The 144,179-nt window shown below is 42.9% G+C and overlaps 5 protein-coding genes and 1 long non-coding RNA gene across 7 annotated transcripts in view; 2 read left to right on the top strand and 4 right to left on the bottom strand.

The window, feature by feature from the left end:
• LOC109873288 (protein EURL homolog) overlaps positions 1-59,310 on the bottom strand; it is a 61,420-nt gene extending 2,110 nt beyond the window's left edge. The window contains exons 1-5 of the mRNA XM_020464929.2: positions 59,164-59,310; positions 50,913-51,046; positions 19,543-20,076; positions 11,853-11,915; positions 1-1,848 (exon numbers count right to left, since the gene is read on the bottom strand). The exon at positions 1-1,848 is cut by the window's left edge and continues 2,110 nt beyond it. Of these exons, the coding sequence (XP_020320518.1) occupies positions 1,673-1,848; positions 11,853-11,915; positions 19,543-20,076; positions 50,913-51,039 (900 nt within the window). The 5' untranslated portion in view covers positions 51,040-51,046; positions 59,164-59,310 and the 3' untranslated portion in view covers positions 1-1,672. The remainder of the gene's footprint in view (positions 1,849-11,852; positions 11,916-19,542; positions 20,077-50,912; positions 51,047-59,163) is intronic.
• Positions 59,311-69,488: 10,178 nt separating this feature from the next.
• On the bottom strand, positions 69,489-84,461 carry LOC109873496 (receptor-interacting serine/threonine-protein kinase 4). Its single transcript, XM_020465161.2, has 8 exons — positions 84,127-84,461; positions 76,408-76,699; positions 74,365-74,513; positions 73,577-73,626; positions 72,667-72,825; positions 72,428-72,534; positions 71,619-71,847; positions 69,489-71,389 (listed from the first exon to the last, which is right to left on the bottom strand). Exons 1-8 carry the CDS (start codon positions 84,312-84,314, stop codon positions 70,008-70,010), a joined length of 2,556 nt encoding a protein of 851 aa, XP_020320750.1. The 5' UTR covers positions 84,315-84,461; the 3' UTR covers positions 69,489-70,007.
• A 9,315-nt stretch (positions 84,462-93,776) lies between these two features.
• LOC109872563 (C2 domain-containing protein 2) lies at positions 93,777-120,571 on the bottom strand. 2 transcript variants are annotated; one of them, XM_031807826.1, is made up of 14 exons: positions 119,368-120,571; positions 118,859-118,954; positions 117,146-117,265; positions 115,194-115,295; positions 114,856-114,972; positions 113,487-113,598; positions 110,042-110,150; positions 109,719-109,783; positions 108,000-108,115; positions 107,305-107,485; positions 106,572-106,816; positions 105,810-106,113; positions 105,546-105,582; positions 93,777-97,566 (listed from the first exon to the last, which is right to left on the bottom strand). In XM_031807826.1, the coding sequence occupies exons 1-14, from the start codon at positions 119,641-119,643 to the stop codon at positions 96,474-96,476; spliced, it is 2,973 nt and encodes a 990-aa protein (XP_031663686.1). In that variant the 5' UTR covers positions 119,644-120,571; the 3' UTR covers positions 93,777-96,473. The 2 variants fall into 2 exon arrangements, with proteins under 2 accessions (XP_031663686.1, XP_020319430.1); XM_020463841.2 differs by lacking the exon at positions 105,546-105,582 and having other exon boundaries at positions 96,792-97,566; positions 119,368-120,569.
• Positions 120,572-120,815: 244 nt separating this feature from the next.
• LOC109872833 (autophagy-related protein 101) lies at positions 120,816-122,836 on the top strand. Its single transcript, XM_020464186.2, has 2 exons — positions 120,816-121,455; positions 121,604-122,836. Exons 1-2 carry the CDS (start codon positions 121,204-121,206, stop codon positions 122,003-122,005), a joined length of 654 nt encoding a protein of 217 aa, XP_020319775.1. The 5' UTR covers positions 120,816-121,203; the 3' UTR covers positions 122,006-122,836.
• Positions 122,837-123,140: 304 nt separating this feature from the next.
• LOC109873024 (zinc finger and BTB domain-containing protein 21) lies at positions 123,141-131,478 on the bottom strand. Its single transcript, XM_020464514.2, has 2 exons — positions 131,356-131,478; positions 123,141-128,042 (listed from the first exon to the last, which is right to left on the bottom strand). The coding sequence occupies exons 1-2, from the start codon at positions 131,459-131,461 to the stop codon at positions 124,948-124,950; spliced, it is 3,201 nt and encodes a 1,066-aa protein (XP_020320103.2). The 5' UTR covers positions 131,462-131,478; the 3' UTR covers positions 123,141-124,947.
• Positions 128,435-130,203, top strand: LOC109873025 (uncharacterized). Its single transcript, XR_004205966.1, has 3 exons — positions 128,435-128,619; positions 128,993-129,118; positions 129,246-130,203. It is a non-coding gene; the product is annotated as an uncharacterized LOC109873025 (long non-coding RNA).
• Positions 131,479-144,179: the final 12,701 nt, after the last annotated feature.

Here is a 144,179-nt window from a genome sequence, read left to right as displayed (position 1 = left end):
AGCTAACTTTGATAAACAACCAGAAATAACGATTGGTTTTCTGGTTCATTAAGACAGCTCAACTTAGATATGTGTTTTTGGTTGTTGAGTCAATTAGACCATGCCCATATCAAGCTTATCTTTCTAAAAAATACAGTTATTTCAGAACATTTAGGCAAGTTAGCTGGCTAACTCCTTGATCACGCTTTGTAGTATATCCTTCTGGTAACTGACAGACACACCCACCCACACTAAACCCCCTACGCACCTTTGACACCTCTTTTCTAGCCATGTTAGCCAAAGTAATGGTCAACTGGGATTGATTATACATGGATGGGATAGCTAAATTAACTCAGGAACCACGTATGTGGAAGCACCTACTTTCAGTGCTCTAAATTCAAATGTTTCATTGGTAACTTAAAGTTTGGAGCACCAAATTAAATTTAGGAACACCAGAAAAGTTGATTGAGATTGGGCCTATATTGCTACATTTTCACAGGCAGATAAATTCTGATCTTTTTTCCACCCATTGTTCTTTTGATCAATCACAAAGGATCTTTTCAAATCAGATCTTTTTCAGAGCTGATCTGATTGGAAAGACCGAAGACCAATTAGTGAATTTTTTAAAATCAGAATTGGGCTGCCTGTGTAAATGCAGCCTACGAATTCTAGCTACTTCTGAAGCACGTTGTGCCCTAGAAACTAATATGGAACACTGTAAACGCATTTGTTTAATATAAAAGCTAAAATGATGATACGAATACCTGTCATTGAAATAAAGTCATTTGTGGAATATTGTCTACATTTTGTGTAAAAGCAGCATTTTCCTATTGAGATGCATTACATAGAAAATTGTACACGGTCTCCTTAAAAACATCAGGTTTGTGATGTTGACATGCAAGAGATCTGTCATTCATTCACTGCTATGATCACTGATCTCCTGAAGAAGCTACCCCTTTTCCTTTCTTTCTGTTACCAGGTTGTTAGCTAGCGAATAAGGTAACATGACTGAACAAAGTGTAAACAAATGGTTGTCGACGCGTGAGTAGTTATAGAACGGCCCACGACATGGTTTATGAATCTAAAATCCGGTCCCGGCGATCCGCTCGGCTATAGGAAGATACAAATGTTGTGCCGGTAAAATTGGTCAGATCTTTTGACCTGGTTGATCTAGAAGCAAGCCGTTTTCACTGTAGTAATAGTGCAACCATGATGCTAACCAATCTAAATGTAGAGCCCTGCCTGCTTTCAATATACTTCATTTACTCAAGTGTTTCCTTTATTTTGGCAATTACTAGTATATACTAGTATTCGCTCATGTCATTCTGTATCAAATCTGAATAGGTATTCTTTCAAAAATACTTTGTCTGCATAGGCAACAGGTCCACCGACAGCGGGGCTCAACAACCCATGTGGAAGTCAGTGGATCCCAAGATCCTTTCATTTTATTGCCTTTCTCTGAGCCCCTTCTTCAAAGTACTGCAGTCAGAAAAGCCATGGAGCACCAGATGAGAGAAGGCCATGTCCATTCCTCACTCTTCTGACAGAAATCCCACCACGCAACAAGTCTCTTACAATATAAAGGGCACGGGCCACAGTGGCCATCCTGTCTGTCTGTCTTTTAGCCCTGGGAGTGAAACAGCCATCTCCCTGAGTGAGGCAGCCAAGCCAGGTAGGTACCCCCAGACTCCACTCACTCCACAGAGGCGTTGCTGCTGGCCTTGACCCCGGACCCGGCCCGACTGATCTGCAGCCAGGGCAGCTTGGCACAGTTCTTGAAGAGCTGCTCGATGGCGATGTGGCGAACATGCAGTTCCGACGCCAGTGAGTCTTTTTCCTGCACAGCCACTGTCAGCTCCTCAAACACCTCTGTAGGGGAGAGGAAACAGAGCAGAGATTAGTACAGTGCAGGGTCTCTCTCTTAGGGATGTTACAGTGACCGTATTACCTCCACACCGACGGTCACGAGTCATGTTAACAGTCAAATTCCACATGACCGTTTAGTCATGGTAACTAGGCTTCTCCAAGCTCTGATGCTGCTGATGGTCATTAGTAGCCTTCCAAACTTGCTAACTGCCTGGTACATAGCACTCCATTGTCCCTCTAATCACTCTGACATCAATGCAAATGTAATCAGAAAATCAAATCAAACACTTCATAAAAGCCCATGAGCTTAAGTTGCTCAACATTTCTATAGGCTATGCAATTGCGTGAGAAAAAAAAAGTTGGTGGCCTGTATTAAAAAGGAAGAGGATCCATCAGCTTTCTGTAGGCTATGCCTCCTATATTTATTTCTCAACATTCCTAATATTAAGCACATTGCTTCGCTTGTAACATTTTAATTTAACAAGGCAAGTCAGTTAAGAACTAATTCTTATTTACAATGACGACCTACCGGGGAACAGTGCCTTAATCAGGGGCAGAACGACAGATTTTTACCTAGTCAGTAACCTTTTGGTTACTGGCCCAACACTAACCACTAGCCTACCTGCGGCTTTACAACAGGAGTATAGCCTACCTAGCTGGCATGAAAATTAACCACAGGAAAAGCGTACTCCATTCACTATTTAAGTCCATAGATTACATATTTGTTCCCCCTGACCCTGATTTCCGAGACAGGTACATGATAATGGTACATTTTTAATCAAAACTAATTTCACAGATATATGTCAAGACTAGATTAAATTAGGCTAATAGTGACACCCATCAGACTATTCTTATCACATGTTAATGATGTATATTCACTTGTGAATGATGCCCAGCGTGTGCAGTAAGGCAAGAAACAGTGCATGCCTTTTTTTTCCTAATCATAGTTGCACACCACATATAGCCTATCCCATAGGCCTATATGTTTTGACAAGCTTACCATAAAAATGCACCTTTGTAATAAAGCATTACACGCATAATTGCATTTGAGGTCACATTTAAGAATGGTGGTATCCTCATTGGTGGTATGCTCATTGCTGCGCTTATAATGTGAAGAAATAGCCTAATAGTTTATCAACATTTTAAGCTAAATGTTCTGATCGGTTGCATCAGCCTCATTGCTTTTAAAAAGTTTTTTTAATGCGAGTGGTTGAATTAATTTGGGATCTATCGCATCCCACAACTGTCCCAGACTATATTTGTAATATTTATTTATCTATCACATAGAAGAGAATAGGTCAAGGTTTGTACTATGGGGGATAGTAAATTGACATAGGCTAGAGCTTTTGCTGTTTGGTAGGCCTACTCATCTTGTTGGCTGACAAAAAATAAATGTGTACAGTTCATCTAACGTCTTCAATACGTGCCTCGGAATTCGAGAGGCACATGCGCAGTTGCGTCCCCGATGTGTCGGTCTTCACTTGCAGCCTACTTTGGAGCTGACATGCCTGTGAGAAGGTCACGATCACGTGACGGACATTGGCTAATGAGAATTTAGATATGAGAGAGCCATGTGAGTGAGGTACTTCGGAGCACCGCAATTAGCAGCCGGCAGTACGGAATTATAATTATTATATTCAGCCCAGGGGCACAGCGGCCACTGGCCGCAAAAGGCATGGAGGTTGCCGCCGGGAAATTCAAGGATTTATCAAGTTCCTGTCAAATTGTGATTAAGAGACTAATGGAGTGCAGTCTGTGCAAGAAACAAAGCAGAGCTCATGCCTTTCATGCAACAAATCATCATTAGTCACATCATGCAGCCTTACAATGTATTAACAATCCAAACATATAGCCCAACATTTGTATCACAACTAAAGTTACATAAATAACTCTAAATGAAGCATATAGTAGTACCTGTTTCTTTGTTAACCACTCAACACAGAATGGCCCCATGTGCATTCCCTCAAATTGTTTGGAGAAAATATATACTTTCTATTTTATTCAGCTATGTTCAATTGTATTCTTCATACTATAGAATAAAATAAAAGAATGCTACAGAATTCTAAGCAAATCTTGTCTGCTAAATTAATTAGTGTAGCCCACAGCCATATGGCATAGCCAGATCAACTCAGAGGACGCAATCTGCTCTTCTGAAATAGTGTCACACCCTGACCATAGTTTACTTTATATATTTCTATGTTTTGGTTGGTCAAGGTGTGAGCTGAGTGGGCAATCTGTTTCATGTCTAGTTTGTCTATTTCTATGTCTGGCCTGATATGGTTCTCAATCAGAGGCAGGTGTTAGTCATTGTCTCTGATTGGGAACCATATTTAGGTAGCCTGGGTTTCACTGTGTGTTTGTGGGTGATTGTTCCTGTCTCTGTGTTAGTTTGCACCAGAATAGGCTCAGTCACTTTGGATTTTCTTTTTTCATTTTTTTGGAAGAGAAGAGAACGAGCGCCATTCTCCTTGCGGAGATGGTGCTAAATCCATCAACACGGTCGGTCCCTGGGATTGGGCTGGCCAACACGATTCGGTTTGCTTGGAAGGAAAAGGAGTTGGAGCCTTTAGGACGGGAAACTTTTGGAAGGATAATATTGATGGGGATTCTAAAGCTGATGGTGAAGGACGTGTTTTGTTTCCAAGGCAACTCGTTGGAGGGAGCATACGACGTGGCACTATATACAGAGGAGAAACACGATGATATCCTGAGAAGGGCAAGAGCAGTGGGAGGCGAGAGGCCGATGAGCCACTATGAAATAACAAGCCTGGCGAAGAATAACTTTAGGGTTGTAACTGTCAACATTTACAACCCATACGTTAAGGATGAAGAGGTGAGGGCCTTTCTGGGGAGATACATGGATAACGTCTCCTCAGCAAGGCACCTCAAAGACTCCCTTGGGTTTTGGAATGGGAGGAGAGGCTTCCAGGCCCTCCTCAGAGAGGACCCAAAGGGACATGGTGGCTACCTCCATCCTCCTGCTATGTTCTCCCTGGGGGCTGACAGGGGGACGTTGTTTTATGTTTTATGCCCATTTTGCAGGCGCTGTATGGCCTACGGCCACATATTCGCCTCGTACAGCACAAGAAAATGCAGATTTTGTGGATCTGAGGAACACGAGGCGAGGGATTGTGACAAGCCTAAGGCGTGCCACGGGTGTGGCTCGTCAGCACACCTGTGGCGGGGTTGCCCAGCTCGTCAGAGGTCATATGCGGCTGCGGCTGGGGGGGGAGCAGGAGCGGGGGATGGGGGAAGAAGAGGGGAAGGAAGCAAGCCTCATGACCAGAGTACAGGTCCAGAGGGGAAGGCCGCAAGGAAGGAGGAGGAGCAAGAAGCGGCGGATGGAAGAGAGAAGGAAACGGAAGGCACGGGAGTAGGAGAACCAGGAAAAGCGGCAGAAGAAGGCAACCGAGTGGAGGAGCATGAGAGAGAAGAAAGCGAGGGAGGAGTGTTGGAGAAGGAGACGGTGGAAGAGCAAGTGGACTGGGGGGAAAGTGCCCTGGTGGAAGAGGAGGGGTATGGTGGAGGAGCTGGCGGGGGGGGGGGGGGGGGTGGTATCTCTCCACTGCCGCCATCACCAAAGAAGAGAATGAAGATGGCCGACAGTGAGAGGGAGGGGATGGCCAAGAGAGTGATGGGGGTGGGAGAAACCTCTGGGTTGCTGCTGGTTTCCCCAGGCCCTCAACTTCTGTTGGGTGGGGACACACCTAACAAGACTCAGGACTGGGTACAGGAGGAGGTGGGGATTTTTTTGTTTGGGGACTCAGCCTCCCCGATTTTTTTTTTTTCCAATCCAGCTGCAGCACTGGGGAGGGGGAGGATTGTGGGGGTAGACCCAGGGTGCAGGGCACCCCGGAGCCAAACACTATTCCTGCATCCTGGGTTGGTGAGATGGAGGAAGAGGGGGGGATTTCGGGAGTACGGATGGTGTTTTCACCGGTAGATATGGAGCAGGGGAGCATCGGGTGAGTCTCCTGTTTTTGATTTTTTTTCTGTCTGGGTTTAGAATGAGTGTATTACATGTTTTTATTTGATTCTTTCATGGGGTCTAATTTTACTTTTGTTACTTTAAATGTAAGGGGTTTAAGGGATTTTGTTAAGAGGAGGGCGGTTTTTAGTTATTTGGAGGGTGTGGGGTTTGATTTTTGTTTTTTACAGGAGGTTCACCTGAGGGATGGAGGGGATGTTAGTAGGTTTAAGAGGGAGTGGGACAAGGGGGAGTCGGTTTGGGGTATTGGGGGGGTGCACTCATCGGGGGTAGGGATTTTGTGTGGGCACAGGGAGGTAAAAGTGGAGGATTCTTTTGTGGTAATGCAGGGGAGGGTTTTAGGGGTGGATGTCACGATAAGGGATTGTAATTTAGATTAGTGGTGGTGTATGGGCCACAGGTGGTGGCAGACAGGAGGGAGATGGTGGACTGTCTGACGCCCCTGTGTGTCACAAATAGGAAATTAGTGATAGGGGGGATTTTAATACAGATTTAGGAATAGGGGGGGATAGCAGTGCAGGCGCCATTGCCGGGCTAATGGCTTGCCATGGACTGGTACATGGTGGTCTGCACACTACTCCGAAAATGGCCGGTCCTACATGGCGCAATCCAGGGGGGGTTGAGCGGAGGCTCGACTATATTTTTGTACCCAGGTCTTTGGGTAAGTTGTCTGGGCGGCTGTTGCCCGTTTTCTTTTCGGATCACGACGGGGTGCTCCTGCAGGTGGGGTCGCCAGTCTGCTTCTTTGGTAGGGGGTACTGGAAGTTAGATCGGGATGTGCTGGAGGAGCAGGCTTTTGTTGACGGGTTTTATGGTTTCTTTTGGAGGCTTGAAGGCCTCCGGTCCATGTGCGAGGGGGTGTTAGAGTGGTGGGAATTAGTTAAGGTGAGGATTAGGGCTTTTATAATAGGGTATTGCAAGAGGAAAAAAAGGGAGGAGAGGAGGGAGGTGGATCGTATCCAAAGGTTAATTGAACTCGAATACGAGGCAGGCAACCTCGGCGGGTCGTTTGACTGGGAGAGATCCGCAACCCTAAAGGCGCAGCTCAGGGAGTTGCAGGAGCGGAAGGCTCGAGCTTTCCTGGAACGTGCGCATAGTGGCTTTCTAGAACATAATGAGACTTGTTCTGCTATGTTCTTTAAGTCGGTTAGGGCCAGACAGAGTAGGAAGGTAATGCATGGCGTTAGGGAAGAAAATGGTAGTATAGTTAGAGAACCAGAGGATATGGTCAGGGTGACAACTGATCATTTCCAAGGTTTGTTTAAGGAAAGGGAAATAGATGTAGAGCAGGGAAATGTGTTTCTAGAACACTTGTCCAGGCAGTTGCCGGAGGACATTAGAGAAGTGATGGAGGCCCAGATTTCACTAGAAGAGGTTGAGAGCGCTCTTAGGAGGATGGGGAAAAGGGAAGGTGCCTGGGATGGATGGGCTGCCGGCTGAGTTTTATCTCAAGTTTTGGGGTATACTTGGACCAGTGGTCCTCGAAGTCTTGAAGGCCATCCTTGAGACGGGAGTCCCAGGGGGATCAATGGCTGTTGGTGTGCTGTCACTTTTATATAAGAAGGGGGAAGTAACAGACCTTGGCAACTGGCGGCCGTTGACCATGCTGTGTGTAGATTACAAGCTACTTGCAAAGGTTTTAGCAGACCGGTTGCGCACAGCCCTTCCCTACGTCGTCCATGAGGATCAGACGTGCGGGGTAGAGGGCCGCTCTATTAGATGGAACCTACAGTTAATCAGGGACTCCATCGCTTGGGTTGAAGATAGAGGACTGGCTTTAATGGTAGCAGCGCTAGATCAGGCGAAAGCCTTTGATCGCGTGAATAGATCCTTTTTATTCAGAGTGTTAGCTCGATTAGGATTTGGGGAGAAGTTCATAGGATGGATTCGTACATTATATGTCGGAGCGGGGTGCCGAGTTAGTGTAAATAGTCACTTGGGTGACGTTTTTGACCTCTCGTCTGGGGTCAGGCAGGGGTGCCCACTCTCGGCTCTCCTCTTCGTTCTGTACATGGAGCCTCTGGGGGCTGCCATTAGGGCAGACACAGGGGTGGAAGGCTTGTTGATCCCTGGAAGTGGTGGGCTGCGTGTTAAGATGACGCAGTACGCCAACGACACTTCCTTGCTGCTGTGCAAGGACTCGTGCCTGACAAGGTCCCTTGCCATCTTTGGGGATTTCACCCGAGCGTCGGGAGCGGTTCTGAACCATGCAAAGTCTTCCGTCAAGTTTTTCGGAAGAACGGATGTGCATGGGGGGGTTCTCTCTCTGTGAGGGGGCCCTGAGGATTCTCGGGGTCCATTTTGAGACCTCCGGCTCAGCGACGCTGAACTGGAACATGCGTATCGCAGTGGTACAGAGGAAGCTAGCAATGTGGAAGGCAAGGTATGTCTTTTATGGGCAAAGTCCTGGTCCTAAAGGTGGATGTGTTGCCGTCTCTTTTGTATTTGGCGTACATCTACCCATTGCCGGCTTGTCTGAGGAGGCCTCTAGTGAGGCTTGTGTTTCAGTTCATGTGGAGTGGCAGGTGCGAGTGGGTCGCCAGGGCACGCATGATCTGTCCCATCGGGGAGGGAGGTAGGGGGGTACCACATTTCCCCCTCAAGCTGGACACAATTTTCGTTTTTTTCTTGTTAACGGAGCTTGCTCATCCAGTGATACACCCGTCCGGTTACCTCCTGCGGGTGTTCTTCTCGTATCAGGCAAGAAGCGTAATGGTGTGGTCTAACACGGGTCCTCTGGCGGAACAGCTGCCGTGGCACTTTGGTCATGCGGCCAAGTGGCTGCGTGCGCACCCTGAGGTTGAAGTTGCCCGAGTAGGTTTAGATCACAGGCACCTGTACGAGGAGGTCAGAAAGGCAGGGAGTCCGGCGCCTGTAGTGGGCATCTCGGAAGTGGTCTGGGAGGGAGTGCAGGCGCGGGGTCTGGACAACAGGCTCAAGGACCTGAATTGGTTGAGCCTCCATAAGTGCTTGCCGGTACGTTCCATCATGTACCGGTATAGTTTGGTGCAATCCCCCACCTGTCCAAGATCCTCTTGTGGCAGGGAGGAGACTGTGCGCCATGTCTTTTGGGACTGTGCCTTTGCCGGAGTAGTATGGGCTAGGGCACGGGTGTTGTTAGGTTTGGTAAGGGGGGATTTTGTATTGACGTGGGCCAGGTTAGAGAGAGGTGTAGGGAGAGCGAGAGGGACGGATAGGGACAGGTTTCTGCTCTGGCTTCTCATGAGTCTCTTTAAACGGGGGCTGTGGGAAGCCAGGCAGAACATGGTGAAGACAGGGAGAGATTGGGGGGTGGAAGGGATAGTGAGGAGGGTGGAAGGAGATTTGAGGGGGAGGATGAAGAGGGAGGAGAGGAAGCGGGGGCAGCATGCTGCTCGGGAGAGGTGGAAGGGGGGTTTAGGGCTGGGTGTCATTTAGATTTTTAAGGGGATAGATTAGGGACGGGGAGATAGGGAAAGGTATTTTGTAGGGTGACGGGGAGGAAAGATGCTCCCCTGAGGTTTTGTTTGGGGTTTATGTTTAGTTAAATAAAAATACCATTATTTGAGTATGTATGAAAATTATGAGTTGTAAAGAATGAATGGTATTGAAGATAATAAATTATTTTTTATAAAAAGATAGGACCGTTTCGGTTTTCGTTACGTTCTTTGTTTCGTAGTGTTTGTATTGATTCGTGTTTTTACGTTTGTTTATTAAACATGGATCGCAATCTACACGCCGCATTTTGGTCCGACTCTCCTTCACCACAAGAGAACCGTTACAAATAGACTACATTTTTTTCACATCATGTTTTTTTAGACCGGTCTAAAATAAATTGTTGATTTATTGTGATGGTGTTGTAGGTTATATTAAATTGATTTATACTTTTAAATGTAGATGTTCCAAAGGTCTGCATCAGTGGCTTGTAGGCTATGCGTGAAAGCCAGGAGATGCTAAACATGTTTGTTAATTTACAGTCAATTACAGTGAGACCGGCAGTTACAGTAGTCTACATATAGTCTACATACACCTTTGCCAAATACATCTAAACTCAGTTTTTCACAATTCCTGACATTTGATCCTTGCAAAAATTCCCTGTCTTAGGTCAGTCAGGATCACCACATTATTTTAAGAATGTGAAATGTCAGAATAATAGTGGAGAGAATTATTTATTTCAGCTTTTATTTCTTTCATCACATTCCCAGTGGGTCAGAAGTTTACATGCTACCAAATACTAATTGAGTGTATTGCCTTTTAATTGTGTAACTCGGGTCAAACATTTCGGGTTGCCTTCCACAAGCTTCCCACAATAAGTTGGGTGAATTTTGGCCCATTCCTCCTGACAGAAATGGTGTAACGGAGTCAGGTTTGTAGGCTTCCTTGCTCGCACACGCTTTTTCAGTTCTGCCCACAAATGTTCCATAGGATTGAGGTCAGGGCTTTGTGATGGCCACTCCAATACCTTGACTTTGTTGTCCTTAAGCCATTTTGCCACAACTTTGGAAGTATGCTTGGGGGTCATTGTCCATTTGGATGAAGTTTGGCCATTTGCGACCAAACTTTAACTTCCTGACTGATGTCTTGAGATGTTGCTTCAATATATCCACATCATTTTCGTTCCTCATGATGCCGTCTATTTTGTGAAGTGCACCAGTACCTCCTGCAGCAAAGCACCCACACAACATGATGCTGCCACCCCCGTGCTTCACAGTTGGGATTGTATTCTTTGGCTTGCAAGCCTCCCCCTTTTTCCTCCAAACATAACAATGGTCATTATGGCCAAACAGTTATATTTTTGTTTCATCAGACCAGAGGACATTTCTCCAAAAAGTATGATCTTTGTCCCCATGCGCAGTTGCAAACCGTAATCTGTCTTTCTTATGGCGGTTTTGGAGCAGTGGCTTCTTCCTTGCTGAGCGGCCTTTCAGATTATGTCGATATAGGAGTCGTTTTACTGTGGATATAGATACTTTTGTACTGGTTTCCTCCAGCATCTTCACAAGGTCCTTTGCTGTTGTTCTGGGATTGATTTGCTCTTTTCACACCAAAGTACGTTCATCTCTAGGAGACAGAACGCGTCAACTTCCTGAGCGGTATGACGGCTGCGTGGTCCCATGGTGTTTATACCTGCGTACTATTGTTTGTACAGATGAACATGGTGCCTTCCGGCATTTGGAAATTGCTCCCGAGGATGAACCAGACTTGGAGGTCTACAATTCTTTTTGAGGTCTTGGCTGATTTCTTTTGATTTTCCCATGATGTCAAGCAGAGGCACTGAGTTTGAAAGTAGGCCTTGAAATACATCCACAGGTACACACCTCCAATTGACTCAAATTATGTCAATTAGCCAGAAGCTTCTAAAGCCATGACATTTTCTAGAATTTTCCAAGCTGTTTAAAGGCACAGTCAACTTAGTGCATGTAAACTTCTGACCCACTGGAATTGTGATAGTGAATTATAAGTGAAGTAATCTGTATACAATTGTTGAAAATATTACTTGCGTCGTGCACAAAGTAGATGTCCTAACTGACTTGCCAAAACTATAGTTTGTTAACAAGAAATTTGTGGTTGAAAAATAAGTTTTAAATGACTCCAACCAAAAGTGTAGGTAAACTTCCGACTTCAACTGTATTTGCTTGACAACCACCAGCCACAGCCCTACTCTCGCACAAAAACACACAAAGCAAAAGAGCAACGAGATCAATGCAGGCCAGGGACCACACACCCAGAAATCAAATCAAACAGATTAAGCAGAGGGTGCAGACAGATGACAACGCAGTACTACCAATACATATCACCACCTCAATCTCAAAAACACAACGTCACATCAAAGACACACCAGCATAGAAGAGATGCAAGAAAACACTAATGAGGCACATTCAGTTCCATCTATTTATGGACATTTACAAGCATTTAAAACAAGAGACTTAAAACCAATGCATGCGCTAAAGCACTCCTCTATAGATGATTAATGCAAAGGAATAATTTAGACATCTGTTCACAGTTCACTTCAATCGATGGCTATGAAAGTGTCTCTTACTTTGAATCTGTAGCAGCAGCTGCCCATTCAGCTGGTGGAGCTCGTCCACACTCATTTTAGTCACTGGAAGATAAAACACACAGATTGGGTCACAAAACAAGAGCAAGACAGCATGGCATGTTTGATCAAATAAATGAACCAACTAAAGTAACTTAAGGCACTGGGGGGGGGATTCCGACCCGAGTTAAGCATGCATAAATGGAACGCAATTCCCCTTTTATGCACTTTTCACTCAACACATATTCTGAACTATTAGTTTGGGGTGGATATCAAAGAAATGAAGAAGTCACAGAGGTGTTTACAGATGAACTGTATTCTGACCTTGACTTAATTCCCTCATAATTCCACCACCTTCACGTGCAATAAAATTATGAACTAGGTGGGGCAACCTGTCGGTTCCACATCTACTTACATTTTTTTACTGATAGAAATAACACCATTCTCCATGCACTGATTTACAAATTAATAAGACTGAGTTATTTTTTTAAATTTAATTTTATTTTACCTTTATTTAACCAGGTAGGCAAGTTGAGAACAAGTTCTCATTTACAATTGCGACCTGGCCAAGATAAAGCAAAGCAGTTCGACAGATAAAACGACACAGAGTTACACATGGAGTAAAAACAAACACAGTCAATAATGCAGTATAAACAAGTCTATATACAATGTGAGCAAATGAGGTGAGAAGGGAGGTAAAGGCAAAAAAGGCCATGATGGCAAAGTAAATACAATATAGCAAGTAAAATACTGGAATGGTAGTTTTGCAATGGAAGAATGTGCAAAGTAGAAATAAAAAATAATGGGGTGCAAAGGAGCAAAATAAATAAATAAATAAAAATTAAATACAGTTGGGAAAGAGGTAGTTGTTTGGGCTAAATTATAGGTGGGCTATGTACAGGTGCAGTAATCTGTGAGCTGCTCTGACAGTTGGTGCTTAAAGCTAGTGAGGGAGATAAGTGTTTCCAGTTTCAGAGATTTTTGTAGTTCGTTCCAGTCATTGGCAGCAGAGAACTGGAAGGAGAGGCGGCCAAAGAAAGAATTGGTTTTGGGGGTGACTAGAGAGATCTACCTGCTGGAGCGTGTGCTACAGGTGGGAGATGCTATGGTGACCAGCGAGCTGAGATAAGGGGGGACTTTACCTAGCAGGGTCTTGTAGATGACATGGAGCCAGTGGGTTTGGCGACGAGTATGAAGCGAGGGCCAGCCAACGAGAGCGTACAGGTCGCAATGGTGGGTAGTATATGGGGCTTTGGTGATAAAACGGATTGCACTGTGATAGACTGCATCCAATTTGTTGAGTAGGGTATTGGAGGCTATTTTGTAAATGACATCGCCAAAGTCGAGGATTGGTAGGATGGTCAGTTTTACAAGGGTATGTTTGGCAGCATGAGTGAAGGATGCTTTGTTGCGAAATAGGAAGCCAATTCTAGATTTAACTTTGGATTGGAGATGTTTGATATGGGTCTGGAAGGAGAGTTTACAGTCTAACCAGACACCTAATTATTTGTAGTTGTCCACGTATTCTAAGTCAGAGCCGTCCAGAGTAGTGATGTTGGACAGGCGGGTAGGTGCAGGTAGCGATCGGTTGAAGAGCATGCATTTAGTTTTACTTGTATTTAAGAGCAATTGGAGGCCACGGAAGGAGAGTTGTATGGCATTGAAGCTTGCCTGGAGGGTTGTTAACACAGTGTCCAAAGAAGGGCCGGAAGTATACAGAATGGTGTCGTCTGCGTAGAGGTGGATCAGGGACTCACCAGCAGCAAGAGCGACCTCATTGATGTATACAGAGAAGAGAGTCGGTCCAAGAATTGAACCCTGTGGCACCCCCATAGAGACTGCCAGAGGTCCGGACAGCAGACCCTCCGATTTGACACACTGAACTCTATCAGAGAAGTAGTTGGTGAACCAGGCGAGGCAATCATTTGAGAAACCAAGGCTGTCGAGTCTGCCGATGAGGATCTGGTGATTGACAGAGTCGAAAGCCTTGGCCAGATCAATGAATACGGCTGCACAGTAATGTTTCTTATCGATGGCGGTTAAGATATCGTTTAGGACCTTGAGCGTGGCTGAGGTGCACCCATGACCAGCTCTGAAACCGGATTGCATAGCAGAGAAGGTATGGTGAGATTCGAAATGGTCGGTAATCTGTTTGTTGACTTGGCTTTCGAAGACCTTAGAAAGGCACGGTAGGATAGATATAGGTCTGTAGCAGTTTGGGTCAAGAGTGTCCCCCCCTTTGAAGAGGGGGATGACCGCAGCTGCTTTCCAATCTTTGGGAATCTCAGACGACACGAAAGAGAGGTTGAACAGGCTAGTAATAGGGGTGGCAACAATTTCGGCAGATAATTTTAGAAAGAAAGGGTCCAGATTGTCTAGCCCGGCTGATTTGTAGGGGTCCAGATATTGCAGCTCTTTCAGAACATCAGCTGAATGGATTTGGGAGAAGGAGAAATGGGGAAGGCTTGGGCGAGTTGCTGTTGGGGGTGCAGTGCTGTTGTCCGGGGTAGGAGTAGACAGGTGGAAAGCATGGCCAGCCGTAGAAAAATTATATTGATATATTGATATTGATAATATTGATAAGAGCTAGGTGAATGTGTGAGCCGTTTGGATAAGCGGGTTGAAAATATAAATTACAATTGTTGATCTATTTTACCTTTTGATTGCTAGAGAAATGTGAAACCAATAATGTGGCAGCAAACTGAAGCATATCAACATATCAGCTTTTTAACAGCAACGTTTATGAAATGCTGGTATTATAACCTGAAGGGAAGGAATTTGGAGACCCAAGCTATAGAGCCTCACAGTGAGGTGTCATAATACCCATAAAACCTAGCGGGCAAACAGGGAAATGGTTCCAATCATTTTCCTACCATACATTTCTTCCATACACTTAAAATAAGGGCTGTGTTTCGTGAAGGCTTAACCTGGCGTGACGGTTTGATAACCATGTAAATCTCTCGGACAAGGTGACTTATCAATATATTTGGCTCTATTTACTCAGATTCAAAAATGCTAATTCCTGCAAGCTTCTGCACATCATCTCTAGCTGGCACCTTTGCTAACAGATATGTCACAGTCTGGCTTTTTTTAATGGCGGTTTTGGAGCAGTGGCTTCTTCCTTGCTGAGCGGTCTTTCAGGTTATGTCGATATAGGACTCATTTTACTGTGGATATAGATACTTTTGTACCGGTTTCCTAGAGCATCTTCACAAGGTCCTTTGCTGTTGTTCTGGGATTGAATTGCACTGTTTGCACCGAAGTACATTCAACTCTAGGAGACAGAATGAGTCTCCTTCCTGAGCGGTATGATGGCTACGTGGTCCCATGGTGTTTATACTTGCGTACTATTGTTTGTACAGATGAACGTGGTACCTTCAGGAGTCTGGAAATTGCTCCCAAGGATGAACCAGACTTGTGGAGGTCTACAATTTTTTTTCTGAGGTCTTGGCTGATTTTCCATGATGTCAAGCAAAGAGGCACTGAGTTTGAAGGTAGGCCTTAAAATACATCCACAGGTACACCTCCAATAGGCTAATTGACATCATGTGTGTCAATCAGAAGCTTCAAAAGCCATGACAATTTTCTGGAATTGTCCATGCTTTTTAAAAGGCACAGTCAACTTAGTGTTTGTAAAATTCTGACCCAATGGAATTGTGATACAGTGAATTAAAAGTGAAATAATCTGTCTGTAAGCAATTGTTGGAAATATTACTTGTGTCATGCACAAAGTAGATGTCCTAAACGACTTGACAAGACTATAGTTTGTTAACAAGAAATTTGTGGAGTGGTTGAAAAACGAGTTTTAATGACTCCAACCTATAGTGTATGTAAACTTCCAACTTCAACTGTATGCCCAGACTTTTCACTGTATTTAACAAAAATTGATATTGTGTTAAATTGGGAGTCACCGTCAGTTATTGCCGTATACATTTATAAACTGTCACTTTAGTGTTAGTTTCCTTACATTTTGCATCATTCCATTGTTAGTTTACCTTTCTCTCCTCTTTCACGTTCGTGTGGTTGTTCCTGAGGATCGCTAGCAATAGTGGATCATATTAGGCTAACATATTACAAGTTGTGCAATAATTTGGGGACATGTAGCCTATTTTAATCATTATGGAACGCAGACCATATGTAGCAGCAAACCTGGAGCAAGTTTAACAATGGCTGGACTGTTGTCATCACAGTTCCATGATTAGTGCTGATTATTCAGGTAGATTTTTAGGACTACTGATCAAACCCTATTGTACACTTCTCACCTAATATTTCATGGATTTAACAATTTAATACAGCAACTTTCAGGATGAATCAAACTACTACTTTTGATTCACCAATATATTGTGTGTAAAGGCTCTCCAAACTGAAAAACAACATTCCATCCTCACAGGTACACTTCAACTGTGAGAGATGGAATCTAAAACAAAAATCCAGAAAATCACATTGTATGATTTAAGTAATTAATTTGCATTTTATTGCATGACATAAGTATTTGATACATCAGAAAAGCAGAACTTAATATTTGGTACAGAAACCTTTGTTTGCAATTACAGAGATCATAAGTTTCCTGTAGTTCTTGACCAGGTTTGCACACACTGCAGCAGGGATTTTGGCCCACTCCTCCATACAGACCTTCTCCAGATCCTTCAGGTTTCGGGACTGTCGCTGGGCAATACGGACTTTCAGCTCCCTCCAAAGATTTTCTATTGGGTTCAGGTCTGGAGACCGGCTAAGCCACTCCAGGACCTTGAGATGCTTCTTACGGAGCCACTCCTTAGTTGCCCTGGCTGTGTGTTTCGGGTCATTGTCATGCTGGAAGACCCAGCCACAACCCATCTTCAATGCTCTTACTGAGGGAAGGAGGTTGTTGGCCAAGATCTCGCGATGCATGGCCCCATCCATCCTTCCCTCAATACGGTGCAGTCGTCCTGTCCCCTTTGCAGAAAAGCATCCCCAAAGAATGATGTTTCAACCTCCATGCTTCACAGTTGGTATGGTGTTCTTGGGGTTGTACCCATCCTTCTTCCTCCAAAAACAGCAAGTGAAGTTGAGACAAAAATATAGCTTTTTGGTCTAATCAGACCACATGACCTTCTCCCATTCCTCCTCTGGATCATCCAGATGGTCATTGGCAAACTTCAGACGGGCCTGGACATGCGCTGGCTTGAGCAGGGGGACCTTGCGTGCGCTGCATGATTTTAATCCATGAGGGCGTAGTGTGTTACTAATGGTTTTCTTTGAGACTGTGGTCACAGCTCTCTTCAGGTCATTGACCAGGGTCCTGCTGTGTAGTTCTGGGCTGATCTCTCACCTTCCTCATGATCATTGATGCTTCACAAGGCGAGATCTTGCATGGAGCCCCAGACCGAGGGTGATTGACCGTCATCTTGAACTTATTCCATTTTCTAATAATTGCGCCAACAGTTGTTGCCTTCTCACCAAGCTGCTTGCCTATTGTCCTGTAGCCCATCCCAGCCTTGTGCAGGTCTACAATTATATCCCCGATGTCCTTACACAGCTCTCTGGTCTTGGCCATTGTGGAGAGGTTGGAGTCTGTCTGATTGAGTGTGTGGACAGGTGTCTTTTATACAGGTAACGAGTTCAAACAGGTGCAGTTAATACAGGTAATGAGTGGAGAACAGGAGGGCTTCTTAAAGACAAACTAACAGGTCTGTGAGAGCCGGAATTCTTACTGGTTGGTAGGTGATCAAATACTTATGTCATGCAATAAAATGCAAATTAATTACTTAAAAATCATACAATGTGATTTTCTGGATTTTTGTTTTAGATTCCATCTCTCACAGTTGAAGTATACCTATGCTAAAAACTACAGACCTCTACATGCTTTGTAAGTAGGAAAACCTGCAAAATCAGTGTATCAAATACTTGTTCTCCCCACTGTATGTGTAGGCCTATGTTAGCAAATGTTGTATACAAAATATAGTGAAACATCACACATAATGTATAAACCTATTTCAATTGGAGTAGGACAACCCTGCTGGAGGTCTGCTGGGTGTAGCAGGGTTCTGTTTCAGCCCAGCATTAACACACCAGGATTCAACTTATCAAATCTAAAGAGTTCATAATCAAGTGTGCCATTGCTGGGCTGGAATAGAAGTCTGCTCACCCAGTAGATCAGGGATCAGTGGAGCAAGGTTGGCCACCGCTGGTATGGAGTTTTTTGGTTCACCTGAAATTATGCTTTAGTAATAATAGCTTACATGTTACTACTCAATTATCCATTGTTATTTAGACTAAGATGTCTCATCTTTACATACAAGTTCACATATGTGTAAATTTTGAAGCGATGAAGTGTTGATTCTTTGAAGTGAAGTGAGTGTTTGAACTTGTTTTAATTGTTAATCTATTATCAATGTTGATTAACCACATCACAATGCTGCAATAAAGAGGGGAAAGGGTTCTGTCTCTAACGTGTCGGTGTTGTAGTCGAAAATTAGTCTAGTTGTAAGATCCTTTTTGTCTAGTTGTAAGATCTCCAATCTGTTTTATTTGATTGTCTCTCTCAGTATATGAGCTCTGTGAATCCAATCTGCAGCTTATCATATGGCATGCATCAATAAGCCTACAGAGAATAGCTAAACTCACACGTTGTTAAACTAAACTAAGCTCTCAATTTCAACTGATACCATAACAATAGACAATGTATAGGAGGCCAACCATATACCAGACGCTGTACATGCCTTTTAAGCACTGACATAATATTCAGTGCCACTCCAATCCTTGTCATTTAGTTGCAGTATATGAAAATAAGGAGATGACAATTAGGCTACTGGAAATCAGTATTATAGGTAACATTTAATGAGGTTAATTTAATTTATTTGAGGCAAAATTGCATTTCCCTTATGGACACAGTACATGGTTGCTCTATGTATCACTGACCCTGGATAAGCTAGCAACTGGGCGAACACAGCTAACGGTTCAGATCAATAATATGCTTATTCACATTTTGTTGGCTATATAGTAACTAGCTAGCTAGATATACCTCGGTCAAAACGAACCTCATCGTGGCTAGCTACTTGTCCCTCATGCTAGCCTTTACAGCCAAATATCACTTCAGAAAGGTCAAAATATTGATATGGCCAGCATTGTAGACAATTTCTCCCCTCTTGCTGCAGCTTTAGCTCATCTCAAAATAACAGTGAAAGGCTGTGAAAACCAGTGTGCGGCAAAAACATTCTGAAATGTTTTGTCACCCGTGCTTGTTTTGTTGAAAATGTTTAGTCCTCACACACTGTTGCTCCTACAGCACTAATCTGGTGAGCATCTTTGGAGCACCACCCAAACAAGACATTTGATTGGTTTGACGTGTTGCAAGACGTCACATATTTACGGCGCGTTCTGACCCCTCTTTAGAGGATTTCTTCCATGGAACTTCCCCAGGCTTCCCATTTTAGGGAAGCCTAGTTCACGAGGAGCCTATAGAGGCTCAGAAACCAGCTAAATAACAATCTGGCTATATAATGATGCACTCTTTCCGCGAGGCTCCATCTAGCCACGCTTATGCTACACCAATACAATGCTTTTAATCCATGGGGTGGGGGGGGGGGGTGAACAAGAACACACTTCTGGAGAACAGAGGAGTAGAGAAAATCTGACCTGTGGTGTTTTAGGAAATGAGGAAGGCTAATTATTGTTAGTGGTGTAAAGTAAATGAGGCTGAAAGCGAACTCACACTCGTCTCTGCTGTGACCATTGATTGAATGCAGTGTCTGGTGGTCTCCTCCAGAAGACTGGCTGTGGCTGCGGTGAAGATCGCCCCTCCTCCCTGTGACCCCCCACAGGGCCCCGAGGCTGCGCCCGTCCTCCAGTAGCCCCAGCTCCTCGGCCGAGTGGCACTCCAGCATACTCGTGGCGTAGTCCGGCAGCCCTCCTGCCCCAATCCCCTGGTTCCAGCGTGGGGTGTAGCGGGGCACCTGGGCATCCGACTGGGGCAGTAGTTTACGGTCTCCATTCTGGCTGTAGCAGAGGAGCTGGTGCTTGCCCCCCCGACGGCCAGGACTCCCCTCTGAGCTGACAGAGTCTTTGTTCTGGGCGTACTGCACAATGCGGCTGATCTTCTGGCTAAGGGCCAGCTTCATGCCCTCGTAGGGACTGCGGGAGACCTTGGAGCGGGACAGCTTCTGGTTGGCAATGAGGTGGTACTTCTCAAAACACTCCCGGTGGCCCCGTAGGGATTTTGTGTGCAGGAGGGTGGCATGAGACACACCTGGAGGGAGTGAGCAATCAGTTAACGAAGACAGTTACATGTTCTGTTTAGCAATCAATGAAATATGTATATCAAAGCATTGGATACATTTCTAGGAAACAGAGGACTAAGAACTGAAGTGAGGTACTGTTGGCTTTGCTCTTTTTTCAAATACAAGCCACTAAAGATATATTTTTTTGTCATACATTTTTACCCCCTTTATTGCCCCAATTTCGTGATTACGATCTTGTCTCATTGCTGCAAATCCCCAACAAGCTCGGGAGAGGCGAAGGTCGAGGCCTGCACTCTCCGAAACATGACCTGCCAAGCCGCACTTCTTAACACGGAAGCCAGCTGCACCAATGTATCGGAGGAAACACCGTTCAGCTAACAACCGGAGTCAGCCTGCAGGCACCCGGCCCGCCACAAGGAGTCACTAGAATGCGATGAGCCAAGTCCCCCTGGCCAAACCCTCTCCTAACCCGGACGACACTGGGCCAATTGTGTGCCACCCTATGTGACTCCCAGTCACGGCCGGTTGTTACACAGCCTGGGATCGAACCCCAGGCTGTAGTGACGCCACAACACTGCGATGTAGTTTTATTTATTTTATTTCACCTTTATTTAACCAGGTAGGCAAGTTGAGAAAAAGTTCTCATTTACAATTGCGACCTGGCCAAGATAAAGCAAAGCAGTTCGAAACATAACAGAGTTACACATGGAGTAAAACAAACATACAGTCAATAATACAGTAGAGATATAAGTCTATATACACAATGTGAGCAAATGGTGAGAGAAGGGAGATAAGGGCAACAAAAAAAAGGCCATGGTGGCGAAGTAAATACAATATAGCAAGTAAAACACTGGAATGGTAGATTTGCAGTGAAAGAATGTGCAACGTAGAGATAGAAATAATGGGGTGCAAAGGAGCAAAATAAATAAATAAGTTGGGGGAGAGGTAGTTGTTTGGGCTAAATTATAGAAAGTCTATGTACAAGTGCAGTAATCTATGAGCTGCTCTGACAGCTGGTGCTTAAAGCTAGTGAGGGGGATAAGTGTTTCTGGTTTCAGAGATTTTTTCAGTTTGTTCAAGTCATTGGCAGCAGAGAACTGGAAGGAGAGGTGGCCAAAGGAAGAATTGGTTATGGGGGTGATAAGGTGGGACTTTACCTAGCAGGGTCTTGTAGATGACCTGGAGCCAGTGGGTTTGGCGACGAGTATGAAGCGAGGGACAGCCAACAAGAGCATACAGGTCGCAGTGGTGGGTAGTATATGGGGCTTTGGTGACAAAACGGATGGCACTGTGATAGACTGCATCCAATTTATTGAGTAGGGTATTGGAGGCTATTCTGTAAATTACGTCGCCGAAGTCGAGGATTGGTAGGATGGTCAGTTTTACAAGGGTATGTTTGGCATGAGTGAAGGATGCTTTGATGCAAAATAGGAAGCCAATTCTAGATTTAACTTTGGATTGGAGATGTTTGGAGAGTCTGGAAGGAGAGTCTAACCAGACACCTAGGTATTTGTAGTTGTCCACATATTCTAAGTCAGAAACGTCCAGAGTAGTGATGTTGGACGGGCGGGCAGGTGCAGGAAGCGATCGGTTGAAGAGCATGCATTTCGTTTAACTTGTATTTAAGAGCAATTGGAGGCCATGGAAGGAGAGTTGTATGGCATTGAAGCTTGTTTGGAGGTTAGTTAACACAGTGTCCAAAGAAGGGCCAGAAGTATACAGAATAGTGTCGTATGCGTAGAGGTGGATCAGAGACTCACCAGCAGCAAGAGCGACATCATTGACGTACACAGAGAAGAGAGTTGGTCCAAGAATTGAACCCTGTGGCAACCCCATAGAGACTGCCAGAGGTCCGGACAATAGGCCCTCCGATTTGACACACTGAACTCTGTCTGAGAAATAGTTGGTGAACCAGGCGAGGCAATCATTTGAGAAACCAAGGCTATAGAGTCTGCCGATGAGGATGTGGTGATTGACAGAGTCGAAAGCCTTGGCCAGGTCAATGAATACGGCTGCACAGTATTGTTTCTTATCGATGGCGGTTAAGATATCGTTAAGGACCTTGAGCGTGGCTGAGGTGCACCCATGACCAGCTCTGAAACCAGATTGCATAGCGGAGAAGGTATGGTGGGATTCGAAATGGTCGGTAATCTGTTTGTTGACTTGGCTTTCAAAGACTTTAGAAAGGCAGGGTAGGATAGATATAAGTCTGTAGCAGTTTGGGTCAAGAGTGTCCCCCCCCTTTGAAGAGGAGGATGACCGCAGCTGCTTTCCAATCTTTGGGAATCTCAGGTGACACAAAAGAGAGGTTGAACAGGATAGTAATAGGGGTTGCAACAATTAGAAAGGGTCCAGAATGTCTAGCCCAGCTGATTTGTAGGGGTCCAGATTTTGCAGCTCTTTCAGAACATCAGCTGACTGGAATTGGGAGAAGGAGAAATGGGGAAGGCTTGGGTGAGTTGCTGTGGGGTGTGCAGTGCTGTTGACCGAGGTAGGGGTAACCAGGTGGAAAGCATGGCCAGCCGTAGAAAAATGCTTCCTGAAATTCTCAATTATAGTGGATTTATCGGTGGTGACAGTGTTTCTTATCCTCAGTGCCGTGGGCAGATGGGAGGAGTTCTTATTCTCCATGGACAGTGTCCCAGAATGTTTTTGAGTTAGTGTTGCAGGAAGCAAATTTCAGCTTGAAAAAGCTAGCCTTGGCTTTTCTAACTGCCTATATATATTGGTTTCTAACTTCCCTGAAAAGTTGCATATCACGCGGGCTGGTCGATGCTAATGCAGAACGCCATAGGATGTTTTTGTGTTGGTTAAGGGTAGTCAGGTCTGGAGAGAACCACGGGCTATATCTGTTCCTGGTTCTAAATTTATTGAATGGGGCATGCGTATGTAAGATGGTGAGGCAGACCTGATTCTACTAATTATCTGCACAACAAGACCTTAACTAGCTGAATCAGATATGCTAAATTAGAGTTGGACCGAAAACCTACAGGACAGTAGATCTCCAGAAAAAACGTTGGGCAGCCCTGGTCTTGGGGATAGTGGGCTTCTGAACCAGGGAGAGAGCAGAGCTGGGGAGAGAATTACCCATCTTAAATGGACAGATACCCACTAGGCTGAATTTTGTCTCACAATCTACTCAATATCTAAAATGGCTTTTCAAAGATAGGCCAACACTGCATTTTAGGTTCACAGAATTTGTAAAATAAGACCAGTCAAGTAGGCTACCATCTTTGCAAAAATAAAAGCTTTGACCCTCCTTTTTAAGGACATTACTTAAATCCTTCTGAAGAATCTCATTGAGTAACTATTTAAGAGAAGTTGCTCTGCTGTGGTGTGTGCACTCCAGAGTGAGGGTATTTGAGTCATAATAACAGAGCCTCCCAGCTTCCTCAGAGGGAGAGGATCACCTGGGATACCACAACATTTCCTAAACTCAGACTGCAAGAGGTTATTCACTCTCTAACCCACTTAACACAGAAGAAATGCAGGAGAATTTACCACATATACCACACCCAAAGTTTTTTTTTTAACCCACCTTAAAGTAACCTGGGGGCAGTGTTGTGGACTGACAATGGTATAAACACTGAATGCAGTGTGTGAGAACAAGTTAGCAAGCAAGCTAGTGGGTGTGTTTGTACAAGCATTGTCTTCAGTCCTTTTCCTCCTGGCCTACATTTCTATCACGCAGACAGACATGCTGGAACATGAAACTAGGGGATTAGTCAACATCAAGACACAGTGAGAGGCAGTAAAGCGGATGCTCGTTAGGTAGGTTCACTGCAAACACACCTCTAGGAAAGAGAGATGTAAAAAGGCATATGGCCACCAAATGACTAGCCTATTGCACTAGGCCTATACAATAACTCTAAATATGCAAAGTGAGAATTCAGTCCATATCAGTCATCAGAAAGCATTAGCCTCAAATTTAAGAAAAAATATTTTTTTAAAGTGAGAGCGCAAACTAAATCAGGTCAACATGATCAGGCCATTTCCTGGTGTGTTACATTAATGTCAGGGCCAACAACAGGAAGACACACTTAACTAAAGCCATATCCCAGACAAAGAGGAAGACCTTCAGCCAGCCTAGCTCACTCGCACGCACAGTGAGCAGCTTGGCTGCCTGTAACAAAATAGAGAAAAGCAAACAGGAAAGCATCAAGTTGTTCAACGCCGTAAGATTGAAGACACAATAGCTGACTTGCTTGTGTTAAACCAACCCCATGACACACAAGGTAAAGTAGAAAAAAATAAACAAGCATTCTGTGTTTAAGAACAATTTGGCCTATACAATCATTCTGTGTGTGTGTGTGTACCCTGAGCACTGAGACAGCTCTGTGGTGGATTAGTTTTATATACTTGAGGCTTGGAAAGCTGACCTGGGACAGTGTTGTGTGTGTCGCTGGCTACAGAACATTCCTTAACCCAACCTGCTCAGCAGTTACCAGGGTCTCCATAAGCCGCCCAGACAAGAGCAATGCCTTAAGCCCAATCAGATAAATCAGGCATTGACTACGGACGGGTCTGTCCCATTTAAAATAAAAAATAAAATAAATAAATAGTCAAATCACAGGCCCACAACCAGAGCAGTGTACCAGCCCAGAGCTAAGCAGCTATGGATATTGGCTAGCAATACTCTTTGTCACACAAACACCATTCAGCGGTGAGTAAACGACTCAGACAGTGGCAGTCAACTCGTCAGGGAAATAAGCAGCAGCATAACACTGCAGATGATGAGCAACAGGCTTGTGTGAACACAGAACACTGGCCTGTGAATCATCGTTTTGTTAGCTTTAGCACATCTCCGGTTCAAGCCGTTTACCTGGCCTTCAGAGAAACAAAGCCACAGAGCAGCCTCATCATCCAAGCATTGTGTTAAACATTCACCATGCCGTCAGACTCCTGTTTTGAATGGTGTCTGAGCATAAGCATAGATAGCAGAGGAACGATCAGTGAGTAACTCCTGTTTGGATTGAACGCTTTCTAAGTAAAAGCTAAAAAGAAACCATATTTAGGGCAGGTAAATATTACATGAGGAATGATCTGTCATCATGCTATATGGTGAGTAAGTAACTCCAACCCGAAATGCTACAGCTAATCCCAGAGGCTAAGGAAGCAGAGAGAGACATGATCCATTCAGAATTCTGCGTTTTTACACACTGGATTTATTTATTACACAGACATTTTTTTTTTTTGCATTCTGAAAAACACAGGTGTACTGACCATGACACTCAATGTTATTATTTAAAATAGACTCACTGGGATTATCCGAAAAGTTGCATCCAAAACACACTCTGTCTCTGCGGCAGTGCAGGACAGGAGTGTGTGGTGGAAGATATTGTCAGTGGCATTTTTGTTGCTAGGTACTGTATGTTTAAACCGCTGGAATTCTGAAGGAAAAAAAGCTTGAATAATTGGAATGGCTAGCCAACAAACAATGACAAGTCAATTAACACAACAAAAAAACATAAAAAGTTTCTTTAACACCTCCGCAAATTGAAATGAAAGTGAGGCAGAGTGCGACAGACGGAGACTGTGACCGAGAAAGTGACAGAGATCGCAGCAACAGAAACAGCTAGGGTAGAAGAGAATGCTGTAGCTAATGCTAATCTCCCACAGAAAAGGAAAAAGTAGTACATGTTTATGTGAGAAGTGTGGGAAAAAATAATTCCTTCACCACAGGCTGCGCAACCTATTAGAAAAGTGCATAAAAACGCCATGCAGAACGACCACAGGGATGCAGTATTGCTTCAGACCGTAAATGTTTTGTAGTAACATTGGAAGAGGCAGAAAAGTAAACAGACGACTCCAAAACTGTGCAACTGCGGACTATATACTGTACGGCAAAAAAGGAAATAGCAGACAGCAAGTTTCCAGTGTTGATAGAGCTACAAAAATAAAAGCGTCTGCCCTGCCATTCAGTCGAGTACCACCTACACACATCACTTCAGCATTTGCGCAAATGCAAAATGCCATCGGTCAAACTAACTGAGAAGGGCATTCAGGAAATACAGAGTCCGTAAATTGGAATAATCAGAGTTAAAATCTGTGACAGTTGCAGTCAAAAAGAAACTTGATGTTTGTGAGGTATGTGCATGAGGGCCAGGCGAACACTGTTCTTAGCAAATGTAATGATACCGCATGGAGATGCCAAAACAATCACAAATGCTGTCCTAGCAACATTCCAATCCAAGGTTATCGATTTTAAAAAGGTGATGGGACTGGGCAGCGACAGGTCAAGTGTCATGACTGGAAAAGGCACAGGGGTGGGTCAGAGAATGCGGGAGAGAAATCTGTACCAGCTCAAAGTGCACTGCGGTGCACATCGTGTTGCACTTGTGTCCTTCCACACATCAAAAGGCACAGAAAATTGCCTTCACAGCAATAACCCATTTCTTGCTGGATTTGCTTCCAATCGTGGACAAACTGAACCTGTTTTTCATAAATAAAATGTGTCTCTTGCACACATCAAGCCGATGATTGCGGCAACCAGGACCGCCCTACCATATACCTCAGACAACATGGGCGTGTATGAGCAACAGCTCATAGATGAGACTGCTGCCAACCCCGGTTACTACAAAAGCCACAAACTCCTCTTCAGCGGGGATGGCAAAGTGTGCACGCAAAGACTCGCACCTGATCCACAGCCTAAATGATAGATTCGCAGAAGATGATCTAAGACATCTCTTGCATGGAAAAACTTTTAAACCCTGCCAATCTACCCAACAATGACCGAGACCTTACCCAGCACGGAGCTCCTGAACTCGACTAGTCTATGCAAGATCTACATATATATTCTACCGATGTCCAAACTGTAGTCTGGCTTTTTTATGGCGGTTTTTGAGCAGTGGCTACTTCCATGCTGAGCGACCTTTCAGGTTATGTCGATATAGGACTAGTTTTACTGTGGATATAGATACTTTTGTACCGGTTTCCTCCAGCATCTTCACAGGGTCCTTTGTTGTTTTTCTGGGATTGATTTGCACTTCTCACACCAAAGTACGTTCATCTCTAGGAGACCGAAGGAGTCTCCTTCCTGAGCGGTATGACTGCTACGTGGTCCCATGGTGTTTATACTTGCGTACTATTGTTTGTACAGATGAACGTGGTACCTTCAGGAGTCTGGAAATTGCTCCCAAGGATGAACCAGACTTGTGGAGGTCTACAAAAAAAAAGTCTGAGGTCTTGGCTGATTTCTTTTCATTAACCCATGATGTCAAGCAGAGAGGCACTGAATTTGAAGGTAGGCCTTGAAATATATCTACAGGTACACCTCCAATTGACTCAAATGATGTCAGAAGCTTCCAAAGCCATGACATAATTTTCTGGAATTTTCCAAGCTGTTTAAAGGCACAGTCAACTTAGTGTTTATAAACTTCTGGCCCACTGGAATTGTGATAGTGAATTATAAGTGAAATAATCTGTCTGTTAACAATTGTTGGACAAATTACTTGTGTCATGCACAAAGTAGATGTCCTAACCGACTTGCCAAAACTATAGTTTGTTAACAAAAAAAATGTTGGGGGAAAAAGAGTGGTTGAAAAATGTGTTTTAATGACTCCAACCTAAGTGTATGTAAACATCCGACTTAAACTGTATGTGGTAATGGAGTAGGAGCCTGAGGGCCCCAGGAATGGGGATCCATAATAAGACAAATATAATAAGGCAAATGTCGATAAGAATGTGGTAAAAAATGTGGCTGTTTGAAAGGGAACCATAAACATTTTCCAATTCCTTTTTCAGGCAACACACCGCACACCGTATTAGTAATACACTCCCTTGGTCCCAAAGAATCAGACTATGCCCATAATGACAAGCTATAGGTAACTGCTTTCCTTTCTGCATATTGTTTCACTCAACCCTGTTTGTGTCTGTGTGTAGGCCTACATTAGGCAAGGACATTCGATCCTTGACACAGTTTCGGAGTCGTCGGGGTAGGAGGTTGGTAGTGAAAAATGGTGCAGGGGTCATGGTGATATGTCTAAATAGAGCTTGCATGGCTGTCAAGAGAGCTAAACCTGGAGAACAGACAGAACTCACGTGTGTACAGTACACCATACATACTGGTCACACTTTAGTCCTGCTGCTACACTACTGAGTGGTGGAGGGGGAATATGAGGGACTTTTAACCAGTAGGGGTGAACAGAAACTACTTGTTAATACGGTGAGTTAAGCAGTTACCTTTTAAAATTCTGTTGCATTGCCTTCATATAAACTGAGTATGCAAAACATGCTCTTTCCATGAAATAGACTGACCAGGTGAAACTATGAGCCCTTATTGATGTCACTTGTTAAATCCACAGGTTAACCTTTCTGACGCAGGCGTTCCGCTATCAAACCACCTCGACAACATCCAGTGAAATTGCAGAGCGCCAAACTCAAAATACAGAAATAGTAATAATAAACATTCATAAAAAATACAAGTGTTATACGTCGGCTTAAAGATGAACTTCATGTTAATCCAGCCGCTTTGTCAGATTTCAGAAACGCTTTACGGCGAAAGCATACCATGCGATTACCTGAGGACAGTGTCCCGCATACAAAATCATGAAAAACATTTTCCAACCAAGCAGATGAGTCACGAAAGTCAGAAATAGCGATAAAATAAATCGCTTACCTTTGAAGATCTTCATCTTTTTGCAATCCCAAAGGTCTGTTACACAATGAATGGTCATTTTGTTCGATAAAGTCCTTCTTTATATCCCAAAAAGTTGGCGTGTTTGATTCAGAAATACACCGGTTACAACTCGCCGAACATGCCTACAAAGGATCTAATAAGTTACCTGTAAATTTGGTCCAAACATTTCAAACAACGTTTCCAATCCAACCTCAGGTACCCTAAAATGTAAATAATAGATCAAATTTAAGATGGAATAAGCCGTTCCCAATACCAGAGAAAAACAGGGTGCACTCTCATTCACGAGCACCAAAAGACCTGAGTGACACTTAGAAAGAACACAACTACTTCTTAATTTAAATTTTAAAAAACATTGAACAATTTCTAAAGACTGTTGACATCTAGTGGAATCTGGGTCCTAATAATTTGGCTTCCCCATAGAAAAGCATTGAAAATCCTGGATGGATTGTCCTCGAGGTTGCGCCTGCCAAATCAGTTCTGTTATACTCGCATAGATTATTTTAACGGTTTTAGAAACTTGAGTGTTTTCTATCCAATACTACCATGCATATGCATATCCTGGCTTCTGGGCCTGAGTAACAGGCAGTTTACTTTGGGCACCTCAGTCATCCAAACTTCCAAATACTGCCCCCTATCCCTAAGAAGTTTAAAGAAGGATTTTTAAGCCTTCAGACAATTGAGACATGGATTGTGTATGTGTGCCATTCAGAGGGTGAATCAGCAGGACAAAATGTTTGGTAGTAGGTGCCAGGGTATGGTAGTAGGTGCCAGGCACACCGGTTTGAGTGTCAAGAACTGTAATGCTGCTGGGTTTTTCACACTCAACAGTGTATCCACCACCCAACATGACACAACTGTGGCAAGTAATGGAGTCAACATGGGCCAGCATCCCTGTGGAATGCTTTCAACATCTTGTAGAGTCCATGCCCGGATGAACGGAGGCTGTTCTGAGGGCAAAAGGGGAAGCAACTCAATATTCTTAATGTGTTCCTGACATTTGGTATACTCAGTGTATATGGCTATATATTTAGGCAGGTCAATCTAGATAGAGCTTAACAGCATATGGTGCAAATTATTAATGAATTAGCCTAAATATTACTGTATTCCCAAAACATAGGCCTATTAATGCTTTCATAAAGGCCTTTTGTCCAAAACTGGAATAAGCGCTGAAACCTGTAGATTACTTGACCACTCCAAAATAAATACCCCAAATGCCAAAACTGAAAGCCATTTGTGCTCAGTGGGGGGTGGAATAGTGGCTCTGGGATCAGCTATAGCAAAGTCAGCACGTTTCTCTATCTCCAACACCCCTGTTCAGATCGGCTACACGGAGCTGCCAGGCTGCCACAGCCCTTAACATAATCAGAGCTGTTTCCACCTCGAGGTGAGGAGTTCAGCCACAATGAGCAGGCCGTTTAGACCAGAGACCAGCACAATGACCCCTAACAGCAGCACAGTGGCAGCTTCAACTTCATCATTCCACTGCATTGTGTCTGACTCAGATCTGCTGAGCCCCTCTCTTCGTTCTCTGGAATTTCCCCCTGCCCTTTTTCATTCTCATGATGTCAGCTGTGTGCGAGTGTGTAACGTCACTAGCCTCAGCAAAAATTCCATCTCCGTTATGTAACGGAATGAAGTGGAAGGAATGCTGCTGCTGTTCATCTGAACCGCGGTCTGTTTCTATAGTCTTCGAGAGAAGATTGAGGTCACATCACACCTGTGTGATAGACAGGAGGACAGGACACATAACAGCCCTCAGGTTAGATAGGGGGACTCTGAGGTGGTTACGCTGTCTCAAGAGCCTGAGGCCTGTCAGCTCCAGGGAAAAACAATCTCTGGTGTGAAACTGATGTATTCTGACTCAAGAGCATCAGGTTAAATCTTCAAAGAATCTTCTGAAACAGCCCCAAGGGTCGCATTAGAGTTGAAAAATCTGCATTTAGATAATGCAGAAAATCTGTGTTTTAAACCATTTCACCTGTACTTTATATTGATAGTGAACCGTGTTTTTTTTTTTTTGCTTTAGAGTGATCAGGGGCATGCAACTATAGTTTTCCTTCACAGAAAATACATTAGTGCAACATTCGGCAGAAAACAACATTTCATCAGATGACAACAGAACTGCAATTTGGCTAGCAGCCGCACAAGTAAATTCACTTTTTTTTATTTTTTCTAATGTTTAGAAAGAACGCAGCTAGCTATATTTCCTAATGTTTTGCTTGAAGTTAATCTAGCATTTTACCAGAGAAAAGTAAGCTACATAGAGAAATGTACAGGTGAAAAGTAGCTACACATCAGTCAGAGCTAGGGCTCGAAATGAAGGGTGTCCTGTCGTCAAAACAGAATTTGGGACAGTTGAGGGACGATAAGTGGTTCCATACTAAAATGTTTAAACACAAAGACGAGGCTGATGAAACAGATCAAAACATTTAGCTTAAAAGTTGATAAACTATGATTAACTCACATTACAAGCGCATCAATGTGTTCACTCGTCTCAGCCATATGAGTGAATATTACAAAATGCTATTACGGGAGAACATTTCTAAAACGCGCACCCGATGCGAGCAGTTTTTAATAATGCAACAGAGACGGATATACAGCCTAATGGTAGAAACTTACAAAGAGTGAATATCTGAAGATGCAACAATAGGATTGTGCCTTAATGCTTTTGGACAGTAGAATAATACATTCTGGTTTCAATGGCATATCAGGAAATCTTAAAGAATTCGTTTTTTTTTTTTATCTGCTTTTCTATTTTGGCTGTAGGCTATTAAAAGCAAGAGAAGATAAACTACGTAAAACATCCAGGTTTCAAACAATGATATGGCTGACTAGACCTCACACATGTAATTATTTATGTTATGGAAATGTATAATATTAGAATATCATTCCAATGTTGGGAAAATAGGCCTATTAGAATGCACATTTTACTATCTCCCAGTCTGTGGGTGAGCGGAGGTTGCGTGTGCCTGGAGTTGCTGTGATATTTGCATTGTCTGTAGGCTATGGCTAGTTACTATGGTATTCTAGAGAATATGGTAATCTCTTCCTGGCCACGAACCGAATGCACACTTTAAAATGTGTAAATTATTTTGGCCTCCCGCTGCAACACTGCCTGGCTGGGGCTGTGCGTGCACACGTGAAGAGCTGAGTGACAGAACTTTTATGCCTTCTAAAAATGTAGTTAAATTTACTTAACGAAAGTCAACTGAAGTAAGACTTTGTTTTGTTCACAAGCTAGGTAGTTTTTTTAATGTTTGAGTTTCTACTGCTAGGGAAGAGAAGCAACGTGGATACTAGTCAGACTCAATCTCACAGGCACAAACATGACTTGTTTCCACGCTAACCTCCCAATGTTTCTCATCTGTGATATTTTGGTTAAAAGACCCCGGTCACAAAAAAATGAAATTAAACAATATACCACATTACGTCTTACTTGTAATTAGGGATGCACAATATATTGGTGAACATATCGGAATCGGACGATATTAGCCAAAAATGTGTAGGTACATGACGTAATGACGTCACGTAGCATTCCTAACCTAGCCCACAATGTCTGCGGTGTGGATCGAGCAGTCAACAAGTCGAGCAGTCATTTGAAAGAGTAAGAAAATTTCAGCGAGACAACTCAAAAGGTTAAAGCCAAGATAACGGAATTCATTGCCATTGACAATCAACCGTTCTCTGTCGTGGGTGATGTTGGCTTTCATGGACTGGTCGAGCACTGGTACACACTACCAAATACGCTATTGTTCAGATGTTGCCCTACTGGAGTTACAGTAATAGCGTCACTGCTATTAACTTCTTTGCGATAGGGGGCAGCATTTTCACTTTTGGATGAATAGCATGCCCAGAGTGAACTGCCTCCTACTCAGTCCCAGATGCTAATATATGCATATTATTATTATTAGTAGTATTGGATAGAAAACACTGAAGTTTCTAAAACTGTTTGAATGATGTCTGAGTATAACAGAACTTTATATGGCAGGCTAAAACCAGAGAAAAAATCCAAACAGGAAGTGGGAAATCTAAGGTGTGTAGTTTTTGAACTCACCCCTATCGAATACACAGTGGGATATGGGTTATTTTGCACTTCCTAAGGCTTCCACTAGATGTCAACAGTCTTTAGAACGTTGTTTCAGGCTTCTCGTGTGAAGGGGGGCCGGATGGGAAATGTTTGACTAAGGGGCCTGCCAGCAATCTCGTTCTCAGTCATGCGTATTTCACATGAGAGGTATGTCATTACATTGCTTTTTTACAGACAATGGAATTCTCCGGTTGGAACATGATTGAACATTTATGATAAAAACATCCTAAAGATTGATTCTATACTTAGTTTGACAAGTTTCTTCGACCTGTAATATAACTAACTTTTTGTCCGACTGGAGCTGAACGCAATTTTGGATTTGTTTACCAAACGCCCTAACAAACTACGCTATTTGGACATAAATTGACAAATGATGGACATTAACAAACAAAACAAGCATTTATTGTGGAACTGCGATTCCCTGGGAGTGCATTTTGATGAAGATTATTAAAAGGTAAGCAAATAATTATAATGCTATTTATGACTAATGTTGACTACCCAACATGGCGGATATTTCTCTGGCTGTTTTGGGGTCTGAGCGCCGTTCTCAGATTATGCTTTTTCCGTAATTATTATTATTTTTTAAATCTGACACAGTGGTTGCATTAAGGAGAAGTGTATCTAAAGTTCCATGCATAACACTTGAATTTATCAACATTTATAATGAGTATTTGTGAATTCATGTGGCTCTGCAATTTCACTGCATGTTTTGGAACTACTGAACATAACACGCCAATGTAAAATAAGATTTTTGGATATAAATATGCACTTCACCGAACAAAACATACATATATTGTGTAACATTTTTTTTGTCTCATTTATTTAACCAGGTAGGCTAGTTGAGAGCAAGTTCTCATTTGCAACTGCGACCTGGCCAAGGTAAAGCATAGCAGTGTGAACAGACAACACAGAGTTACACATGGAGTAAACAATTAACAAGTCAATAACACAGTAGAAAAAAAGGGGAGTCTATATACATTGTGTACAAAAGGCATGAGGAGGTAGGCGAATAATTACAATTTTGCAGATTAATAACACTGGAGTGATAAATGATCAGATGGTCATGTACAGGTAGAGATATTGGTGTGCAAAAGAGCAGAAAAGTAAATACATAAAAACAGTATGGGGATGAGGTAGGTAAAAATGGGCGGACTATTTACCGATAGACTATGTACAGCTGCAGCGATCGATTAACTGCTCAGATAGCAGATGTCAGCGATTTTTGCAATTCGTTCCAGTCACAGGCAGCAGAGAACTGGAACGAAAGGCGGCCAAATGAGGTGTTGGCTTTAGGGATGATCAGTGAGATACACCTGCTGGAGCGCGTGCTACGGATGGGTGTTGCCATCGTGACCAGTGAACTGAGATAAGGCGGAGATTTACCTAGCATGGACTTGTAGATGACCTGGAGCCAGTGGGTCTGGCGACGAATATGTAGCGAGGGCCAGCCGACTAGAGCATGAAGTCCTATGAGTGTCATCTGATGAAGATCAAAGGTTAGTGATTCATTTTCTCTCTATTTGTGCTTTTTGTGACTCCTCTTTGGCTGGAAAAATGGCTGGATTTTTCTTTGAGTTGGTGGTGACCTAACAATCGTTTGTGGAGCTTTCGCTGTAAAGCATTTTTTAAATCAGACACTGTGGCTGGATTAAAGAGAATTGTATCTTTAAAATGGTGCCTAATACTTGTGTGTTTGAGAAATTTGATTTATGAGATTTGTTGATTTGTATTTGGCGCCCTGTAATTTCATTGGCTGTTGGCGAGGGGTTCCGCTAGCAGGCGGAACCCCGACAGGTTAACTTCATGGCATACATATGTCATGACGTTGGCCTGGAGGTAGGTTTATGACAGTCATAAATACCTCCTCACCCCTTTTTCCTCCCTCTACCCTACTGATGTGACATTTGAAAATCCCTTGGTTAACAGAGATTCTGGAAACATCAGAAGGTGTAGGGAAATTAACTATATTCTGGTAATCTGACCAATTGAACATATGCGGTGGTACTTAATGAATATGATGTCAGTTCGGTTGTCATCTGAAACATTCTCATCAATGATAGGATGACAAACTCTACAGTGGAAAGTCTGCACAGTGTAGTTATCGGATTCACATGGAATTGTGGTTCAATTTAAATGCTTGAATATAAAATTATTGGTGAAGAGCTGAAATGTAATTTTAGCTTCCAAATGAGAGATTTGGGTTTTCATAAGGTTAGGGCTCTGCTCAATCAGTGGCTCGCCCCTGTGAAGAGACATGGGTTATAAAACTTTTCAAACACACCCTTCTCGCGCCACTATATAAAGCCTTGACAAAAATGTAACCTCCTGTTCCAAGTACGTGAGGTCTGCAGCCTCTGCGTTAAAAGGACTAACATGTCAACTACAGAACTAAGCCAAACACAGCGTGAGCTTTGGTTGCGAATGGTATGAACTCTTATTCACTACAGAAGTGATACCTCCTAGCCGTTGAGTTAACAGCAGCTGCAAACGCGGGCTAGGAAAGAACAGACAGAGTATCCCGTCTACCACACAACGACGTTACTACAACGTATCCAATTGACCACCGGAGACATTCTTCAAAGGACAGAGGACTCTGTTTGGCAACACGACCTTCCATCTACCACCAACCTACCGAAGCGCAGCTCGGAGTAAATATTTATTGCATTTTTGGTGGTAATTTAGAATGCATAAGATACTGTATTTACGATAGAACAGCTTCTCCCTTTGTCCCTCAGTCTTCCCGCTCTTTCACTCAAACCCAGCCCCTTTTCTTGTGTGTAACCAGCTGTCATATCCGTTCCGCCCGCTAGGGACGTGTTCCTTTATGACGCTATTTGTAATCAAGGTATAATTCATTGTGTATATGTAATTCTGTGTGATTAGTTAGGCATTTAGTAAATAAATAAACCCAATTTTGTATTGCTGATTCAACTTGTTAGCCAGGGTTCGTGAAGATAACCAAGAATTTAAAACTTTCAGATGAGACTGAATTAAAAGATGACGATTAATATTGATTGCTATTGATGTAAAACATTAATAGGTCTTTAAGAGTTTATTCGGAAGATAACAGCTCTATAAATATTATTTTGTGGTGCCCTAGTTAATTACATTTACATGATTAGCACAATCAGGTAATATTAATTATGGAGAAAGGATTTTATAGAATAGCATGTCATAGCCAGACACGACACATACTAAGGAACGTCCGGCTTTTTGCGTGTCAAAGAAAATACAGTAGCACTGTCAAAGCTGTAGAAAAAGTCTACAAACACCGGCTACAAACTATGTGCTTACAATACTGCGTTGGTAAATAAAGCATAATTTGTTCAACAGCAACTTCTGGGGTAGCTAGCTTTGGCTTGGTACCTAGCTAACACCAATACAACCAGCCTGAAAACAATGACCAGTAGAACCTGCAGTCATTTTCATTATTCTTAGCAATGATTTAGGAATCCTTGTGAGTAAGTATTAGCTAGGTTGCCACTTGTTGATCGCCTACTGAAATTGAACTTCAGTTCATGAAAATAAATAGCTAGCCAGCTACTTAACCCTGTTGCCCAAAGCTAATGTTATCAGCAGCCAGCTAGCTTCTTCTGGCTAGTGAGGCTCTACCGGACCGGGTTGTGTGTTTGCCTTCAAAATAAAAGTATGTAATTGACAGTGACGAAAATGAATACAAATAGTAGAATTATGCCATACTTTTATTTTGAAGGCTAACGGCAAAGTCCACTATTGTGGCTAATCCTTATTGTGGCGAATCCTTATTTGGCTAGCTTCACAGATGGGCACAACCATCATTAAGCAAATAAGAACCATCTTTTAACTTCTTCGATATAGGGGGCACTCTTAATTTTTGGATAAAAAAACGTTCCAGTTTTAAACGAGATATTTTGTCACGAAAAGATGCTCGACTATGCATATAATTGACAGCTTTGGAAAGAAAACACTCTGACGTTTCCAAAACTGCAAAGATATTGTCTGTGAGTGCCACAGAACTCATGCTACAGGCGAAACCAAGATGAAATTTCAAACAGGAAATGCCCCAGATTTTGAAGGCGCTGTGTTCCAATGTCTCCTTATATGGCTGTGAATGCGCCAGGAATGAGCTTACACTTTCTGTAATTTCCCCAAGGTGTCTGCAGCATTGTGTCGTATTTGTAGGCATATCATTGGAAGATTGACCATTTTACACTACATCTACCAGGTGCTCGCTTGGTGTCCTCCGTCGCAATTATTGTGTAATCTCCAGCTGCGTGTATTTTTCCATTTGCTTCCGAGGAGAAACCCAACTGCCACGAATGATTTATCATTAAATAGATATGTGAAAAACACCTTGAGGATTGATTCTAAACAACGTTTGCCATGTTTCTGTCGATATTATGGAGTTAATTTGGGACAAAGTACACGTTGTAATGACTTAATTTTCGGGTTTTTTTCTTAGCCAAACGTGATGAACAAAACGGAACGATTTCTCCTACACAAATAATATTTTTGGAAAAAATGAACATTTGCTATCTAACTGAGAGTCTCCTCATTGAAAACATCCGAATGATTTTATTTGAATGCTTTTCTTGTTTTTGTGAAAATGTTGCCTGCTGAATGCTAGGCTTAATGCTATGCTAGCTATCAATACTCTTACACAAATGCTTGTGTAGCTATGGTTGAAAAGCATATTTTGAAAATCTGAGATGACAGTGTTGTTAACAAAAGGCTAAGCTTGTGAGTGAATATATTTTTCATTTCATTTGCGATTTTCATGAATAGTTAACGTTGCGTTATGGTAATTAGCTTGAGGCTATGATTACGCTCCCGGATACGGGATTGCTCGACGCAAGAAGTTAAATTAGGATTATTTTAGATGACACCTAGCTATATAGTTAGCTAGCTAACTTTAGTTACTAAAACAGATTGTGTCGTTTTGCTATGTTTTTGGGGAAGAACATTGTTTGCATCCATGAGCTAGCTAGCTTTATTTTATGACCAGCACTGTTGGTGCGTGAGAAAACTTTACCAGTATCATAGCACACGTATCGATGAATTGTTGTGGCATATGAAATACGAGTGATAGTGTAACCAATGTGTAATAATTACATTTACAAATTTTATGAACGCGTTAAATTGTGACGTGCAGTCATATTCAGGTCCTGATTGGTCAAATAGTGTTATTTGATGTGAATCTTTTTTGACAAGCAAGGACCCACGTGTCCTTTGGACACTGTTAACTAACCTCCAGATGAGCTTCAATGCCATACAACACTCCTTCTGTGGCCTCCAACTGCTCTTAAATGCAAGCTCTTCAACCGATCGCTGCCCATACCTGCCCGCCCACCCAGCATCACTACTCTGGGCGATTCTGACTTAGGTATTTGTAATTGTCCACATATTCTAGGTGTCGGGTTAGATCGTAAGCTCTCCTTCCACTCACATTAAGCATCTCCAATCCAAAATTACATCTAGAATCAGCTTCCTATTTCGCAACTAAGCATCCTTCACTCATGCTGCCAAACACACCCTCGTAAAACTGACTCTCCTACCGATCCTTGACTTCGGCGATGTCATTTACAAAATAGCCTCTACTCTACTCAGCAAATTGGATGCAGTCTATCACAGTGCCATCCGTTTTGTCACCAAAGCCCCATATACTACCCACCATGGCTGGCCCTCGCTTCATATTCATCGCCAAACCCACTGGCACCAGGTCATCTAAGTCTCTGCTAGGTAATGCCCAGTCTTATCTCAGCTCACCATAGCAGCACCCACCCGTAGCACATGCTCCAGTAGGTATATTTCACCGGTCACTCCCAAAGCAAATTCCTCCTTGGGCCGCCTTTCCTTCCAGTTCTCTGCTGCCAATGACTGGAACGAACTGCAAAAAAAAAAAGATGTAATTTTTTTTTTTAAATATTATTATTTATTTTTTATTTTTTAATCGCTGAGGCTGGAGACTCATATCTCCCTCAATAGTTTTAAGCACCAGCTGTCAGAGCAGCTCATAGATCACTGCACCTGTACATAGCCCATCTGTAATTAGCCCATCCAACTACCTCATCCCCATACTGTTATCCATTTTATTTATTTAGCTCCTTTGCACCCTAGTATCTCTACTTGCACATTTATCTTCTGCACATCTATCACTCCAGTGTTAAATTGCTATATTGTAATTATTTCACCACTATGGCCTATTTATTGCCTTACCTCTGTTATCCTACCTCATTTGCACACACTGTATATAGACTATGTTTGTTTATTCCATGTGTAACTCTGTTGTTTGTGTTGCACTGCTTTGCGTTATCTTGGCCAGGTCGCAGTTGTAAATGAGAACTTGTTCTCAACTGGCTTACCTGGTTAAATAAAAACATGTCGTTCCATAGAAAACCTGTTTGAGAATGAAACGACTGAACAAATTAACAAAACAGCACAGCAAGTAAGTGAAAGAAATGTTAAAATAAATAAAAACTTTGACTAGGCAAGTCAGTTAAGAACCAATTCTTATTTACCATGACGGCCTGCCCCGGCCAAACCTGGACTACACTGAGCCAATTGTGCACCACCCTATGTGACTCCCAATCACGGCCGTTTGTGATACAGCCTGGAATCTAACCAGGGTCTGTAGTGACGCTTCTAGCACTGAGATACATGCCTTAGACCGCTGCAGTTTATTCAGTAACCAGTTCACAATAACATTGTTCTCTCTTAAATATGTTGTATACATATGGTTGACATGTTCAATTAATAAATTATAATTATTAATAATGTAATGGATGTTTGTCTGTTTTAATTTTGGGACAGTTCAAGTTCAGTTTGGGACAGTTGAAATTGCACTTCTGGACAGTGAGGCAAAAAAGTTAGTCGCGACCCCTGGTCAGAGCACTGTCTGCTGATAAAATGCCCGTTTGTGAATTCCCATCTGAGTAGAGAAGTGCAACTGAAGCACAAAAGGGATGCTGTGGTGAATAACACTCAAGAGGTGCAAAAGCACAATTCAAAAAACAAATGTCCCCTAAACTCAAATATAAAAAGGCAAAACATCAGTTTGGCTTGGACAGAGACCACAAAACATAGGCTAGGCTAATAGCCAACCATAATTACTTTAAAAACAACCCTCTCTCTCCCACAGAGAAACATCAAACTTTAAAGCCTGTTTGGCCTTGAGGAGTATGTTGTGGTGTGGGGGTGTGAGTGAAGGACTGCAATAACAGTCACAATCCAATGTTTGCACTGTGGTGATACTCTGGGCCCTGCAGACACCAAAATCACCACACACAGCTGGTGTAGGAGGAAACAGGGAGAGGAAAGAAATAACCAGCTAATGCTGCAGTAGCGGTGTAAAAATAGCCACTACTATTACTGCTGTAGCTGCTGACAGCTAGAAGCACATGGACACACAAACACACTATACATCGGGTTAGAGCCACGTAGGGACGTTTTTTTCCCCATCGATAGCTAGGATACGGGCCGGGCATTATTTTCAAGAATGACTAAATTGATCAAAAACATTGAGGCAGAGCCACTTGCTTCTGCGCATCTCTGTACAGTTATATCTTACTAAGATCATAACATGGTGACCAGAACATTGTCGATGTTGAGAGATTGTTTCACATAAAAGAACAATGTTCTGTGATTTTTGTTGGAGTTTAGAGTGACGAAAAGTAGCTAGCTATAAATAGCTCACACAACTCAATGTTCAGCCCAAAGCGGAGCCTTTGCCTTGCTCAATAGAACATCGATCAAAATAATATTGCGATATGTAACTAGAAGGGCTCGTGCTTCAATTCCATGTCCGTGCAGGGCTCCAACACACATACACGTTCCTACTGTAAGTCCAAAAGACTAGCCTGGTGACGAAAGGCATGATGAGCATTGTACAAAAACAATGTCATCAGCAATTGGATCGTATAAAAGCAAATTAATTTTTTAACTTCCGCTTTAACCACGTGTTTTCTGGCTCTGGTCTAACCCATCGGTTTTTGGACCAGACGGCCTCGAATGTGTTCACATTCGTTGAAGGATCGTTGGGGAGGTACTCAGCTCCAGACTCATTCCAGAGATTAAACTAACGTCTGTGGACGTGGCGTAGTGTATGGCCGGAGCAAGGAGTCTGGGTAGCCAGGCAAAAAAATAAGACCTCCAAGACTGAACATAAGCAAGCACATTCAAACATGGTATAATTATGCAATAATACAAGGCCATTTTTGTCATGATAAAAATGTCAAAACACATGGACTCAAGTGTATTATTGCTTTCATACAACTTGTTACCAGCATTAAATAGCACAATTCGTTCCCAAACAATACATTTTTCAACAAAACATGATGCTACATTCACTAACACTTGTTGTCAGGTGCAATTTTACGCATTTACTGGTCATTAGTCCTATTCATATTGACTGCCATGTAAAGCAAAACTACCCAAGTGCTGGTTGAGTTGCAAGTTGCTATTGCAAACAAAAAAGTATGACAAACATAAATGGATACTATGGAGGCTGGGGCCAGGCAGGCTGCACAGTTCTCTCCCCCCATTCAAAACAACAGACTGCTACTGGTCCTACAGGACCTGCCCTGTTGTCTATGGACTTTGGACAATCAACAACAATAGAAAGTCACCCCCCCCCCCAAAAAAAAAAAAACATCAGCCTCTTTTTTAGTTGAGGTGATATGCCTGAATATCCACGCCTCATGTTAACCTTGGGCTACGTTTGGGAGAAGCTCTGAGTGTGGAGTTGAAAGTGGTTAGGGACACAGAAACAGCCTATATGCATGCCCCCCACAGCAACAGTGCACTGCTGCGCTATAGGCCTACACTCTGAACTAGCAAACAGTCAGAGAATGAAGGCCTGGATAACATCTCAGTCTTGAACTATTGAGTGTAGCCTAGTAGAGAAAATGTGTGTTGTGTGGCTCCTCTTAAATATTCAGAGCGCAGTGTGTCGCGTTGATGAATATTCAGCAATAGAGGCAGAGAGAGAGAGCAAAGAGGCAGAGAGAGAGAGCGAGAGACTTCTGCATGGTCGATTCTCCTCTGAGCAGTGTTGACAGAGAGCAGTTGAAGTCAGGCAGAATCAGATAAGCCGTGGGCATTAGCCTAGATGATCAGTGGGCATGTAACGTAGCCTGGCCACGGAGGGATTCGACTGTAAGCAGGGCCTGGAGATGCTTGGCTCCCTCCCATATATCACTATTACTAATAATGTCTCACACACACACACACACATGGGTTGACATTTAGCGCTCAAAGGCACTTGGCCATACGGCAAGAACAGTTCTTTGAAGTATTACTTCAAATCAAAATGTATTGGTCACCTACACGTTTAGCAGATGTTATTGCCTTAAGGTCAAAGGTACTTGGCCCAAAAATGCAAATGGTCCATTGCACACACAAATGGTTAACATTTCAAGTAGCATACCTTTCATTTTAATGTTGTTTGAATGCGTCAACATAGTTGACAATATTCTAACCCCCTTTCTTTACATTACTTGCATGTTAATTCTGTAAAGGCCTTTCCTTATTCAGCCAGAAATCTGTTGAAAAGGGTTCAAGTGTGTGTTATAGTTATAAGTATGAAACAAAGTAATGATCACAGATGTGAAACATATTAATGAAGATCTATTTAAAATGTTATGTAAACATCAACATAGTACGCTGTATCATATGAATAATTAACAACTGTTACAGCAGCCCAACTGTTTTATTCCCCATCAATAGCGAGGGGTATCGAAATTCAGCTCCTTAATGGCACTGACCAAATCTTCTACCAGACCGAAAGTAGTAAATGTCGATGCCAAGTTTCAGTTCCAACGGGTCATTGCTGTACAAAGTTATTAGATAAAGAAACATGATTGAAGGATTCACAGCGAGAATAAACTACTAAAGGACACTGCAGTAAGACACACACGCAAGTTCCTTTGACCTCATGGCCTGGTTTTTGCTCTGACAACTGTGGGACCTTATATAGACAGGTGTCTCTCTTTCCAAATCATGTCCAATCAATTGAATTTACCACAGGTGGACTCCAATCAAGTTGTAGAAACATCAAGGATGATCAATGGAAACAGGATGCACCTGAGCTCAATTTCAAGTAATCTGCTTTTATTTTTAATACATTTGAAAAAATGTCTAAAAACCAGTTTTTGCTTTGTCATTATGCGGTAGTGTGTAGATTGAGGGTTGATTTATTTTATTTTTAAATAAATTTTAGAGTAAGGCTGTAACATAACAAAATGTGGAAAAAGTCAAGGGATCCGAATGCTTTCCGAAAGCACTGTAAATGTCACCTGCCCATAAAGGCAGCCAACAAAGCACATCCCACCTGCCCGACTGTTCTGCTTACTTCATGGACAGTGGCCACACAGGCTGTATCACAATCTCTGCAACAATAGCCGAAATAGGCTAGGCTTATCTAGACACATAAAAGACACAGTGGAGCAACAAAGACAACGGTAACACAGACTGGGGCATCTGCCCATTCCACTCACAATCATGCTCTTTCTGGGAAACTCACAATAAATCCCTGCTGCAGTACAATAAACAACTCAGCCTGGAACAAACAGGATATATTATAATATATCATTCCTCAGTCAGGATATATTCCCTTAGTTCCAGGATTCAATAACTGCTCAATGCACAGCACATAAATCCTTGATGCATATGAATTTCCCTTCCTGTCAGAATTACATAGTACTATACCCAAAAAAGTATTCAGTGATGAATCATTGGGCTCCCAAATAGCACAGCGGTCTAAGGCACTGCATCTCAGTGCAAGAGGCATCACTGCAGACCCTTGTTCGAGTCTAGGCTGTATCACAACCACCCGTGATTGGGAGTCCCATAGGGTGGCGCATAATTGGCCAAGTGTAGTCCGGGTTTGGCCGGGGTAGGCTGTCATTGTAAATAAGAATTTGTTCTTAACTGGACTTGCCTAGGTAAAAAAAATATATATATATTTTTTTTTTATGTGCTCTGCTATTAGCTGCTTCAATAGGATGATTCTCCTTTCATGTGGAGATAAATGCACGACTCTCCCTCACAAGAGAGGGGCCCTTGTACAGTTGCTCTGTCTGTCCATGAGATGACAAACGCTGAGAGCCACACAGCACATCAAGTCCCCTCGGCGGTAGCGTTCTCTTTCATTCAAAATAGGCCAATCATTAACTAAAAATGGAAAAAGGCACTTCAAACACATTGCGGCACCTCGTATTGGAGTGGCAAAGCATGAGGAGGAGGCTGAGCAGCAGTCTGTCTACCGTGTTCTAATGAAAGGGTTGGGGGTGAATGAATGAATGGATGCTCAGCTCGCCTCTTATGGGCCCTTCAGACCCATTCTGTCCACTGCATGGGGAAATTACATGATGAAGACAAGGGCAGAGCTTGAATAGACACCAAAACATATCCTCTCAAAGGACACACATCATCAATCTGGATAACGTCAAGCTTCCATTAGGGCTTTCACCTAGAGACAGGGAGCAGATTCACTGGGACAGGTGTTGAGACAGGTGGTGGGAGGGAGGTGATTCAAGCCATTACACCCCCACCTGAACCTGCCGGGCCCACAGCTTACACACACAGAACACAAACCACACTGTGGTTAACTTGCCGTGCATACTTTTCTCCTATAAGCCAAAGCTGTTGGAAAATTATACTGGCAAGGCCTTATGCCCAGGGTTGAAAATTAACACCCACCACCTGCGGGTAGATTTAGTCACTTGTGGGTAAGCATGTCTATTTCAATCACAGACAAGCAAGTCCCCAAGTCACCACGGTAACAGTTTGTCCCTTAAAGGTGCAGCTGAAAATGTTTGTCTCACCTAATGATTGAGGATGGATCACTCCTAAAAACTGCTTTTAGTCATTTCGCATCATTAAAACATTCAAATCATTTTTCTCAGAGATTTATATGTGTGCTGCTACCGTCTCTTACGACCGAAAAGAGCTCCTGGACATCAGAACAGGGATTTACTCACCTTGAGCTGGACGAATCATTTTTATTGAATGAGTCGGAAGAGAGGGATTTACTCCAGACACACGAGGCCCTCATCCCAGTCATTCGCAGGAGAAAAAGACGGAGATATCGCGGAAGGAGATCATGGTGCCCTGTAAGGATACGGTGAGGAGTGGCTAATCTGCCTTTGCCATCGGTACTATTGGCCAACTTACAATTGCTGGATAATAAAGTGGAAGAACTAGAATCACGTATATCCTACCAACGGGACATTAAAACTGTAATATCTTGTTTCACAGAGTCGTGGCTGAATGGCGACATGAATAACATATAGCTGGCGGGTTACACACTGTATCAGCAGGATAGAACAGCAGCCTCTGGTAAGAAAAGGGGTGGCGGTCTATGTATATTTCTAAACAACAACTGGTGCAGAATATCGAAGGACGTCTCAAGGTTTTGCTCGCCAGAGGTAGAGTATTTAATGATAAGCTGTAGACCACACTATCTACCAAGAGAGTTCACATATATTCTTCGTACCTGCCTATTTAACACCAGAAACCGATGCTGGCACTAGGACCGCACTCAATGATCTGTATACGGCCAGAAGAAAACATGAAAACGCTCGTCCAGGAGGCAGCGCTCCTAGTGGCCGGGGACTTTAATACAGGCAAACCGTTTTACCTCATTTCTACCAGCATGTTAAATGTGCAACCAGAGGGAAAGAAATTTGACCACCTTTACTCCACAAAGACGAGTACAAAGCTCCCCCTCACCCTCCATTTGGCAAATCTGATCATAATTCTATCCTCCATAATTCTTATTGCTTACAAGCAAAAACTAAAGCAGGAAGCACCAGTGGCCAATTAAAAAAGTGGTCAGATGAAGCAGATGCTAAACTATAGGACTGTTTTGCTAGTAGACTGGAACATGTTCCGGGATTCATCTGATAGCATTGAGTACACCACATCAGTCACTAGCTTCATCCATAAGTGCATCGATGACGTCGTCCCCACAGTGACTGTACGTACATGCAGTACCCCAAACAGAAGCCATCGATTACAGGCAACATCTGCACTGAGCGAAAGGGTAGAGCTGCCGCTTTCAAGGAGGGGGACTAACCCAAACGCTTATAAGAAATCCCGCTATGCCCTCCGACGAACCATTAAAAACAGGCAAAGCGTCAACACAGGACTAAGATCGAATCGTACTACACCGGCTCCGACGCTCATCGGATGTGGCACGGCGTGCAAGCTATTACAGACTACAAAAGGGAAGCACAGCCGCGAGCCGCGAGCTGCCCAGTGACGAGCGAACAAGACAAGCTAGATTACTTCTATGCTCGCTTTGAGGCAAGTAACACTGAAACATGCATGAGAGCATCAGCCGTTCCGGACAACTGTGTGATCACGCTCTCCGTAGCAGATGTAAGTAAGCCCTTTAAAACAGGTCAACATTCACAAGGACGTCGGGCCAGACGGATTACCAGGACGTATGCTCAAAGCATGCGCTGACCAATAGGCAAGTGTCTACACTGACATTTTAAGGGCTTGTAAGCAAGCATTTTCACTGTAAGTTCTACCTGCACCTGTGGTATTCAGCGCATGTGACAAATACAATTTCATATGATACGAAGATGTAATGTGGTATATTGCTCAAATTAATTTAACATTCTGTGACTCATTCTGTGAGTCTTTTATCCAAAATATCAGAGAAAAAAAAAGTTGCTGCCAAATTCTCTAAAACAACGTTGAAGGCGGCTAAAAGTAGAGAAATGAACATCAATTCTCTGGCAACAGCTCTGGTGGACATTCCTGCAGAAGCATGTCAACTGTACGCTCCCTCCAAATTTGAGATAACTGTGGCATTGTGTTGTGTGACAAATCTGCACATTTAAGAGTAGACTTATTGTCCCCAGGACAAGGTGCATCTGTGTAATGATCATGCCATTTAATCAACTTCTTCATATGCCACACCTGTAAGGTAGATGGATTATCTTGGCAAAGAATAAATGCTCACTAACAGGGATGTAAACAAATGTGCACAACATTTTAGACAAAATCTTTATGCGTATGGAAATAAGTAATCTCGTGAAACATGGGACCAACACTTTACATGTTGCGTTTATATTTTTATTCAGTATAAATAGCCAAGAAACACGAGGACAAAATCTCACTTTAGTATACTTGAGAAAATTAGACCACAGTTAATGCCTGTACCTCTCATTGCATTTAAAACAAATCTTTCAGCACTTCACTTAGTGCTCACAGCCCCCCAGACAGGCAGTATTGCTGCGCAAGGTGAGATACGTTAACGTTATGATTTCTCTGTGCATTACCAGATATAAAACAAAATGGCATGAAAAACAGCATGTATTTTTCTATAAATCACAAATTGCACTGGTGCCCATACTGGAGTTATGAAACGCTTGCCATGAGTGTGACCAGCCAACGTGGCTGGTGAATTAGACATTCTTACAGGCTGACTACACCGCTCGCGTCACGTGCGCAAGTGTTGCAAAATAAATGTAGAAATCTATATTATTCAATTATTGCGCGAGCATCTACATTGCTAAAATAGAAGTCAGTTCAATTTGTGACACAGATCACGCTGCAAGTCTTGCCTCTCCCATCTCCTCATTGGTTTATAGAAGCAGGTACCCACATGTCATCTCCTCTTTGGTCATACCCACGTGGGTGACTGAAAGACGAACTAGGTCAGTGGGGGTAATGCACCAAACTTAGGAAAAGTTGCCAATCGCAAAATAAAGTCGAGAAGAAAAAGCCTAGAAGGAGGAGAGATGACTAGAAACGATTCGGTTGACCGTTTTGTGTGGATTAATCGTCGGAGTAGAGGACCTTGTGCATTTCAGGTAAAATAACTCAATATTTATATCTCAGGACAAATTAGCTAGCAACAGCAAGCTAGCTAAATAGGACAAATTAGCTAGCAAGTGCAAGCTAGCTAGCTAAATTGCCATAAATATTTAATGCTTTTCGACCTGTCCCCAAATTCACGTAATTGGTTCAGAGTTTGTTTTGATATTTTAACCTGCGTGTTGTGATCGCGTTTGGTGTGGGGGGACAAAATACATTAATGCACGAAGGCACACACGCGCAGCCGGTTTGGATCCCATGTTAGTGAGTGAACATTATCTATAATAAAGGCTTACATGGAGACAATCTGATCTCTGAAATTAAATGGATGGCCCTCCCTACACCGTCCCTGAATGCTTTACAAAAAAACTAAAAAAGAGGAGAGAACACAAATTGGACAGACTAGAACTTTAGATATGCAGGTTTAGAAACGGTTCATCCAGTAAGCATTACATGGCAACACAGGAATCTTTACAGGGCACAGGGCCAGAAGGTTGTGGGTTCACAGACCACCGTGAACAAGAGTAAGGGTGAAAAGATAACCTTTATAGTAAAAGCATTGCCAACATCTACCATAGTATTTGCAGGTCTGAGAAGAAAAAAAAACAGCCTTTTATAAACATTTCATGCAAGTCTACGTAATTCTACATAGAGATTTTTTTAATACCACACAAATGACCAAAATTACAGGCTAAGAATGGACATAGGTCTGTGTTCATCTTATCATATTTCTCCAATGCCAAATCAGTGTCTTGTTTGCAATGAAACTGTACCTGTTGAACAACAATTCAATCTGAGAAGTCATTAGGAATCTGAACATGGTACTTTCAAAAGTTTGGCCAACCTTTCCACCCCAGACAGAGTAGGCCTACCGACACAGAACAATGGAAGCTTTAATTGTTGGCTACTCTCTTCCGTGGCTAAACCAAACAAGGTCACAAGTGTTTTCTTAAAAGCTGTCTGGGTTTAAACATTTTCTATAGTACAGAAAGTGAATAGCTTAATCATTTGAGTGGACAGAATTAGATTACTACCCAAGAAAAGTCCATGTTTTTGTCTCCTCGTCTATTGAAGGTTGTAGCTCAGCCTCAGAATGTCAAAGACACTAAACAATGATATTATTATATGCATCGGTGTCACGTCTTTGACAGGTATTTTACAGCTTGCTTCTAGCATAAAGCATAACAGAGCAAAGCACTGCTATAGATCACTACATCAAATCAGATCCAGTGGCCTGGTTACAGTAGACTTTTTTTTTTAAATTATTTTAAAAAAAGGTCTTGAAAATGTATGGCAAGACTTGAAAATGGCTGTCTAGCAATGATCAACAACCAACTTGATAGAGCTTTTAGAATTAAAAAAAAGAAACATGTGCAAAAAGAGGCTTACCCAGAAAGATACACAGCTGTTATAGCTGCCAAAAGGTCATTCTAACATTTACTGAAATCAGGTTGTGAATACTGACGTAAATGAGATCTGCATTTAATTTAATACATTTGCTAATATTCCCAAAAACATGTTTTCACTTTGTCAGTATGGAGTATTGTGTGTAGATGAGTAAGGGGGGAAAAAAAGCAATTTAATCCATTTGGAATTCAGGTGGTAACACAACTAAATGTGGAATAAGCCAAGGGGTATGAATACTTTCCGAAGGCTCTGTATATCCTAGCAATTAACCAAATCTAAAACACTGACTATTTAAATCAATTACATGACCCTCCCCTGGACTCCCCTGGACTAGGTAACCATTACGTACATTTCGATACACCCCTTACCCGCAAATGCCAAAATAAACCCGTATATGGAAGGTGGCGGGTAATAAATAAGCCATATCACTCGGCCTTTTGCGGCAGGGTAGGCACTTTGTTGATTCTTGATGTTCTGTTGTAGAACTGTTTACAGCGCATTTGGAAAGTATTCAGAACCCTTCGCTTTCCACATTGTTACGTTACAATCTTATTCTAAAATGGATTAAAAATTAATGACAACGCGAAAACAGTTCCGAAAATGTTGCTGATTTACTCAAAATAAAGAACTTAAATACCTTATTTACATGTTATTGCAAAAACCAAGCCATGAGGTCGAAGGAATTGTCCGTAGAGCTCTGAGACAGGATTGTGTCTAGGCACAGATCTGGGGAAGGGTACCAACACAAGTTTGCAGCATTGAAGGTCCCCAAGAACACAGTGGCTTCCATCATCCTTAAATGGAATAAGTTTGGAACCTCCAAGACTCTTCCTAGAGCTGGCTGCCCAGCCAAACTGAGAAATCGGGAGATAAGGGCCTTGGTCAGGGAGGTGACCAAGAACCCGATGGTCACTGACAGAGCTCTAGAGTTCCTCTGTGGAGACGGGAGAACCTTCCAGAAGGAAAACCATCTCTGTCAGAGATGACAGAGCTTGAGAAGATCAGCAGAGAAGAACGGGAAAAACTCCCCAAATACAGGTGTGCCAAGCTTATAGAGTCATACCCAAGAAGACTCGAGGCTGTAATCGCTGCCAAAAGTGCTCCAACAAAGTACTGAGTAAAGGGTCTGAATACTTAAGTAAATGTGATTTCAGGTTATTATTTTTAATCAATTAGCAAAAGTGTCTAGAAACCAGTTTTTGCTTTGTCATTATGGGGTATTGTGTGTTGATTTGACTATTTATTGTTGACTATTTATTCCATTTTAGAATAAGGCTGTAACTTTGTAAAGAGTCAAGGGGTCTGAATACTTTCCGAATGCACTGTATCCATTTCTACTATTGTATCTAAAATATTCATTTGAACATGCATTGGTTAAAAGACCAGTCACAAATTAAATTAAGCAATATACCCCATTACTTCTTACTAGTAATACATTTATTGTTTTAGAAAAACCGAAAGCATGGTCATCCGTTTATTGGTTTTATTTTTGTTGTGCAATTATGGGAAAACTATTCAATTTTATCAATAAAATAAACATGTTTTAATAATACCTGAAACAATACTTTTAAGACAGGAGAAACATAAAAGGTCATATTTTGCAATCTTCCAAAAATAAATGCGACCTCTGACGAGAGACCCTTCCATCTTGCGTTATGACACACTACACCTGTCCGACCAGTAGCGGAGCAAGACCATGTTTAAAGGACGTATGACCAACGGAATTCAATTCATTTTCGAACAAGGCGTTACTGTGCTGTTGTGTGCTATGGTGCCACTGACTACATTTTTTATCAACACCAGTACTGTTCTAGGCCACTGTTCTTCCCAGGCATCAGATGGCCAATAAGAGTTGAATGAAAAATGTGATAGCTGATATCCTCCCCCCTACTTCACTCTCTCACCTTCGATGCTGAGTTCAAAGCAGACGTGGCAGAAGGACATGGTCCCCGTGTCGGTCTCTAGCTTGCAGACACTGCAGATGTTGTCGTCGTTTAGGTCGATGTTGACAAACTGCTCCTCTTTGTCCATACTATCTCTGAGAGGGAGAAACACAAAACACAGAGATAAGAGGACATGAAAGGAAATGAGACTAGCACAACTTCCATTGACCTCTAAGAGTTCTCCCTCATTCTTGAACAGAGAAACTCTTTCAAATGTACATCTTGGCTTGTACTAGTCAGACGGAACGGGAAACTTTCTGATGTAAATTGCTCATCATGAATGGGACTGTCATTACCATACTGAGAGGTACAGTTTGTTCAAGGCAGTGCACTCAAAGCATGTCTGATGAAATATCAAACAGCGCAGAAGATAGAGATCACCCTTTTTGAGAAAGGAGAGGGATGACCTGATTTGTAAAACGATGGAACACCTTTTAAAAAGCTTATGAAAAAGCCATCTCACAGAGAACAGAAACTGTGTGTCTGGTGACCCATGTTTACTCTCTGTAAATTAGGGCGGCAGGGTAGCCTAGTGGTTAGAGCGTTGGACTAGTAACCGGAAGGTTGCAAGTTCAAACCCCCGAGCTGACAAGGTACAAATCTGTCGTTCTGCCCCTGAACAGGCAGTTAACCCACTGTTCCTAGGCAGTCATTGAAAATAAGAATTTGTTCTCAACTGACTTGCCTAGTAAAATAAAAGGTAAAAAAATAAAAATATATATATTTTTTTAATTAACTTACCCCGGGTTACATACAGTGGGGAGAACAAGTATTTGATAACCTGAAAAATTGGCAGTGTTTCCTACTTACAAAGCATGTAGAGGTCTGTCATTTTTATCATAGGTACAGAATCATAGGTACAGGATCTAAAACAAAAATCCAGAAGATCACATTGTATGATATTTAAGTAATTAATTAGCATTTTATTGCATGACATAAGTATTTGATACATCAGAAAAGCAGAACTTAATATTTGGTACAGAAACCTGTTTGCAATTACAGAGATAATACATTTCCTTTAGTTCTTGAGCAGGTTTGCACACACTGCAGCAGGGGTTTTGGCCCACTCCTCCATACAGACCTTGTCCAGATCCTTCAGGTTTTGGGACTATCAGCTCCCTCCAAAGATTTTCAATTGGGTTCAGGTCTGGTGACTGGCTAGGCCACTCCAGGACCTTGAGATGCTTCTTACGGAGCCACTCCTTAGTTGCCCTGCCTGTGTGTTTCGGGTCGTTGTCATGCTGGAAGACCCAGCCACGACCCATCTTCAAAGGAGGTTGTTGGCCAAGATCTCGCGATACATGGCCCCATCCGTCCTCCCCTCAATACGGTGCAGTCGTCCTGTCCCCTTTGCAGAAAAGCATCCCCAAAGAATGATGTTTCCACCTCCATGCTTCACGGTTGGGATGGTGTTCTTGGGGTTGTACCTACCCTTCTTCCTCCAAACACGGCGAGTGGAGTTTAGACCAAAAAGCTCTATTTTTGTCTCATCAGACCACATGACCTTCTCCCATTCCTCCTCTGGATCATCCAGATGGTCATTGGCAAACTTCAGACGGGCCTGGACATGCGCTGGCTTGAGCAGGGGGACCTTGCGTGCGCTGCAGGATTTTAATCCATGACGGCGTAGTGTGTTACTAATGGTTCTTTGAGACTGTGGTCCCAGCTCTCTTCAGGTCATTGACCAGGTCCTGCCGTGTAGTTCTGGGCTGATCCCTCACCTTCCTCATGATCATTGATGCCCCACGAGGTGAGATCTTGCATGGAGCCCCAGACCAAGGGTAATTTACCGTCATCTTGAACTTATTCCATTTTCTAATAATTGCGCCAACTGTTGTTGCCTTCTTCTGCTTGCCTATTGTCCTGTAGCCCATCCCAGCCTTGTGCAGGTCTACAATTCTACCCTCCATGTCCTTACACTGCTCCCTGGTCTTGGCCATTGTGGAGAGGTTGGAGTCTGTCTGATTGAGTGTGTGGACAGGTGTCTTTTATACAGGTAACGAGTTCAAACAGGTGCAGTTAATACAGGTAATGAGTGGAGAACAGGAGGGCTTCTTAAAGACAAACTAACAGGTCTGTGAGAGCCGGAATTCTTACTGGTTGGTAGGTGATCAAATACTTGTCATGCAATAAAATGTCAATTAATTACTTTTAAAAAATCATACAATGTGATTTTCTGGATTTTTGTTTTAGATTCCATCTCTCACAGTTGAAGTGTACCGATGATAAAAAATTACAGACCTCTACAAGCTTTGTAAGTGGGAAAACCTGCAAAATCAGCAGTGTATCAAATACTTGTTCTCCCCACTGTAGGTGACCATTTTGGAATTTGACAACCAAGCAGGTAATTTCATTACAACTTGAAAATAATTGTCTCTCTCCCCCAGGACCCTTTTCTTCCTTGCGTTTATCTAAAGAATTACATAACTAAACTGCACAATGAGATTAAAATGAATGAGTAGGTGCACATGTTCAAGGATCCCATTCTTTTATACCGTTGTTAAATATAGCCTATAGTGACATTTGAAAACAACTCCCAGTAAAAGCACAAATAAAAATAAAATATGTGCAATATGACAAACCAAGTGGAAAGGCAACCTTTTTTTATTTTTTTTATCCAAGGCCCCTGTCCCTGCAGGAGGCCTTTTGGTATGCCTTCATTGTAAATGAGAATTTGTTCTTAACTGACTTGCCTAGTTAAAACAAGACAGGAGAGCATAAAGCTAGATAGCTAATGTTGTCAAAATACTTTAGGTACTTAATTTAAAAAAACATTGTTTACGAAGAATGTGACAGATAACAGGTTTAGACTAACAATGAAATGCTTACTTATGGGCCCTTCACAACATTGCAGAGAAAGAAAATAAATAATAAAAGTAATAATGAATACACTCACCAAATCAGGAGTTTCGCAGAACAACTATCGTCATTACTGCTGTTACGATATGTACTTAAAATAAAATTACATTGTTTTGACCAAATCCAATAAAATCTGTCATCTAGCAGCAGTACAGTCTCCCGAAAGAGAGATCGTATATTCAGTTAGACCCTTTAAGTACATACCATGTGTAGCAGCAGTACAGTCTCCCGAAAGAGAGATCGTATTTTCAGTTAGACCCTTTAAGTACATACCATGTGTAGCAGCAGTACAGTCTCCCGAAAGAGAGATCGTATTTTCAGTTAGACCCTTTAAGTACATACCATGTGTAGCAGCAGTACAGTCTCCCGAAAGAGAGATCGTATTTTCAGTTAGACCCTTTAAGTACATACCATGTGTAGCAGCAGTACAGTCTCCCGAAAGAGAGATCGTATTTTCAGTTAGACCCTTTAAGTACATACCATGTGTAGCAGCAGTACAGTCTCCCGAAAGAGAGATCGTATTTTCAGTTAGACCCTTTAAGTACATACCATGTGTAGCAGCAGTACAGTCTCCCGAAAGAGAGATCGTATTTTCAGTTAGACCCTTTAAGTACATACCATGTGTAGCAGCAGTACAGTCTCCCGAAAGAGAGATCGTATTTTCAGTTAGACCCTTTAAGTACATACCATGTGTAGCAGCAGTACAGTCTCCCGAAAGAGAGATCGTATTTTCAGTTAGACCCTTTAAGTACATACCATGTGTAGCAGCAGTACAGTCTCCCGAAAGAGAGATCGTATTTTCAGTTAGACCCTTTAAGTACATACCATGTGTAGCAGCAGTACAGTCTCCCGAAAGAGAGATCGTATTTTCAGTTAGACCCTTTAAGTACATACCATGTGTAGCAGCAGTACAGTCTCCCGAAAGAGAGATCGTATTTTCAGTTAGACCCTTTAAGTACATACCATGTGTAGCAGCAGTACAGTCTCCCGAAAGAGAGATCGTATTTTCAGTTAGACCCTTTAAGTACATACCATGTGTAGCAGCAGTACAGTCTCCCGAAAGAGAGATCGTATTTTCAGTTAGACCCTTTAAGTACATACCATGTGTAGCAGCAGTACAGTCTCCCGAAAGAGAGATCGTATTTTCAGTTAGACCCTTTAAGTACATACCATGTGTAGCAGCAGTACAGTCTCCCGAAAGAGAGATCGTATTTTCAGTTAGACCCTTTAAGTACATACCATGTGTAGCAGCAGTACAGTCTCCCGAAAGAGAGATCGTATTTTCAGTTAGACCCTTTAAGTACATACCATGTGTAGCAGCAGTACAGTCTCCCGAAAGAGAGATCGTATTTTCAGTTAGACCCTTTAAGTACATACCATGTGTAGCAGCAGTAATGACAAAAAATAACTCAATTAGGCTACATATGCAGATATTCCAGTAACAGCACATTAAGTGTTTTAGACAGAATACTGCAATACTTAGATCTGCTTGACTGGCTGGCAGAGTGTGTACCCATGGGAGAGAATGAGAGATTTGGCAAGTGAGGTTTTTGTATGCATGTGTCAGAGAGAGTAAGAGAGATATGAAAGAGACCTAGGCTAGATGTTAGGGCATTGTGTTACCAGGTCACCTGCTCCTAATTGACTAGTTAAAATGGGATACATTGTTTGATTGTTAATAATTGTTCAGTCAACTATACTGAAGAAAAATATAAAGGCAACATGTAAAAGTGTTGGTCCCATGTTTCATGATCTGAAATAAAAATGTCTGGGATATTTTTTTCATATGTACAAAAATAGTATTTCTAAAACAAAAACAAAAACAACATTGGCACACAAATTAGGTTACATCCCTGTTAGTGAGCATTTCTCTTTCACCAAGACAATCCATCCACCTGACAGGTGTGGCATATCAAGAAGCTGATTAAAGAGCATGATCATAACAGATGCACCCTGTGCTGGGGACAATAAAAGGCCACTCTAAAAATGTGCAGTTGTCACACAACACAATGCCACAGATGTCTCAAGTGGAGGGAGCATGCAATTGGAATGTCCACCAGAGCTGTTGCCAGAGAAATTAATGTTCATTTCTCGACCAACGTTGTTTTAAAGAATTTGGCAGTACATCAAACCGGCCTCGCAACCGCATACCACGTGTAACCACGCCAGCCCAGGACCTCCACATCCGGCTTCTCCACCTGCGGGACTGTCTGAGACAAGCCACCGGGTGATGAAACGGTGGGTTTACACAACAATAATTTCTGCACACTGTCAGAAACGGTCTCAGGAAAGCTCATCTGCGTGCTCGTCGTCCTCACCAGGGTCTTGATTTGACTGCAGTTCGGCTTCGTAATGGACCGCAGTGGGCAAATGCTCACCTTTGATGGCCACTGGCATGCTGGAGATGTGTGCTCTTCACGGATTAATCCCGGTTTCAAGTGTACCGGGCAAATGCTGTGTATGGCGTTGTGTTGGCGAGCGGTTTGCTGATGTCAATGTTGTGAACAGAGTGTCCCATGATGGCGGTGGGGTTATAGTATGGTCAGGCATAAGCGACAAACTGCATTTTATCGATGGCAATTTCAATGCAGAGATACCGTGACGAGATCCGGAGGCCAATTGTCATGCCATTCATCCACCACCATCACCTCATGTTTCAGCATGATAATGTCGCAAGGATCTGTACACAATACCAAGAAGCTGAAAATGTCCCAGTTCTTCCATGGCCTACATACTCAGACATCACCCATTGAACATGTTTGGGATTCCCCACCAATATCCAGCAACTTCGCACAGCCATTGAAGAGAAATAGACAGCATTCCACAGGCCAAAATCAACAGCCTGATCAACTCTATGTGAAGGAGACATGTCTCACTGCAGGAGGTAAATGGTGCTCCCACCAGATCCTGACTGGGCTTCTGATACTCACCTACCTTTCTGGTTTTTTTTAAGCTGTATTCCCAGTCATGTGTCATCCATTGATTAGGAACTAATGAATTTATTTGAATTGCATTTTAGATTTATTATGTCTATATTCAATGTTAATGTAAATTCATCCCATCTTTTTCCAGGTCCTGTGGTGTCTATATTAAATCACACAATACGCACACACGTACTACCTCACACACACACAAACTCAAACTTTGTGCTGTTAAAAAAATATATATATATATATTTGATGTCTTCCTTAAAAGGTGTAAGAGCAGAAGCTTTTAAAATGTTTCCAATTGAAGTGAATGGAACGTTGCAATTCACCAGCTAATTAACATAATTCATAAAAACAATTATATTAATCATTTGGTATTGCTTTATTAAATAGTTACCTCCCAGTTCTGCATAAAACATCAATATATGTTAACAATATGACCACCCTTCTATAAATGAATGACCTTGACGTGTAGAATTTGACATGCTGTACATACTAATTAGCATATTACACATCTAATTTACATGAAAGTACAATTTTATGTCATAAGTTGTTTCAAACTCTGTTTGCATAAAGCATAAAGATTTGTTCATGCTTTATGCAAACCCTACCTTAACATTAAACACGTACCAACAAACAGGTGTGATCATTGAGTGTTCCTCTGTCCAGTGTGTCTTCTTTTGCCCATCTTAAGCTTTTTATTTTATTGGCCAGTCTGAGATATGGCTTTTTCTTTGCAACTCTGCCTAAAAGTCCAGCATCCCAGAGTCGCTTCTTCACTGTTGACGTTGATACTGGTGTTTTGTGGATACTATTTAACGAAGCTGCCATTTGAAGACTTGTGAGGCGTTCGTTTCTCAAAATAAACACTAATGTAATTGTCCTCTTGCTCAGTTGTGCACCGGGGCCTCCCACTCTTTCTATTCTGGTTAGAGCCAGTTTGCACTGTTCTGTGAAGGGAATAGTATGAGATCTTCAGTTTCTTGGCAATTTCTCGTATGGAATAGCCTTCATTTCCCAGAACAAGAATAGACTGACGAGTTCCAGAAGAAAGTTCTTTGTTTCTGGCCATTTTGAGCCTGTAATCAAACCCACAAATGCTGATGCTCCAGATACTCAACTAGTCTAAAGCCAGTTTTATGCTTCTTTTTCTGAAAAAGGGTTTTCTAATGATCAATTAGCCTTTTAAAATTATAAACTTGGATTAGCTAACAGAACATGCCATTTGAACACAGGAGTGATGGTTGCTGTAGGCCTATGTTGATATTCCCTAAAACAACCATTTCCAGCTACAATAGTCATTTACAACAAAACATTTCTACAGTGTATTTCTGATCAATCTGATGTTATTTGAATGGACAAAAAAAAAAGGCTTTTCTTTCAAAAACATGGACATTTCTAAGTGACCCCAAACTTTTGAACGGTAGTGTATGTTTGTTCTTATATCACCAACACAGCGCTAAATATAAGCAAGTGCAAGCAAATGAGGTGTGACATGGTAGGCCTAATCGTTCAACACTTTAAAAATGGAATTTAATTAATTAATGCCAAAATATCAAGCAAAACAGGCTAAATGTTGTTTTTTAAGCTAAACAGGTAGAGATTAAAGCAGGTGGGGCTCTACCTGCCCTGAATGACAGGTCGCCACTGTTTGGTGCCATTATTTACTAGGGATTAACATTGAAAAAGATTGCAGACTGGTCAATCATATCATTAGATATCCTCATCATAAAGTGTTCTGTGTTCCTGAGAAGATTCTCTATAACATGGAATACAATATTCCCCAAGTATAACATCAAATCCACAGTTTCATTTGGAACCTTAACACCCTACTGGATAATTATGTGGATGTATTTGAAGTCTAAATTAAACCTTTAGGTGTGGCAATAATAATAATAAGGTAATAATTGTCAATTTTCTTGCAACAGCCTTTAGTGAATTTGTTGCCACCTGATGCCCATGGCAGGGACAACTAGAAAATAAACGCTGTTCCCTAACTGATGGTTTTTTAAATGTTTGAGTAACGTTAGTTAGCTAGCTACTTGGAGGAAATGACAGTAACATCTTCACAACATATATTTGAAAAAACATGAAAAATCGGAAGTTAGCTAGCTAGTCGTAAATTAGGCTAACACATACAACTAGCTAGTTTGCTAGCTACATTGGCATGCATCTGAAATGAGTGGCTAACTAGTTAACTAAACGACTGACATTATGTTAGCTTGCTGCTAGCAAAACCTATAACACTTGCTGCTAGCTAGCCAACATACGCTTGCTATCCAACGTTACGTTAATCGTGACCCGTTATCTGGTCGTCAAGATTAATCATTTCCAGCAGGAGCCCAACAAAATGATAGTATTAGTAGCGATCTAAACGATAAAACAGGGTAATGACATATGATGTATTTCTTCTGTCTGACATTTACCTTGTAGCTAGCTAATCCTTTGTCAAATCGTCAAGGGAATTCACGGGTGTTTGAGTTCCCTTCACCTCGGTCCTCGAGCGCCTGTGGGGCAGTAGATTATTGTTGATGGTGGTTTGCAGACTAGAAACCCACCCACCTTTCGGGAACGAACCACTTGTAAATCAGGGGGTGGGTTATTATATCAATATAAATTCAATACAAATCGTTCTTCATATATAATAAATTACACACTTTTGAAACAAAGCATAACATCTATATCGACGTGTTATCTCGAATCATCATTATTCGAGCTCTAGATTCCCCTTTTAAATGAATTTGTCATAATTTAACCCCGTACACTTTGGTATGGGTATATTGAAGAAACATCAACAAAACAGTGGAACACATGGAAGAATTGGAACATCATGTATGATAAAAAATAATTATATAGGGTGCGAGAGCAGGTGTCCACATGCACATGTAGTGTATGTAGAACATTGGCCTGTTGGAAACTAGAACCCACTACTATATGCACAGTTCGGACGTGATCAGATTTATCTCTAGAAAAACTGCGCATTAAACTCGGGGAAAAAAATCTACATAATTTAACCGATGTCTGTCGTCAATTAGTTACCAATTTGTTTTATAATGATATGTTAATCGCTAAGCACTATTGGTCCCAGAAAGTTTGTGCCGTTATGTCAACTCCTGTGGTCAGTTCCCACTGGGCACAAACTGGTTGAATCAACGTTGTTTCAACGTAATTTGACCTGGAATCTACATGGAAAATACATTTCATTTGCAAAAATGCATCAATTACAGTATGCTGTTGTTTTGAGGGTTACATTTTAACCACAGGATTACGTCATCGTGGTAAACAATTTAACATAGACACTCTTTGTATAAAATATTTTTAATTACCTCAATATATCATACATGAGAGAATGTCCACAACAGTTCTGGAGTTCTCAAACTGAACGGTTTATTGACCCAAAACTCACACAGGCTACTGTCTGGCCGTAACCTACGCCAAATCAATCTGATAACAATAACAGCTATCCCGCTGGACACCAACAACGCCTGACACCGAAGCATTTCAGGCATTCCATTGATTGGCAGAGAGCAGGGTGATTGGCATGCTGGATGCAGAGAAACCCCTGAGTAACTGGTAAACGTCCCGTGATAACCACACAACAGAACACATAATTTTGTAACTTTGCCCAAGAAGCATTTAACTGCAGGGCACTCCCACATCATATAAAAGGAAGGTGCCTACTTGATTTAGGGAACACAGTGAACACTTGGGAGTTGGGGCCAATTTCATTGTAAAATGTTTCATTGGTGTTAATTACACTCTGTGAATTGATAAATTGATGGTTTGGATTACGGGATGACAAGGCCATATTTTCGACATTATGTTGCAGTTAAAGCCTGGTTCAGATTCAATTAGATCTGTAGACCATACTTTTTTTAATGGCTGGCTCAGAATATGACCTTTCCAAAAGTTTATATATTATAGAGATCAGTCCTTTCGGGCGACCAGATCATTTATTTATAAATCCCATCATTGGATGTTTGGTAGTAGGGTTTCCCAAAGTACTCCATAGCTGACCTAAATTGTATATAGAAAAAAAGTTTCCCGGTAATGTGTAGGTATCTTTCAAATCTTGGAATGTTATCAAACACTTACTGTCCATGATATTGGTAAGGGTACGGATTCAACATGTGGACCATTGGGGGGTGAAAAGGGCCACCCTCCAGAGGCCACTTTGATTCCCAGTTACATTGTTTAAAAATATAAATTGCGTGAGAAAATTGTGTGAGCAATAATAGGACCAAAGCGTAACTTACTAACATTGTTTAAGGCATATATCAGTGAAGACCACCTCTTCCAGGGCAATAGGAGACACCTTATTTTTCTCTATACTCAGCCAGGGGGCAAAATAATCATGTCTAAACCAATTTAGGATGGGACGAAATGCTAGAGCCTGGAAATACAATTTAAAGTTTGGTACAGATAGTCCTCCTACACCTTTATCTGGAATCATTTACTTTGCCATATAATTGTTGAAACGCACAATGAATTTTATCCCAATAGCCAGAAGGGGGAGCCATTGGAAGCATTGAACGCCGTGGCAATATATTCATTTTCACAATAGATATTCTGCCGGTTAAAGCAACTGGGATATTATTCCATCAACTGAGGTCGGATTGAATTGATTTCAGCGTTCTGTTAAAAGGTTCTGGCAATTGTTTTATCTAGAGAAGGAAATATATCTCCTCCCAAATATTTAAAATGGGAAACGATTGGGATTCCATAAGTAGAGATGGAGTCCTCCATCGGGGCCTTGAGAGGCAGTAGGGCTGATTTGGTTAGATACATTTTCTAACTTGAGATGAAGCTGAATTTATTGGTGATCTTCAATGTGTTTGGGAGCGATTGCGATACATTGTCTAGATATCATATAATCTGCATATAATGATATGGAATTATCCGTAGATTTGAGAGAAATTGGTGTTATTTCTTTCAATGTATTAATTGTCTGGGCCAGATGTTCCATGGATAATAAGAATAGCAGAGGCCAGACTGGATCTTCTTGTCTGCTGCGTCTAGTGATTCTTTATGGAACAGAGCTGATATTGCCTGTTACAAGTATGGCTGAGGGATTGACATATAGTATTTTAATCATATGAATGAAATTGAAGCCAATTCCCATATGTTCCAAGAGCAGACTAGAGATATGACCATTGTAGTCAGTCTATCAAAAGCGTTTTCTGCATGGAGAGATAATACAGCCCAAGGAGCTGTTGTTTCTGATGAAGTGTCTAAGATACACAATATATACAAAAGTATGTGGACATTCAAATTAGTGGATTCGGCTATTTCATCCACACCTATTGCTGACAGGTGTATAAAATTGAGCACACAGCCATGCAATCTCCATACACAAACATTGGCAGTAGAATGGCCTTACTGAAGAGCTCAGTGACTTTCAACGTGGCACCGTCACAGGATACCACTTTTCCAATAAGTCCATTTCTGCCCCGGTCAACTGTAAGTGCTTTATTGTGAAGTGGAAACGTCTAGGAGCAACAACAGCTCAGCCGCGAAGTGATAGGCTACACAAGCTCACAACAGGACCACCAAGTGCTGAAGCACATGGGGCGTAAAAATGTACTGTCCCCGGATGCAACATTCACTACTGAGTTCCAAACTGCCTTTAGAAGCAACATCAGCACAAGAATTGCTCTTCTTATCCATGGCCGAGCAGCCGAACACAAGCCTAAGATCACCATGAGTAATGCAAAGCGTCAGCTGGAGTGGTGTAAAGCTCACTTCCAGTGGACTCTGGAGCAGTGGAAACACATTCTCTTGAGTGATGAATCATGCTTCACTATCTGGCAGTCCGACGAACAAATCTGGGTTTGGGGGATGCCAAGAGAAAGCTAACTGCCACAATGCATAGTGCCAACTATAAAGTTCAGTGGAGGAGGAATAATGGTCAGCATGACATTGCCCCCGCACAAAGCAAGATCTGTCCAGAAATGGGTTGTCGAGATCAGTGTGGAAGAACTTGACTGGCCTACAGAGAGTCCTGACCTCAACCACATCGGAAATCTTTGGGATGAATTGGAACGCCGACTTCGAGCCAGGCCTAATCACCCAACATCAGCGCCCGACCTCACTAATGGTCTTGTGGCTGAATGGAAGCAAGTCCCCGCAGCAATGTTCCAACTAGTGGAAGGCCTTCCCAAAAGAGTGGAGGCTGTTATAGCAGCAAAGGTGGACCAACTCCATATTAATTCCCATGATTTGGAATGAGACGTTCAACGAGCAGGTGTCCGCATACTTTTGGTCATGCAGTGTTTAATTGTCAACGGAGGTTATCCGAGGATAAATGCTTTTAACCAAACTCGCTTTGGTTCATGTGGATCAATTTGGGTAAGTTAGTCTCGAGACGAGAGGACAACATTTTGGGAAAATTTTTATATTTGTGTTTTTCAAAGATAGGGGGCAATAGTGAGAACATTAGGTGGAGCCAAATTAGTGCTGTGTTCACGTCTCCCAAATTGAACCTTTGTGAACGGCTCTATGAATCATTTAGAGCAATATGGACCTCATTTGTTCAAACATTATAAACAGGAGGAATATCATCCTACCCAGGTGATCTATGCCCTTTTGAGTTCATTGAGATAGATTTGGGCTTCCAGCAAGGTAGCTTCCTCTGTTGAGAGAACTTAATAATTTTAGAAAGGACAGTCTGGGTTGGTGTGGATTTACAATCCATAATGCATGTTTCTCCCACTCCCGCTGGGAAAACATCTCCATTTACGACCCTACAATGACATGCAATTACACTTGTATCAGCCCCCAGCACTGCTGGGAAATACTGGAAGACAAAGAGCTGCATAACATAAGTAGTATATAAAAGAGGGCCTTGTGTTCCATTATGGAGTGGTGCTGTGAATTTCTGATCTCCTTGACAAGCAGTGAATATATCTCTGGCCTCCTCTGTTAGGCCTCCTCCCTACACCTAGGCCTTCTCTGTTAGGCCTCCCACTATACCTTGGCCTCCTCTGTTAGGCCTCCCTCTATACCCTGGCCTCCTCTGTTAGGCCTCCCACTATACCCTGGCCTCCTCTGTTAGGCCTCCCACTATACCCTGGCCTCCTCTGTTAGGCCTCCCACTATACCCTGGCCTCCTCTGTTAGGCCTCCCACTATACCCTGGCCTCCTCTGTTAGGCCTCCCACTATACCCTGGCCTCCTCTGTTAGGCCTCCCACTATACCCTGGCCTCCTCTGTTAGGCCTCCCACTATACCCTGGCCTCCTCTGTTAGGCCTCCCACTATACCCTGGTCTCCTCTGTTAGGCCTCCCACTATACCCTGGTCTCCTCTGTTAGGCCTCCCACTATACCCTGGCCTCCTGTTAGGCCTCCTACTATACCCTGGCCTCCTCTGTTAGGCCTCCTACTATACCCTGGCCTCCTCTGTTAGGCGTCCCAGTATACCCTGGCCTCCTCTGTTAGGCCTCCCACTATACCCTGGCCTCCTCTGTTAGGCCTCCCACTATACCCTGGCCTCCTCTGTTAGGCCTCCTACTATACCCTGGCCTCCTCTGTTAGGCCTCCCACTATACCCTGGCCTCCTCTGTTAGGCCTCCCACTATACCCTGGCCTCCTCTGTTAGGCCTCCCACTATACCCTGGCCTCCTCTGTTAGGCCTCCCACTATACCCTGGCCTCCTCTGTTAGGCCTCCCACTATACCCTGGCCTCCTCTGTTAGGCCTCCCACTATACCCTGGCCTCCTCTGTTAGGCCTCCCACTATACCCTGGCCTCCTGTTAGGCCTCCTACTATACCCTGCCACTGGTGATCTCCATTCATCCTGACCATGAAGCCATGACAATATTTATGACCTACTACACCTCATCAGGGCTATTATGGTCACATTACCACACAGCGGTATCAATGTCATTAGCCCCCATGAGGTGGCGTATATAATGGGAATTACTACAGGAGCGTCACCTGAATGTATTCCTAAGCAGTTTTCATTTGACTAATTGACTCAAGTCTAATGGCAAAACACATGGACCTTCATATGCAGAGATCCATTGCAGTTCAATGATTGAATGTGGCTTAATGGTTCATCAGGTCCACAGAGACGTGTTTTTCCAATAGAAAACTGTTTACAACATATTGTTCCTCTAAAACAATGCAACCTATGTTGATTCACTGCAGCCTGCAACTGTATATATTTCAGGGCATGTTGACAACGGTCATTAAAACGTGACATGCACCAGCTTGTTCTAGTGTTTCATCTTATGCCTGCATCATGGAAACACACAGCACCTCCAATTTGGCACCAGAATAAAGAGCCGTTTTTCTGAATGATTCTGCTTGATCAAAACAGATCTGTGCTTTCCCCATTAAAATCGAATAAAATCAGATTGATGTTGAATTGCTTCTTCAGTAGCTATCCCCTTTACCTATATAATAGGGACTAAAACATAAACAGTTGTAGATTCAGAGAACGGGTGTAATCGGGTAGGTTTTCAACCATAACAAATGTACCATTATGCTAATGTTCTCTCTATAAATAATATATTAAGACAAACATGGCGGCAGGGTAGCCTAGTGGTTAATATATTAAGACAAAGTGGCAGCAAGGTAGCCTAGTGGTTAGAGTGTTAGTGTTGGGCTAGTAACCGAAAGGTTGCAAGTTCAAATCCCTGAGCTGACAAGGTACAAATCTGTCGTTCTGCCCCTGAACAGGCAGTTAACCCACTGTTCCTAGGCCGTCATTAAAAATAAGAATTTGTTCTTAACTGACTTGCCTTGTTAAATAAAAGGTTAATAAAAAAAAAATTTAAACATGGACATCGCATTTTAAAGATGGGGTAACAGTGCCCCCTCGTGGTCAGAGAAAGTGCTACAGGTACACAATCTGAACAAAGTCTCTTTATGACCTCAATAACGTGGGGTAAAGTGGACATTTTGATGTTCTTCTCAATAGGCTTATTAGGGGGTAAGGGAAAAGACTAGTCATGTAACCAGCTCACCAAATGGATCTCATTCACTATGAAGAAGCACTTGGTTTGGAAGAGGATTAACAACTCAAATGATTTATGCAGACATACAGTGCCTTTGGAAAGTATTCTGCCCCCATGACTTTTTCCACATTGTGTTACTTTACAGCCTTATTCTAAAATGGATCAAATAAACAATAATCCTCAGCAATCTACACACAGTGCAAGTCCCTGAATGTCCTTGAGTGGCCCAGCCAGAGCTCAAACATCTCTGTAGAGACCTGAAAAAAGCTGTGCAGCAACGCTCCCCATTCAACCTGAAAGAGCTTGAGAGGATCTGCAGAGAGGAATGGGAGAAACTCCCCAAATAGAGGTGTGCCAAGCTTGTAGCGTCATACCCAAGAAGACTTGAGGCTGTAATAGCTGTCAAAGACATTTCAACAAAGTACTGAGTAAAGGGTCTGAATATTTATGCAAATCTGATATTTCCATTTTTTATTTTTAATACACATGCAAAAATGTTTTGTTTTTTAATTGTCATTATGGGGTAGTGTGTAGATTGATGAGGGAGAAAAAAAACGATTTAATCCATTTTTAAATAAGGCTGTAACGCAACAAAATGTGGATAAAGTCAAGGGGTCTAAATACTTTCCAAATGCTCTGTACATCAAATGTGGGCATACAACTACAGAAGCAAAATATTGTACTATTTTAGTCTGTAAATAATGTTAAACTGATTGAAAATATGTACATCAATACTAAGATACACAGTAACGTGTTTGTTTATCCACCGCAGGAAAGAAATAACCACGTTTATCTTTTCAATTCACTGGACATGAACCCCCTTCTCTCTCTGCCTCTCAACTCTGTCAATTAGTAACTTTTCATGAGTTGAACACGGTGCTTGTAGCATCTACATATTCAGCCATTAAATCTACAGGAATTCATCATCACTGCCTCAGTGCACCCACATTGTAACCCCAAGGCGATCTCTAGTCTACAGGTTGCTGCTTGTTCACAACCAGAGACACCAGCTCAGATCTGGTTAGACGAGTTCTGTCAGGCTAAAAAAGCTTTCAGTGATCATGTGATTGTTTTAGCTCTGAGATGCCAGCTTGTGAGTTTGTAAAGATGTTAGGCTACTGTTATGTTAACACTGTTTAAATTTATTGCTTTCCAAAATCACTCTTTATTTGGTATATTTTAATTCAGAAGCAGTTCAGTCTACTGTATATCAGCAATGTTAGTATGAATAACAATCTTCAGTGTAACAAACTGACTAGAGTTTGTATTGGTATTTATTATGGATCCCCATTATCTGATGCAAAGGCACCAAGGTCCAGCAGAATTAAGGTAGTTATACAATTCAGAAAACATTACAATACATTCACAGATTTCATCTGAGTTATGTCTAATGATATTACAAATACGGGGCTTGCGTCACTTTAGCCATTCGACTCAGTGAAGTGTTTGGGGGTCTGTCTTCTGCCATTGAGGTATGACTCCTCACAAAAAGGCCCTGTTGTAGCATCCAGATGAGCACAACCTGTACTAGCGTCTTCCAGGGCGGAAGTCCTGACAGGAAAAGGCCAGGCTAGCCAAATGACTACACAGAGAGGGCAGACAATAGCTGTCGTTTCCAATTAAATACAGTATAGTTATTCACCTTAGGATGGATCAGACTACTTTTAGAAACGATGGTTCATAATGAAACACATTTAGTCCTACAATATCAAAAGATCAATAGAACTTGGTTTCCACAGGAATAATAGCAGACAGAATGTTCAGAAATCATTTGAGTCACAAAAAAACTAAATAGTGAATCTACTCGCTCCATTTAAAAAAAAAAAAACATTTTTAACCTTTATTTAACTAGACAAGTCAGTAAAGAACACATTTTTATTTTCAATGACTGCCTAGGAAGAGGTGTTCAGGGGCAGAACGACAGATTTTTACCTTGTCAGCTCGGGGATTCGGTCTTGCAACCTTTCGGTTACTAGTCCAACGCTCTAACCACTAGGCTACCTGCCACCTTCAAATTAATTTGTTTTTCCCTTATCAGAATAATGGACCTCCAGGTGAGACCTATCTATCTCTTGAACCTAATTGGTAGTAATTCAAGTGAAAGTAACTTGCTTGGTAACAAAAAATGTGCTGCAAATTCAGGGAGAACCTTTGTTGGCATTCCATATTCGTCACGGTCTAGTATTTAACATGAGACAAATGAGCTCCTCAGCCATGCTGGACATCACTATCATGCAGATGCAGGCTCCATACATGTGGCCTCAGCAGACCAAGGGGATCTGGCTCCACAGTCCTCCCTAGGTGTACTACCCACAGACAGGGACAGGGAGGACCTAGGGCCAACCTGGCCACCGGTCTCATTCTGGCCCCCAGGCTCAGCAGGTGTCTGTGCAGTACATGCGCAGTGCTACTTACTGGCTGCCTCAGCACCAGCTACACCAAGACCAGCGTGCCGCACGGTGGAGGCCTGAGTCCTATAGGATGGCCTAATAGGCTGGGGTCCCCTGGTCCTACACAGGAGGATCCACAGATGCTAGGATGTATCCTATTTTCTCCACAGAGCCCCAACAAGCCCCCACTGGCCTCAGGCTGGAGCAGGTCCCTTCCAGGTAGACTGCAGCAGCCCTCTGTCACAGCTTCAGAGCCATAGCAGAGCTGCAAAAGTCTCCCAGGGCCCTCTGACCCAGGTCACCGGCCCCAGCAGGGGTTAGGGGACATTTCCCTGCCTGCAGTCACCTCCCTAGAAGAGGCTAAGAAGATCTTCCACTGAGCTGGAGGCTGAACCCAGCCAGCAGGCTGGGGCTGAGTGTTCCGGTGCCGCAGGGGATGTTGTCCAGCCCAGCAAGGTTCAGGCAGGGGTCAGTTTCCCTCCATTCTGGATCACTCCCTGGACCAGGAGGACCTAGAGTCCTGCATGCAGCGACTGCTGGAGGCCCAGAAGGAACATTTTCTGCACATTAACATCATATGAATCATCTTGACACAATCAAAAGATGAAGTAGAGATAAGCATCACTAAGAGGGAGAAATGTGTCAAAGCAGTGTTTGTTATTCCCATGAGAGATTTAAAGAGTCAAATACATTTAAATTATGTTCTCTACTTACTTTTTCATCAAACACTATAAGGGTGGGCACAGTGCAAGTAGAGGGAGTGTACTTGAATAACAAGCTACTGTGTACAGTATGTAGAAAGGGTACAGTGAAGGAATGACATGATAATCGAGGGAAGATTGAGTAATGGCAGCACATGATCTTCCTCACCACTAAGGATCACTTGGCAACAGGTGAGATAGACACACACACAAAACAAGGCCTCTGATTACACAAAACTCACCAATCAAATTTGTGGGACTCCGCAAACATGAGCTGTAAAAACAGGGCAATTACAAAGCTCACCAGGGCTCAGCTCAGGAGGGCTTCAGACTCGGGATACGACTCATCAAGAGGACCAGCCCTGCAAGCGTCAACAATGGCATGTTGGTTAAGGAGAGTGAGGTTTAGGAGTTTAAGTGGTCTGTGGAATGAGCCAACAGCCTGGAAAGGCAGACATGTTCCCCCCTCTTCACTCCACCCCCCTCCCACCTGCCTGGAATGTGATCCCCCCCGAGGGCAGTTCCCATGGCTGGTGCCAAGTTGAGCATGCTCTGTGGGGTCTGGGGGATAGGCAGGAGGCACAGATAAGAACAAAGCTGGCTGCAGATAGAGACATGCCCATTCTTGGCATGTGCCTGGCATTGAAGATGTCATTCACAGGCGCACATGGGTACACTCACAACACACACACACACACTTGTACTGACACTTGTTTTATTAGAGAATATAACTTATGGACAGGATGAACATACCAGCTAGAGTAAGTAGATGGGAAATGAAAATACAAATGAGCATTCCACAGATGTCAACCTTCTCTTACTGTACAGAAGGCAATGAATGTACGAATGTGCATATGCAAAGTAGAAACGTTACACTATTAATTAAGGGGAAAAACGTGACATGGAGTCTATATTTAACATGAAAGGAAAAAAGTAAATGATGATCCAAAAGATCTCATGGTTCTATATACAGTGTATTTACATTAAAGCATTCCTTCCCTGACAAGATACCAAGTAAGATAACAGGGGCTTTGAGAGGCCCAAAGCACCAAATAATCATAACATCTGGCAATGAATGATCAATCAAAGACGGACATAATAATAACACACAATCAATCAAAAATACTATGTACAAAAAACAGCTGGTCTCTTTAGCTTGGACACTTCTCCCATCACATCAATGGGGAAGGGAATAGAAGAGATCCCTGACTGTTTTCAATTCAAGGACAGTTCTGTACAATCCAGTCACTGGTTGACTCCCTCCTCTCAGCGGAGGACTCTGGACATTCGTTACCCTCACGCTCCGTCAGTTTCAAGATTACAACCTTCCTCTGGAGCTGCAAGGCCAACTGGCTAGGCCTACGAGCCAGGAGCTTTGGGCAGTCCTCTGCTGTTGGATGCAGGGTGTCCTGGGGGAAGGAGTCCTGTGGTACATCCTGTGGCAGGGGTATGGAGTCCTGTTGTAACTCTTGTGTATGTTGGGAGATGGAGTCCTGTGGTACTTCCGGTGATAGTTCCACCCCCTGGGCCAGAAGCATGCTGGTGATATCTGTATAGCCTCCCCTCACAGCCAGGTGCATAGGGGTGAGGCCCTGTTCGTCTGACAGACTAATAGCCTCAGGGCAGTGGACCAGAAGCGCTTTGAAGACCTCACAGTGGCCCCCTTCTGCCGCCAGGTGGCAGGGGGTACGCAGGGTCTGATTGGTGCAGTAGGGGTCTGCCCCTTCCTCCATCAGCATCTTCACTGTGGGCAAGTGGCCGCGTTGGGCAGCGAGGTGGAGGGCGGTAAGACCCTGGTCAGTCCGGGCCTGGATGTCTGCATTGTGCTTGACCAGGAGGCGGGAGGTGCTGGTGTGGCCTGTCTCAGCCGCCACGTGCAGGGGGGTGTGGAATCCCATGGAGGTCACGTGGACATCTGCCCCCAACTCTATCAGGATCCTTGCCACCCTGTACTGCCCCCTTTGGGAGGCCAGGTGCAGCGGTGTGCGCCCGTCAGTGGTCTGCCCATCTACGTCCGCTCCAGCCTGCTTCACCAGCAGTTTGGCAATGCCTAGGTGGCCCTGCCAGGCAGCCAGGTGAAGTGCCGTCCAGTCATCTCTGCCCTTCACGTGGACGTCTGCACCTCGGCTCAGCAGCACCCTGACCACGTTCTCTTGGCCATGCTGACAGGCGATGTGTGCAGGCGTGCGGCCCTGGGCGTCCGTCTCATTGATGGAGGCGCCGCGGTCCAGCAGCAGGCGGGTGATGGCCTCGTCCCCGTTCTGAGCAGCACAGTGCAGGGCCGTGTATTGGTCCTCGTCCCGAGCGTTGGCGTTGGTGCTCCGACGGCCCAGCAGTAGCTCGGCCAGGCCCTTCAGGTGCATCTCGGTAGCCAGGTGAAGTGGGGTGGAACCGCGAGCGTTGGCCAGGTTGGTGTTGGCGTGGTTGAGGAGCAGGAACTTGACGGCCTCCTCGTTGGCCTGCGTGACAGCGTGGTGGAGCAGGCTGCAGCCGCCCTCCAATAAGAGGTCCACGTCCTGAGGCTGCAGGATCTTCATCAGCTTGGACATGTCTTTGGTACGGATGGCGTCGCTCAGCTTCCTCCTCTGCACCTCCCCTGAGTCTAAACAACAAGGAGATAGAAGATACAGTATAGACTCAGGGCCAAAACGACAAAGAACCTGTCTGAAAGTTAATGAGACACTCCACATGCTCCAGAAGTCATTCAGAACTGTATTACTTATATGTAGGATATATGACCCTGATAAATAAGAATTCCTGTCATCTGTTAAAGAAAACCATGGACAATGCCACAATGTATTGACTACAATCACCATATCAGCCAGTCTTACCACAGCTATTCTCTTTCTCAAAGGAGAGGGTGATGGAGTCTTGAGAGGAGAAGGCAGAGTCTACAGAGGAGATCCCTGACAGTCTCTTGCTGGTGTTGTCTTTGCTGGGACAGCAGTCTTCTGTCACACGGTCAAAGCTCCGAGATATCCCAGAGTCCACCTGGCTCAGCAGCTCTGATAGGCTGTAGTCTTTCTCTGGCAGCATGGCTGATTTGGGCCTGACCGGTTTCTGCATTATCATAATTTTCACAATTTCACAGCATTATTCCAACCTCATAGTGTGGAAGTATATATAAAACACACAGAGAAATCACATTTTTGACTGCACTGGGCCTTTCAATAGTTTCTCTCAAACTCAGTCTTCATGCCTTTCTCCGACTGTTTATCATCACCAATATATCATCTTCACACATTGCACAATAACACCTGTAAATTCTGTCATATTTGGTCAACGGGTGTCGGTCAGTTTGTCACGTACATTGAGCACCAAACACAGAATGTGTCGCAACAGAGTTAACCAAGTTAAACAATGCTGCTGGACAGCATTCTTATTTCATGAGGAAACTGTTTGTCAGGATCAAACATTGACTGTATGTATTATGGAAACAATAACAGGTCCAGTACACAGGAAAGCAATCTCAAAAATAGGCACTCAGACATTCTGACATACCAGAGGGGTTTCTAATTACATTACAGAAGAACAACAAAGAAGACTGACAGAATACTATATAGCCTGGCATGTCAGGGAGAAGAAGGGGATAGAAATAACAGAGGAAGAAGGCAGGGGAATAGAAGTGTAGAGGTTATACCTTGTCAGTGGGTAGTCCATGGCAGTGGTTATTCTCGAGCTCAGGAGTTTGGGTCTTGGACTCCTCTTGGGGTTTAGAACACAGCTCCTCGGTTTCTGATGTGATTTCTGCAGACAGAAAACAACAAAGGTCAGGTTTGGTTCGGTGTACAGAATAGCATCCCTTAATTGGGTTCTTACTGCTTTGAGACACACACACCCACCCTTTAGAGACATAGGCCCCATTTGGTCTCTACTCACCCTGGAAGCTTGGTCTGGTGTCAGGTGAGGGGGCCCAGCAGCGTTGCATGAGGCACAGGAACCCCGTGCAGGCCTGGGGTCGACTCCGGGGCACAACATTGAGGTCAGGGCGCACCCCTCTTACCACCTTCACCATGATCTGCAGGATGTTGTTCTCCCCTGGAGGAAATAGAGGACATATGTTTCCAATCAACACAAGACATAAGACAAATTGATACACTTCATTCAATTCTCTACTGTTCATATGATACCTCAGTCCATAAGGTCTACTAAGGTCACATTACTCTAAATACAAATTAAATCCTTGATCATATCAATGAATTATTTCTTGATTGTGTGCTGTTGAAGGTATGGAGAAGCAACATAAACTAATCTGGGTAAGACTGACGCTAGTATGTACAGTTAATTATTATCATTATTATCATTCATGTGCGCTCAGATAAGGAAGGTGTATAGATGTTTTGTTTGTTTCCCACACCAGGCCTGAAAAAATCTCTTAGGCTTTCTTCTGTTAATGGTATCTTTGTTGTCATGGCGTTGGGACCAACCAGTCAGTCAATAATTCAAAGCAAACAGAGACAGTGGACTTAAACTTAAACGCTTCTTTGGTATCTCCGAGAGAGATTTACATGGTTATAAAATGTCATGCCGGAGTAAGCATACATGAAACACAGCCCTTATTTTAAGTGTTTCTAAAATCCCTCATGAGAAAAACAATTGGAATCATTTCCCTGTTTGACCGCTAGGTTTTATGGGTATAATGACACCTCCCCTGTGGGGCTCAATTGCAGTCCCGGAACATTGAGTTTAAGAAATACTAGGAGTGCATTTTATAAGACAAACCCTGAAGAACTACAAGGTGTCTTTACATGAGAACAGAATATCTATACATTTCCTCAACATGTCTCACCTTGGTAAGGTTTCTTTTGTGTGAGAATTCCCCAGATGACTATGGAAAAGCTGTAACAGGAAGAGAATAACAACAGTTCAGTATCAAGGCACACTGTCAAAAGTGATACATGATTGAATGACTGACTCACAGTGTACAAAACATTAGGAACACCTTGTAATATTGAGTTGCACCCCTTTTGCCCTCAGAAGTGCCTCAATTCATCAGGGAATGGACTCTACAAGGTGTTGATAGCGTTCCACAGGAATTCTACCCCATGTTGACTCCGGTTGTATCAAGTTGGCTGGATGTCCTTTGGATGGTGGACCATTCTTGATACACACGGGAAGCTATTGAGCGTGAAAAACCCAGCAGCGGTGCAGTTCTTGACACACTAAAACCGGTGCGCCTGGCATCTACTACCATACCCCGTTCAAAGGCACTTCAATCTTTTGTCTTAACCCTCTGAAAGGTACACATACACAATCCATGTCTCAGTTCTCAAGGATTAAAAATCATTCTTCAACCTGTCTCCTCCCCTTCATCTACATTGATTGAAGTGGATTTACATCAATAAGGGATCATAGCTTTCACCTGGTCAGTCTGTCATGGAAAGGGCAGGTATTCTTAATGTTTTGTAAACTCAGTGTAAATCCAATTCAGGTTCATATTGATTAAAACAAATTTTGTAAAACAAACAATGGAGGGAAGAAGTGAAAAAACAAAACATCATGACTAAGCATTAAACAGACAACGTTCCACCCCTCTGGCAGACAAGGACAGAGAGAAGTGAAGGTGAAGACACTCACCTGTAGACGTCATGCTTGGTTTCTGACACCCTGTCCTTCTCGATGATGCTCTCCGGCGGCAGGTAGGCAATGGTGCCACAGAACCCGTCACGGCTGATTTCATCAACCCTGGAGAGGCCGTTCCATCGTGCCAGACCAAAATCTGATATCTGAAGGGGGAGATGGGAGATACAGAACAGAACACAGCTTGTTAGGACAAGACCAACATCCGATTTCTAAGGGGGAGATGAGGATATACAGAACATATCTTATTAAGACAAGAACCCACTGGAACTCTCAGCCTTTCCCATTGTTCTTATGGTCATGGCTACCGTACCCTCAAGCTGATGGCTGAGCCCTCATTGTATTCTATGCATCCAGAGCCATGATGAGGTCAGAGGCAGTCACGTCCTGTTCTAGCCTGAGGGTGCCTCCCAGCCATGTCCTGTCCTAGCCTGACGGTGCCTCCCAGCCATGTCCTGTCCTAGCCTGAGGGTGCCTCCCAGCCATGTCCTGTCCTAGCCTGACGGAGCCTCCCAGCCATGTCCTGTCCTAGCCTGAGGGTGCCTCCCAGCCATGTCCTGTCCTAGCCTGAGGGTGCCTCCCAGCCATGTCCTGTCCTAGCCTGACGGAGCCTCCCAGCCATGTCCTGTCCTAGCCTGACGGTGCCTCCCAGCCATGTCCTGTCCTAGCCTGACGGTGCCTCCCAGCCATGTCCTGTCCTAGCCTGACGGTGCCTCCCAGCCATGTCCTGTCCTAGCCTGAGGGAGCCTCCCAGCCATGTCCTGTCCTAGCCTGAGGGTGCCTCCCAGCCATGTCCTGTCCTAGCCTGTGGGTGCTTTCCTTACCCTTCGTGTCAGAAGTTGAGACCCTGTTTGACTGAGTTACATGTGTGGGCGAGTAGCCGAACACAAACTCAGTCAGTGTTGGCAGAGTACCTCAGCCTGTTAAGACAGGCCCAGGCTACGTGTTTACATGGAGGTATTAAAACAGACAGGTTGAAGGAAGGTTCCCACCCATTTCTCCTCCACCTCCAACCATTAGTCATGCAGGGGGAGGTTGGAGATGAGGTGGGATGAAGGCTGGGCGGGAGACACCTTTCTGCCCGTAGCATGTGTGTCCAACAGGACGGCCATTTAAAGCAAAATGCAAGTGAATAATAGATTCCCTCCATACCTGTCAGCTGAAATTCATCCTTGAGTAAATCCTATTAAAAGGACTTGAAGATATTGCGTTTGGGCTGTTGTTTTAAAGAGTCATGCTACATCATTTGGGCTAAGGTTTAGTAAATACTCACTATCAGGTCAAATCTGACTTTTCTAACATTAGACAGTGTATTGATTTGACATATTTGGGTTGTTCCATGAAATAAGTGCCTTTTGTGTCTCTGATATTTTAAGTAGAAATTGTGCACCAATATTGAAATGTAAAATCCTGTTATATTAAATGAAGTGCCCTTTAGTATAGATCACATGGAAAATTCAATAAATCAGATGTTTAATATACAGTAAAGACTTGCTGAAGTGCCTAAATTCAGACGTTTAAACCCAACAAGTTTTCACCGTCATTGTAAAGCCCTAGTTACTTTGTTGCTTTGACAAAGTCATTTCTGAAGATTAAAAAATAACAATGTGATTAGTGATTCATTTTAAAGGTAACATTTTTTTAAATAAAAACTGTCACAAATTTTAAGGTAAATCCTGTTACTTGACCTAAACTGTCATTTTAATATGGTGATTAATATAAAATATTTTTTCTAAAAAACCATTGAACATCTAATAGTCAAATCATAGTGTAGAAGCAGATGAGCTGGTTCTACTGTTTTTGGCCATTTTCTGTGTACCACCAATCTTCTGAACCTGTAGCAGTAGTAACAGTAACAGAAGCAGTAGCAATACTGTAGGAGTGTTTGGTTGAGTTCGCCCGCCGCACCAGGGAGGCAGAATCCCAATTTAGAACCAATGCAATGTGTATTTCAGAAACAATTGTTTCAAATGTGCAAGCTCTTCCCACACAGCGCCCTGTGCGAACTCCAATGAACAAACCAAGTAAGTCGTCTCTCACCTTGACGTGGTAGTGTGCGTCCAGTAGGATGTTGGCAGGTTTTAGGTCCAGGTGCAGGAGGGGTGGGCTCATGCAGTGCAGGAAGTTCATGCCCACCGCCGTCTCGTGGATGATCCTGAAGCGCAGCTCCCAGGGCAGAGGCTCAGCAGCCAGCAGGGTCTCCAGGGAGCCTGTCTCCATGTACTCCATCACCAGGCCCTGGGGGTCCCCACAGATCCCATACACTGGCAGGATGTAGCGAAACTTAGCTGCCTCCATCTTCTTAGCCTCTTCCAGCAGCTCTGCTCGCTCCCTACAGAGGACATAGCGGTCTGTTAACTTACTTACCTACTTACTTAGCCTTCATTACGCCAAGTGGTGCAGAAAGGCCTTGTATACCTGTCTGTTCAGATTGAACTACATACTGTAACTCATACTGTACAGAGTAAAGGGAATTTAGGTTTAGCTGTCCTATAAACCTGCCCATCCATCTACATCCCTCGATTCACACCAAATTTATAAAATGCTGTTCTCTTATCTTACTAAGGCAGGTATTCTAAGCCTTGTTAAAACAGCACCATCTGGAATGCCTTTTACCATTGGCCCAAATTCAAACTTCGTTACACAGTAGAATTCAAGGAGACAACAAACTGAGATGCATGATTTTCCCCATGCATTAACTGGTCTCTCTGACATGCTAGGCCTTAATGACATTCCTCAGAGAGAGCCAGGCCAAAGCATCGAGGTCTGTGTGGAGTTGTGAACACAACTAACCTCTTGTTCTCTGTGCACGTTGTTCAACCTTTGCACAATTTCGTATTACCTTTATCAGTGTTAGCCTGGCTAGGCTAGCAGATGCAAACAGAGCAGTGTAGCCTATCACTACTGACCTCAATAGAGAGATCTCAAGGAGAGGTCCCTTTGAAAACAAACTCAGATTAAGCAGTTTATCTTCATGAATAATGAGTGTGTGCGGGAGTGTCTTCACTACAAATGAGCAATGACTTGGGTTTACAAAGGATTCATTAATGTCAAAACAGCATGCTGATGAGAACACTTTAAAAAGTAGTAGAAGCAGATCAAATTATGAAGTATAGTCGGTCTCTAAGGCAGCCATTTCTTTATGTTTGGAGGTGTCAATTATGAAATCATTCAAGTTCAATAAAAGTGCAAGCTTTCTCATCAAATAAATCTGACAAGAATTAAAAATCAGTGCAAATGTGTGGATTTAGGAGATTTTGGGGGGGGGGGCTGACAGTCATAATCACCTGGCATTACCCAGAAAACTCCTCAGCTCAGAAACCTTTCAAAACCAAACAATGACCCTTTTTATAAGGGAGAGGAGCCCAGCAAGACCGGTTCTGCAACTTCTCTTATTGTTTCCACCAAACATCGTCTGCATAGAAGGGAGTTGGGACCCAGTCAGACAAAGCTGGCTTTGAGTCAGAGGAGTGTTTGGATGCAGGGTGATGGCAGGCAAATTACAGTTCATGTACTTTTCAGATGTTCAGAGCAGATAGCATCTTTAGTTCAGGTTTAGTGGGTGCCATGAGTCTAGCTACCACGGATTGGAGATGGTTGTCATTGGTAAAGCTGAAGAACTTCCTCCTTCTGCTGTGTATCTGACATTTTCCTTTGTAAATGTTTTGCAAAAGCAGTAGGGTAGAAGTGAAATAAATGGTCATAGGAAGTAACATAATAAAACAATTTAAAGGAGGCAACAAATTCATGTTTGTGAGTGTCTGCTAAAGGGTGATTCAGTGCAAGTTAACCTGAGCATGCACAATTAAAAAGTTAGTCATTTCCAAATGAAATCACGTTCACAATGATCCTTTAGGTCTACATGTTGGTGTTCAGGCATTATATGACAAGTTTACGGAGGTGAAAGCATGAATTTTTACCATTGAAGAGTAGATGGCCAAGTCTCATATTTCATGGCTTTTAGAAGGGGCTCACAAAGCTTGTTTTTCCACTAACAGCTGCTCCCCAGTGTTAATTAAAAAGATGAGATGTTAATGAAGCAATACATACAAAATTGAAGTGTCTTCACTGTCTTGTAACACCCATTTGTTTTTTGTAAAACATGTGCCTTACATCGGATCATCTTGAAACGTTCTCTTTAAAGCTTTAACCAAGGTTTTATATGGTCTTTAACTGGTTTCTCTCTTTTCCTTGTCAGTATCCTTTTTCAGCATGACGATATCTGTAACATCCATAACGGTTGTGGATGTGATGGATATTGATTTATCCAATGGTGTAAAGTACTTAAGTAAAAAGTACTTTAAAGTACTACTTATCTAGTTTTTGGGGGGGTATCTGTACTTTACTATTTATATTTTTGACAACTTTTACTTTGCTACTATCCTAAAGAAAATAATAATTTTTTACTCCACACATTTTTCCTGACACCCAAAAGTACTCATTACATTTTGAATGCTTAGTAGGACAGAAAAATTGTCTAATTCACGCATTTATCAAGAGAACATCCCTGGTTATCCGTACTGCCTCTGATCTGGAGGACTCACTAAACACAAATGCTTCGTTCGGAAATTATGCCTGTAGTGTGCCCCTGGCTATCGATAAATTAAAAAACAAGAAACTTGTGCCATCTGGTTTGCTTAATATAAGCAATTTGAAATGATTTACACTTCTACTTTTGATACTTAAGTACATTTCTGCAATGACATTTACTTTTGATACCTAAGTATAAATCCAAATACTTTTAGACTTTTACTCAAGTGGTATTTTATGGGGTGACTTTCACTTCATTTTCTTGGTATCTTTACTTAAACTCAAGTATGACAATTGGGTACTTTTTCCACCAATGGATGTATCATACCATAGCTTCAGAAGCTTGTGCATTCAACACATTTTGTGTGCTTTTTCTGGGATGTATTCTTCAGACTTTTACTGAAACAATTGTTGATATCTTGAAAATGATATGTTGGAAAATATATGCTGAAATGCATTTCTCATACATGGCGGTACTGTTTTTTTTTAGATAGAAAGATGAGAAGTGTTTATCAACAATCTGTCAACTGTCCTGGAGTGTCTTTTTGAAATGAAAGCCCCCAAAAATATACTGACTTCGTCCAGTGTCCAGAAAAATGATTGGCAGTATATGGACATGTATATTGTTTTATTTGACATTTTGCTGCAATATATATATTTGTAATTGCAATTCAACCAGCACCATTCAAAAGTTTGGGGTCACTTAGAAATGTCCTTGTTTTGAAAAAAAAAGCAAATTTGTAATTAAATAGTACCCACAAAACACCAGCCTCAACGTCAACAGTGAAGAGGTTGCTGGGATGCTGGCCTTGTAGGCAGAGTTGCAAAGAAAAAGCAATATCTCAGACTGGCCAATAAAAATAAAAGATGTGCTTAAGAAGACAAACACTGGACAGAGGAACTCTGGCCTAGAAGGCCAGCATCCCGGGGTCGCCTCTTCACTGTTGACGTTGAGACTGGTGTTTTGCAGGTACTATTTAATAAAGCTGACATTTGAGGACTTGTGAGGTGTCTGGTTCTCATACTAGACACTGTAATGTACTTGTCCTCTTGCTCAGTTGTGCATTGCAGCCTCCCACTCCTCTTTCTATTCTGGTTAGAGCCAGTTTGCGCTGTTCTGTGAAGGGAGTTGTACACAGCGTTATACAAGATCTTCAATTTCTTGGTAATTTCTCACATGGAATAGCCTTCATTTCTCAGAACAAAAACAGACTGACGAGTTTCAGAAGAAAGTTATTTGTTTCTGGCCATTTTGAGCTTGTAATCGAACCTACAAATGCTGATACTCCAGTTACTCAATTAGTCGAAAGAAGGACAGTTTTATGCTTCTTTTTCAGCTGTGCTAACATAACTGAAAAAGGGTTTTAGCCTTTTAAAATTATAAATTTGGATTACCTAACACAACATGCCATTGGAACACAGGAGTGATGGTTGCTGTTAATGGGCCTCTGTACCCCTATGTAGATATTCCATGAGAAATCTGCCATTTCCAGCTACAATAGTCAATCACAACATTAACAATGTCTACACTGTATTTCTGATTGATTTGATGTTATTTTAATTAACAAAAAAAGTTGTATTTCTGAGTAAAATAACAGTTGAAGTCGGAGGTTTATGTACACCTTAGCCAAATACATTTAAACTCAGTTTTTCACAATTCCTGACATTTAATCCAAGTAAATATTCCCTGTTTTAGGTCAGTCAGGATCACCACTTTACTTTAAGAATGTGAAATGTCAGAATAATAGTAGAGAGAATGATTTATTTCAGCTTTTATTTCTTTCATCACATTCCCAGTGGGTCAGAAGTTTACATACACTCAATTAGTATTTGGTAGCATTGCCTTTAAATTGTTTAACTTGGGTCAAACGGTTCGGGTTGCTTTCCACGAGCTTCCCACAATAAGTTGGGTGAATTTTGGCCCATTCCTCCTGACAGAGCTGGTGTAACTGAGTCAGGTTTGTAGGCCTCCTTGCTCACACACAATTTTTCAGTTCTGCCCACAAATTTTCGACAGGTCAATACCTTGACTTTGTTGTCCTTAAGCCATTTTGCCACAACTTTGGGAGCATGCTTGGGGTCATTGTCCATTTGGAAGATAGAATTTTGAACAAGCTTTAATATCCTGACATGTTGCTTCAATACATCCACTTCATTTTCGTTCCTCATGATGCCATCTATTTTGTGAAGTGCACCAGTCCCTCCTGCAGCAAAGCACCCCCACAACATGATGCTGCCACCCCTGTGCTTCACGGGTGGGATGGTGTTCTTCAGCTTGTAAGCCTCCCCCTTTTTCCTCCAAACATAACGATGGTCATTATGGCCAAACAGTTTTATCAGACCAGAGGACAATTCTCCAAAAAGTACGATCTTTGTCCCAATTTGCAGTTGCAAACCGTAGTCTGGCTTTTTTATGGCGGTTTTGGAGCAGTGACTTCTTCCTTGCTGAGCGGCCTTTCGGGTTATGTCAATATAGGACTCGTTTTACTGTGGATATAGATACTTTTGTACCTGTTTTCTCCAGCATTTTCACAGGGTCCTTTGTTGTTGTTCTGGGATTGAATTGCACTTTTCGCACCAAAGTACATTAATTTCTAGGAGACAGAATGTCCCCTTCCTGAGTGGTATGACGGCTGCGTGGTCCCATGGTGTTTATACTTGCGTACTATTGTTTGTATGGTACCTTCAGGCGTTTGGAAATTGTTCCCAAGGATCAACCAGACTTGTGGAGGTCTACAAAAAAATTCTGAGGTCTTGGCTGATTTCTTTTGATTTTCCCATGATGTCAAGCAAAGAGGCACTGAGTTTGAAGATTGGATGTATTTCAAGGCCTCAGGTACACCTCAAATTGACTCAAATTATGTCAATTAGCCTATCAGAAGCTTCTAAAGCCATGACATCATTTTCTGGAATTTTCCAAGCTGTTTGAAGGCACAGTCAACTTAGTGTATGTAAACTTCTGACCCACTGGAATTGTGATACAGTGAATTATAAGTGAAATAATCTGTCTGTAAACAATTGTTGGAAAAATTACTTGTGTCATGCACAAAGTAGATGTCCTAACTGACTTGCCAAAACTATAGTTTGTTTACAAGACATTTGTGGAGTGATTGAAAAACGAGTTTTAATGACTCCAACCTAAGTGTATGCAAACTTCTGACTTCAACTGTATGTGTATGACAAAAAAATGACATATTAGGGTATGGTGCATGGCTTGTATACTATTCAGGCTACGTGTAATTATGCAATCTTAAGGTTCTATGCCTTTTGCTGACATTTTAAAAACATTCCAAATGGCATGTGTTTATGATAGATATCTATCAAAAAATCTAATTTGAATGTGTATTTCAGACTAATATCTATAACAGTTGTTTTTACACAAAAAAGTAATAATGTACATTTCAATTTTTTTTATTTTTTAGTAATGTGTTCAGCCATGCCTTTCCTTCAAAACAGCAATCCATGTTTTGACCTAAGACTTACAAACTCAGACTTTTGCTAATACAGTACGTTCAGTCTCCCCAAAAAGCTTGTCCATTTCACGTAACATTCATAACGCTTCTTATTTGCTTTACTTCGCCAAAATGTCAATATTTACAAGTCTGCTTTTTTGGGTATACACTCCCCCCAAGGAGTACTGTAGACACACATCAACATTTGTATTTATATTTATTCCATTCTGTGAGACATTTAAGTTCTGATTTTGTGTGCAAATGTAATGCCAATAACACTGTAATCACCTTAAATGATTAAAATGTCATTTAAAAGTGCCTGTGACAGTGAACAAATCCTTCAACAAGTTCTCAATGGCAGAAAGTTCAGCATTCGGTCTGTCGATATATAGTCTCAAGTGAAATTAAGTTTTGCCGCAACCTGATCCAATCATTGTCTTCAAAGCTGTAAAAGCTCTCAAATGACAGATGGTCATTATGGTTAAAGTGTTCTACATTATAAGCCCATTGAACAGTCTTCCCAACCTCTTACACCTTTAGAAACATTAACTTGATATGACACCAAAAATTTACAAATGCACTAACATTCTCCACTGCTGATGAATGTAAAGCCACCATTTCATAAGCAACACCTTTTGTGCCAAAGGAATGAAAGGACATTGTACAGATTTTTTAAACACATCCACTCCGGTTAATTTTTAAATCAAGTAGAAAGTAGGAAACTAATAATGAGAGTAAAAGAATAGCTGATAGTCCTCTTTGAGGCTCCAGGGGGGGCTCAGGTGTATACTACATCCAAGATGGTGGAGTGGAAACATCCGTTAAGAAGAGGGTAGGGTGACAGGATGGGGACAGGATGTTCTTCTGAAGGGGGCAGCTGAGCTAGGCCTCTCGTGTTTCCTCCTGCTGTTGGCATACATGTGAAAGGTCATGGGTCACCCACGCAAGAGGGCATGCCTTCAAAGCAGTCTCAATTCGTTTGGGGCATGGATTACATGGTGTTGAAAGCATTCTCCAGGGATGCTGGCACATGTTGACTCCACACCTTCCTAATATTGATTTTTTTTTGCCCTCAGAACAGCCTCAAGTCGTTGGGACATGGACTCTACAAGGTGTCAAAACATTCCACAGTGAGGCTGGCCCATGTTGACTCCAATGCTTCCCACAGTTGTCAAGTTGGCTGGATGTCCTTTGTGTGGTGGACCATTTTTGATACAAACGTGAAACTGTTGAGCGTGAAAAACCCAGCAGCGTCACAATTCTTGACACAAACCGGTGCCTGGCACCTACCACCATACTCTGTTTAAAGGCACTTCAAACTTTGTTTTTTCCCATTTACCCTCTGAATGGCACACATACACAATCCATGTCTATTGTTTCAAGACTTAAAAATCCTTCTTTAACCTGTCTCCTCCCCTTCATCTTCACTGATTTGAAGTGGATTTAACAAGTGACATCAATAAGGGATCCTAGCTTTCACCTCGTCAGTCTGTAATGGAAGGAGCAGGTGTTCTTAATATTTTGTACACTCATTGTATGTCCACCATCCATGAGTCCGTGACATAAGGCTGAATAAGCATGTTGCCCAGTTCACAGCGTACCTCACACCCTTAGATAGGAGGATCAAACTCATAATCACATAGAACTACAACTTCTTACTCTGAAGCCCACAGATGATATCGACCAGATATCATGGAGTCTAGGCTTAAATACTTGAAACAACATTCTTCATACCCCCACACACAATGAATCCCAGAATAACAGCTGTCCCACTCACTTGTCATCTACATGAAGGCAGGGAGGGCACTTGATAGCCAGCCATGTTTTCCACTGTACATGCCGGACTTTGTATACTTGTCCAAATCCGCCCGAGCCTATCTTCTCCCAGCTCCCAAACTCAGAGGAGTCAAAGGTTCTCAGTAGCCCCATATTCCCATGGGAAGGATCCGGAACATCCATATCCATCTTTAGAAAGGCTTTAATAGTGTTGAAATCCCCAAATCCTTATTTTTTCCTCTAACACACATTCAGAAGAACTAAACATACACACACATGCCTACTGAGAGCTTCCTTCCTTGTTTTTTTCCACCCTCTTGTCTGACTCAGTCTGGCCCCTCCTTCTTTTCAGGTGAAAGCAGGGGAAGGGCCAGTAGATGTGACATCATTTCCTGGGTCTGGCCAGACAGACCAAACACCAGCCTTTCCAGGGAGCATTCAACACTGAACCAGTTTGTCAAAGAGCTCGAGTCCCAACTCTCCTATTTCTGCCCAGAAAAAAGAACAGAACAGTGGAACAGTGGAATGTTGGCATATCACCCAACACCTTTCTCCCTCTGATAACCATAACACTAGTAAAGACCCTGTAAATATCCTGAGGAGACATGGGAAATATCCTTTAAAAAAATGTGTTACATGATATCACCCATATGTCTCTGATTTGGAATGTGTGGGTTCATATGAGAAGTATACTAACCTATTCATGAGGTATCCAAACCCACAAGCCTTGTCATAAACCTGCCTGATTCCTTTCCTGTCCACACTGTGTGAGACATGCCAGTGATTCAGCAGGTGTCATATACAGTACCAGTCAAACATTTGGACACCACTACTCATTGTAAGGTTTTTCTTTATTTTTCCTATCTTCTATATTGTAAAATAATAGTGAAGACATCAAAACTAGTAAATTACACATATGGAATCATGTAATAACCAAGTTTATTTTGATTTTGTTATATTTTATATTCTTCAATGTAGCCACCCTTTGCTTTGATGTCACCTTTGCACACTCTTGCATTCTCTCAACCAGCTTCACCTGGAATGCTTTCCAACAGTCTTGAAGTAGTTCCCACATGTGATGATCACTTGTTGGCTGCTTTTCCTTCAATCTGCGGTCCAACTCATCCCAAACAATCTCAAATAGGTTGAGGTCGGGTGATTGTGGAGGCCAGGTCATCTGATGCAGTACTCCAATAATCTTCTTCTTGGTCAAATAGCCCTTACACAACCTGGAGGTGTGTTGGGTTATTGTCCTGTTGAAAAATATATATAGTTCCACTAAGCCCAAACCAAATTGGATGACGTATCGCTGCAGAATGCTGTGATAGCCAGGCTGGTTGAATTCTAAATAAATCACTGACAGTGTCACCACCAAAGCACCCCCACACCTCCTTCTCCATGCTTCACGGTGGGAACCACACATGCGGAGATCATCCGTTCACCTACTCTGCGTCTCACAAATACATGGCAGTTGGAACCAAAAATCACAAATTTGCCTCATCAGACCAAAGGACAGATTTCCACCGGTCTAAGGTCCATTGCTCGTGTTTCTTGGCCCAAGCAAGTCACTTTTTATTATTGGTGTCCTTTAGTAGTGGTTTCTTCGCACCAATTCAACCATGAAGGCATGCTTCACGCAGTCTCCTCTGAACAGTTGACATTGAGATGTGTCTGTTACTTGAACTGTGTGAAGCATTTATTTGGGCTGCAATTTCTGAGGCTGGCAACTCCAACGAATGTATCCTCTGCAGCAAAGGTAACTCTGGGTCTTCCTATCCTGTGGCGGTCCTCAGGAGAGCCAGTTTCATCAGAGCGCTTGATGGCTTTTGCGACTGCACTTGAAGAAACTTTCAAAGTTCTTCAAATTTTCCATTTTGACTGACCTTCACGTCTTTAAGTAATGATGGACTGCCATTTCCCTTTGCTTATTTGAGCTGTTTTTGCCATAGTATGGACTTGGTCTTTTACCAAATAGGGCTATACTCTGTATACCACCCCTACCTTGTCACAACACAACTGACTGGCTCAAATGCATTAAAGGAAAGAAATTCAACAAATTAACTTTTAACAAGGCACACCTGTTCATTTAAATGCATTCCAGGTGACTACCTAATGAAACTGGTTGAGAGAATGCCAAGTGTGTCCAAAGAGGTCATCAAGGCAAAGGGTGGCTACTTTGAAGAATCTAAAATCCATTTTGATTTGTTGAACACTTTTTTGTTTACTACGCGATTCCTTATGTGTTATTTAATAGTTTTGATGTCTTCACTATTATTCTACAATGTAGAAAAAAGTAAAACAAATTAAGAAAAAAACCCTGGAATGATTAGGTGTGTCCAAACTGTTGACTGGTACTGTATATCAGCAAACTTGATGAACAATAACAATTTTAGTAGAGAAGAATTGTTTCTCAAAAGTATCACGTTTATAGAAGCTCCTCCATGAATGAAAAAGTATTATCTATCATGGGAATGGGTTAAAAATCTTTTATTTTATTCTGGGGGAAATCCCCAAAACATCTATGATTTTTCTTACAATAGTATCCCTTTTCAATCCGAGTTTCCACAGACCCCCCTCGATCGACAGAACAACTTCTTATCCTGATTTATATTAACATAGAGGGGTGACCAGATGTATGTGGGAAATAATAATGGGATCATAGTCTTTTATGAGGGACCCTACTTCACACCACAGTGATGCACATCACCACTGAGACAGAGCTAATTGTTTAATGCCTGGGGCTAATAGACACAACAAACACTTCACATATCTCATAGGAACATTAACATTAACAACATTTGAAGGTGTGAACCCTGAGAATGAGGGTCGTTTCAGATGATGGTCCATCTAGTCCACACCTCATGTTAACCCACCTTATTGTGGGTTTTGACACACCTTGTTCCATGACTGTGGAAAGAGACAATAGCTAGATCCATACAGACTGAAGCCCTATGATCCTTTAAACACCTTTCTTAGACAGAATATCTTTGCATAATCTAATGCTGATGTCAAGCACTCTGTTCGGGGTCTCTCAGACAAATCACATTTGTGAAGATAGCACTCCCTTCTGGTTGATCCAGGTTCTGACTGCTGGTGGGAAGCTATAGGTGTAAAACAGTTGGAAAGACTGACTGGTTCTTTTGATAAACATACAGTACCAGTCTAAAGTTTGGACACACCAACTCATTCAAGTGTTTTTCTTAATTTTTTGCAAATTTTCTACATTGTAGAACAGTAGTGAATACATCAAAACAATGAAATAACACATACGGAATCATGTGGTAACCAAAACAAACAAATGAAAATATTTTTTAGATTCTTCAAAGTAGCCACCCTTTGCCTTGATGACAGCTTTGCACACTCTTGGAATTCTCTCAACTATCTTCACCTGGAATGCTTTTCCAACAGTCTTGAAGGAGTTCCCGCATATGCTGAGCACTTGTTGGCTGCTTTTCCTTCAATCTGCAGTCCAACTCATCCCAAACCATCTCAATTGGGTTGAGGTCAGGTGATTGTGGATGCCAGGTCATCTGATGCAGCACTCCATTACCCTCCTTCTTGGTCAAATAGCCCTTACACAGCCTGGAGGTGTGTTGGGTCATTGTCCTGTTGAAAAACAAATGATAGTCCCACTAAGCCCAAACCAGATGGGATGGCGTATCACAGCAGTATGCTGTGGTAGCCAGGCTGGTTAAGTATGCCTTGAATTCTAAATAAATCACAGACAGTGTCACCAGCAAAGCACCCCCAAACCATCACACCTCCTATTCCTCCGTGGGAACCATACATGCGGAGATCATCCGTTCACCTACTCTGTCTCACAAAGACAAAGCGTTTGGAACCACAAATCTCAAATTTGCACTCATCAGACCAAAGGACAGATTTCCACCTGTCTAATGTCCATTGCTTGTGTTTCTTGGCCAGAGCAAGTCTCTTCTTATTATTATTGGTGTCCTTTAGTAGTGGTTTCTTTGCACCAATTCGACCAAGAAGTCTCCTCTGAACAGTTGATGTTGAGATGTGTCTGTTACTTGAACTCTGTGAAGCATTTATTTGGGCTGCAATTTCTGAGGCTGGTAACTCCAATGAACTTATCCTCTGCAGCAGAGGTAACTCTGGGTCTTCCTATCCTGTGGTGGTCCTCATGGGAGCCAGTCATCATAGAGCTTGATGGTTTTTGCGACTGCACTTGAAGAAACTTTAAAAGTTATCAACATTTTCCAGATTGACTGACCTTCATGTCATAAAGTAATGATGGACTGTCATTTCTGCCTTGCAGTGGTGGAAAAAGTACTCAATTGTCACACTAGAGTAAAAGTAAAGATATCTTAATAGAAAATGACTCATGTAAAAGTGAAAATCACCCAGTAAAATACTACTTGAGTAAAAGTCTAAAAGTATTTGGTTTTAAATGTACTTAAGTATCAAAAGTAAAAGTATAAACCATTTCAAATTCCTTATATTAAGCAAACCAGACAGCACCATTCATTATTTTTTTTGATGGATAGCCAGGGGTACACTTCAACACTCAGACATAATTTACAAACAAAGCATTTGTGTTTAGTGAGTCCACCAGATCAGAGGCAGTGGGGATGACCAGGGATGTTCTCTTGATAGGTGTGTGAATTGGACCATTTTCCTGTCAAAATGTAATGAGTACTTTTGGGTGTCCTGGAAAATGTATGGAGTAAAAAGAACATTATTTTCTTTAGGAATGTAGTGAAGTAAAAGTTGGAAAAAAATATAAATAGTAAAGTACAGAAACCCCCCAAAACTACTTAAGAAGTACTTTACACAACTGATTCCAGGTGACTACCTCATGGAGCTGGTTGAGAAAATGCCAAGAGTGTGCAAAGCTGTCATCAAGGCAAAGGGTGGCTACTTCGAAGAATCTCAAATACAAAATATATTTTGATTTGTTTAATACTTTCTTGGTTACTACATGATTCCATATGTGTTATTAAATAGTTTTGATGTCTTCACTATTATTCTACAATGTAGAAAAAAGAAACACCCTTGAATGAGTAGGTGTCCAAACTTTTTACTGGAATGTACATTACATGCATCTGAGATGAAGGGAGTTATTGGAGCCTTGGGCAATGCTTTGGGAAGATGACCCCCATTCTGTAAGGGGATTAACACATCAATCTGATTACAATGATACCAGCCAGCCAGCCGAGTTTGCCAGTTGGGTAAATCAGAACCCAGGCTAGAAATAGTCTAGAAAACAAGTACATTTGCAGTGCACTAAATTTTCACATTTATTCTCCATCTAATAAACATTGATGTTTAGACAGAAACAGAAATGAGCTTAACACATATTTATTTTTTGAGACATTTCATTGAAAAACTGTTATAAAAAGGCTTCCAGTATTTCTTTGACAATTTCTCAAAAACAATCTGATGCTTCAATGCTTTCCGATACATTTTTTGTTTTATTTTTTACATCTGATTATCTCTACTGGTTAAATGCTCTGTGTCTTGGCTGCTCGACACTCATGATCTACTCATAAAGAACACTTAGACTATCATCTAATTGTCTTCTTTAAACCTGTTGTGCAAGGCATTCAAAGTCATGTGCCAAAATCATTTCATATTCTTCTTTTAACCCCCAATGAGTGAATCAGAGAATTCCTAAAAGTCATACACTTTTTTTTCATTTCAATAAAATGAAATAATTCTGTAATATACGATATGATCAAAAGTATATGGACACGTGCTCGTCGAACATCTCATTTCAAAATCATGGGCATTAATATGGAGTTGGACCCCCTTTGCTGCTATAACAGCCTCCACTCTTGTGGGAAGGCTTTCCATTAGATGTTGGAACATTGCTGCCAGGACTTGCTTCCATTCAGCCACAAGACCATTAGTGAGGCACTGATGTTGGGCAATTAGGCCTGGCTCGCAGTCTGCATTTCAAATCATCACAAAGGTGTTTGATGGGGTTGAGGTCAGGGCTCTGTGTAGGCCAGTCAAGTTCTTCCACACCAATCTTGATAAACCATTTCTGTATGGACCTCGTTTTGTGCACAGGGGCATTGTCCTGCTAAAACAGGAAAGGGCCTTCCCTAAACTGTTGCCACAATGTTGGAAGCACAGAATCGTCTAGAATGTCATTGTATACTGTAGCGTTAAGATTTCCCTTCCCTGGAACTAAGGGGCCTAGCCCAAACCATGAAAAACAGCCCCAGACCATTATTCCTCCTCCACCAAACTTTACACTTGGCACAGCAGGTAGCCTCTCCTGGCTTCTGCCAAACCCAGATTTGTCCACTCCATAGAACGAATTTCCACTACTTGAGAGTCTAATTGTGGCGAGCTATACACCACTCCAGCCGATGCTTGGTATTGTGCATGGTGATATTAGGTGTGGTGCGGCTGCTCGGCCATAGAAACCCATTTCATTAAGCTCCTGAAGAACAGTTATTGTGCTGAAGTAGCTTCCAGAGGCAGTTTGGAACTCATTAGTGAGTGTTGCAACCGAGGAAGGACGATTTTTACGTGCTCTGCGCTTAATAAGCACTCGACGGTTACATTCTGGGAGTTTGTGTGGCCTACCACTTCCCAGCTGAGCTGTTGTTACTCCTAGCTGTTTCCACTTCACAATAACAGCACTTACAGTTGACCAGTGAAGCTCTGGCAGGGCAAAATTTGGTGGCATCCAATGACGGTGCCACGTCACTGAGCTCTTTAGTAAAGCCATTCTACTGCCAATGTTTGTCTATGGAGATTGCATGGCGGTGTGCTCAATTTTATACACCTGTCAGCAAAGGGTGTGACTGAAATAGCTGAATCCACCAATTTGAAGTGGTGTCCACATTCCTTTGTATATATAGTATGTAAATATTGTGAGACATGCATGTTTAAAATTCACAAATGATTCAATAGCATACTTTTGTTTATGTTGATAAGTCAACCTGTGCAGTTTTGACCAAAGAAGCAATGCAGCAAAATAATTTTAACTGTAAACATCTTCCTCTATGTTTTGTTTTTTTACAATAAAAGAAAGGAATAACTAATGTTGACGTAAGACAAAGTGGCTCTTGGTTCTAGTAAATGCTATCATCCTCCATCAATGTGCTCTTGTTCCAGGGATGTATTTTGGGGGGAATGTAACATAGGCATTTCGGTGACAGTGTTCAAGGTCTCTAGTCCACATAGGCCTTCATAATAAGAATCGGCATACCATGTGTGTAGACTATCCACTATCCTTCACCTTCACCAGGACTGTGAGGTGACCAGCACCTCCCCTCTCCAGTCTAGTAGCTGAACATATGCTGTGTTGTGTTGGCCTGCTGCTGCGCTGCATGGGATTGTATAGCCTGCACTGGGGTTTGGGTCTCAGAGTCCTGGGCATCACCTGGAGCCCCCTCCACCACAGGGGTGACCTGGAACCCCTCAGCCTGCGTGACGGGCCTCCAGGCCAAGGTGGGGGCTTCCAGGAGTTGGCCCTGGATTGGGTTGACGAAGGTGGGCAGGTTGATGAAGTGGGCGACCGACTGTGGCCCAGTTCCGTCACCACCTGGCTCCACCGTCTCGGCTGTGAGCCGGTTGTGTAGCATTGCGGAGCCAGTGACTGCGTCAAAGGTGACAGTGTCTAGGGTGAGGGGCCGGTGGTCACTTGCCGTCAGGTGGCCCACGGCTACGGGCTGCAGGCTGGTGAACTGGGAAGGGGCATGGGAGGTGATGGGGGTGACACTGTGATGTTGGTACAGGAGGCTGAGGACGCGTGGGGGTTGGCTTGCACCACCACCTACAACAACAGCACCAGTCACATTGGGTCAGATACTACTACTAACAGTATGATAGGCTCACACAATCTACAATCTGTAAGCACAACCCCCACCTGTGGACGTCGGGCCCTCATACCACCCTCATGGAGGTTTTTGACCGTTTGAGTAGACACATGCACATTTGTGGACTGCTGGAGGTCATTTTGCAGGGCTCTGGCAGTGCTCCTCCTGCTCCTCCTTGCACAAAGGCGGAGGTAGCGGTCCTGCTGCTGGGTTGTTGCCCTCCTACGGCCTCCTCCACGTCTCCTGATGTACTGGCCTGTCTCCTGGTAGCGCCTCCATGCTCTGGACACTACGCTGACAGACACAGCAAACCTTCTTGCCACAGCTCGCATTGATGTGCCATCCTGGATGAGCTGCACTACCTGAGCCACTTGTGTGGGTTGTAGACTCAGTCTCATGCTACCACTAGAGTGAAAGCACCGCCAGCATTCAAAAGTGACCAAAACATCAGCCAGGAAGCATAGGAACTGAGAAGTGGTCTGTGGTCACCACCTGCAGAACCACTCCTTTATTGGGGGAGTCTTGCTAATTGCCTATAATTTCCACCTGTTGTCTATTCCATTTGCACAATAGCATGTGAAATTTGTCAATCAGTGTTGCTTCCTAAGTGGACAGTTTGATTTCACAGAAGTGTGATTGACTTGAAGTTACATTGTGTTGTTTAAGTGTTCCCTTTATTTTTTTGAGTAATATATATATATACATACGTATACACATATATATATATATATATACATACGTATACAAGAGGCCTAACTGAGTGCCTCTTTGCTTGACATCATGGGAGAATCAAAAGAAATCAGCCAAGACCTCAGAAAAAAACATTGTAGACCTCCACAAGTCTGGTTCATCCTTGGGAGCAATTTCGAAACGCCTGAAGACACCACGTTCATCTGTACAAACAATAGTATGCAAGTATAAACACCATGGGACCACGCAGCCGTCATACCGCTCAGGAAGGAGACGCGTTCTGTCTCCTAGAAATGAATGTACTTTGGTGCGAAAAGTGCAATTCAATCCCAGAACAAGAGCAAAGGACCTTGTGAAGATGCTGGAGGAAACAGGTACAAAAGTATCTCTATCCACAGTAAAATGAGTCCCATATCGACATAACCTGAAAGGCCGCTCAGCAAGGAAGAAGCCACTGCTCCAAAACATCTCAAGACATCAGTCTTAAAGTTTGGTCGCAAATGGGTCTTCCAAATGGACAATGACCCCAAGCATACTTCCAAAGTTGTGGTAAAATGGCTTAAGGACCAAAGTCAAGGTATTGGAGTGGTCATCACAAAGCCCTGACCTCAAACCTATTGAACATTTGTGGGCAGACCTGAAAAAGCGTGTGCGAGCAAGGAGGCCTACAAACCTGACTCAGTTACTCCAGCTCTGTCATGAGGAAGGACCAAAATTCACCCAACTTATCGTGGGAAGCTCGTAGAAGGCCACCCAAAACGTTTGACCCAAGTTAAACAATTTAAGGGCAATGCTACCAAATACTAATTGAGTGTATGTACACTTCTGACCCACTGGGAATCTGATGAAAGAAATAAAAGCTGAAATAAATCATTCTCTCTACTATTATCCTGACATTTCACATTCTTAAAATAAACTGACCTAAGACAGGGAATTGTTACTAGGATTAAATGTCAGGAATTGTGAAAAACTGAGTTTAAATGTAGTTGGCTAAGGTGTATGTAAACCTCAACTGTAGATGTGATCTCCATATAAACACTGCATTACATAAACATTTAATTGCATAAAATAGGTGTGGCCTCAACTTTAATACATAGCCCTATTAAATCAGAAAAGGTTAACAAGCATTTTTTACAGCTTGAAAGAGAACAGCACACTTCGGTGGTTATTCAGACAATATTTATTGCTCAAGATGATAAACCTGATATGTCAATAATTAGTCATAATCCCTGCATGGCATTGACTGACACTCAATATAAGCAGTCAACCAGGTTCTGTGCATTTCAGAGCCAATGCCAATATTAAATGGCAGGAAGCAGTTTGATCAAACACAGGCCCACTGCCTATTGAAATGCATAATCTTGCACTTGTCAGTTGCCATGTTATAGGCTAAGAAACAAGTTAGCATGGTTAAAACTTCCCACATTCTTTTTACATGGTTTTTAGATGACTTCGGGCATCAGCAAACGCCTCAATCTGCAAGATCAAAAAAACAAACCAGGCCATCTGGCATTTGCCCAAACTGCCCTACGGTCCACCACTTCAAATATAACCCATACAGTACATGCAGGAGATAACTTCATTAATGTGGTTGTTCTAGATCAACATAAATGGCATGCATTTTTTTCCAGCAACCAGATGCCCCAGTGTAATCAGTCAGTCATACCTGGATATGATTTTATTTTTTTTAAATTTATTTTTAAAATCAGGGCTCCTTGATTATTCCGTTTTAATATGGGTTGTTGAGAGGGAGAAATCGAACTGGCCCCTCTCTCATCTCAAAGCCTTTCAAGCCATATAGCAACATTCACGAGTCCTCTGAAAACACCAGCTGATAGGCATGGAAAGCACAGCCAGGGATAGCAAGGCCAGGGTCACACAGGCCCCAGGTCATTCTAAGATTGTTCATACCTGAAAATTGACCATTTCCAAGAGGTAAACCCTACCACTACAATTTGTCACTACTACACTAGTAGAATAACTGTTCTCCTGTCTTTTCAAAAGTATTTTAAACAGTAGGGCATCTGACTACTATGTCCATCTTGAGTACTGCCATCATGTCAGTAAGAGTATAGCAGTCCTCTCAGGAGGTTCATTTGCTGAGAAGAAAAACAGTAGTTAACAAAAGGGAATTCATCTCGAAGACAACATTCATTTAATTTACCGGTTTAAGAAAAATAACAGTACAATCATTAGCTAAGTAAAAGCCCAAAGCAGTGAAACCATTCAGATTTCCCAAACTTTCCTCATCACCCTTTCAGTTAAGATAATGTTTAAAGCTCCGATACATGTCATTTTTAAAACAAAAAACAGCAAAAACACAAGTAATTCAGTGGAAATGCATGTGTGCATCAACACTGCAATAAGTATGCCTTGGGGGTAGTATCACTTTCTTTCCCTCGCTCAGCATATGAGATCATTGGGGTTCTAGTTACCACTTCACCAACCCCAGACAGAGTTGTAGTGTAAAGAGGGCATCTTTAGGTCAGAAGATCACAGGAAACGGCATATCATTTTATAACACTGCAATAGCTTATAAAAGAAAAGTGATAATACAAAAAAATTCAAAAATGTTAATATATAAAAAATAAATTCATCTTCTCCATGATGTCGCTGCACTGTTTTGAAATAGTGTTTATAGTGGACAATACAAAACTCAATGAACTATATATTAAAAACAAATTTTGGTCTTCCCAAAATTGTTTCAATGTCAGATAACGTATGAATGACATTTACCTCTTTCGGTGTGTTATTTACAGAACTGTCATAACTGTTATGTCTGAAATATTTAGTCTAGCATATGATTTTCACAGTAGCTCTGAGGTTTGTATGTGAATTTATTTTAGATGTCTTGTATTACAATGTTAGGCTTTATCATCTTCCACTAGTATCAACCTTACAGTGGAACAGACTGGTTCCCTTGACAACACATCAAACACCTATCTCAATCACATATTGGCTACAGTACACAAGCTGCTTCTATACACTGACTGAAGAAACAATAGGAATATGCTCTTTCCATGACAGACTGACCAGGTGAATCAAGTTGAAAGCTATGAACCCTTATTTCTATCACTTGTTAAATCTAATTCAATCAGTTTAGACGAAGAAGCAGAGAGCAGTTAAAGAAGGATTTTTAAGCTTTGAGACAATTGAGACATGCATTGTGTATGTGTGCTATTCAGAAGGTGAATGGGCAAGACGAAACACTTAAGTGCCTTTGAACGGGGTATCGTAGTAGGTGCCATACGCACCGGTTTGTGTCAAGAACTGCAACGCTGCTGGGTGTTTCTTGTTCAAAGGTTTCCTGTGTGTATCAAGAATGCTCAACCACCCAAAGAACATCCAGCCAACTTGACAACTGTGGGAAGCAATGGAGTAACCACAGGCCAGCATCCCTGTGGAACGCTTTCGACACCTTGCAGAGTCCATGTCCCGACGAATTGAGGCTGTTCTGAGGGCAAAAAATATGATATTGGTGGAGTTGTCAACACCATTCTTCACTCCTTTGGTCCACCTTCCATTAGATCCCATCAGGTTGCCCTTACTACCCTCTGATTGGACAAGGGTCCAGGTTGGCCACCAGTAGTTCTTCTCATGGTTTAGAAGGCCAGAAATACAGAATGTTTCAATAATGATGCAAAAAACGGTAAATTTAAATCAAACAAAAAAATGATCTCATGAAATGGCATGAAGGTGAAAGTTATTCAAATTAGCGTCACCCAAACAGATATACTTCCTGTCAAATATTTCTTCTTCAAAAAAAGGTGAGGGTGAAGGAAGAGCAGGAGGAAGGGAGATAAACACAAAGTTTTCCCAACCAGTAGTGTATAATTCACGGATCGGGAAGTGGGATCTCTCAGTCAGTGCAAGGTGGTAGGGGTGGAGGCGGCATGGGGAGCTGGAGGACTAGAGGGGAAGAAGCGAGTGGTAGGGGTGGTGGAGTGGGGGGCTGGAGGACTAGAGGAGGGGAAGAAGCAGGTGGTAAGAGTGTTGGAGTGGGGGGCTGGAGGACTAGAGGAGGGGAAGAAGCAGGTGGTAAGGGTGGTGGAGTGGGGGGCTGGAGGACTAGAGGAGGGGAAGAAGCAGGTGGTAAGGGTGGTGTAGTGGGGGGCTGGAGGACTAGAGGAGGGGAAGAAGCGGGTGGTAAGGGTGGTGTAGTGGGGGGCTGGAGGACTAGAGGAGGGGAAGAAGCGGGTGGTGGAGTGGGGGGCTGGAGGACTAGAGGAGGGGAAGAAGCGGGTGGTAGGGGTGGTGGAGTGGGGGGCTGAAGGACTAGAGGGGAAGAAGCGGGTGGTAGGGGTGGTGGAGTGGGGGGCTGGAGGACTAGATGAGGAGAAGAAGTGGGTGGTAGGGGTGGTTGAGTGGGGGGCTGGAGGACTAGATGAGGAGAAGAAGTGGGTGGTAGGGGTGGTTGAGTGGGGGGCTGGAGGACTAGATGAGGAGAAGAAGTGGGTGGTAGGGGTGGTTGAGTGGGGGGCTGGAGGACTAGATGAGGAGAAGAAGTGGGTGGTAGGGGTGGTTGAGTGGGGGGCTGGAGGACTAGATGAGGGGAAGAAGTGGGTGGTAGGGGTGGTTGAGTGGGGGGCTGGAAGACTAAAGAAGGGGTTAGAGGTAGTAGGAGTGGCGGCGTGGGGGGCTGGAGGACTAAAGAAGGGGTTAGAGGTGGTGTGGGGGGCTCCAGAACTATTGGAGGGAGAGTCAGGCTGCGTGTTGTTCCTCCAGGGTGGGAGTGGATGTCTGGGTTGTGGAGCCGTTGGCTTTGCTCTTGCTCTTGGGCAGCAGCTTGCGGTTCAACATCCGGCTGAAAGTGGCTGTGCGTTTCTCTCGGTCCACCGTCACAGGTTGCTCCAGGTACACCAGGTCGTTGTGCGACTGGCTCATACCCGGGTCCTTGCACTGGCGGCGCCGGCGGAAGAACAGCTTGGCACTCTTTTGTAGGAAGCCGCCTCCTGGTGGGAGGAAGAGGAGAAAACAAGACGAGGTTGTCGTAAATTAATATAATTCAACAATAACTGAAATTGTGTCATCTACATAGCCGCGGGAAGTAGTTGTTGGATGGGGTTGCTGTGTTTTGGGGGTGGCAGTGGTGTCAGTTCGGCTAAACCTCGGGTTCGGCAAAGTGGGGTGTGGAAATACATCCACCAGTTGAAGCTCATTTACTGTACTTCACCAAATAGCATTTTAGAGTTTTAAAATTGTGTAGAAGAGCAAAAACAAAATGTCTCCCAGACATTACTACCCCAATATGAGCTTTATATTTGGTTTCAAGGTCTGCGGAATAGCCTATACAACGTACTACTCAAACTCATCATACATACTGTAGGCTACATTGACTCATTTATCCTACTTGTGGAGCAGTGCATACACTGCAAAATGACAAATGCAAAATCCACGCTATCAATGCCCACTAAATACCGACATCAATGTGAAAGTAACCAGAGCATAAAACAGCTGACACGAATGCAAACTATGCCAGATAAATCCTATACATGCACTGAAATAAAAGGCACACATAGGAATGACTTAGCCTACAACCGGGAAGGACAAACAGACAAACAAACTCGACCAAGGAATGAAGAAAAATCTACACAGTAAGGACGTGCCTGTGATTCAGCACCTCTGAATGGACAGCGCCTCGGTACAGGTAGGCATAGTGGAGCTCCATGGGGTGTGGCTGAACGGACAGCGTCTCTGTCTAGTAGCCAGCTAGAATAAGGCTATTCAGTTTGTGGGCAGTTAGACATTAACTGGGCACAGTCGAGTAGCCTACAATGCTTATATGAAAGTGGAAGTTGGAAATGCATTATACCAGAGGCATGCAGGCTAAAGGTAGGGATGCAGGCAGAGGATGATGATGTTGGTCTACATCAAGAAGTTTTAAAAAGTTAGCCCAACTAGGTAATCATTCATTATTTACAATTCCTCAATTATCGTTCTGTCACTGCAAGACAATGCAGATTTGTTATAGCCTACAAGTGTTAATGTCTTTGAAGCCAAAAAAGACATACAGTGCATTCGGAAAGTATTCAGACATTTTGTTATGTTACAACCTTCTTCTAAAATTGATTAAAATGGTTGTTTCCCCCTTCATAAATCTACAAACAATACCCCATAATTACAAAGCAAAAACTGGTTTAAACATTTTTGGAAATGTATTAAGAATAAAAAATTGAAATATCACATTTACATAAGTATTCAAACCCTTTACTCAGTACTTTGTTTAAGCACCTTTGGAGGTGATTACCGCCTCGATTCTTCTTGGGTATGACGCTACAAGCTTGGCAAACCTGTATTTGGGGAATTTCTCCCAATCTTCTCTGCAGATCCTCTCAAGCTCTGTCAGGTTGGATGGGGAGCGTCGCTTCATAGCTATTTTCAGGTCTCTCCAGAGATGTTTGATCGGGTACAAGTCCGGGCTCTGGCTGCGCCACTCATGGACATTCCGAGACTTGTCCTGAATCCACTCCTGCGTGGTCTAGGCTGTATGCTTAGGGTAGTTGTCTTGTTGGAAGGCGAACCTTCGTCTCAGTCTGAGGACCTGAGCAGGTTTCCAAGGATTTCTTTGTACTTTGCTCTGTTCATCTTTCGCTCGATCCTGACTCGTCTCCCAGTCCTTGAGCAAGTTGCTGCCACCATCATGCTTCACCGTAGGGATGGTGCCACATTTCCTCCAGACGTGCCGCTTAGCATTCAGGACAAAGAGTTCAATCTTGGTTTCATCAGACCAGAGAATCTTGTTTTCATGGTCTCAGAGTCTGTAGGTGACTTTTGGAAAACTCCAAGCAGGCTGTCACGGGCCTTTTCCTGAGGAGTGGCTTCCGTCTGGCCACTCTACCATAAAGGCCTGATTGGTGGAGTGCTGCAGAGATGGGAGAACCTTCCAGAAGGGCAACCATCTCCACAGAGGAACTCTGGTGCTCTGTCAGAGGGACCATCTGATTCTTGGCCACCTCCCTGACCAAGGCCCTGGCCGGGTGGCCAGCTCTAGGAAGAATCTCATCGACACTCAATGCCCAAGTTAACCTCCACTGTACTCACATCCTAGCATACCCATGTCTGTATATTAGGACTTGAATCTATTCTTCCATGCCCAGAAACCTGCTCCTTTTACTCTCTGTTCCGAACAACACTAGACGACCAGTTCTTATAGCCTTTAGCCGTACCCTTATCCTACTCCTCCTCTGTTCCTCTGGTTATGTAGAGGTTAACCCAGGCCCTGCAGCGCCTAGCTCCACTCCCATTCCCCAGGTGATCTAATTTGTTGACTTCTGTAACCGTAAAAGCCTTGGTATCATGCATGTTAACACTATAAGCCTCCTCCCTAAGTTTGTTTTATTCACTGCTTTAGCACTCTCTGCCAACCCGGATATCCTAGCCATGCTTGAATCCTGGCTTAAGGAAGGCCACGAAAAATCCTGAAATTTCCATCCCTGACAATAACATTTTCCAACAAGATAGAACTGCCAAATGGGGCGGAGTTGCAATCTACTGCAGAGATAGCTTGCAGAGTTCTGTCATACTATCCAGGTCTATGCCCAAACAATTCGAGCTTCTACTTTAAAAAGTTCACCTTTCCAGAAACAAGTCTCTCACTGTTGCCGCTTGTTAATTAAAGACCACCTTCAGCCCTCAGCTTTGCCCTGGACACCATATGTGAATTGACTGCCCCCCATCCATCTTCAGAGTTCGTACTGTGATGAGACGTAAACTGGGACATGCTTAACACTCCGGCCGACCTACAATCTAAGCTAGATGCCCTCAATCTCACACAAATTATCAAGGAACCTACCAGGTACAACCCTAAATCCGTAACCATGAGCACCCTGTTAGATATCATCCTGACCAACTTGCCTTCTAAATACACCTCTACTGTCTTCAACCAGGATCTTAGTGATCATTCCCTCATCACTGTCAAACACTCCCTAAAACACTTCAGCAAACAGGCCTTTCTAATCGGCCTGGCCCAGGTATCCTGGAAGGATACTGACCTCATCCTGTCAGTAGAGGATGCCTGGTTGCTTTTTAAAAGTGATTTCCTCTCCATCTTAAATACGCATGCCCCATTCAAAAAATGTAGAACTAAGAACAGATATAGCCCTTCCTTCACCCCAGACTTGACAGCCCTTGACCAGCACAATATCATCCTGTGGTGTTCTGCATTAGCATCGAATAGCACACGCAATATGCAACTTTTCAGGGAAGTCAGGAACCAATATACTAGCTAGCTTTTTCAAACAGAAATGTTCAACCTGTAGCACAAATTTCAAAAGGTTTTGGGACACTGTAAAGTCCATGGAGAATAAGAGCACCTCCTCCCAGCTGCCCACTGCACTGAGGATAGGAAACATTGTCACCACCGATAAATCTACAATAATTGATAATTTCATTAAGCATTTTTCTATGGCTGGCCATGGCTACCCATACCCCGGCCAACATCTCAGCACCCCCTGTAGCAACTTGCACAACCCCGCACCACCGCTTCTCCTTCATCCAAATCCTGACATCCTGACATCCTGACAATCCCTACCAATTGAGCTGGGCTAGACAATCTGGACCCTCTCTTTCAAAAATTATCCGCCAAAATTGTTGCAACCCTTATTACTAGCCTTTTCAACCTCTCATATCGTCTGAGATCCCCAAAGATTGGAAAGCTGGGGGAGACACTCTAGACGCAAACTGTTATAGACCTATATCCATCCTGCCCTGCCAGTCAAGTTAAACAGATCACCTACTATTTCGAATCCCACCGTACCTTCTCCACTATGCAATCTGGTTTCCGAGCTGGTCATGGGTGCACCTCAGCCACGGTCAAGGTCCTAAACGATATCATAACCACCATCGATAAAAGACAGTACTGTGCAGCCGTATTCATCGACCTGGCCAAGGCTTTCGAATCTGTCAATCACCACATTCTTATTGGCAGAATCAATAGCATTGGCTCTCAAATGACTGCCTCGCCTGGTTCAACAACTACGTCTCAGAAAGAGTTCAGTGTGGCAAATCGGAGGGCCTGTTGTCCGGACCTCTGGCAGTCTATGGGGGTGCCACAGGGTTCAATTCTCTGGCCGACTCTTTTCTCTGTAGATATCAATGATGTCGCTCTTGCTGCTGGTGATTAGCTGATCCACCTCTACGCAGACGACACCATTCTGTATACATCTGGCCCTTCTTTGGACACTATGCTAACAAACCTCCAAACGAGCTTCAATGCCATACAACACTCCTTTCGAGGTCTCCGACTGCTTTAAAAATGCAAGTAAAACTATGTGCAAGCTCTTCAACCGATTGCTGCCCGCACTCTCCCGCCCGACTAGCATCACTACTCTGGACGGTTCTGAATATGTGGACAACTACAAATACCTAGGTGTCTGGTTAGACTGTAAACTCTCCTTCCAGACTCACATCAAGCATCTCAAATCTTTTTGTTACGATACAGACTGATTCTAAAATTGATTTTTTTTTAAATGGTCATCAATCTACACACAATACCCCATAATGACAAAGTGAAAAAAGGTTTAGAAATGTTGCTAATTGATTAAAAAATAAAAATACCTTATGAAAATAAGTATTTAGACCCTTTGCTATGAGAGTCTAAATTGAGCTCAGGTGCATCCTTCCATTAATAATCCTTGAGATGTTTCTACAACTTGATTGGAGTCCACCTGTGGTACAATCAATTGATTGGACATGATATGGAAAGGCACACACCTGTCTATATAAGTCCCACATGCATGTCAGAGCAAAAACCAAGCAATGAGGCCGAAGGAATTGTCTGTTGAGCTCCGAGACAGGATTGTGTCAAGGCACAGATCTGGAGAAGGGAATCCAAAATGTCTGCAGCATTGAAGGTCCCCAAGAATACAGTGGCCTCCATCATTCTTAAATGGAAGTTTGGAACCACCAAGACTCTTCCTAGAGCTGGCCACCCAGCAAAACTGAGCAATCAGGGAAGAAGGGCCTTGGTCAGGGAGGTGAGGGAGGGGAGGTCAGGGAGTGCCAGAGTTCCTCGGTAGATATGGGAGAACCTTCCAGAAGGACAACCATCTCTGCATCACTCCACCAAACAGCCATTTATTGTATAGTGGCCAGACAGAAGCCACTCCTCGGGAAAAGGCACATGACAGCCCACTTGGAGTTTGCCAAAAGGCACCTAAAGGACTCTGACCATGAGAAATAGGAATCTCTGGTCTGATGAAACCAAGGTTGACCTCATTGGCCTGAATGCCAAGTGTCACATCTGGAGGAAACCTGGCACCATCCCTACAGTAAAGCATGGTGGTGGCAGCATCAAACTGTGGAGATCTTTTTCCGTGGCAAGAACTGGAAGACTAGTCAGGCTCGAGGGAAAGATGAACAGAGCAAAGTACAGAGAGATCCTTGATGACTGGGGCGAAGTTTCACCTTCCAACAGGACAACGATCCTAAGCACATAGCCAAGACAACGCAGGAGTGGCTTCGGGACAAGTCTCTGAATGTCCATGAGTGTCCCAGTCAGAGCCCAGACTTGAACATGATCTAATATCTCTGGAGTGACCTGAAAATAGTTGTGCAGCGATGCTCCCCATCAAACCTGACAGAGTTTGAGAGGATCTGCAGAGAATGGGAGTAACTTCCCAAATACAGGTTTGCCAAGCTTGTAGTGTCATACCCAAGAAGAATCGAGGCTGTATTGCTACCAAAAGGTCTGAGTAAAGGGTCTGAATATTTATACAAATGTGATATTTTATTTATTTACTTTGTATGCAAAAAAAAGGAAAAGGGTGTTTTTGCTTTGTCATTATGGGTATTGTGTGTAGATTTATGAAAGAAAAAAATGATTAAACTTTTTATGGGGCAGGGGCAGTATTGAGTAGCTTGGATGAAAAGGTGTCCATTGTAAACGGCCAGCTCCTCAGTCTCAGTTGCTAATATATGCATATTATTATTAGTATTGGATAGAAAACACTCTGAAGTATCTAAAACGGTTTGAATTATGTCTGTGAGTATAACAGAACTCATATTGCAGGCAAAAACATGAGAAATTCCACTTCCTGTTTGTATTTTTTCTGGGGGTGGCAGATTTTCAACCAAGCTCTCATTGAAATTCCAGCGAGATATGGATGAGTTTTCACTTCCTACGCCTTCCACTAGATGTCAACAGTCAATAGAACTTTGTCTGATGACTAATGTGAAGGGGGGTCGAATGAGACAGGGAATAGTCACCACTGCCACGAGTTGACCATGCTTTCACCATGCGCGTTCACAGAGGAAGGACCTGCATTCCACCGGTCATCTGAAGTCATTCTAATTCTCCGGTTGGAACGTTATTCAAGATATATGTAAACAACATTCTAAAGATTGATTCAGTACATCGTTTGACATGTTTCTACTGACTGTTACGGAACTTTTGGACATTTTGTCACGTTATAGTGGACGCGCTTTGTGACTTTGGAATTGTTTACCAAACGCGCTAACCAAAGTAGCTAATTGGCCATAAATAACAGACATTTTCGAACAAATTAAGCATTTATTGTGGACCTGGGATTCCTAGGACTGCATTCTGATGAAGTTCATCAAAGGTAAGAAAACATTTATCATGTATTTTCTGGTTTCTGTTGACACTAACATGGCGGCTAATTTGGCTACTGTTCTGAGCTCCGTCTCAGATTATTGCATGGGTTGCTTTTTCCGTAAACTTTTTTTGAAATCTGACACAGTGGTTGCATTAAGGAGAGGTATATCTATAATTCCATGTGTATAACTTGTATTAGCATCTACATTTATGATGAGTATTTCCGTTGAAACGATGTGGCTATGCAAAATCACTTGATGTTTTTGGAACTAGTGAATCTAATAAGCCAATGTAAACGGATTTTTTTTATATAAATATGAACTTTATCAAACAAAACATGCATGTATTGTGTAACATGAAGTCCTATGAGTGTCATCTGATGAAGATAATTCAAGGTTAGTGATTAATTTTCTCTCTATTTCTGCTTTTTGTGAATGCTATATTTCGCTGGAAAATGGCTGTGCTTATTGTGGTTTGGTGGAGATTTAACATAATCGTTTGTAGTGCTTTTGCTGAAAAGTACATTTGAAATCGGACACTTTGGTGGGATTAACAACAAGATTAACTTTAAAATGATATAAGACACATGTATGTTTTAGGAATTGTAATTATGAGCTTTCTGTGGTTTGAATTTGGCGCCCTCTATTTTCACTGGTAGTTGTCATATCGATCCCATTAGCGGGATTGCAGCCATAACAAGTTAATACATTTTTAAATAAGGCTGTAACGTAACAAAATGTGGAAAAGGTCAAGGGGTCTGAATACTTTCCGAATGCACTGTAGTTCCAAGTTGGCTAGACTTGAAATATAAATATTAGCGGGCTACTCACCAGCATGTGGACTTGCTTGAAAGATTGTTTATGAAACCCGTGTTAATTTTCTGTTATGCCTGCTACAAGAAGTTAGTCATTATTAGTGAATGTGCATTATGCACGGTTCTAGTTAAATTTGTAACAAAAAAAACACATTTTAATAGACAGACTTGAAAGCCAGATCAGTGATTATTGCAAAAAAAGGATATAATTTCACAAACCGGAAATTCTTTAGATCATTGAAAATGCAGTGTATTTGACCTTTAATTGTACAACAAAGCTTATTTAGAGAAAACATTATTTTTTTAAGTGATATATTGTGAATCGTTAAGATATGAATTTTAGGCCATATTGCCCAGCCCCAACTCTGGTCTTGAAAAATAGCACCGACCTTGATAGAAGTGCACCTAAAACTGCTCCTACAACGCAGCTTGGAGCTGTTGCAGCCTAAAAGATGTTATACCATCTGAAAGAAAATGTGAATGTCACATTTCATTGATGGATAGCATGCTAGTCTAGTCACTACCATACCAAGCTACTAACAGCTGCTTGTGAGGTAACTTACTCTTCAGGAAAACATTTCTGGTTAGCAATGGTATCCTCTTTAAGATGGCAAAGAATAAAGAGACAAGGGAAGGGTGGAGATAGGAATAATGAGAAGACTGGAGTGGTGACCAGGATCATAAGGACTTGAGTAGAGTAAGAGCGTTACCAAAGTGATATGCCCGGTACAATATTTTAGGAGAGAATAAGGCTAAAAATAGACAACAATAAGATCTTAAAGACTTGCCACAGTGCCGGCATAGGGCACCATCCCATAAACTCTCACCCCTGCTCTTTTTGGAGCCTGACTCTGAGATGCAGAGGGACATGGAGGTTTTATCTGCATCTCTGTCTGGGTCCTCTACTGCTTGGCTCTCCCAGTCCTCCGGGGCCTGCTGGGCTTGAGCCTGGACAACTCCACTGGGGCCCTCCTGGGGTTCTGACCACGCCTCCGGGAGGTTGCTACTGGCTCCTACTACTGAAGCAGTCGCCACAGAAATCTCCTGAGAACCCTGCTCCGACATGGAGGCATCCATCGCAGCAGCGTAGCCCACCATCAATGCCATCTCATCATCCTGAGAAAGAGGGGTCTAAGAAATGGAGTACAGAATAGAAAACCCACTCTTAACATTTCAAAAAGAAGAGCTGAAGAGCCTCTAAGAGGTAGAGAGTAGCCTAGCGGTTAGAGCTTTGGGCCAGTAACCAAAAGGTTGCTAGTTTGAATCCCCAAGCCAACAACGTGAAAAAAAAGTGTTGCTCTGCCCTCGAGCAAGGCACTTAACTCTAATTGCTCCAGGGTCGCCATCAATAATGGCTGATCCCTGATTGTGACCACAATCTTTGTGGGTGTGGATATGCAAAAAACATTTGCATTCCACACTTGTGCAGGTTACCCACTTGCTAATGCAGTGAAAATGGGCAAATAGAAGCTTCCCCTATTTGACCTTTGGAGTGTACTGCCGAGCTGCTCCGTATGGTATGCCTTTGACTTCAAGTGTCTTTGGGTTTCAGAAAATCCCTAACCAAATCTTACGTATTATTATGGTACCTTGGCCACTCCTGAGATGATGATGGTGCTCTTCTTGACCGGGGACTTGAGCTTCTGCTTGGCTGACTCGTGGAGCTGGCGGATGGCGGCCTCTGCCACGGGATCGGACCCATTGAGCATAAGCAGCTCTGTGTCGGAGGAGGACAGGGCCTTACTCCCCATCGTCCCCAGCATGGATGGCTGCTCTGACACCCTCCGAGACGACAGCTTGGACTTGGTGCCGCTGGGAGGCTTCAAGGGGGTCTCTGAAAACATACAAGATCACTTGGATAAGATCCTTATCATTTTATTGACATTAATACCGGTAATTGCATTCTATACATTTTAGTTAAAATAAGCTGAGCCCATCTCCTGTAAGCAACATCTCATAGTAATGCCTAGACAAGAGGCAGTCATGTGTTGAAAAAAAGTCCAAAAGCCTCAACATCAAAGCCCCAGAGAATAGTTGTCGATAGTATGTGGACAATGACTATATTACCTCCAAATTATTGCCATATATTTACATTTGAGTCATTTAGCAGACCCTCTTGGACAGAGCGACTTACAGGAGCAATTCAGGTTAAGTGCCTTGCTCAAGGGCACATTAACAGATTTTCCATCTAGTTGGCCCAGGATTCGAACCAGCAACCTTTCGGTAATTGGCCCAAAGCTCTTAACCTCTAGGCTACCTGCTGTCATACTTTTGGGGTTCCATCTTAAACGTTAATTGTATTGTTAAAGACTCAATACGTACGCTGGGTGGGATTTTTGTTCAGTCCAGGCAGTAGTGGTCGAGCTGGTTTACTCTTCACTGCAGTGATTGTGGTGACCACAGTACCGCAGGGCATGACCGTGCGGTCCATTTCCACTCTCTTAGTGAGGGCTGGAGTAGGGGGCTGCCACGACCGCACCTCGCTAGGTTCCAAGTAGGTAAACTTGGGGATGAGAGAAAGGATGGAATGACATGATTCATTGTGTAAAATGGTAAGGTATTGGATATGAATTTGATGTGTATTAAGAAGTTAAACTGTCCAAAGCAGATCTTTTTATTTCTATATCAAATCATTTCTGGGTAACAATTAAGTAACTTACTATGAATCTTTTCAATAAAATGGCCAAAAAGAAACAAAAATAGCTTCTTAGCTAAGAACAATTTGACAAGCAAGAATTTTGCTAAGACGGTCTGGGAGTGAGGAGTGGAAAACTAGCTGTTACTGGCAGAGAGGTTTGGAACTCTTTCTTATTGGTCTGTTAACCAACTTACCACCTGGTGATGTCACCAGGCAGGTCAAAACTACATCCTACCAAAACAGGCTGACATTTCTGGTGGTCTTTTTTCACAGCTTACAGTAAAAGGGCATTATCATAATTTTCACAATATTATTCCCACCTCAGAGTGGAAATATATATAAAAAACACACTGGGCCTTAAAAAAGGTAGTTATCTTGCCTCAGCAGTAAGTGACCCAGTCACTTGGTCTTTGGATATGAGGGCAAATTTTTGCTGTCCTTTGGGTTGCTTCTTCACCAGATGAAAAGGCACAGACACTTGACCCATTAAGGAGTCTGTCAGGAAAACAACACATCCCAATCAGTTTGCTATAACAAGACTTCATACATACAGTTGAAGTCAGAAGTTTACATACACTTAGGTTGGAGTCAAACTCGTTTTTCAACCACTCCAAATTTCTTGTTAAGAAACTATAGTTTTGGCAAGTCGTTTAGGACATCTACTTTGTGCATGAAACAAGTAATTTTTCCAACAATTGTTTACAGATTATTTAATTTATAATTCACTGTATCACAATTCCAGTGGGTCAGAAGTTTACATACACAAAGTTGACTGTGCCTTTAAACAGCTTGGAAAATTCCAGAAAATTATGTCATGGCTTTAGAAGCTTCTGATAGGCAAATTGACATCATAGGAGTCAATTGGAGGTATACCCGTGGATGTATTTCAAGGTCTACCTTCAAACTCAGTGCCTCTTGCTTGACATCATAGGAAAATCAAAAGAAATCAGCCAAGACCTCAGAAAAAAATGGTAGACCTCCACAAGTCTGGTTCATCCTTGGGAGCAATTTCCAAACGCCCGAAGGTACCACGTTCATCTGTACAAACAATAGTACGCAAGTATAAACACCATGGGACCACGCAGCTGTCATACCACTCAGGAAGGAGACGCAGTCAGTCTCCTGGTGATGAACATACTTTGGTACGAAAAGTGTAAATCAATCCCAGAACAGCAGTAAAGGACCTTGTGAAGATGCTGGAGGAAACAGGTACAAAAGTATCTATATCCACAGTAAAACGAGTCCTATATCGACATAACCTGAAAGGCCGCTCAGTAAGGAAGAAGCCACTGCTCCAAAACCGCCATAAAAAAGCCAGACTACGGTTAGCAACTGCACATGGGGACAAAGACCGTAATTTTGGGAGAAATGTCCTCTGGTCCGATGAAACAAAAATAGAACTGTTTGGCCATAATGACCATCGTTATGTTGAGAGGGAAAAGGGGGAGGCTTGCAAGCTGAAGAACACCATCGCAATCGTGAAGCATAGGGGTGGCAGCATCATGTTGTGGGGGTGCTTTGCTGCAGGAGGGACTGGTGCACTTCACAAAATAGATAGCATACTTCCAAAGTTGTGGCAAAATGGCTTAAGTACAACAAAGTCAAGGTATTGGAGTGGCCATCACAAAGCCCTGACCTCAATTCTATAGAAAATTTGTGGAAGGAACTGAAAATGCTACCAAATACTAATTGAGCGTATGTAAACTTCTGACCCAGTGGGAATGTGATGAAAGAAATAAAAGCTGAAATAAATTATTCTCTCTACTATTATTCTGACATTTCACATTCTTAAAATAAAGTGGTGATCTAACTGACCTAAGACAGGGAATTTTTTACTAGGATTAAATGTCAGTAATTGTGAAAAACTGAGTTTAAATGTATGTAAACTTCCGACTTCAACTGTATAATTTTGCTCACAAACAATTAAGTCAGTGTATGAGTAAAATGACAACATTTTAAGGCTATCAGACATACTTTAAGGGTGATAAAAAGCTTCAATTGTTCTTAAATTCAAATATTGTGGGTGTGCATCAGATATACTATTAGTATCCTTACCTCTGTGACTAAATGTAGAGATACAAAACAAATATATACTTACTCTCCTGAGGTTTCCCATCATCCAGCAGCTGAATATTGAGCTCTTTTGATCGTCCATTCAGCTCACTTGGTGAGAAAAAGAGGAACATTTACGAAACTGAGGGGAACATTTACAAAACTGAGGACGAGCAACAGGAACACTGAGGGAGCGAGAGGGACTGTGGGTTGGATATTATGCAACTGAGTGGCAAGTGTTTACTAAGAGATTGAGCTCACATGTCACTATAATGTCTACTAGCTTCATTTTTTTATTTCCATATAAAAAGGGCTCTGTAAAGACTCTCTGGCAGCAGCAGTAGCAGTGGATCTCGAGTCTGGACTCACAAGATGAAGGGCTGGTCCCAGGCTGGGCTGGCTGTGTTTTGTAGGACTGAAGTGGAGAGTTTCTGTGGAGGGTCGTCTAGCTGCAGCACACACAGGGGATTCATACTGCCTGCGAAGTGCAAACAACAGAAGAGTTCAACAGAAATGCACAGCCCCATACAAATCAAACATTGGGGTTGATTGGTACAGTACACTGACAACCCAAGTCATGAGCATTATAATGTTTGAACATTAGATTAAGTCGACGTTCAAGTAATTGTTGAAAAACATATTTTACCTTTATTTAACTAGGCAAGTCAGTTAAGAACAAATTCTTATTTTCAATGACAGCCTAGGAACAGTGGGTGAACTGCCTTGTTAAGGGGGAGAACGACAGATTTGTACGTTGTCAGCTAGGGGATTTGAACTTGCAACCTTCCGGTTACTAGTCCAACGCTCTAACCATTAGGCTACCCTGACGCCTCATTGTAATTGACGTTGGATGTCTGAACCTACAGTATTAGAATGAGTTCATTCTATTTCTATGGTCTGAACACCTTAGTTTAGGCATAAACATTTTTGGGGGCATTACTGCTATTAGCCCATAGAAATGCATTGAATAAAAGATTCACTACATGGAACATATTTTAGATTCTTCAAAGTAGCCACCTTTTGCCTTGATGACAGCTTTGCACACTCTTGGCATTCTCTAAACCAGCTTCATGAGGAATGCTTTTCCAACAGTCTTGAAGGAGTTCCCACATATGCTGAATACTTGTTGGCTGCTTTTCCTTTACTCCGCGGTCCAACTCATCCCAAATCGTCTCAATTGGGTTGAGGTCAGGTGATTGTGGAGGCCAGGTCATCTGATGCAGCACTCCATTACTCTCCTTCTTGGTCAAATAGCCCTTACACAGCCTGGAGGTGTGTTTTAGGTCATTGTCCTGTGGAAAAACAAATGATATCCCATCTGGTTTGTGCGTAGTGGGACTGGTGTATCGCTGCAGAATGCTGTGGTAGACATGCTGGTTAAGTGTGCCTTCAATTCTGAATAAATCACGACAGTGTCACCAGCAAAGCACCCCCAAACAATCACACCTCCTCCTCCATGGTGGGAACCACACATGCGGAGATCATCCGTTCACCTATTCTGTGTCTCACAAGGACACGGTGGTTGGAACCAAAAAACAATCTCCAATTTGGACTCATCAGATCAAAGGACAGATTTCCACCGGTATGATGTCCATTGCTCGTGTTTCTTGGCCCAAGCAAGTCTCTTCTGATTGGTATCTTTTAGTAGTGGTTTCTTTGCAGCAATTCAACCATGAAAGCCTGATTCACGCAGTCTCGTCTGAACATTTGATGTTGAGATGTGTCTGTTACTTGAACACTGTGAAGCATTTATTTGGGCTTCAATTTCTGAGGCTGGTAACTCCAATGAACTTATCCTCTGCAGCAGAGGTAACTCTGGGTCTTCCTTTCCTGTGGCGGTCCTCATGGGAGCCAGTCATCATAGAGCTTGATGGTTTTTGCGACTGCACTTGAAGAAACTTTAAAAGTTATCAACATTTTCCAGATTGACTGACCTTCATGTCTTAAAGTAATGGACTGTCACTTATTTGCACTGTTCTTGCCATAATATGGACTTGGTATTTCACCAAATAGGGCTATCTTCTGTATACCACCCATACAGTACCTTGTCACAACCCAACTGATTGGCTCAAATGCATTAAGAATGAAAGAAATTCCACCAATTAAGTTAAGGCACACCTGTTAATTGAAATGCCTTCCAGGTCACTACATCATGAAGCGGGTTGAGAGAATGCCAAGACTGTGCAAAGCTGTCAACAAGACAAAGGGTGGCTACTTTGAAGAATCTGTCATATAAAATATATTTTGATTTGTTTAACACTTTTTTGGTTACAACATTATTCCATAGTGTTGAGGTCTTCACTATTATTCTACAATGTAGAAAATTGTACAAATAAAGAAAAACCCTTGAATGAGTAGGTGTGTCCAAACTTTTGACTGGTACTGTATATATTTTGGGACATGTATTCAACCCCATATTTTAGGCACTAAACTATATCCATACATATACACTTCCATAATTTTTTTAAACTGGTCTTGTTCCCAGTCGTGAAAATTATCAGAGGGTCATAATGGTTTGTAGGCCAAACTGTATGGACGCTACAGATGTTTTCGTGAGAAGACCGATTTTCGGGATGTCTTATGGTCTGAAAAACAGATTTAGCTCTGCCACCTTTCACCGCAGATGTGGAAGGGAGATATTGGCAGGTGAGGTAGATTGAGAAGCACCAAAAAAACAGATCTCTCTGGCTGAAACAGATGGACTGATGTTTTTTATTGTTATGTAAATAAGATTTTCTTGGGCTGCCAGAAATTGCAGAAAGGTTAATAGCAAGATAGTTACTTGTAGTGACAGTACATTTACATTGAGTGTATAAAACATTAGGAACACTTGCTCTTTCCATGACAGACTGGCCAGGTGAATCCAGGTGAAAGCTATGATACCTTATTGATGTCACTTATTAAATCCACTTCAAATCAATCAATTAAAGAGGAGACAAGTTAGAGAGGGATTTTTAAACCTGGAAACAATTGAAACATGGATTGCGTATATATGCCATTCAGAGGGTGAATGGGCATGACAAAAGATTGAAGTGCCTTTGAACAGGGTATGGTAGTAGGTACCAGGGTATGGTAGTAGGTACCAGGCAGGTTTGAATGCGTCAAGAACTGCAACGCTGCTGGGTTTATCCAGCCAACTTGACACAACTGTGGGAAGAATTCAAATCAACATCGGCCAGCATCCATGTGGAACGCTTTTGACACCTTGTAGAGTCCATGCACGGACGAATTGAGGCTGTTCTAAGGAAAAAGGGGGGTGAAACTCAATATTAGAAATATCAGTGTACATGTCAATGGCTGAGTTAAAGTCAGTCTGGCTATCAGGCTTGTAACTGAATGAATAATGTATCAACTGGTGGAGACACAAGTTGCCCTGACTATTGCATAGCTGCTGCCTCCTTGGCTTTATGCCACACTGCACATTTCAACAATAAACCCTATCAGCATAGTTGTCCTCTTAGCTTTAATGAAAAAGAAGCAACCGTGGAGAGAAGTGCTGAACACTACACATCTAATTATCAACAGTAATGTATACAGGGAGAGACGCTCTTCTCTCTCCCTGCTGTGGATGATGATCTGCAGCTCTGACAGCCCTGCTACTGTAGGCGAGTTTGGAACCACATTGAGTAGGCTTCAATGGGTTCAACTGATGTCAGAAAATAACAAGTCTCAGCGGCTCCTTGAGGTCCATGCTACTGTGATCTCTGCTGGCAGCCACCTCAACATGAGGCACATGTGGCGCTGTAGTAACACTTCATTGTTTTGCCCATATTTTCATGGTTGAACCAGGTTATAATCCAGTTGTGTCCCTCACCTGCAGCACCGTCCTCCTGCTCCTTACATGTCACCCGGATATTCTTCACCAGCAGCTTCCAGTCGTGAGCGCGGGGGGGCTTGGGCGGTGATGTCACCTGCTTACAGGCCTCCTAGAGAAGCGGACAGAGAACATGCCGATATTAGGTACTACCATATATTATATAGTGGAGAGAAGTGTAGAGCTACAGGGTGTGCATGCTTTTGTTCCAGCCCAGCATTAACACACCTGACTCAGGAACGCGTGGTGTGGAGACTAAGCAACCCAACTATGTTGATATACAGCACTTCTGCATATCAGGCAATCTATCAATAGAGAGGTATAGAAATGGCCAACAGGTGACAGGAGCACAATGTGCTGACAGGGTGCATTTGTTGTTGTATGTCTTCGACAGGTTGACACAGGAGGGAAAATGTATTCATGTCCAGTCTTGTCAAAATTTTCCCGTACTGTCCTGATTCTGCAAAAGTTCTATAAACCCGGAACTTTCCTGTCCCGTCCCGATAAAATCCCTCCCATCCCGAACTGGCCTACCTGGTTCTCAACTGGCCTACCTGGTTAAATAAAGGTGAAATTAAAAAAATGGGTCTTCCAAATGGACGATGACCCCCAAGCATACTTCCAATGCTGTGGCAAAATGGCGTAAGAACAACAAAGTTAAGGTATTGGAGTGGCAATCACAAAGCCCTGACCTCAATCCCATAGAAAATGTGTGGTTTGCGAGCAAGGAGGCATACAAACCTGACTCCGAAACACCAGCTCTGTCAGAAGGAATGGGCCAAAATTCACCCAACTTATTGTGGGAAGCTTGTGGAAGGCTACCTGAAATGTTTGACCCAAGTTAAACAATTTAAAGGCCATGCTTCCATATACTAATTGAATGTATGTAAACTTCTGACCCACTGGGAATGTGATGAAAGAAATAAAAGCTTAAATAAATCACTAAATGTCAAGAATTGTGAAAAACTGTGTGTAAATGTATTTGGCTACGGTATGTAAACTTCCGACTTCAACTGTACATAGACATAGAACATTAGTCACTTTAATAATGTTTACTAATTTCATATGTATATACTGTATTATATTCTACTGTATTTTAGTCAATGCCACTCCGACATTGCTGGCTACCACCGTAATGGGTTGATGGAAGGGGAAAATGACCATATATTTTACATTTCATTTTTATAAAGTAAACTATAATCGTTTTTCCCCCCATTTCCACACATTGCATATTTCTATCCCCCCCCCCGCCCCAAAAAGAAAAACAGTTTAGAACTATTCCTGTACTGCCTGTTCCTTTGGTCTGTCGATCCTGTCCTGACCCACGGGAGTCCTGTTCCAGTGTCTAACTGTAATGTCTTCCTCTCACCTTGACCTCTGTGGCCTGAGCAGGCCTGCAACTCAGCATCACGGAGGGACGCACCACACACAGCAGCTGTCTCAGCACGTCCTTTACTGCAGCCACACTTGGGCCTGTGGCATTGTCCTGACAGACAAATGGATCAACACTCCACCATCACATCACTAGCAATCATCTCCATTACAGTCTGACTTGTCAGGACTGATGATTTTTGGAAACATCATAAAAAAATAAAACATGTTGAGGTTTGCAGTTTACCCTCAGGAAGTATTGAAGATCTTACTTTTTCAAATGTTTGCCTTAAAGATATATATTTTATACCACAGACTGTGGGTTATGGGCCATACCTGTGTGAAGCTGGGGCTGAGCTGCAGGTCCCATGTCTCCAGATGGGACACCCCCCAGCCCACCCAGACCTCTCCTTCAGCCTCCCTTATCTGCAAGTCCAACTGGGGAACAGAGGGCAACAGAAAGGCCATGAGCAACAACACAGTTGTTATATTATTCCAAATACACGCTTCACCCCTGCAGAGTGCAAGCCAACACAATGAGCTGTAATTGAGCAGTCCACCATAGAGAGAAAAAGAGCGTAAGTGAGAGAGAAGGAGAGTGAGCAAGTGTGGGAGAGAGACAGAGAGGGCTATGTGCTAGTGGGAGAGAGGACTGTGTGCTAGTGACTGGGCCATCCTGTCCCAGCATGCCTAGAATCCACTCTGACTGTACAGCCAACTATGTTATATATATATTTCGAAAAAAATCATTTAGATCAATAAAAATAGGTTTTGGTCATACTGGGAAAAGTGTAGGCCTTAGTGTTACATAAAGCACAGTACAAATGGAGTCAAGTAATGGTGAGTAAAGTACAGCAACCATATTTTTCCAGAAGCACTACTATTTCCATGGGAGATGTATCATCCATGTGTGGGAAAATGTTAACAAACACGGTATCATTATAGTAATGGGGAATGAATATAGCCTAGTGTCTTATGGTTTAGGAAAAAATACCTGAGAACAAAAGGATTCCATTTATAGTAGCCCATCACGTCAGTCACATGAAATGCCCCACTGCAATGATACTACAGTTGTGTTACAACTGTGTGGTTACACATGGCCAAAGTACACTAAGCTGCAAAACCACAGAGCGTGTGAGTGAGGCAGAAAGAGAAACACACTGGCTCAATATACTGTTCAAATACATCTTTCACAATCACTCATAACAAGAACAGGGACCATTCTAGTGTCAGTCAGTCGCAATGTGAAAAAGGATGAACATATTTCAAAAGGCCTGCCCCCAGGACTTTTCCAGAACAAACTGAAGGAGGGAGTATGAAAAAAAAATTAACAATAGCCTCCCTCTACCCCTCCCAAAAACAACAACCAACCCAAAACCCTAACAAAAGGTGTCCTGACCAAACCAAACCTAGTCCTGGCTTTAGATTTTTTTTTTACCTCTCACTGGACTTGTATTTATGACAGGATCAGGCCCACAATGATGCCACCAGATTTATTTAAAAAATAGCTTTAATTTAATTGGGTTAACGTCAACAGCCACTTACTAGCCGTGCATTTGCAACCGCTTAACAACTAGCTCAATAACTTAGACGGGATGGAAGCTTATAGAGCTTTATGTAATATGCCCACAACACACACTCCGGATGTCTTTCTCACTTTCATGATGTTCAATATGAAACCACAAGTAGTACTAGGCTACAGCAAGCAACCTAGAGGGAAAAACCAGCAGAGGGAAAGGCTAGATTGCTAAACATTATGGGTGAGCCCGAGTCAGAGATTTGACTTTAAATCTTGCCCAGTTACGGGCGATGCTAATAAAATGGATGTATCAAGCCATCTCTACCTTGTTTAACATGAAAGAGGGAACATTTCTCAACATCACTTTTTAGGTGAGAAATTATTCTTACTTTCTCTCTTCTCCAATGACAAAAGTGGAGGTAGTAGGAAAGAAATGGGGCACCTTTACCAAGAAGGGGATCCTATACCTCCTCCGGTATTTTACATTAGACAGACAGTGATTTAAATAAGGTTTCCAGGACATCTTCCAACCTCTAGGCCCTCGCCATTTAATCCGATTCTCATAGCAGCAGCAAAGCTACGCTGAAGTGTGTCATGTTCAATAAATCACAGAGCTTCCTCCATTAAGACAACACAGGGAGAGAACCAGGAGCCCCCCCTCTCTCTTCCTCACTCTACCTTTGTTTGTCTAAAGCATCGCTCCAATAGAGATGGGATGGGAAAGATGTTAGTTGCAGATGTAGTGGACATAACTGTTGTGTTCCTTTACCTGCAGTTCAAGTGTCGATATCTTCACGCTGTACCTACAGGGCTCTCCTGGAGACATAGCTGATGGTGATGCACTGAGGGAGAACTGAAGCTTGTCCCCGACAACCTTGCATTGTGCAGCCTTGGGGAAGGCAAGACAGCATACAGTTACAATAGTACCGTACAATAATCAAGGTTACACAAAAAAAATACTATTTGAGGTAAAAAGGTGCTTGATGCTAAACATGCCCAACCATAATTGTGGTATTCTTGCAAAGTACATACATGGTTCACATTCAGACTTGTTTACCTGGTTTTCCTCAATGTGTGTGTGTTAATTTTTTATTACTAGTTCAGTGTGTGACAACAATCAACTTGAAAGCTCCAAACATGAAGTATGTCATCATACTGCCCATTTCTCCCAGCAGGACCCTCCTCATCATCACTTCCCTCATCTCCTTAGTGTTGATCTGTACTGGGCTGGCTATAAGGAGACAGCAACTAAGCTTCTTACTGCACACTCACTAATGCAGGCAGGTCAAGGATAAGCCTTTGTTTACCAAAGTCTCTAAAAACAGCATCTGGATCTTGCATATTACAGAAAATCCTAAACAAAAAAATTGAGCAGGCATTTAAAAGGTGCAATGTGTAGAAATCACTTCGACATTTCCTGGTTGCTAAAATTCTAATAGCTCTCCGAATTTCAGTTTTTGACAAAACAAACAAGTGCAGAGAATGATTGTACCATCTAAACCGCTGTGAAATATGTTTTCAATAACCAAAAATATTGTATTTTCAGTCGTTTGATACTGGTGTACAAAACCGAAAATGTAAAAGACGCAAAAACAAAACTTAACAATGGTAATCATAGAAATAGCACACACAGAACAGATATACTGCATTTTAGAGTTGCTTTCAATGAAAAGGACAGATCTATAACTGACTTCTAGGTGAATTTGGTCAGGTCGCCAAAAAAAGTTACATATTGCAGCTTAAATAACAGACTAGTCCATCTGAAAAACCCTGCTTTGCTTTCCTTTTCCATACAAAATCTGCTAATGCTATTGGTGAAAATATTATTGATTTACTGAGAATGTATAAAAACAGTGAGAATTCTCATCACCTTTTTAGAAGAGGCGCTGGTTATATGAGGATCCCATAAACTTGGAGCTGGAGAAGAGGTCGTAAAAATGTGCTGTTGGCTCTGGCCAGACAATTTAAGGCGAGGAGGAAAATGTCTGGAAGTGCCAGTGAAGCTAATGGACATTGTGTGAATCAGAATATTGGCCACTGCGGACCTGAAATGAAGTTAAAAGGCTGCAGCACCAATAGAGCACTGCCATTTACATTGAATTACAGTGGAAGATTCGATTGACTATAGAGGCGGGTTATGACATTAGGGCACATTGATTAGGAAATGGCAACAGCATAAATGCTTTCTTTACTAACTGTAGTTAGTGTTTAAGAGGCCTCCACTGTCAAACTAAAAACAACTGCAAAACTATTTCAGTGGCTGTAGGCGGAGGACGACGCTGCACTGGGTTCAACAATGACCCAATTGATCCAGATTCCTCCTCTTACCTCAAACTTGATTTTAAATCAGGAAAATAAGCATTTAGAAACAATGAACATATCTGAACTATACGGAATCATGTACTGAGCTTTTCATTCTGTGTGCAATTTGTTGCTAGCCATTCGATGAGAGCCAGTCTGAGACACATGGCTTTTATCTTACCTTCTGACCAGCAGATTTTTTAAAGCTGGAAACTTGGCCAACCACCAGCTCTGATGACTGAAGGCTCTCCTCTTCAAATGTTAGTTGCACTGGGCTCTGTGTGAGTTAGGAGTACCTGGGTCAGGTGGTGGTCAGCAAAAAGCTATACCCCAACAACTGACATTATTTCAACATTAAAAGAGTCACGAACAGGTTACAAATGGATCATGTTTACAATTTGGTATGATATGAAAAGGTTACAAGGAACAGTAGCAAGGTACAGGAATCAAGATTGTTGACACTGGATTCTGTGAAGGTGATTTCTTCTACTACAAGGCTCATCTGTGTGCTCAGGTCTTGTTTCATTTAATACAGATCCTGTATTCATATGTTGTTTGTTCTTTTATAGAGGATTCTTTCTAACATCGGTCACTGCCTTTCCTATTCATGTATTTAGCTACAGGCAACTTGTGTAAATCCATAGTAATTTGGAAAGTTAAATAAACTAGTGTATGGGTCATGGGACTCACCCCAGACTTCCTCGATTCGTCATTCAACGCTCTGCACCAAGCAACTCTCCATTGACTTTTCCAGCTTTTCAGTGACAGCGCCCATCCCAACAGAGCGTCCGCTTCCTCCGAAACCGCATTGTTTTGCTCAGGCTTCTGTATCCGTAGATCGTCGTAAAAATACTGTATTAGATACAGTATCAATGTAATGCTGGATGCAATGAACAGTGTTACCATGCAAAGCCACTGAAAGTCTCCCAAAACAGAATTTGAAAGGGGACTTTCTGGGTCAGTCATCCTCAGCAACTGACTTAAATAGCTGGCTAGCTATTTATTTAACTAATGACAATTGTCTCTTGAAAGTAAGACCAGCACAAAAACATGGTCTGATGCGCTTTTGAATTAAGTCCCCGTCATTCAAGACAATTACGTTAGCTAACGTTTGCCATCTAAATGAGTTATGGATCCAGCTATATTAGCAATGAGAGCAAGTCTTGTCAACAAGTTCAACCACTGAACAAGTAACTCTATGCAATGTTAGCCTCTTATCTGGTCAGTAATATCGTGGTTAGTGATGGAGGCTAAACTAAAATATCCCAAGATGAGTAACTATAGACTTCAAGGAAGTAGTTCATCCTTGCTAACGTTAGCTATCTTGTTTGAAAACTGCAGTAGAAAGCTAGGTAGCTAACAAGCAAGCAATATAAATGTTTTCTGCAAGTAACTTAGCTACCTACTAAATAACGGAGCATTTTGAGTAAGTTAGACCAAGCAAGTTCGAGCAAGCTCCACGCATCTCTAACGTTAGCTGCACACCATTGTATGTCTGTGTTTGCTAGCTAGCCCCTAGCATTGCTAGCCAACAACAGCAAGTCAGCTAACTACACATAACGACGAGATTTTCATAAAAATTGGCTAGGTAGCATCAGACCTTTCTCTCATTTAGATTACAAGTCAACGGGAGCTAATTTAGCAAGTTATCTAGCTAGCTAATATCACGTAGTCCAAAATGTAATGTCAATGCATCGTTTCTGGCGTCCATGGCGTAAAGCCAAGTGAAAGTTATTCGTGGCTTCCAACGACGAAACAAATGTATTATTTTGTGAAGTCCTTATCTATAAAGCCCCATCACAAGGTTGAAAACCATCTCCGATACCGTCGATGACCGAAATCGAAAAACTGCAAATGTCATGTGATGTGGCATGAACTGCTATTCCCAGAGTGCATAGCGATATCTTAAAGTGTCCATGTGCGCATTGCTTTCATCTATACTCTAGTGGGTTTTCCCAAACTTTCAATTCTATCTTCAAATACATTTTAATTTCTAAGAAAAATCTGCGTTTTTGTGTAGAAATAACTGCAATTACATAGCTTTTATTGATAGTTTCTGACTTATAGCTACTTGTATCTTATACACGTGTTGTTACATTGCTGGGGTATAAGAAAGGATACACGGTTCGGATTGGTCCACAGTTTTCCCAACGTGTTTACAGAAGTAGTTCCGCCCCTTTTTAGTAGGACAACGAAATTGCAGTTTGTGTCAGCATGTTGTTATTAATAAATACTTATAAAGAACATAGCTAGCAACAACACATTTTCTACACATATTGCAATATTCAACAAGTCAGTCTAAAAGTAACGTGTTCTCTTGATAACCATCGAGCTTGCCACAGGAAACTAACGTTTGCTGCGTTAGTAGCTAGTTAGCTACTTACAATAACTAGCAATAACGTTAGCTAGCTAGCTTGTGTTGATGTTTAGCCCAGTTTTATGGAACGTGAACAACAGTTGAAGGGTGTGCTGGAATAGCGAATTCCCCCATATATTCCATCTGCCTCTGTGGGGAAGCAGATCACCATGAACTGCCGTTCGGAGGCTCTAGAAGTGTCGGTGGAGGGAAGACAGGTGGACGAGGCCATGTTGGCTCTGTTGCACACTATCTTACTGCATCGCAGCACTGGGAAATTTCACTACAAGAAAGAGGGCACCTACTCCATTGGTACTGTTGGCACACAGGACATTGACTGCGACTTTATTGATTTCAGTTTTGTTCGTGTTTCTTCCGATGAGCTTGATAGGGCCATCAGGAAAGCAGTAGGAGAATTCAAGGTAGGCCTATATGATGACGGATTGTTTGTTGAAATGTATAGATATTATCCACTAAAACGTATAGCTAGATATGAGTTATGTTATGTATATCTATACTTGTAATTTATTGGTATCCATTGAACTCTGGAATCTATATTGTGCTTTACAGGATGCCATGGGCAATGGGATGGATGGAATGGGACAAATCTCACTGGAGTTCTACCAGAAAAAAAAGTCCCGCTGGCCTTTCTCTGATGAGTGTATTCCCTGGGAGGTCTGGAGCATCAAGGTCAATGTCGTCAACCTGGCCAACGAGCAGGAGAGACAGATCTGCCGGGAGAAAGTGGGTGAGAAGCTGGGTGAGAAGGTGATCAACATCGTGGAGGTGATCAACCGGCACGAGTACCTACCCAAGATGCCCACCCAGTCGGAAGTGGACAATGTGTTCGACACCAGCCTCAAAGATGTCCAGCCTTACCTGTACAAAATCACTTTTCAGATCACTGATACGCTGGGCACCTCAGTGAGCACCACCATGAGAAGGCTAATAAAAGACACCTTAGCACTGTGAAGTCACCTCAAAATGATGTGCATCTTAAAACATGGCTGTGGGTAGCCTGGTTCCAAATAGTTTGGGCTGCCTTGTCAACTCTTATGGTTGTGACCATAGGATGACCATAGAAGTTGGCAAGAAAACACAAACAGATCTGGGACAAGGCTAAATTGTGGGCTTTATTGACTATGGGATGTAATTGCTTCATTGACATGGGCATTTGCAGGCCCGTGGGTCTTAACTATTAGTTAGTACGCTAGAAGTACAACCACCCAATGTCTAATCAGAAAGTAAAATCAGTTTATTTTTTGTTTTTTTATTTTACCGTAATTTAACCAGGTAGGCTAGTTGAGAACAAATTCTCATTTACATCTGTGACCTGGCCAAGATAAAGCAAAGCTGTGCGACACACAATAAAAGAGTTACACATGGAATAAACAAACACAGTCAATAACACAATAGAAAAAGTCTATATACAGTGTGTGCAAATGAGGTAAGCAGTGTGTGCACATTTGTAAGCAGTCATTTTACAATCCTGGTTATCAATGCCTACTCTTTCTCTAAATGCCTTTGTCAACACTGAAACATGACCGTTCACATCTGATAGTACAGAGTATAACATTGTCAAGTACCATTTTTGCTTTTAGTTTTTTTGTATGAACAAAGTGCTACAAGTAACATGTCTGTCTGAAACAGGTTCACATTTAATAACTGCTTCATGGAAGTTTTAATTATCTTTTCAAGTAATTGTAAAGTAATTTTCTGATTTATGTTTGACATTTGCTTCTAAGAAAATGATGTGAAGAAAGATGTTTCACTTTTGAAAATAAAATGTATCACCTGAATTAATTGCACATTCCTAATTGTTATTTTAGAAAAACACCTACTGTGCTTACTGATGTTAAGGACAAGACAGACCAACACGAACATCGGTCGTTCGTGGTGGGTTGCCGTACTATTGCCTCTGACCACAGAACCTCGTTAATCCTTTTATGTTAATTTCCTGACTACACGTTGAATCGCCACACTTTATTGACACCCAGCAGGTGATTTTAAACACATACCAACTTCTCCTGAAAACCTTCACATGATTCAAGGGTGTTAGTTTCTTATTAACGCAATCCAAACAGTATACACACTCAATACCAAGGCAACTACCGCAATATCACTCTTTATTACAGAAAGAATTCAAGCACAAAAACTGTAGAAAAAACACAAAATGGCTGCCTTTTATGTAAAGCAACAATAATGCAACCCATACAAATATGCATTATTGCAGAAATAGCAGAATAATACTAAAGATATGTATTTTCATAAACAAAATCAAAGGTTATACAAACACTGCCATATACACAAAATTATATTCCATTTCTTTGAACTCAATTTCTTTTAAGATATTCCAGAAAAATTCAGAGCACAAATATAAATAGATTGTTTTAACCTAACCACAGATGTTAAACATCAAAAAGTTACATCTTTCAAATCTGAATATCAATATCTGTGGTTATTACGGTATCAGTGTACAACTGATAAAAACATTAATAATGAAATCCTCTTTTCCAGATGTACTGTAATTAACAAGCCATCACAATCACAGCAACCCCAAAATATTGGACTGTCATAAAGGAACTATTTTCCAAATCCCACTTTTTCCCCTTAGGGCAAGTCTTGCTTTCACGTTCTTACATTTTTTAAACCTTTATTGGCTCTTGGTTGTAAATCATTCAAACAATCAAAGTAAAAAAAAGTAGTTAATCTGCAACGATTTATTGTGCTTAGTTTTAACAGAACATTTGTCAATTGTCTCAGGATGCATATGCTAAGACCATGCTATCAATTCACATGATTACTTATGTAATTATCATACAAACTATTTCAGACTTCATCATACTGGTATTGAGCTTTCACAGAGCAGTGATACAATACCCATGTCTTTGGTCATTCAAATTCATTCTTCTGTATGTATTACTATACAAGTTTATTTTGTATTTTTGTACCAAATTAATCATTTAAAAAACTACAACAAAATCTATCATACACCACACCCAGAAGGTAAACACCCCTTTCCCAATTAAGTACATATTTTCCTTGTTTTTTACACAATAATCCATTCATGATGATCTGTAATTTATTGTGTGATATCTAAATAAAATAAAGATTATTTATTTTCTCAGAATCTATAAAAAGTGTCAGTTAAAATACTGCACGTTTTTCCAGTTCTTATCCCCTTGCTAATCTATCTCCTCTTTGGTTTTGTTTACTTGTATAATCTACACAAAATATCACTAAGGCAATGACAAAATCTGAATAAAGAAGAATTAATATGAATAGTCAATATGAAAACCATAATTTTATGGGACAAAACAGATTATAGCTGAAATGTTAATAGATGCAGAGGATCTAAAATAAAGATTCATATAACAATAATTAATCGATGTAATTTGACCAATATGCGCAACGTTAATAGTGAACAGAATTGCAAAGTGCATATCAATAAACATGATGCCTGAGGCCACTAATATCATATTCATATATCATAATCGTCACGCATCAATCAACACAAATTCACAATTTAAGCAAAAGCACTTAACTGATCTTTAATTGTATAGTACAGCAATTCCTAAATCAAAAGAGTTTTAATAGGTAAGGATGAGTCAAAGGTGGTTATCTGAAATATATTTACGCAGTACTAACGATGTCAAAAGCCAAGTAACATTTGTAAGGAGCTGATGACGAGGCAAATAGCAATTCATTGCACACATTCACTTTCACACCTTTACACCAACACACATGGCCACTGGAAAATATAACATGAAGGAAAGCAAACTACCAACAGCAATAGATACATTCAAAATCTTTCTTGTGTAGACAGAGTTGTATTTGATATTTTACGATGCTGTGAGCATTATGTATCATCTCAGAGGCTCAAAACAGAGCACAGGTGTCCGAGTGAGACACATTCAAATGTGGCTATGGCTCTGCTCATGGCTCCAAAGACTAAAGGCAGTTTTGAATGTCCTGTGACAGAGCTTACACATGTACTGCCTCTTAAAGGTGAGGGCAGAGAGAGTGGGAGCATGGTAAAAAAAGGTTTCTGATTCCTGAGGGGTGAGAGGATTATCCACACTATCCGTCTTGGGTAGGGGGCTACTGTATGATCTGTCCATCTCCGGCCTCTTGGTCCTGGGCATTGACGACAAGCTTACAGGCTCCTCCTCCTTAGTTACCACAGATTTAGTTACCACAGATTTAGCTACCACTGGCTCTGCCTCCATTGGTTTAGGTGGAGAAACTTGTGGGGCAGGACGTCCAGTTGCTTGTGTGACCGCAAGTGGTGGTGAGGGGGAGGGAGACGACGGGCGCCTATCATCGACCTCTCTCACTCCAGGTTCATCGGAGGTGGACATGTGGGACTGGAAGTGGCTCCAAAGACGAAAGTTGGTCCTGAAGGCCTTATTGCAGATGTGACAGATGAAGGGTTTGATGTGGCACAGCAGCTCCTGGTGGCGCTCCAGGTCTTTGTGGCCACCGAAGAGCTTGCCACATTTTTCACATGGCCAAACACCTGGCTCCTCGGGCTCAATGGAGGCCCCAGATGTCATGTCCTCCCTCTCGCTCACAGCCTCCTCAATGGGCTCCTCCTTCACTGTCAGCTCGCCATGATGGTCGTTCTTATGCTGGCTAACACTCAAGTCCTCTGGCACGAATGATGAAGAATCCTCTGAGTCGAACATAGGCGGACCTGAAGAGTCACTGTAGATGATGTCCTCTCTGAAGCTCCCCGCTCCCACAGACTCCTGTGTATGGAGCGGCCTTCCGAGGTGGTCAGATACTTCCCCATTGATCTCCTCCTGATGGCTCAGCTGTTCCTTAACAGTCATAATGTTGTGGTTGTGAACCTCCACCTGGTGTCTCCATATGCTAAAGGAGGACTTGAAGGTCCGCATGCACTCCAGGCAGGTCAGTTTCTTGTACTTGCAGTGTGCTTCGTGCTCTTTTTTAACCGCTGGGCTGGAGAATCGGAGGCCACAGTACGGGCACACGGTTGCATGTCGACAGCCCCTCTCATGGTCTCCCTGCTCAAAGTGAGAGGACAGCTTCTCATTGCAGAGCCTGCAGGAGTAAACCTCTGTGTCTGTGTTCTCTCTCTGACCGGGCTGGTCCTGGTCCTTTTGGCAAAGACTGCTCTCGCTCTCAGTCTCTTGGTTGTCTCTCTCTGCAGGGTGTGTCTTCAAATGCTGCTTGAACTGAGACAGAAACAAAAATGTTTTCCCACAGTAAGGGCATATCAAATTTGACCTGGACCTCAGGCCACCTTTTTTGGCAAACACCTGAGACTGCGAACCCTGCTTATTCCTCCTCAGCTTCATGAGCAAGGCTTTCTTTATTTCTCTCTCTCGCACAATATCTATCAGCTTCCTCTGAAACTTTTCATCCAGCTGGAACGAGCTGGAGGATGAAGCAGGGTTTTGTACCACTCCGTGCTGGGTTTGGCAGTGGGTCCAGACTTTGAAGTTGGTGTGGAAGCGTTTGTGGCAGATGTCACAAGCATATGGCTTATCTGGGTTGTGATACATGTTAACATGGCGGTGCAGTCCAGCTTTGGATCTGAACACCTTTAAACAGTTCCAGCATTTAAACATCTTGCTCTGCCTGGGCTCATCAGTCCAGTCTCCATCATTGTCGTCCATGTTGGACTTGTGAGGTACAGATTCTGACATGTTATTTTCATCTTCACGTGGTAAATCATCTTTGTTCACACCTTTGGACTTTTTGAATGGGTACCTTCTGTTGTCTCTTCTCACCTTTCTCTTTCCAGGGAGATTATAACATGGCTTAGTAGGGCCTTGGTCAAAATTAATTTCAATGTCTTTTAGGTTTACTGGTAGAGAATCCCCTACTGTGATTCTAATGATCTCTGAGGGGTCAGACAGTGGGCTGCTAGGTTCTGTCTTCACATGGAACACCTCTCCCTGAGTTTCTTCTTCATCATCATACCTACTGTGGTGCCTTGACCTGAGAAGAAGTGGGGGAACCACTTTCACACTGTGTTTGTGCTCAATCTGAGTCCCTTCCTCTGTCTTTGCCACCATCTTAACAACAGACTGTTCTCGGCCTTGCAGCTTATTGAGCTCCAGTGTTGGGGAGAAGACTGGGACGGGACTGTCCATGGATAATGACCTGCGCAGCAGGCTTTTTATGAGTGGGCCACTCCTGTCAATGGTCTGGCTAGGCTCCCCTGCCGAGCCCTGAACATTTGATTTGGGTCTGTAGAGCCTCTGCTCCTCCTCCTCTTCTTTAGTGCTTAGATCAGACTCAGTCTGTAACATGACTGTTGGAGATTCACTGAAGGAGACTGAGGAGGTGAGCTGGGGCCTTACTGATGACCCTGTGCGTGATGATGTCTTCCCCTTTAAGATGGAGGCATATGAACTGATGGACTTGCTATCAGAACCCTCACTAGTTGCTTCAGCTGATTTTCTGGGATTGGATGCAGTGTTCCTGGATGATTCATTTGGATTCCTCTGTTCTGAGGGCTCTCCTTGATAATTTGAACTGTAGCGACTGGGTCCGGGAGAATCACCACCTCGGTTCTGGCGCATAATGACACTCCTCGGCTGGCTGTCATTGTCATCTTCCTCTGAGAAGGACAACCTTTTTCTGGAGACGCAGTAGGACACATGCGGCCTTGTTGACATGATGTTGGTTAGAAAGGGGATTCCTAGACTGTATCCCATCTCCTGGATGGCTGCCAGGCTGCCTCTGTCCACGAAGAGGGAGGATGAGTATATGTAATTCAGCACTACCTCAAAGGCCTCAGGCTCACAGAAGTCCAACTGTATCACTTTGTGGGTGTCAGACAGCCTCCGTGTGAACAGGGATTGGAAATACTCACTGCTGGCAGCAAGCACACTCCTGTGGGCTTGGTACCTCTGATCCCCGACAACCAAGACTGTGTCACAGAGCTGCCCCTTCAGGCGCTGCTCATTAAGCATCCCCAGGACCGAGAGGCCATGGGAGGGATTACTATAGTGCACCAGACTCTCCATTCTGACTGAAAGGCAAGAAAAAAATGAGGATTTTAATTTTAAGACCCGTAGTTTGACTAACATTTTTCAGGAAAAAAAATTAAGGAAGGAGTTACCTAAACATTTAGGAAATACTTCAAATCAAACACACTATGTGTCAAATAAATCTACCTAAAGAAATAAATAACAGTAGAAAAGTTGCAAAAAGTATAAGAATCTAATAACATTATGCCAAATTCTTATATGACATACAGGTGTGACAATGTTTCAGACACTTGCCCACGTGTGTGGCAAATTTTCTGAAAACTAAATGGTGTGCCACAAAATGTTGCCAGTGGTTTGCAAATGTTTGCACCTAATGGTGAATCTGTGGCAAATCTTTGGCAGCATTAATATTTATTGCCACAAGTGGTAAAGAGCTCGCCAGAATTTTTTTTCTGGTAGATAATTCTCTCAAGATTCTATTTGAATCTGTGGCATAACTTGTTGCAAAAAGTTCCAAGACCAGTAACTGTTACATAACCATTACATAATCAACGGGATTAGAAACATCTGGTGAAAAATGGAAACCAAGCTATCTTAGCTAGCTACCAAAGTTGTCCTGTGAGTGTCTAACTTATTAATTAAACTTCCTAGTGAATAAACTTCTACATTTTGTTTGGTAAAATGACACCTACTTAGCAATGTCATGTTTTATGGGATAGAGTGAAACACATTTTGTTGATACGAGTTTCAATCTCAGTGCCACTGACTAGCTAGTGCTGAGCTAGCTAACGTTAGCTATCCTATTTTTGCACAATTAATGTGATAGGTAGCTAAACTATCTAACTAATGATTTGCCTAAACATTTATATTTAATACCAATATGCATGCCAATATGCTAGTGTCACAGTTCAGTAGCATGTTAGTTAGCACAACTGCTAAGGTAGCAACAATATGAGTTGATTTGACAATAATGCAACATTTACTTTTGCAGATGGATACCCTTCCCTGACCAGTGGTGTTGAAGAGGCAGAGAGGAGGATGCATCAACACCCTGGAAATATGTTTTCATAACACTTTTTTTTAGTGATAAATTAGTATTGTCTTTAAGATTGATAAGGTAAGCAAATGCATGTATTCTCAAATGTAGCCCATACATTCATTCTTTGTAACAATCAGATCTTTCATTGCTTCAAACTAGCTGAAGCTAACTCATCTTGATCATGCTGTTCCTCCTCTTGTTCTAGAAACAATCAGTTACAAGGCAAAAATACAGATTGAGGCCTTCAATCAAACTGAGGACAGAGAAATATTTGTGCACCAGACAGGCCAAGACTTCTTGCATGCATGACTTTTAGATGTTAGTTACACTTTACAAAATGCTGGGTTGTTTGGATGACCCAATTGCTGGGCTGCAGGCATTGGGTCAATAGTTGGGTTGTTTTCTGTAAAAACAGCAAGGTTGGGTCGTTGGTACTGGGTTATTAAGGTTGGGTTATGGCAGTGCTGATTTTAGCATGTAAATCTTGGTGGGGCAAACTCAACCAATTTTTTTAGATGCATGTCAGCAAAGCCCCTGCACAATGCAACACTAAAAAATACATTATAGATATTTGACCCAGCCAGTAGGATAAGTCCAGCATAATGTGAGCAAGTGTCAAGACGTGGCAACTAACAAGTCCTCTAGTGCGACTTAGTGAGTGGAAAACTGCTAATGTTATTTAGACAAACTAAGGGTGTTTTGGCAGAGTGAAAACGATAAGTAACAAGCGTTACAAATTATGAATTTGATGGTTAAATTTGAGTGTTGTTGCAGAATATAGCTAAATGTGCGTTCATTGAATCAGATTCATCACAAAACCCTCTGAAAATTCCAACAACCTTAATGATGAATGATTGTTTGGTGTTTTCTGATTGTTTCAGTACATGCATTCAACAAGCTTTGGACGAAGGACTTCCACAAAGCCGCCATCTCCAAAGTTCACTCAAAAAGGCAATAGTCCTGAACAGGGTAGTTTAGTTTTGTTTTAATTATTTAGATTTAGTTAATGATTTTTGAAACTTCCATTGGTTGAAATCTATTGCTCATGTAAATAATTCTGTAGTTTCCCCTTTAAACATCCTAAGGTCAACATCCTCACCCATAGTGTTCACATTTCTCTCATGTATGTGTTGTAGCTACATAAAATATTAAATAAACAATTTATTTTGGAAATGATCTAATTTGCATATTCATACTGAGTTTGCAGCAATCAGAAAGTTCATCACAAGTTTCACAGAATTGATCGCCAGAAGTTCACAAATTGCCGCAAATTTACCGCAACAGTCTGCCATATGCATGTGAAAATATGAGATTGCTGCAAATTTGCTGCAAATTTGCGACAAATTGGCCAAAGACTTGACACAACTGTTTGCCAGAAGCCTGATTTTTTTTTCTTTCGGTAAGAGGTATTTTGCTATGCAGTCTGTGCCAACAATTTATTAGTGAACACTTGCCTAGTTTGTAAATCCTTCATTTTCAATTTTAGAATACCAAAACACGTATTCTGTAAATCATGAAGAGTACTGAATTAGACTATCCAATCTTTTTTAGATCAGCAACTGGTAGGTTAGTGTATCTTTCTGTGCTATGAGCGCAAATAACATGACGCATGCGCATTTATAGGTTCTATTTAGATTACATCATGTCTTTAATCAGAAGACATGGCGGGGGGCATATTTAGAAGGAACGCAGCCAGCGTTCATTCCATTGCACACAGCTATCAATTCCATATGATTACACAAACATGTTTGGTACATTCCATGCCAGAAAAGTTTAGAACGCTGCGCCCATAGAATGTGTCTGAGGAAAAGCCAGGGGGAGCAAGCATTAGATAATAAGCGAGACGTGGCTAAAATTCCTGATGACACAAATATTCAGCCGAAACTGGTTTAAGAACTCTGCCAAGTATCTTCTCCGTGATGGACTAAATAGGTTAATTACATCTAAAACAATGACGCGGTATATGGTCTGTTTGTTACCGTTGCTGGTGTGGAAATCACGTAATCACTTTGTGTTAATGTTTCCGAAAGAGAAACGTAAAGAAACATAATAAAACCACAGTGCTCGAGAAACGAGTGTGTGGTCACTGTGTGCGCACACACCCACTACTGTATTTTCTCCCTGGTTAGTTAAAGCGCAGACGCAGCATCTACAGGAGCAGACACAGAGCAGTTACTCGTGGGGTTTAGAAAAGACGAAGAAACCACCTCAGAGTTACGTCAGGAAAAAAAGCTTTTCTCCAAACAAGAGTCCAATGTGGAGCACTAGCGCAAGACAATCTCAACCAAAGTAGTTTCATGGCTTTCTAAACTTACCCCTATGTATTCGTTCTGTTTCCACGCAGCACACTAAAGACTTTATATCAGAATTATGTTGAGTGTGTGGTAGTCGTGATTCCATCCATCTTGAATTTGACGTCATCCCACTCCAGGGATGAGGTCATCGCATAGAACGCTCGTCACGTGTGCTGTGAGCTGATAGGCTGCTTTATACCATGTAGGCGGGATTGTAGGATATGACAGGCAGATTTAACCATCTTAAAGTGACAGGCCATATTTTCGTTCTTTGCCATATGAACGTGCCCTTGGGAAGCAACACCAATTCACATTCAATAAAAAAAACATTCATATTGCTATCAGGTCAACATCGTTGTCTCAGTTGCAAAATATCAATATTCTGTTCTTTAAAAATAGGTGGATACTGTTAAATTACATAATTAAATGCAGAATGTGTTTTTCTCTTATTGTTAATGTTATTTTTATGTTGTATCTAAATGACGACAATCAAAGCACGGGATAATATCTGCATTTGACATTGGTGGATGAATGCATTTCTCTGTAACCAGATCCACTGTCCCACTGAAACTAATTAAAGACATGTGATTAAAAATGTAATTATGGCACCTCTGCTCTCTCTCATTACAGATACCCAGAGGACGCCTGTTGCTCTGTTTGTCCGACCACATCCTGGAAAGTCTTCATGTAGTACTGTACCTCACAAGCGGATAATCCAAGGAAGGTGTGGCACTGCTATTTCCTCATTTTAACATGTATGTACAATCTGTGTGTATATGCGAAGACTTTAAGGTATGCAAATAAACTGGATAGAACAAGCTGCACCTGAGTGGGGGGGACACTATGATTGTGGTTCTGCAGTTAGGGCCAGTCCCATAATCTGTGGAACTAAGTGATGTGATGACACCTGTTAATGGTTGTTGTGTCACTCAGGTTGAGCCACCCCTCTTCTCTGAGAGCACCCTCCCTCCCTCACCTCCCTCCAGCACAGCCTGTATGAAAAGCAGAGTTTCTGGGTGAAATTGGATCTGTTATATTCCTGTGAAATTTGAGGTGCATGGATGTGGGTGGGAATTTCCCAATGTTAGTGTGCAGACTCCTGTAGAGATCCACGCATCCCAGAACACTTGCGTGATACAGGAATTTCTGGGATAGTAAAATCCCAATTATGCATTAGTAAAGTTCAGGAAATTTCCGGATGGTGCACATCACGTACATTCTCAAATGCCACAGGCGCGTGCCTTTCTACCTCATGTGTTGCAAGTGAAGCCCAGTGAAAAGAAGCCATATCTCTGTGTCTACTTATTTATCCTGTTTTAAGGTTTGTAACAATTATAAGCATGGTTTCTATAGATGGCATGTTTATCTAAACTGATGAGTTTTTCTGGTTATTTTGATGTATAATTTAAGTGTTTTGAACAAGTGAAAAACAAGTGAGATTTTCTCATTCATATGAGTGTAGCCAAGCGAGCTAACTTTGTCTATAAATCAGTGAGAACAAGATCCTGTCTCAGATGATTTTAATTTCTGTTGGAACGTTTGTACATATGAACAACACTAATGATATGTACAGTTGAAGTCGGAAGTTTACATACACTTAGGATGGAGTCATTAAAACTCGTTTTTCAACCACTCCACAAATTTCTTGTTAACAAACTATAGTTTTGGCAAGTTGGTTAGGACATCTACTTTGTGCATGACACAAGTCCTTTTTCCAACAATTGTTTACAGACAGATTATTTCACTTATAATTCACTGTATCACAATTCCAGTGGGTCAGAAGTTTACATATAGTAAGTTGGCTGTGCCTTTAAACAGCTTAGAAAGTTCCAGAAAATGATGTCATGGCTTTAGAAGCTTCTGATAGGCTAATTGACATCATTTGAGTCAATTGGAGGTGTACCTGTGGATGTATTTCAAGGTCTACCTTCAAACTCAGTGCCTCTGCTTGACATCATGGGAAAATCTAAAGGAAGCCGGCCAAATTTTTTTAGACCTCCACAAGTCTGTTTCATCCGGATCGCCCGAACAGGGAGAGGAACGGTGGAAGTCGTGACAGTACCCCCCCCCCCCTCCCTGACGCGCGGCTCCTGCAGTGCACCGACGACGGCCTTGAGGACGAGGCGCAGGGCGATCCGGATGGAGGTGGTGAAACTCCCTCAGCATAGATAGGTCCAATACGTCCTCCACCGGCAACCAGCATCTCTCGTCTGTTCCGTACCCCTCCCAATCCACGAGGTACTGAAGGCCCCTCACCCGACGCCTCGAGTCCATAATGGACCGAACTGCATACGCCGGTGCCCCCTCGATGTCCAGGAGGGCGGAGGGACCTCCCGCACCTCAGCTTCTTGAAGCGGACCAGCCACCACCAGCCTAAGGAGAGACACATGAAACGAGGGGTTAATACGGTAATAAGGGGGAAGCTGTAACCTATTAACACACCTCGTTTATTCTCCTCAGGACTTTAAACAGCCCCACAAACTGCGGGCCCAGCTTCCGGCAGGGCAGGCAGAGGGGCAGGTTTCGGGTCGAGAGCCAGACCCGGGTCCCCCTTGAGCACTTCAACCATTCGTCCACCACAGGAGCCTCGGTCTGGCTCTGATGCCATGGTACCAGGACCGGCTGATACCCCAACACGTGCTGGAAGGGCGACAGGTTCGTTGAGGAGTGGCGGAGTGAGTTCTGGGCCATCCCTGCCCATGAGATATACTTCACCCCCCGGCCGGTCCTGGCAATACGACCACAGAAACCTACCCACATCCTGGTTCACTCTCTCCATCTGCCCATTACTCTCGGGGTGAAAACCTGAGGTAAGGCTGAGCGAGACCTCCAAATGTTCCATGAACGCCTTCCACACCCTGGACGTGAACTGGGGACCCCGATCAGAAACAATGTCCTCGGGCACCCCGTAGTGCCGGAAGACGTGAGTAAACAGGGTTCTGCAGTCTGTAGGGCCGTAGGGAGACCAGGCAAAGGGAGGAGACGACAGGGCTTAGAAAACCGATCCACAACGACCAGGATCGTGGTGTTTCCCTGTGATGGAGTCAGATCGGTCAGGAAGTCAACAGACAGGTGTGACCAAGGCCGCTGTGGAACGAGAAGGGGTTGTAACTTCCCTCTGGGCAGGTGCCTAGCACTGAGCACACACCGAGCAGGAGGACACATAAACCCTCACTTCCTTGGCCAAAGTGAACCACCAGTACTTCCCACTAAGACATCGCGCCGTCCTACCGATGCCGGATGACCAGAGGAGGGGAACGTGTGAGCCCACCAGATCAGTCTGTCCCGAATCTCCAGCAGAACGTACACCCGTCCAGCTGGACACTGTGGTGGAGTAGGCTCTACACGTGATGCTCGCTCGATGTCTGAGTCCACCTCCCACCTCACCGGTGCCACCAGACAAGAGGCCGGAAGGATGGGAGTAGGATCGATGGACCGCTCCTCCGTATCATACAGTCAGGGCAGTGCGTCTGCCTTAGTGTTCTGGGAACCTGGTCTATAGGAGATAGTAAACCTAAATCGTGTGAAAAACATAGCCTACCTTGCCTGACGAGGGTTCAGGCTCCTTGCCGCCCGGATGTACTCCAGATTACGGTAGTCAGTCCAGATGAGAAAAGGGTGTTGAGCCCCCTCAAGCCAATGTCTCCACACCTTCAGAGCTCTGACGACAGCCAACAACTTCCGATCCCCCACGTCATAGTTTCGTTCCGCCGAGCTGAGCTTCCTCGAAAAGAAAGCAGAGGGGCGGAGCTTCGGTGGCGTACCCAAGCGCTGTGAGAGCACGGCTCCAATCCCAGGCTCGGACGTGTCCACCTCCACTATGAATGCCAAAGAGGGATCCGGATGCTCCAGCACGGGAGCCGAGGTAAACAGAGCCTTCAGGCGACCAAAAGCATTGTCTGCCTCAGCCGACCACCCCAGACGCACCGCCCCCCCTTCAGCAGTGACGTAATGGGAGCAGCCACCTGCCCAAAACCCCGGGTAAACCTCCAGTAGTAGTTGGCAAACCCTAAAAACCGCTGCACCTCCTTTACCGTGGTTGGAGTCGGCCAATTACGCATGGCTGCAATGCGGTGACACTCCATCACCAACCCTGATGTGGAAATACGATACCCAAGGAAGGAGACGGCCTGTTTGAAGAACAAGCATTTCTGCTGCAACAGTCGCCCAAGTACCTTGCATACGTGGCACGTGTAGCGGAATAGACCAGAATGTCATCGATATAAACCACCACACCCTGCCCGTGCAGGTCCCTGAGAATCTCGTCTACCAAGGATTGGAAAACTGCTGGAGCATTTTTCAACCCGTACGGCATGACGAGGTACTCATGGATGTGGTACTAAATGCTGTCTTCCACTCATCTCCCTCCCGGATACGCACCAAGTTATACACGCTCCTGAGAGCCAGTTCTGTGAAAAAGCGTGCCCCGTGAAATGACTCAATCGCCGTGGCAATGAGAGGTAGCGGGTAACTGTACCCCACCGTGATGGAATTTAGACCTCTATAGTTAATGCACGGACACAGACCTTTCTCCTTCTTCTTCACAAAAAAGAAACTTGTGGAGGCAGGTGATGTGGAGGGCCAAATGTAGCCACCGTCTCCTCCTGTGACAGGGGATACATGTGACTCCTGGGAAGTGCAGCGTCTACCAGGAGATTTATCGCACAATCCCTTCGTCGATGAGGTGGTAATTGGGTCGCCTTCTTTTTACAGAAGGCGATAGCCAAATCAGCATATTCAGAGGGAATGCGCACGGTGGAGATTTGGTCTGGACTTTCCACCTTCGTTGCACCAATGGAAACCCCTAGACACATGCCTGAGCACTCCTCTGACCACCCCTTTAGAGCCCTCTGTTGCCATGAAATCTTGGGGTTGTGACGGGCCAACCAGGGGATCCCCAGCACCACCGGAAACGCAGGAGAATAAATGAGGAAGAGACTAATTCTCTCCTCATGACCCTCCTGCGTAACCATGCCCAGTGGAGCCGTGGCCTCCCTGACTAGCCCTGACCCTAATGGTTGTCTGTCTAAGGCGTGCACTGGGAAGGGTTTATCAATCTGAACCAGGGGGATCCCTAAGCTATGCGCAAAACCGTGGTCAATAAAATTTCCTGCTGCGCCTGTATCTACTAGCGCTTTATGCTGGGAATGAGGGGAAAATTCAGGAAAATAAATAAACGCATACATGTGACCAACAGGGGGCTCTGGGTGAGCCTGATGCCGACTCACCTGGGGTGTCCGAGCAGTGCTCATCCTCGCATCTCGACTCCCCGAAAGGACCCCTTCAGCACCGGTCAGCAGTTTGCCCTCTACAACCACAGCTGGTACAGGAAAGGGCTCCTCCTCCGGTCGCCCTCGCTACAGCACCTCCTAGCTCCATGGGTGTTGGGGTGGAGGGGCTTGGGATATGAAACTGACAGGACCCGATCCGGATGTCCGCGGGTCGCCAGCAAGTTGTCCAATTGAATGGACATGTCTATCAGCTGGTCCAAGGAGAGGGTGGTGTCTCTACAGGCTAGCTCCCTATGGACGTCCTCGCGCAAATTGCACCTATAGTGATCGATCATGGCCCTGTCGTTCCATCCCGCGCCAGCGGCCAAGGTCCGGAACTTTAGGGCGAAGTCCTGTGCTCTCCTCTTCTCCTGCCTTAGATGGAAATGTCGTTCACCGCCTCTCGGCCCTCAGGTGTGGGTCGAACATGGCCCAAAAGCGGCGGGTGAACTCTGGGTAGTGGTCCCTCGACGAGTCTGGATCGTTCCATACCACGTTGGCCCACTCAAGGTCTTTGCCTGAGAGGCAGGAGACGAGGGCATTCACGCTCTCACCTCCCGAAGGAGCCGGGTGAACGGTTGCCAGGTATAACTCAATCTCGGAGTAAGAACCCCTGGCACCAGGCCGCTGTCCCATCGTACTCCCTCGGGAGTGTGAGTCGAATACCACTGGGACCAGGCAATGAAGGAGAGGGTTGTGTGGCTGGTGGAGGTGTAGGAAGGCCACGACTCTCCCATCTTTCCATCGTCGCCATCACCTGATCCATAGCGGTCCCCAGCCGGTGTAACACTGCTGTGTGGTGTTGAACTCGCTCCTCCATAGATGTTGGGAGCGTGTCAACTCCTGCTGACTCCATCGATCTGGTGCAGGATTCTGTGACAAAGTTACGTTAGGAGGTAGGTGAAGGAGTCAGGCGCAGGAGAGCAGAGATGTCTGAGAAGCGTACTTTTAACAGGTAAGTCCATCAAATTCAGGTATGGCACAATCCAAAAGTCAAAGCCCTCGACAACAGAGACACCCGTTACTCACGCAAGAAGGAACAAACAAAGCTCCTAATTAACACACTCTTATTAAATGCGTGAAACAAAAAAATCGGGCACAACCTCACCGAGCTATATCACAAAATAAAACAATCCTGCACAAACCTAGGCAGGCAACAGGGTAAATATATACACACAGAAATTAAGGCAATTGAAACCAGGTGTGGAAGAACCAAAGACAAAACAAACAGAAAAGGAAACATGGATCGGTGATGGCTAGTAGGCCGGCGACGCCCGAGCGCCTCCTGAACAGGGAGAGGAATTACCTTCCGTGGAAGTCGTGACACAAACAAAGAAGTATTTTTGGAGAAGTGGTTTCTGTGTAACACTAGGTTTATTACTCCTGGTCCTTGGAAAACAAAGTGCATATATGGCCCTATTACATGTTTCAAGTTATATATGTGAGTCTAGAAAAGTAGAATGAAAACAGACATTGAATTCCACCCACCTGGTCTAGAGTGGCTGTTATAGCCCTTGTAGTTCCATTAATCACTGATTGCTGTACTTTGTTAGAACAGTAATTGTTTCTGCGGTTGACTGTTTTATTGAAAATAACAGTAACCATGAGCTTGGTTATTGACTGTTTTGACTATTGACTGTTTTACTGAAAATAACAGTAACCATGAGCTTGGTACACACTTTGGCAAACATTCTGTTTCTTACTTTAGTCCTCATGCCTGTAGCTACAGTGGGTGAACAGGGAGTACAGAAGAGGGCTCAGAACGCACCCTTGTGGGGCCCCAATGTTGAGGATCAGCGGGGTGGAGATGTTGTTACCTACTCTCACCACCTGGGGGCGGCCCGTCAGGAAGTCCAGTACCCAGTTGCACAGGGCGGGGTCGAGACCCAGGGTCTCGAGCTTGATGACGAGTTTGGAGGGTACTATGGTGTTAAATGCTGAGCTGTAGTTGATGAACAGCATTCTCACATAGGTATTCCTCTTGTCCAGATGGGTTAGGGCAGTGTGCAGTGTGGTTGCGATTGCATCGTCTGTGGACCTATTGGGGTCGTAAGCAAATTGGAATGGGTCTAGGGTGGACGGTAGGGTGGAGGGTAGGTAGGGTGGAGGTAGGGTGGAGGATATGGTCCTTGACTAGTTTCTCAAAGCACTTCATGATGACGGAAGTGAGTGCTATGTGGCGGTAGTCATTTAGCTCAGTTACCTCAGCTTTCTTGGGAACAGGGACAATGGTGGCCCTCTTGAAGCATGTGGGAACAGCAGACTGGGATAAGGATTGATTATGTTCGTAAAAACACCAGCCAGCTGGTCTGTGCATGCTCTAAGGACGCGGCTGGGGATGCCGTCTGGGCCTGCAGCCTTGCGAGGGTTAACACGTTTAATTGTTTTACTCACGTCAGCTGCAGTGAAGGAGAGTCTGCAGGTTTTGGTAGCGGGCCATGTAAGTGGCACTGTATTGTCCTCAAAGCGAGCAAAAAAGTTATTTAGTCTGTCTGGGAGGGAGCAAGACATTCTGGTCCGCGACTGGGCTGGTTTTCGTTTTGTAATCTGTGATTGACTGTAGACCGTGCCACATACCTCTTGTGTCTGAGCCGTTGAATTGCGACTCTACTTTGTCTCTATACTGATGCTTAGCTTGTTTGATTGCCTTGCAGAGGGAATAGCTACACTGTTTGTATTCGGTCATGTTATCCGGTCACCTTACCCTGGTTAAAAGCAGTGGTTCGCGCTTTCAGTTTCGCCAGAATGCTGCCATCAATCCACGGTTTCTGGTTTGGAAATGTTTTAATTGTTGCTGTGGATATAACATCGCCGATGCACTTTCTAATGAACTCGCTCACCGAATCAGCATATTCGTCAATGTTGTTGTTGGACGCAATGCGGAACATATCCCAATCCACGTGATCGAAGCAGTCTTGAAGCGTCGAATCAAATTGGTCGGACCAGCGTTGAACAGACCTGAGCGCGGGAGCTTCTTGTTTTAGTCTCTGTCTGTAGGCTGGAAGCAACAAAATCGAATCGTGGTCAGCTTTTCCGGAAGGAGGGCGGGGGAGGGCCTTATATGCGTCGCAGAAGTTAGAATAACAATGATCCAGGGTTTTACCAGCCCTGGTAGCACAATCGATATGCTGATACAATTTAGGGAGTCTTGTTTTCAGATTAGCCTTGTTAAATCCCCAGCTACAATGAATGCAGCCTCAGGATATGTGGTTTCCAGTTTACATAGAGTAAACATATACGGCTGTGATTATATTCGAAGAGAATTCCCTTGGTAGATAATGCGGTCGACATTTGATTGTGAGGAATTCTAAGTCAGGTGAACAGAAGGACTTGAGTTCCTGTATGTTGTTATGATCACACCACGTCTCGTTAATCATAAGGCATATCCCCCCGCACCTCTTCTTACCAGAAAGATGCTTCTTTCTGTCGGCGCGATGTGTGAAGAAACCAGCTGGCTGCACCGACTCCGATAGAGTCTCTCAAGTGAGCCATGTTTCCGTGTTTTCGTTTCCGTTGTTGTTTTGGGTCGCCGGCTGGGATCCGATCCATTGTCCTGGGTGGAAGGCAAAACACAGGATCCGCTTCGGGAAAGTCATATTCCTGGTCGTAATGATGGTGAGTTGACGTTGCTCTTATATTCAGTAGTTCCTCCCGACTGTATGTAATGAAACCTAAGATTACCTGGGGTACCAATGTAAGAAATAACAATAAAATACTGCATGGTTTCCTAGGAACGCGAAGCGAGGCGGCCATCTCTGTCGACGCCGGAAGTTAGCAAGTGCACGGCTATTTACTGACATTCATGGGAGAGATGTGGGCGGATGTGGAAGGAGATGTGTTGCAACTGACGTCAAAGGAGTGCACTGGAATTTCAAGATGTGTCTTGGTATGTGGGTGGACGTGTGGTTTCTGGGGATTTTACTGAACTATTTCCGGACATATTGTATACACGTCCGTGCATGTCTGCGCACAAAAGTGGTCCGTTATTTGAGATTTACGGGATGTGTGCAGGGCCAAACACTGCTGGACAAGTGCACACAAACATTTCCAGAAACTATACCCTTTCGGACTTGTGCACTGGAGCGTACGGCCTGTAAATGTGCCTTTAATGCAGTGATATGCCCCAGTGCCTCAGAGTATCATAATTGATTCAGTCATATTACTGAGGCTAGGTTTAATTGTTTAATATGTTTAATAGTTCATTTTCACATCGCATTAGAATTAGTTGTGATGAGTGAACCTTTAAAATTCCAGAGGTTATAGAGATCTTTTTATGGAAGGATGGCGCATGTATTTTTTGTTACAGTCTGAGGGAAAAGTGACACAATTTCTAAAGTAACTACTTTTCCTAGAGAGCTTAGTTATCAAATCAAATTAGCAATATAACCAGCAGAAGATATTCATATTTCATGAATAGCTGCTACTCTCTGTTTATCATATATGCATAGTAACTTTAACTATACATTTATGTACATACTACCTCAATTGGGCCGACCAACCAGTGCTCCCGCATGTTGGCTAACCGGGCTATCTGCATTGTGTCCCACCCATCACCCGCCAACCCCTCTTTTACGCTACTGCTACTCTCTGTTCTAGAGGTCGACCCATTATGATTTTTCAATACCGATTATTGGAGGACCAAAAAAGCTGATACTGATTAATCGGCCAATTTTATTTATTTATTTGTAATAATGACAATTACAACAATACTGAATTAACACTTATTTTAACTTAATATAATACATAATTAAAATCAATTTAGCCTCAAATAAATAATGAAACATGTTCAATTTGGTTTAAATAATGCAAAAACAAAGTGTTGGAGAAGTAAAAGTGCAATATCTGCCATGTAAGAAAGCTAACGTTTCAGTTCCTTGCTCAGAACATGAGAACATATGAAAGCTGATGGTTCCTTTTAACATGAGTCTTCAATATTCCCAGGTAAGAAGTTTTAGGTTGTAGTTATTATAGGAATTATAGGACTATTTCCCTCTATACTATTTGTATTCCATTAAACTTTGACTATTGGATGTTCTTATAGGCACTTTAGTATTGCCAGTGTAACAGTATAGCTTCCGTCCCTCTCCTCCCTGGGCTCGAACCAGGAACACAACAACAACAGCCACCCTCGAAGCAGCGGTACCCAAGCAGAGCAAGTGGCGTTTGAAACGCTATTTGCGCGCGCTAACTAGCTAGCCTTTTCACTTCGGTTACACTAGCCTCATCTCGGGAGATGATAGGCTTGAAGTCATAAACAGCGCAATGCTTGACGCACAACGAAGAGCTGCTGGCAAAACGCACGAAAGTGCTGTTTGAATGAATGTTTACACGCCTGCTTCTGCCTACCACCGCTCAGTCAGATACTTAGATACTGGTATGTATGTATGTATGTATGTATGTATGCTCAGTCAGATTATATGCAACGCAGGACACGCTAGATAATATCTAGTAATATCATCAATCATGTGTAGTTAACTAGTGATTATGATTGATTGATTGTTTTTTATAAGATAAGCTTAATGCTAGCTAGCAACTTACCTTGGCTTACTGCATTCGCGTAACAGTCTCCTTGTGGAGTGCACAAGGACTCGTTAACTGTAAGGTTGCAAGATTGGATGCCCCAAGCTGACAATGTGAAAATCTGTTGTTCTGCCCCTGAACGAGGCAGTTAACCCACCGCTCCTAGGCCGCAGTTCACCCACCGTTCCTAGGCCATCATTGAAAATAAGAACATGTTCTTAACTGACTTGCCTAGTTAAATAAACTTTACAGTTGGCACTATGCGTTCGGGCAGCTAGCGTTCTCCTGGCATCCGCCAACCCCAAAATCGTTGTCCAAAAATACCGATTTCCGATTGCTATGAAAACTTGAAATCGGCCCTAATTAATCGGCCATTCCGATTAATCGGTCGACCTCTACTCTGTTCATCACATATGCATAGTCGCTTTAACCATATCTACATTTACATACTACCTCAATCAGCCTGACTAACCGGTGTCTGTATGTAGCCTCGCTACTTTTATAACCTCGCTACTGTATATAGCCTGTCTTTTCACTGTTGTTTTATTTCTTTACCTACCTTTTGTTCAACTAATACCTTTTTTGCACTATTGGTTAGAGCCTGTAAGTAAGCACTTCACTGTAAGGTACCTGTTGTATTCGGCACACGTGAAAAATAAACTTTGATTAGAGTCTGTTGCCCTAGGCAGGACTAGTGAAACACTAGGTAGCACAGTATTTTAGTGACTGCATTTTTACATCACCTCTCCTGATTCTCCAGCCTGCCTGCCTGCCAGAGGCAGTAGGTAAGGAAATGAGTGAGAGCAAACACTGCCATGGTTACTTGAGTGGAAACCAAGTCACCTGGGACAGTCACTGCTGTTCTCTTTTCATAGCCACCATCTCTTCCCCTCTAGCATCATAAACATGTTGTTTGCCATGGTAGGTCATAACATATACTATATATACAAAAGTATGTGGCCAACCCTTCAAATTAGTGGATTCGCACAGCCATGCAATCTCCATAGACAAACATTGGCAGTAAAATGGCCTTACTGAAGAGCTCAGTGACTTTCAACATGGCACTGTCGTAGGATGCCATCTTTCCAACAAGTCAGTTCGTCAAATGTATGCCCTACTAGAGCTGCCCCGGTCAACTCTAAGTGCTGTTATTGTGAAGTGGAAATGTCTTGGAACAACAACGGCTCAGCCGTGAAGTTGGTAGGCCACACAAGCTCACAGAACGGGACCGCCAAGTGCTGAAGCGTGTAGCGCGTAAACATTGTCTGTCCTCGGTTACAACACTCCCTCTGAGTTCCAAACCTCCATAAAATGGGTTTCCGTGGCCGAGCAGCCACACACAAGCCTAAGATCACAATGTGCAATGCGAAGCGTCGGCTGGAGTGGTGTAAAGCTCACCACCACTGGACTCTGGAGCAGTGGAAACACGTTCTCTGGAGTAATGAATCACGCTTCACCATCGGGCAGTTCGACTGACGAATTTGGGGTTGGCGGATGCCAGGAGAACGCTAGCTGCCCGAACGCATAGTGCCAACTGTAAAGTTTGGTGGAGGAGGAATAATGGTCTGCGGCTGTATTTCATGGTTCTGGCTAGGCCCCTTAGTTCCAGTAAAGGGAAATCTTGATTCTGTGCTTCCAACTTTGTGACAACAGTTTGGGGAAGGCCCTTTCCTGTTTCAGCATGACAATGCCTCTGTGCACAAAGCGAGGTCCATACAGAAATGGTTTGTCGAGATCAGTGTGGAAGAACTTTACTGGCCTGCAAAGAGCCCTGACCTCAACCCCATCGGACACCTTTGGGATGAATTGGAACACCGACTTCGAGCCAGTCCTAATCGCCCAACATCATTCCCCGACCTCACTAATGCTCTTGTGCGTAAATGGAAGCATGTCCCCATAGCAATGTTCCAGCTAGAGGAAAGCCTTCCCAGAAGAGTGGAGGCTGTTATACCAGCAAAGGGGCTGTTATACCACCAACTCCATATTAACGCCCATGATTTTGGAATGAGATGTTCGACGAGCAGATGTCCACATAGTTTTGTTCATGTAGTGTAT

This window comes from Oncorhynchus kisutch, linkage group LG28, assembly GCF_002021735.2.
Source record: "Oncorhynchus kisutch isolate 150728-3 linkage group LG28, Okis_V2, whole genome shotgun sequence".
NCBI classification, from domain to species: Eukaryota; Metazoa; Chordata; class Actinopteri; order Salmoniformes; family Salmonidae; genus Oncorhynchus; species Oncorhynchus kisutch.
Note: the sequence above shows the minus strand (reverse complement) of the source record. Positions and strands in the feature narration are given on the sequence as shown.

Bases quoted from the DNA above. Each gene is read 5' to 3' on its own strand.
- LOC109873496 (XM_020465161.2), bottom strand. From the start codon at position 84,314: ATGGATATGGATGTTCCGGATCCTTCCCATGGGAATATGGGGCTACTG. The intron at 74,514-76,407 runs GTGAGAGACGAC...CTCCCCCTTCAG, and splicing joins ACGCACACTACCACGTCAAG to ATATCAGATTTTGGTCTGGC. The intron at 71,848-72,427 runs GTATAACCTCTA...ATGATAATGCAG, and splicing joins ATGGACTACCCACTGACAAG to AAACCGGTCAGGCCCAAATC.
- LOC109872563 (XM_031807826.1), bottom strand. From the start codon at position 119,643: ATGACTGACCCAGAAAGTCCCCTTTCAAATTCTGTTTTGGGAGACTTT. The intron at 114,973-115,193 runs GTATGGCCCATA...TTTGTCTGTCAG, and splicing joins TCAGCCCCAGCTTCACACAG to GACAATGCCACAGGCCCAAG. The intron at 106,817-107,304 runs GTACGTATTGAG...GTATGTTTTCAG, and splicing joins GAACAAAAATCCCACCCAGC to AGACCCCCTTGAAGCCTCCC.
- LOC109872833 (XM_020464186.2), top strand. From the start codon at position 121,204: ATGAACTGCCGTTCGGAGGCTCTAGAAGTGTCGGTGGAGGGAAGACAG. The intron at 121,456-121,603 runs GTAGGCCTATAT...TGTGCTTTACAG, and splicing joins AAGCAGTAGGAGAATTCAAG to GATGCCATGGGCAATGGGAT.
- LOC109873024 (XM_020464514.2), bottom strand. From the start codon at position 131,461: ATGACGTCAAATTCAAGATGGATGGAATCACGACTACCACACACTCAA. The intron at 128,043-131,355 runs GTAAGTTTAGAA...CTTGCCTTTCAG, and splicing joins AACAGAACGAATACATAGGG to TCAGAATGGAGAGTCTGGTG.